The sequence below is a fragment of the Dreissena polymorpha genome, chromosome 2 (genome assembly GCF_020536995.1).
Source record: "Dreissena polymorpha isolate Duluth1 chromosome 2, UMN_Dpol_1.0, whole genome shotgun sequence".
Lineage (NCBI taxonomy): Eukaryota > Metazoa > Mollusca > Bivalvia > Myida > Dreissenidae > Dreissena > Dreissena polymorpha.
In genome coordinates, this window is record NC_068356.1 from 132,613,961 (window position 1) to 132,758,139 (window position 144,179).

Genomic DNA, 144,179 nt, shown 5'->3' on the forward strand with positions numbered 1-144,179 from the left:
GAATTGCCTCAAGCAAAAATTTAAAAGCATCAATCGTCCAAAAATTGTTAAATGCATGTTCTAATGGATGGGAGTTGTAACAAATGTTAAAGACACTATTCAACTAAATATATTTCATTTGTAACATGATGAACTTTTTAAATATTTGACACTTCAAAACTATCATGGCAAACTACAAGGTTACCGAGGGAATTGGAACTAATATCTACAAGAATTGCTTCCTTAAATAATATCTTATATTATTACCTTTACCATACTGCCTGCATCTACTAACAGTACAACATGGACTACTTTTATATTTATTAAATAAACATTTAACTGATTGTGCATAGGAAACAACACCAGTGTTTAAGGCAATCATTAAATAAATACTTAAAAAGAAAAAATATCTTTATAACATAATACCACAAAGGCCTTTCATGTGCCTTGTTTACACTTGCAACATAAACCAGTTTACAGCACGAACGAAAAATGTCACACAATCCCAATTATTCAAAGACTCTAATCTTGCATAGTCAACATAATAATACATTTAAGTCTGTTAAGGCCATAGGCTGCACGCGGCGATAATTATCTTTTTTTACTTTTATTTTTGCAATATAAACCCTTTTTTTTACTTTTATTTTTGCAATATAAACCCTTTTTTTTACTTTTATTTTTGCAATATAAACTCATGTTAGTGTTTACTTTATGCTTGAATTAAAAGTAGGAAATTAAATATGTCCCTCAGAATGACGATTCTATAAAACATAAACTGTAAGACCTTAAATTACACAAAACATACTTTTTAATGTATAAAATATTGAATATTAAATTGTACTACATAAACTCATGATTATTTAACACAAAACATGGTTGATAAAAAATTCCACATACAAAAAATGTGGACATGACTCTTAGCAAAAATCTCACAAAACAAAATCCTGTTCCGAAACATATTAAAGCGGTAGAATAGAGTGTCGAAACAAAGACTGGCCAACATTTACAAAACGCGTGTACGGACCACAACTGTTTCACAGTGATGCTCCGAATGCTAACTGAGAAAGAATGAACTCGTGCTTATATATAGGCTCAAGATGCTGTAGTATGATATGCCAGAAAAGTATTTTACACTATATACAATGTCATTAGGCATGATTAACATTCTCACTCAATTAATTAAATGGTCTTTACTTTCAATTCTTATTCAACTTTAAGATATGGACTAAATTATTGCAGCTCATTTATTACTGATTAATAAACATGATTAATATCAATTAGCAACTTGTCAATCAATCATGCATGATCACATTTAACAGATTTCTTTTAACAAACAGAAATGAGGAGAAACCTTTTTTTTTAAAGGCACATTGCAAATATAAAATTCAATTCTTGCTTTAAAAGTATCAGGTAATATTTGCTAAGTGTGCTGTTTAACCACCAGAAAGACTTTGTTTAAATAAGTATAAATACAAAAAAGTGATTACATAAGTTACATTGATAACCAATATTTCAACATTCAATCATCTTACAATCAACACCCCATAATGTAAAGTTACAATAAGATGTCAAATAAAGAATGAACTTTTGTATTGTTGTATTACAACCATGTTTTAAGTTCACACGTTAACCCCTAAACAACTAAAACTGAGTTCATAATTACAGAAAAGTTCATAATATACACAGTTACATTATTTAAGTGATTGAAGACAATATTAGTTTTAATAACCAAATGCTAAGCTTTCACAATCACGGGTGTGATTTGAGAACCACCTCAAGGAAGGACAATGCCATGCCCCCCCTTCCCTTTACAGAGTTCAACTAAACTCTTTATTTGTATATAGACCCAGCAAAGTTTATAGCTTTTTACAAGAGCAGACAACTGTGTCAAACATTTTGTAAGAATTATGGCTCTTTTTTCACTTAGAATATGCATATTATTGTTAAAACTATGTAAAAGTTTGCATACCACCTCAAATATTTGCAATGTCTCTTGACATATTGCTTAATATTTTGCAAACTTCTTTACCAACATGACCTCAATCTACAAACAAGAGCAGACAACTGTGTCAAGAATTAGTTTGAGATTGCAAGGGAGGAAATCTGCTTAAAGGAGGACAAATCACACCCCGGACAATAAAGAAGCAATTTTGTTAAGACAGATTGTTCATACCAAATCCTGTTGGCATGTGCAAACAGTCTTAACCCTTTCAGTGCGGGAACCGAATTTTGAAAGCCTTTGCAAACAGTTTGGATCCAGATGAGACGCGACAGAACGTGGCGTCTCATCAGGATCCAAACTGTTTGCTATTCTGATAATATTCTTTAAAAAAAAATCGAAGAAAATGCTAATTTTAGAAATTTAGCAGACGACATTTTAGCAGACGACAAATTTCCCATGCAAAGGGTTAAAGATTAACATAAATACTCATTAGACCAAAATTATTAAATGAAAAGTCATAAAATACCTTGCCAAGGTATATATAAACATAAAAGGTGCACACCTTTACGTGGGAAACAAGTCTAAACATCTTGTCAATTCTGTGTTTGATGTCTTACAATAACTTGACAAAATACAGCGTTATAAATCATACACTGTTATAAATTATTTAACAAGTTTAACAACTTTCTAACTTCTCACTATGGGTGGTATTGTAAAATCACTATTATACACTTTAGCACCAAAGTAATGTTAAACAAAGTCTGTATCATTTAATATTTTGATTGGCTACACACATACTAGGCTTTGTACAGTTAGATGTTTAAGCAGGAGTAACACTAAAAAGAGATTACTTGGCAAGTGTTGAATGAAGGAAAGCTAATCAATAGGGGCTGTGAAAGCCTGCACAACAAGCCTTTGCGAATTGTTCACATTTTAGAGGTGATCACGTAATTTTCTCTGTTATCTACACTGAACTGATATTTTAGTTATATTATTATTTCCTTCAATTTTCATCTTTCTTTTAACAAAAATAAAATACTGCATTAAAAAAACAACACTATAAGCAACAAATGACTTATACAAAATGACCTCATACAGTTTGTATGTTTACCGTCTTCTAAAAAGTGTAACTACAGCTAAGATTAAAAAAATGGGTGTAATTTTGCCATTGAAGGAATGGCAATTGGATTATATCCTAATTACATGCTTTTATGAAAATGCAAATATTGCAACTAAACTGGTGTTCAGAACAATTAATAATATCCCACAAAACTGACCCACTGTTGAATATACAATTATCAAAACATCAACAAGCCTATTAAAAAATATATGAACTGTATAGATACATCATGCTTGATTAAGAAATATTTAATTGAATAATTATAAAATGCACACTACAAAAAATGAACACAATAGATTTAGAAAGCAATATTTTGCTGTACAATATACATGTTAATTGTTTAACAAGAAAATAATATTTATATTAAATTGGTTGGTGTAAATTGTCTCCTATTTTACAACTGTTTTCAGTTAACTGTTATTTAAAATTCACATTACATCAATAGCTTCTAGAATATGGGTTTTGATTAATAAATCACCACCTTTTACAATACATTATTACAACAATATCTTAATGTCTCTATAATTCAATGAAAAGTTGTTCATATTTTATTTTATACCATAAAGCTAATTATGCCAACGCCATTAAATAGAAAAACAAAGGAGAGAACATAAAATGGAAAAAGGAATAACACATTGTTAATGTGTGACTAACAAGTAAACAATCGAGATTCAAAACCGCTTTTTTGAGAAAACACATGCATGTTCAAATCTGTGTTTGAATAAATGAATTGTGATTATTTTTTTCAAAGTCCCTCAATACGCCTGTTGTCCAGCTGACTTTCATTATTGTCTAGATGTCAATAAGCAACAGAAGTAGAGCTGATGGTGTTCATAGAAGATTGATGAACTATTTTCCGGCATATGTTGGATTTTTGAAAGTTGAGGTTGCCTGTTGGTAAATGGGATTCTCCCCCTGAAATACAAATATAGCATCATAATAAAGCACATTTCTTAGTTATATTTCAATAGCAGAATAATAAAGCACATTTCTTAGTTATATTTCAATAGCAGAACAACAAAGACCATTTCTCAGTTATAATTCAATAGCAGAGCAATAAAGACCATTTCTTAGTAAATATTTTCAGTATAAGCCCCATATAAAAATAGCAGAAAAATAAAGACAATTTTTTAAGAATAATTTTAGTAAATACCCTCTAAAAAACAATGAGGTGAAATGCATACTCAAATTTTAGACATTCATATATAAAACTCTCGATTCACTGCTCAATTCATCTTTCTTTCTTTAGGTATGTTTAGTATTGTATAAAAAAGTGGAAACTGTAATAGATGAAAAATAAAAAGTATGGTTAACATGTAAATAATATAGAAAACATCATCAATGGTGCTAGCATGTCATTTAGAATAAATAAATTCTCATATTTTTTTATATATGACTACGCATCAAGAATAAGTTTTTTCGTTTTAACTCTTTCGCATTTTTATATCTGATACATCCACTTAATACAGAAGTAGACATTATTTTGCAGTATACGTTTATCAATAAAATTGAAGAAAGCATTTGATAAGAGTCATCGGAAATAGATAACACCTCATTCATTATAGAATGACTGGAGAAGAAAAATTCGCAATCAACTTGGAAGCTGTCAACTAGATAATAATTTAGTCCATGCAGATATAAAAAAAATTCCTTCGAGGCCATTATAAAATAAGAAAATTGCCTATGCCTTGTTGGTCAAATCCAACAATTTTTCATTATGCACATAAAGTAAATAGAAAGTGTTTGTTACCAAAAGGAATATGTGTACAAAGCAATAATAGACCAAGATAAAGTTAAATCAAGAAGAGGGTGAAGGGCTAAATGCAACTGAATTTGTAAAAGAATGCTCAAAAGAATCAAGATACCAGAAAAGTCTGAAAACAGTCTTCGGACCATGTTCATTCAAATTCAAGCGCATACCAGTAGACAACGAACTTTTGAGGGTAGTTTTTAGATTCAAACAGAATTTGAAACAAGTAAATCTGTATATAGAGTCCTGCAGGCATGAGGCATGTCAGTTAACCTACTAAACATCTATTCTAGATTTTCTGGTTGCTGGGAGCATCAGTTTTGGTGGTGTTGTCAAAAGCAGGATTGACAAACGAGGATGTTGCAGGGTTGTAAAGTGGGTTTCCTTCCTAAATACACATTTCAACACACAAATACATTTCATGTTGTGAACTCAGCGACAATTGAAAACGCGTTTGAATCCTTTCGAAGTATTTCAACAAAATTCTCATGATGAGCATTTCAGGAAGCATGTTGAACAATTACCTTTTTATTGGTATTTTACGCATGAAACACAAACTAATACAAAGTATCTGAATAACATGATTGCGCAATTCCGATTCCAAATTTCTCAATACATTTTAACAAGACTATTGCCAAGCAATATATTTCCCCTACCGGCTCCACCATTGTCAGAAATATATCTTTTTTAAAAATATTTGCTGCCATAGCAACCATAATTTTTGATGTAGGAACGTGCATAATGTCCTTATTGCCATCTATCCATGTTTCAAGTTTCATGAAAAAATATTAAGAACTTCAAAAAGTTATCCCAGGATCCACAAAAGTGTGACAGACTCACAGACTGATGGACACACGGACACACAGAGCGCAAACCATAAGTCCCCTCCGGTGAAACCAGTAGGGGACAATTTAAACATCTGCAACTTATAATTACTATTTACAGACTATAATCAACTAATTTGGTGACACCATGATTAACAGAAAAAATTGAAATCCCATGATAACCATTTTTTTCAAAAATTAATCTGCTTTCTTAATTTCTGAACACAAAAAAAGTATTTATTTTTTTAGTAACAAATTACCTAAAATTGACTCTTCCCAAATATGAACAAAATCGATAATTAAAAGTTAACGAAAACAAAAACAGATAAACAAAAATCCTCCAATACAAAACACATCCTTACAGTGTCCCACTTGGCGTTCTGTGTCTCCTTTTCGAACTTGGCGAACTCACGCTGGTCATGGATGGTCGTGTAGATCTTCCAGATCACAAGAAGAACAAGGCCAAAGAACACTATACCTCCAATGGTGCCCAGAACTATCGCCAGAATGTTGACTGACTCGGGGCACACTGGAAAGAAAACTCTGAATTTAGATGGAGATGCAGAAGTGGTGCTGAATTTGACTAGGCATAATTCGGTTATTTTTTATTATTATATATTATACTCTTTAGATGATGCATCAAAGAACGATGTTCATGCATTGAACATCATTAAAACGTTCTAAAATGACATGGTATTTCGAGTCCATTCCTTGGTAAATACCATTACTTGTGTTTTTTGTGAGGTTTAATCTCAAGTGGGAATAGAACCTGTGACTTCCCATTAGCTTACATATATAACTATATCAACTATGACAGTGCAACCTCATTTTTTTCTTCAGGAATATATTTAAAGGGCACAGGATATTCCTCTGAGACCAATCACCCAAGATCTTTTAAGGCTGATTGTATAGCTGTTATTTTGTCATATTGCCAATTACAATAGGTATCTTCTTTCCCCCAAACAAGTCCCCAAATTACATATCATTAGTTTGCGTTCACATGTTTTGAAAAAGAGATTTAATAACTTAGAATTAAACACTTATGAAGTTGTAACCTCCATTTAACTGATATATTTACGCTGAGGAGGTTTCGTATTATGTCCCTATTATGTATAATTGTTAAAAAACTTACAAAGTAAACAATCTTATTTTCCTAATTTACATTAATTTGACACAAAAATTCTAAATTTCAACGGTGAAGGTCGTATTCCCTAAAAGATGAGAAAAAGCCGTGCTCACTTAATCTTCTGTACCTAAACCTCCAATTGTTCAATATATATTAATTTCAGCTCAATTCAATAAAAGCCATATGCTTACTTACAGGATCTTGAATTCATTTATTGGTTAAAACATTAATAGGATAGGGCGTCTTTGGTGGGGATAGAAAACGTGACTTTCCAGTCACTAGATGAACACTATAATTCATCCAATTGGTCCAAAATGGAACCAAGTGCCTTCTAATTTCTATGTCATATGGAACCTTTTTGCACCCAGAAGGCTATTAATAACTATGACTGGGCAATAGGAAAAATATACATTTCAAGGGAACAGTTGATTTCTCTGATGCCACTTACTTTTCGTCTTCTGGACCTTCACCAAGTCACTCAATGAACACTATATCAACTATGACTAGGCGATAGGTAAAAGATACGTTTGAAGGGCACAGTTTATTTGTCTGACACCACTCACCTTTTGTCTTCTGGACCTGCACCTCCACATTGTTGTTCTCCACGTACTTGTAGGTAAAGAAGTACCTGCAGTCGTCCTCATCATCACTGAACTGGCACAGGTTCAGGTCGTCCCTCTCTGAAAATAGCAACATATTTGAATTGTATAGTAACATATTTGACTGCATAGCAACACATTTGACTGTATAACACAAATTTACCTGCATAGAAACACATGTAACTGCATAGCAACTCATTCAACTGCATAGCAACTCATTCAACTGTATAGCAATACATTTAATTGTCTGTATAGCAACACATTTGAATGTAGGGTACAGGCCATCCCTCTTTGAAATAGCAACAAATCTGAATGCATACCAACAGATTTTAATACAAGGTTCAGGTCATCCCTCTCTGAAATAGCAACACATTTAACTGCTGGGTAAAAATAATTTCTCTCTGACTTAGCAATGTGTTTAAGTGCAGAGTTTGTTTGTTAAGTGTGTTTTTTCCATTTTTGTCTTTTTTAATCAAATCATGTCATTCAATAAACCAACTCACACTTTTCTTGGGCTAGCTGGTTTAAAAGTAATAGTTCACCTGCCCTATTTGGATCAGAGGTAGGGGACAAAAAGGCTGTAGAAAGAAATCATGAACAATCAAAACAAATCTTATGTGGCCGATCCTGGGATCAAACCTGCGATCCTCAGGTTTGTAGTTAAACTGTTGCCGAGTTGTTGTTAAGTGGCAAAACAGTATTCTCATATGCTGAAATTAGTGGCCAACAACTTTATTTGACTATTTGGTTGACAGAAACACAACGGAAAACCAGAGGCTATGTGAGTGATGACATATTTGAGAATACAGTCAACAAGTATTGAATAATATATATATATATATATATATATAAATATATATATATATATATATATATATATATATATATATATATATATATATAAATATTTATATATATATATATATATATATATATATATATATATATATATATATGCTGTAAAAATCCTACATATCATTCTTTGAGAATGGTTTTGGGAAAACTGGGCTAAATGCATGAACATTTAGGCATCGTTCAGATAAGCCTGTGCAGTCCACACTAACTTATTATGGACGACCACTTCCACTTTTATGATTTTGTATGCCCCCCTTCGAAGAAGAGGGGGTATATTGCTTTGCTCATGTCGGTCGGTCTGTCGGTCCGTCCACCAGGTGGTTGTCAGACGATAACTCAAGAACGCTTGGGCCTAGGATCATGAAACTTCATAGGTACATTGATCATGACTCGCAGATGACCCCTATTGATTTTGAGGTCACTAGGTCAAAGGTCAAGGTCACGGTGACCCGAAATAGTAAAATGGTTTTTGAATGATAACTCAAGAACGCATACGCCTAGGATCATGAAACTTCATGGGTAGATTGATCATGACTCGCAGATGACCCCTATTGATTTTGAGGTCACTAGGTCAGAGGTCAAGGTGACCTGAAATAGTAAAATGGTTTCCCGATGATAACTCAAGAATGCATACGCCTAGGATCATGAAACTTCATGGGTAGATTGATCATGACTCGCAGATGACCCCTATTGATTTTGAGGTCACTAGGTCAAGGTCATGGTGACCCGAAATAGTAAAATGGTTTTCGGATGATAACTCAAGAATGCATATGCCTAGGATCATGAAACTTCACAGGTAGATTGATCATGACTCGCAGATGACCCCTATTGATTTTGAGGTCACAAGGTCAAAGGTCAAGGTCACGGTGACCCAAAATAGTAAAATGATTTTCGGATGATAACTCAAGAACGCTTTTGCCTAGGATCATGACACTTCATAAGTACATTGATCGTGACTCACAGATGAACCCCTATTGATTTTCAGGTCACTAGGTCAAAGGTCAAGGTCACAGTGACAAAAAACTTATTCACACAATGGCTGCCACTACAACGGACAGCCCATATGGGGGGCATGCATGTTTTACAAACAGCCCTTGTTTTTGTTTTAAGACGTCTTTTTGAAAGGAAAATCAAGTTTAGGTGGAAAATGATGTCCCAGATAAGTTTGTGCAGACAGCACAGGCTACAGCACAGGCTAATCTGGGACAACACTTTACGCACAGGCATTAAGCCTCCTTTTCCCACAATGAGGCTCCTATGATAATGTACTGCACGTACGTTTCACTTCCTCCTCGTTTATCTCGTCCACCAGTGTGACATGCTGACAATATTTCTTGCAATCTTCAGCCGTGTACTTCCCCGTCTGGAACCCCATACACAGGGCGCAGTTCTTGTTCTCCTCGCATTTACCGGGACAGGTCTGAAAGAGATGAGAATTTTGTAAATAACAATAGATGTAAATTTGAAAATGTGAAAGTCAGCTGAATCTGTTAATGTGATTTCTCCGCCTTTCAGCTGCTTGCATCTTTTACAATACCAATATGTTTTTACAGTTAATAGTTCCTTCCTTTGCTTGATTTGTTCAAAACTGTGAAGATTTGGCTAAGCCAGAAGCGAAGAAGGAAATTTTCCTCCCCATGGGGCATGTTTAGCATCTTGTAGTTAAATTTGATTGTGAATGTGTTTAATCGTCCATGGATTGTTATTCAGCATCACTTTGACAAAAATATGCACAAGAAACATTGACATTCAATAAACAAACACAACTTCTTTAATGTTTAACCGTATATTCTCAGACCAGAAGCTATACTAATATTTTGTATAGTCTGGTCTTAGTTACCTTTCCCATGACTATTACCCCACCAGTCTGTATGCAAACCGTAATAAAAATCCCCGATGGCGGGGGATAACAACAACTTACAGGGCACTCCTCACAAGTTGGGCCTTTGTAGTCGCTGGTAGCGTTACACTTACAGACACCACACTCGCAGACACCCACTCCGTTACATTCCTGAAATGCAGAAGAATTTTGTACAGCTTCTGATTGGACGCCATCTTTGATGAGCAGGTCACAGGAAGTACGGCCAATTAATCCTTTACTACTTAGATACGTATTTTGATGCATTTGTAGTTCCATGGAAAGTTAAATTTAATTAAAGACCTTTCTTACTAGATTCAAGTTTGAATGTCTTCATTTCCAGCCCTTAGATACTGATGTGCAGCACACAGCATAAAACCTGAACAGACTGCGAGTTACTCGCGGGCTGTTCTGGCTTTATGCTGGTTGCAAAAGCCATTTTCACTTCGTTTCTTATGTGGGAAAGGGTTAATGAATGCCACGTTGAAACAAGCAAAATAGTTGGAACTTTCCTACAAACACTATTGGAGACACGCTTAAAGGTTTTTCTATCCATATCCAAACTAAATGATTTATGCAAGCATATATCAAATCACTAAAGCAAACAATGTGAATTGCATTATTTCCATCAATTACTTTTCCAAAGTTTAACATAAAGAAACCCTTGAAAACCATATTCTAGTTTTCATAATATGAAACCAGTTTCACACTTGTTTCAAATTCTTCATGTTAAGTTACGAAATGAAACTCAGAAAAAAATCCTCAAACTCATAAGTCATGAGTTTTCGCTTAAACTTTAACCCTTTGCATGCTGGGAAACTTGTTGTCTGCTAAAATGTTGTCTGCTGAATTTCTAATTTTAGCATTTTCTTCGATTTCTTTCAAAGAATACTATCAGAATAGCAAACAGTTTGGATCCTGATGAGACGCCACTATGTGTGGCGTCTCATCTGGATCCAAACTGTTTGCAAAGGCCTTCAAAATTCGGTTCCAGCACTGAAAGAGTTAATATTTATATTTCACGCGTTTTAACTGCTCACTCAGGCAATATCTATACATACTCACCAGCCCCTTGGAGGTGAAGCAGGTCTCCTTGGATTTGGGACAGCTGCAGGAGTCCCCTTCGTATCCCTCGTCACACTTGCACGTACCACAGTCACAGCGGCCATGACCTGAAACACATTTAGAGAATAATATTATAGTTGTAAGTACTAGTAGTGTTTATAACATACTTGATACATAAAGAACTATGATTGGTAAAAAAAACTGGTCCATGATCTTGATACATACTTGATAAATAAAGAACTATGATTGGTAAAAAAACTGGTCCATGATCTTAGTGTACTAGTACCTCTACAATTTCGATAGTGTATTTGAAAACCTATATTTACACAACTGCCCATCTTATCTAAACCTCTGTAGTCCTTAACCCAATATCAGGAACCTTCTCACTTATTTTGCTCACGCATCAGAGCCTTGAGACATCTGTCAGCTTCTGAACAATCTCCAATTTCAGCTATAAAAAGAGATGTGATTGTCAGAAACACAATGCCCCCTTCTGCGCCGCTTTGAAGCCATATATTTGACCTTTGACATTGAAGGATGACCTTGACCTTTCACCACTAAAAATGTGCAGCTCCATGAGATAAATATGCATGCCAAATATCGAGTTGCTATCTTCAATATTGCAAAAGTTATGAACAATGTTAAAGTTTTCGGACGGCCGGACTGACAGTTGAAAAACTATATGCCACCCTTCGGGGGCATTAAAATATGCACATATTCACTCCTCAAACTCAGAGTTGAGACAGACTCAAAACTCAAAAGGGCTTTTATGAACATCAAATTAAGCATGATGATCAAACTCAAGTCAAAAATTGGAAAGAACTTTAAATTTAGTCAGAATTTTTACTTTAATATGTTCATGATAATAAGCCCTACCTCCACACAGCTGGTTGTCATGGTAACTGCAGGAGTAGTCGTCGCAGTTGCAGAACTCTCCGCTGTACTTCTGGGCCGAGTGTGCCCGCCTGGGCAGACACTCGCACCGCCCACACACACACTCCCCTCGCCCTGAACACACCACCTGGCTCGTAGAGTTGGGGCTGTAGACAAAATGGGGGGCACGTATGAACATACGGTTAACATACAGTGTAGTGGAAAAGTACTTATTTTGTCTCAATTTGTGTTCATAATGTTTGCATACACTCTAGTTGTACAGATTTTTGCTCATTCTGTGTATATACATAATGTTTGAATATACTTTTGTTGTTCTCATTTTGGCAAGTTTTAAGGCATACATCATGTTTGCATACACTTGAGGTGTACTTAATTTTGGCTAATTTTAAGTTACCATACTGATTGCATTAACATAAGTTGTACTTATTTGGCTAATTTTTGACTTACCATACTGATTTCATACAATCTAGTGGTACTTATTTTGGCTCATTTTGCGTCAACGTACTGATTGCATAAACTTAAGTGGTTCTTATTTTGGCTCATTTTGTGTCAGCATACTGATTGAATAAAGTTAAGTGGTTCTTATGTTTGGCTCATTTTACGTTGGCATACAGATTGCATAAAGTTATGTGGTTCTTATTTTGGCTCATTTTACTTTAGCATACTGATTGCATAAACTTGAGTGGTTCTTATTTTGGCTCATTTTACTTTAGCATACTGATTGCATAAACTTGAGTGGTTCTTATTTTGGCTCATTTTACTTTAGCATACTGATTGCATAAACTTGAGTGGTTCTTATTTTGGCTCATTTTACATTAGCATACTGATTGCATAAACTTAAGTGGTTCTTATTTTTGGCTCATTTTACGTTAGCATACTGATTGCATAAACTTAAGTTGTTCTTATTTTGGCTCATTTTACTTTAGCATACTGATTGCATAAACTTAAGTGGTTCTTATTTTGGCTCATTTTACGTTAGCATAGTGATGTGCATAAACTTAAGTTGTACTTATTTTGGCTCAGTTTACGTTAGCATACTGATTACATAAACTTAAGCTGTACTTATTTGGTTCATTTTTGTGTTACCACACTTAAATGGTACTTATTTTGGCTCATTTGTGTTAATATACTGATTGCACACACTCCAGTTGCAAAGTGCTTGTTTTAGCTCATTTTTGTAGAAAGCCAGCTAATGAAAGCCCTTTAATGTAACTTTCAGAGCTAATACTTTTCAGGCCATTTTCTATGGTATATCTCATAATGTTCTGTCTATTTCCTCTCCTTTAAACCACAAATTTGAAGGAATAAACAGTTTTACATACTGGTCAAACCAAACAGATCTTCTATCCGAAAAAAAGCATACAGATTTGGTTGGCATCAATCTCAGAATTTGAACAACAAAAATCTAGGCTAAATGCATGTGTACAAAGTGTTTGGTTGGCTTCAATCTCAGAATTTGAACAACAAAAATCTAGGCTAAATGCATGTGTACAAAATGTTTGGTTGGCATCAATCTCAGAATTTGAACAACAAAAATCTAGGCTAAATGCATGTGTACAAAATGTTTGGTTGGCATCAATCTCAGAATTTGAACAACAAAAATCTAGGCTAAATGCATGTGTACAAAGTGTTTGGTTGGCATCAATCTCAGAATTTGAACAACAAAAATCTAGGCTAAATGCATGTGTACAAAATGATGAAAACACTTTCTGCTTTAATTGAAATTTCTGTTTAATTGATGTCTCTTCTGTCTCAACTTTTTCAGAATTTCCTGCAGCCAACTCACTTTCTACATAGTGCTATGGACTCGTCGCTGGTGCTCTGTGACCCATCACATTCACACTTCTTGCCGTATCGTCCCTGGTCGCACGTGCACTGTCCACACTCGAATGTACCGTTGCCGTTACACAAAGGACTCTTAGATTGCTGCAGAGTAACAAAAGTTTTGTGTTGTAGTTTCTTTGGATGAATTATCCACGGTTTCCAAAATGATCTTATTGATATAACTACCTACCTCGTGTCTTCTAAGGAAGTTCAATATCTAGTTGATACCTTTAAACTGCTTCAAGTTAAATATCTCCATTCTGGTCTGAATTTGTATTTGCTATAAGTGTCACTAATTAATAAAATGTGATCTTATTAGTACACTTCTGTTACGTTAATCACGAGGTTGGAAGAAAAATAATTAATAACTTTATGACTAATCTCACATAAGTTATATGGCCGGTAATCAAAATTACACTCTACCAACTGAGCTAGCAACCAGAAAAATGCATGTACATGCCCAAACAAATATTATGCACATTTTTATTATTTTGTTCAATAATAAATCGAAACAAATCTGATAGTTGCTTAGTATACCATTGCAAAACTTTTAGGTCTATCATGATTTTACTGCAATTTACACTTTCTTTACAACTGATGAAAACTGGATGAAACATGTTGGAAAAGAGAGTGGAGTAAGCATGGTTTGACTTGCAAACAGATGTATACAAATACTGACATAAAAAACCACCATGTCTGATTTTTTGCTGTCACATTAACAATAAAGAATGTCTAGGACAAATAAATTGTCTTACAGACATATGTTGATTTTGCAGAGGTGAGATGTAAGAACCATGTAATGGGAGGAAAATGCCTAACCCCTTAGAGGGTTTATTGAAACTCTTAATTTGTATACAGATCCATCAAAGTTTATAACTATTTGTAAAATAAGTTTGACATTGTAAGAGAAGAAATCAGCTGATAGCAAAAGAAATCAAACCCCTGAGCCTGATGCACCCCACCCCCTCACAAGAACAAAAATTGCCATCTTCTTTTAAAGTGGGGCAAAGCAAGTCATATGACAAGTAAGTTTTAAACGTACCTCTTTATCCGGTTTTTCGCAGTCACATTCGCAGATGAGGTCAAGGCTGATCTCCAGTTTTTCGGACAGACCGACGGGGTAGATGGAGAACGTTCGGCTGCGTTTGCTGACCTCGGCCGGGCAGTCTGACACTGACACGTAGATGTCGAACGTAACGCTGTCACCGATAGAGAGCCCCTCACAGGACTTTGTCTCTATCTTTTCACCACTGTCATACAAGAATGTTTTAAATAAAGGCACTTGTGGTCATCAAAAAGGGCATCAATGGCTAACGATCTAAGAAATATGAATACACCAGTCTTTTTAAAGCACTTTTTAAAATATATAATCTATAGCAACGAATTACTTTTTCATGGACATGTTATTGTAAAGCACGTGTCTTTTATATAATTTCATTAAATTCAATGAGGAATCAAATTTTTCAATGCAAAAAAGGTCCTTAAAAAGGGCAGTTTGGGCTGCCATAACTTACCCAGGGATGTAATAGCGATGTTATAGTGATGCAATAGTGATAATTTGAAACACCAAATGATATAAGCCCTCCCTTCCAAAGACTCATTTGTTACATGTATACTGCATCTCCCAATTCGGGGACTCCACAGAAATGTGGGAGAACAGCAAAAACAAGAGCATTGGTTGAACTGCCTTGATTAAACTCTGCCCACAGCTCCCACTATGGGGAATATATTATTAGATGATAATGCCCATTATCCACATTCAACGGTGCAACATAAGTCACTTGCAAGATCATACCCAGTTTTACAGCTGCTCATAAACTTCACTGTGATGTTCTCTGCAAACTGCGTATTCATCTCCACCTTTGATGTGATTCTCTGGGAAGACAAGACAAAAAAACATAAATTCCCCATTTCAATGATTCAATTTCTCATCATATAGTTCAAACCACTACAGAAATCAACAAGAACAAAGAGATCAGCAAGAAAAATATGGTGACTCAGGATTTTTGTAGTAAGGGCCCTATCTACCCCTAAAAATAGCCCCTTAATCACACCGACCTGGTAACCGGGGGGTATTTATTTATTTTAGAGCCGATAACATGGGTCATATTTTGGCCCCAAGAAAAGCCCAATTTATTGAACGCGTACCTTGTAGTAACTCTTTATTGCCTGAACATAGTTCGGAGTCATTTATTTATAACTTAACTACTGGTATTATAGAGCAGATAACATGGGTTCTCATTTCAGCCCTAAAATAGGTCCCATCCATAGATCCCAACTGACCTGGTAGTTATTCTTGATGACCTGTACGATGTTGGAGGAATCGGCGGCCAGTTTAGTGGCCTCGGAGCCCTCAATATACTTGCTGAGTTTCTCATACACGTTCAGCTGGTCTTCTGTCACTGCGAAGATAACGTTGATGCTGTTTTCGCGGATCTTCGTAGAGATCTGGCTAACGGACGGATAGTCCTGCAAAAGGGATAGGGGATTAATATGTGATTTGGCTAACTGATGGGTAGTACTGACAAAGGGATAGAGGGTCAACAAATGTGTTTTCTAGAGAGTTATTTACAACTGCTGTTTTTTCCCCAACATTTTAGGTATTTGTGATGGTGCCCTTCAGAATGGGAAGAATCATTTTGTTTTACAAAAATAGGGAGGTTCTTTTTTTTGTGCAAACAAATACTTCGTAATTGAGAATTAATGTGTTTTCAATATTACATTTACTAAGATAAAACTTCAAGTGTTGAATAGAAAAATGATATTAAAGTTGCAATTTAATCTATTTTTTTTTAAGAAACCATTAATCCGTACTTAAGGAAAATGTACACAAATCAAGTACCAACTGTGACTTTGAGCGTTGAATGACTTATCTAAAACACTTTGAACTTATTAAACAAAGCTTGATTGTCACAACCCAGTCAAAATCATTTAACTACACTTTCCAGTCAAATCAAGAATGGATAGAGCGCCTTGTGCTTGTGTTATTTATTTACTGATCACGTGAACTACTCCCCCAGATGGGTTAAAACTCTGTACCTCTCAACTGAAATGGTGATATCGTTATCCATTACTCTGCTTGAAATTGTATTCATTTTGTTTTATCCCATGCCAAGCGTCCACATTAACGCAAACTTCAAACTGATGCCGTATGTAATAGTAACATTTGGTAAAAATTTTCAGAAAATTTCCAAAAAGGCAGACCAACTAGACAATATGACTCCTATAGACCTTCCACTACCCACAGGTAATGGGATAATATGAGACGCACTCTGGGACCCTATGGCTTAACCCTTTCAACGTGGCGTCTCATCAGGATCCAAACTGTTTGCTATTCTGATAGTATTCTTTGAAAAAAATCGAAGAAAATGCTAATTTTAGAAATTCAGCAGTCGACATTTTAGCAGATGACAAATTTCCCAGCATTCAAAGGGTTAAAGTGTTGTTGCAGATTAGCATGTGCAGTTCACACAGGCTAATCAGGAATGAAACTTACTGCCTACAATGGATTTTTGTCTAAAAGAGACTTCCTTAAAAAACAAACAAAAAAAACCCATAAAAGTGGACATTGCCATCCCTGATTAGCCCATATGGACTGCACAGTTTTATGTGAGAGGACACGTAAAGCACTTGCATTAAGAGGCGGGGGAATTTAATCCCCCATTCCCCAGAACTAGACTCATACAATACCGCTACTATGATCTTACCTGGTTTTCTGCCTCTGTGTACTTCCCTGTCCCGTCCAAGTGGCAAGAGCCATCGTTGGGTTTCACTATGCCTCCAAGCTGCAATGGGCACACATACAAAATATGTTGTCTTATCAACAGAAATTTTCAAAAACTTTTCCGAAAATGTAAACAGTATGTTGTGGCTTTGATATAATAAAAGTATGAACAGTCATATATGATCACAACTAAATTTATTTTTTTTTACAAAAAATATCAACAATATTCATGTTTTGCTGTGTTAATATATGTTGTTAAACATTTAATCAACAGAAAAAGCCTATCAAAACTACAAGTGCATAAAATTAATGGTGCATGTCTTTCTTTGAATGCACATTATTTTAAGTGATCAACAGAAATGTTCAGAAACCTGGGACAGTAATTAACGAAAATGTATTAGGTAGTTGTGTCTTGAATATATGAACTTTTAAAGGAAAAGTACGACTATTCTTTCCAATACTGACCATTCAAAGATTGTTCCTCAAATATTATTAAATATGATCAACAGAAAAGTTCAGTAACCTAAATAACAAATACTGGAAATGAACTAAGTAGATTGTGCATGAAATATATGAAATTAAAATATGATCAACACGAACAGTTAAACTTTTGCAAAAATTACCAATAATGTATATTGCGCCTTTAATATATGTTCTTTTAAATAAAATGAACGTTAACTTGGATAAAGAAGAATAAGAATTCATGTCTAGTGACTTACATAATTACTACCGGTATTATAAATGATATTTTATATATGATACATGTAAAGAGAAGGTCAGCAACTGTGACAAATCATGGATATACAGGAAAATCAGACACTTCAAAAATACAGATAATAATTTACAGAAATTGGGACAAGTATCTGGTAAGTCTGGAGGGGTAAAAGTTGTTAATGCAGTTATTACATCTTGATTAACAACATCTTTTAGAATGCAGTCCCATGCAACATTGTATTGCATCTTGCATCAAGAAAATTGTTAACATGCACATATGGTTGACAGACATATTTCATACCAAACTTAAATCACTTTTTTTCAATACTTTAAATTTATCATTTCCTCTAAGGGCTTTTCCAATTTATTTCCAACTACTTAAAGAAGCATTGTGTTTGTTTTTAATTAAGCAAACTACTTAAAAAGTGATTATTTTTCATTAAATTTACAATGACAGTTCCCAATGATTATTTGTTTCACGTTCATACATACAAGGTAAAATAACTGAGATTGAACAATTAATAAATAACTTTTTTAATCAGTTTTATTAACAGCAATTATTCTGCAATAAAAAAATACCTTGCCATCTCCTGCAAAATGAAATCCGGCGTCGGTGGAAAAAAGAAGCATCTTACGTGACTGGTCTCGCCAACCGATCTGAGTCTGTAACCATAGCAACCAAGTGCTTTAAATAGAACATGCTCATGCACTCCATAAGATATATCTGTGGAAGTTGCTACATCGTTAGACTGGCAACGGGCCAGAATGGTGTTAACAAAGTAGACTGGTACCTGCAATACAAATTCTGTTAGTACGGATGATACTGAGGAGAGTTTAAGTTCTGAAACTAAGGGTTTTCTGAGCCCATTTTCATCAACCCATTCTTAGACTAACTAAAGAATAAAATAGTATTAGACTGTAAAAATACCTATGATTCGCACATATTTTTACAAGCTTTACATAGTTCTTACATTTTTATGATTTTGTTCTTAAAAAAGAATTTGATAATTATTGGTGTTATCTGTCATGCTAGGCTTGACATTCAAGTATTTATTTCACATTATAGTTGTAAGAATGTTTTGTATTTTTAGACTTTATTCTAAGAATCGGTTGGTGAATGCGGTTCCTGTTACAAACAAAATCAGCTATTCTTGATTGTGACCATGTATGTGCATCGCAAAAGAGAATATCAGGTGCATATTGGATACACATGATGTTTCATAATTTCTGTTCAATTAAACAGTGATGAAGAATTCTTGTTACAATTTCATTAAAAACAAGATGTGTTTGTGAAACACAATGTCCCCCTATATGACGTTTGACCTTGAAAGATGACCTTGACCTTGTGATGGATGACCTTGACCTTTCACCACTCAAAATGTGCAGCTCCATGAGATACACATGCATGCCAAATATCAAATTGCTATCTTCAATATTGCAAAAGTATTCATAAAATAAGCGATTTGGGCCACATATATTTGACCTCTGACCTTGACCTTTCACCACTCAAAATGTGCAGCTCCATGAGATACACATGCATGCCAAATATCAAGTTGCTATCTTCAATATTGCAAAAGTATTTATAAAATAAGCGATTTGGGCCACATATATTTGACCTCTGACCTTGAAGGATGACCTTGACCTTGACCTTTCACCACTCAAAATGTGCAGCTCCATGAGATACACATGCATGCCAAATATCAATTTGCTATCTTCAATAATGCAAAAGTATTCATAAAATGAGCGATTTTGGCCACATATATTTGACCTTTCACCACTCAAAATGTGCAGCTTTATGAGATACACATGCATGCCAAATATGAAATTGCTATCTTCAATATAGCAAAAGTTATTGCAAAATGTTAAAGTTGGCGCAAACAGACCAACAGACAGACCAACAGACTGGGCAAAAACAATATGTCCCCCACTACTATAGTGGGGGACATAAAAATATCAAAATATATTATTTTATATTTAAAAAAAAACATACATGTCACATCAAACACAGCAGAAGGTTATACACACATTTGATACATATTTGTCAGTTCAGATCAGAAAGATTTAATATGCATTCCAGATTAATTTGCATTGCTGTTATAATAATATAATATAATATAATAACAGTGTTATTATAGCCCACAATCTCCTAGACACTCATGATTCTTCAGTTTCGTTTGAAAAAGTGTTCAACATGTTACTAAAACTGTAACTATATTATAAGTTAAAATTGCTTACTTCCATTCCAATTCCAATGAATATCTATTCTTCAAAATGAATTTTGAAATGTATTATTGGATATTGGTGAGTGTCAATTTAATGATTCTAAGCTATAATAATTCTGGGCACTGATGCATTGAGTACTGATGCATTCTGGGACTGAGTGCCGATGCATTCTGGGACCTAATGCATTTTGGGAACTGATGCATTCTGGTTAATAATGCATTCTGGTTATCATATATTGTGGGTACAAATCCATAAAGAGACAGCATTCAGGGCATGTTTCATTCCTAACAAACCTTTCCATCTCCAGCAAAATGAAAACCAGCATCAGTCGAGAATAGCAAAAGTTTGCGGGACACTTCTCTCCAACCAATTTGAGACTGTGTTGTTAAATGTACAAAATGCAACATACATGATAAAATTTAAAGTAATAAATCTTTTGCAATACATGTGAACACACTACTACCTGAAAATAACATTTATTTTATTTACGTGACAAATAAACAAGTGGCAAATCCTTGTAAACGTTATTTTACACATAGAACATACTACATAAGCGTTGAATACATACAAGTTTATTTAGTGAGAGTTAGAAAACCTTTACCACAAGCCTTGGCGAGTGGTTCAGATTTTAATGCCAAGCAAATACACTCATCTGTATTCAACAATTACATGGTATTGTATTTATCCCATTTTTTTTTGTCCTTAAGTTGAAAAGTGAATAAAAGAAAAAAGCTGAAGACTGCACCAAAAACCAAATTATTCCATCTAAAAAATAAACAAAAAGACGTCACAATACTGTGCATGTTAATTGAATAAAGCACACTTTATCAGATGGGGTGTTATCTAAATAATGTGTAAAATGGGATGGAATTAGAATAGAAATGTTTCAAATGATTGCTTTGATGTTTTATATATTACTGTTCTGTAAACCCAAAACAACTGCATTTCACATCAGAAATTAACATTTCACTTAAAAAATTGAACACTTTAAAGTTTTTCTACTTAAGATAGACTTCTTCTAAGAGCTTATTAAATACGAGCCCCAGGTGTACCTTGCACTGCACTGCCTGCATGATGGCATCGAAGCCTCCTTCTGGCGCGTCCAGATTTCCAGACACACGGGCCTTTTTCACGTATTCCTAGAACAAAGAATGATTTTATAAAATACCAGGCCTTAATTAGCACTCAAAGAAGCTACAATTTTGAAATATGAATAATAATGCCTCAAAAATTGAAATGGATATAGTGTCAGCCTTGGAATCGCAGATTCTTGGTTGGCTTCCCACCTGGAAAGAACGCTTAGGATCTTTCGCAAGACACCAAGTGCTGCTTCTTCCAGGGAACAGACAGGTGCCTCTCAAGATACAATGAAGATAAACTAAGTCATTTAACAAATGTTGTTGTTGACTCGATAGTGTTTCAAATTAGTCTTAGGGTTTCTATGCAATTGACTAAATATTGTTATTTTTTAATGGTAATGAGGGAAAGTTTTGCTAAGAAAAATTAAAATCATTGAAATAATCAATAAATTGAAATGTTTTGTCATGCCTGTCCACAAATTGGAAAATACCCAGTTCAAGCATTGCCAGTTCAGGGACAGCCCAAATTCCTTTATAATGCTAGACAAAAAGTATATGTTTCGAAAACCACTTTTAGAAAACTGAAACTAAGCAGTGCAGTTGAAAAGTACCAGTTCACAACTTCAGAACCTAAGAAAAACATTATTATCGTAATAACAAAACTTTTATAAGCTGATACCAAATAATAATTGTTTACAGTTTTACTTTTGAAATTCCTTGAAATCAAGGCACATTTTGCCATTGTTTGGTGATTAAGCTTTGAACAGAGCACTAATTTATGAAAAAAGTTGTTGTTCATTACACCGTGTGTTGTGAGCTATTTGTCAACAAAGTCAAGAACTGCTACTGTAGTGAAAACAGTTGTTTTAATGATATTAAATTTCTCTACCTCAAACAGACTTGTGTTCCTGTCCAGTTTCAGCTGATTCTTGTAGCTGTACGGTGGTTCACAGCCGTCACAGGGCATCTGCAACCTGAGCACAAACACACCAACTATGAAATGAGCATCCTCCTGGGAGAACTGAGCTAAATGTACATGCGTAAAGTGTAGTCCCAGATTTGCCTGTGTGGTCCGCATAGGCTTATCAGGAATGATACTTTTTGCCTTAACTTGATTTTCTCTTAGAAGAGGCTACCTTTAAATAGAAAATTCCATAAACGCACAAAAGATCAAATAGCGCTCTACATGTATTACATGTATTAATAGTTAAAAGCAGCAATTTTTTTCCTTCTTTATAAAGTACCGGTGAACAGCACTTTCCCAATTACGAAAAAAAATACAAATTTCCCAATTGCTGGCCAAAAATTTTCCAATTTAAGGTAAAAAAAATAAAAAATATTTTTTTTTTTTTTTTTTTTTTTAAAAACAACATTTTGTTAGTTTCCCTGTGCAGCTCTATGGTTTGAACCTAGGTGAATATAATATTGACAGCTTGAAAACATTAAGAATCAATTTTAAAGTATTTGGGAGCATAAAATCAAATACACCAATTTCCCAATTTGAGGATTTCACGACTCGATTTTTCCCAATTTTCAGGTTTTCACAACTCAATTTTTCCCAATTGGACCGGTACAGGTACTTTTCCCAATTGGACAAAAAAAAAATCGCAGAAAAGTTTCCCAGTTACAAGTCTAACAAGATATGTGTTTGTCAGAAACACTATGTCCCCTTCTGCGCCGCTTTGAAGCTATATATTTGACCTTTGACCTTGAAGGATGACCTTGATCTTTCATCACTCAAAATGTGCAGCTCGATGAGATACACATGTATGCCAAATATGAAGTTGCTATCTTCAATAATGCAAAAGTTATGGCAAAATGTTTAAGTTGGGGCAAACAAACCAACCAACCAACCAATAAACCAACAGACAGGGCAAAAACAATATGTCCCCCACTATAGTGGTGGGGGACATAAAAATGAAATGTGTTCTAATTTGTAAGAATACTGTATTCAAATGATAGTTGATTTTAAGAATTATATTAGGTATAATCATGTTACTTCTACTTATAGTGAATTGTTTTATCAGATCTTACCACTATATTGTTTTCATCTACCCACACATTACCACAAACACAAATATTTATTTGAAGCGCCGACTACTTGTATGATCCCCAACTACAGGTATAATATTGTAGTAGAAAATTCATTTACTTGGATGGAACTGTTGATACGTATGGCATCACGACTTTGTCCACAAAAGAGCCGAAACCCAGACGGAAATTCTTTGTGATGTTCACCATTTCAGCAGCTGAAGGAAACAACAACAACAATAACATCAAGGTTAATTCGATAAAAAATATTTCATTCAAAAGTGTTAAGACAATTATGGAATAAATCTATTGTATTTCAGAATAACAATTGTATTCATTTTTGTATGTGAACTTTAGTGTGACATCTCTACCTTTAACACAATGCAGCCATTATTCTGCTTCAGGCTTATGCTACACAATTGATTAAGTTTACACATATTTTTTATGGTACAAATTATTTCCATTGTGTTCATACGAAAATATTTAATTCTCTGAAAATAACAGCGATTGTATTTGTTTGAGAGGATTTCATCTGAAAAACCATTTTAATTTGATATCAAACATTGTCGATTTCACAGTGAAGCAATATTTCTTTCCAACCAAATATCAAAGTTATTTTGTTCCACAGATGCTTAATTGTTTTGTCATTGAATATTTCTTTATAAGTTTTTATTTTTTAAATTCCATTTAGAGACTTTATTTTCTGCGTAATAAAAACCTTAACAATATTTTTGGATTCTCGGGACACGTTTTAATGGCTGTACATGGATATTTTGTTTATTTTCAATGCAAAACATACAAATGTTTAACACTGAGGCTTTTTGGTGTCATAAAAAGCATAACAGGATAACAAACTAACATTCTGACAGCAGTATCCCAACATTGCTTATTCAATACAACTTGTTCAGAGAACATAGAAGAAAAAAAATCTCAGGCCAACCACAAAATTTAGGTATATGACCTTATAGGAGCTAATTTATATTAATCTTATATTCTGACCACATTTGTGTCAAAACTTCTTGTTAAAAGCCAATAAACACTCAAAATCAACGAATATCTCATACAATATTTGGAAAAAAAAGTAAACACATAAAAAATCGATTCTCCTTAAGCAATAGCCAAAATTTCAACGCCAGTTGTGGTCTGTTAACATTGATTTAACGCGATACAAAATGCTAGTTTTTATTTTTTTGTGTCACAATATACCGGTATTCCATGTGAATTTCCGGCTATGATATCCGAGCATTTATGAGTGAACGCAAGATTGGCTTCGGGCAGCTTCCGAAGCACTACATAGTTCTCATGAAATTTATGTTACTTTAAGAGAACAATGTTTTTTATCTTAAGTTCCACATTTAATTTCTTCGATGTTTACAACACATTAATTTACTTCTTTATTGTTCACAAAAATACCAAAATTACTTTGTTCATGTTGCCAACAACATATCAATTTTATTGTGATGTTGTTTACAAAATAACAATATATTTCCTTGTGATCAACAAACCAATTTCATTTCTTTTTTTAACAACATACCAATTTTATACTTTATCTTTAACAAACATACCAATTTTATTTCTTTTTTCGTTTACAACTTGCCTTTTTTTCTAAGTCGTTAACATGCCAATTTATTTCCTTATAGTTAACTCTTTCAGTGCTGGAACCAAATTTTGAAGGCCTTTGCAAACAGTTTGGATCCAGATGAGACGCCACAAAGCGTGGTGTCTCATCAGGATCCAAACTATTTGCTATTCTGATAGTATTCTTTGTAAAATATCAAAGTAAATGCTAATTTTAGAAATTCAGCAGACGACATTTTAGCAGACGACAAATTTCCCAGCATGCAAAGGGTTAACACCATACCAATTTTATTTCCCAGTGCAGCCAGATTCTCCTTGTCATCCTTCATGGAATTTGAGAGGTCCATCAGGTAGTAGAGATCCACGGGGTAGTTCTCAGCCAGGCGGAACGTCATCGTGATCTTCTCGGGATTATCTGTGGATTAACAAGAGATGTGTTTGTCAGAAAAACAATGCCCCCTATTGCGCCGCTTTGAAATAAAATTTTAATATATCATTTGGCAGGTTTAGAAATTATCTCCCTTTCAAAGCTTATTACTTCCCTTGGATTGTATTTTTTGACTTTTGACCTTGAAGGATGACCTTGACCTTTCACCACTCAAAATGTGCAGCTCCATGAGATACACATGCATGCCAAATATCAAGTTGCTATCTTCAAGATTGCAAACATTATGGCCAATGTTAAGGTTTTCGGACCAACTGACGGACGGACAGACAGTTCAAATGCTATATGCCACCCTACCGGGGGCATAAAAAAAGTTCTGTTAAAAATGGTGCCACATAACATAACAAGAGGTTCAAAATGGTCTTTAATCGCTCACCAGTGTTTCAGGAAAATGTTGAGAGAAAAATGGTGCCCAATAATATATAAAGAGTAAAATGTTGGTCCTTATCGGTTAACCAGATGGAATATCATCACGATCTTCTCAGGAGAATCTGTGTTTCATAAAAATAAACAAGAAGCCCATGATGATCCTTAACTGCTCATCTGAGTTCTCAGACACCAATTGCTGAAGAATTGACATGATAAAAGGTAACAAGAGATGTGTTTGTTGGAAACACAATGCCCCCTTTTGCGCCGCTTTGATTATTTTTTTTACCTTTGACCTTGAAGGATAACTTTGACCTTTCACCACTCAAACTGTGCAGCTCCATGAGATACACATGCATGCCAAATATCAAGTTGCTATGTTCAATATTTCAAAACTTATCGCAAAACTTTATCCAAGGTTAAAGTTTTGGGACAGAATGACAGACAGACAGGTTCAAAGCAATATACCCCCGATCATTAGCTGTGGGGGCATAAAAACTTATGGTTACTTACTTAAGTAAGAGAACAATAGGATAAACTTAAATGAATAAGAAATGTGTCCTCAAAGCCTGGATGCCCACACATTCCACTTTTGTTTTCTCACAACTCTGATTGCGTCAATCGCAAGCAAAAATACAAGAGTGTAACTTGCAACACATTGTCTTATTATCGATAGCATTTGTGCCAATACAATTTAAAAATAATAATTTAATTTTATATGTCAAAGGTAAAGCTAAGACAGGAATTTTCAAGCTGTTTTATGGCCAATTTAGACTTTTGATCAGGTACTGTGACCTTGACCTTTGAGGTAGAGAAGGTTATTATTACAATTGAAATGCCGTCTTGTCTTAAAATAGCAAGCTGAATGACAAAGTTACAGTACAAACATTGAAGTTGTTTTTAGCCAATTTTAATCTTTGTGACCTTGACTTTTAAGTTAAAGTGAAAAGTTTCACACATTACATGTAGTCATAAAGTCAACTGCATTTGAGCCAAGTAATGTCAAAATAGACGAAACAGTAAGCGCTGAGACGGAAATTTCAAGTTAGGACTCATATTTAAGTAATCTAGTGTAATCAAAATGGAAGAAATCAGGTGAAAGGGCAGGAAATCAAAACAGTGATAAACACGTGACAGCTGATATGACAACCTTACTTGGCCTGATCTACTGATACAAAAGTGAAAGCTGACATATGCGACTTACTGGGTCTGATCTTGATGTTCACTGACTGGGGTTGGATTTGAATGGCGTCCCCCTCCGCTAATCCATCTTGGACCGGTCGGTCCTGAGAAAGAAGCACATGATACATAAATTAACAAGAAATGTGTTTGTCAGAAACACTATGTCCCCTTCTGCGCCGTTTTTTTTTTTTTTACCTTTGACCTTGAAGGATGACCTTGAACTTGACCTTTCACCACTCACAATGTGCGGCTCCATGAGATACACATGCATGCCAAATATCAAGTTGCTATCTTCAATATTGCAAAAGTATTCATAAAATTAGCGATTTTGGCCACATATATTTGACCTCTGACCTTAAAGGATGACCTTGACCTTTCACCACTCAAAATGTGCAGCTCCATGAGATACATATGCATGCCAAATATCAAGTTGCTATCTTCAATATTGCAAAAGTTATTGCAAATGTTAAAGTTGGCGCAAACCAACAGACCAACCAACAGACAGGGCAAAAACAATATGTCCCCCACTATAGTGGGTGGGGGACATAAAAATGAGCTGTGTTCTGGGAAAATGGGGCTTAATACATGTGTATAAAGCGTCGTCACAAATTAGCCTGTACAGTTCACAATGGCTTATCAGGGTTGACACTTTCCCCTTTTACTGGCTTATCAGGGTTGACACTTCCCCCTTTTAAAGGCTTATCAGGGTTGACACTTCCCCCTTTTACTGTGTTTTATGTTCAAAGGAAGTCTCTTCTTAGCAAAAAATGCAGTTTAAGTGGAAAGTGTCGTCCCCGATTAGTATGGACTGTGCATCAAGCCCAATTTTACCAGAACGGGGCTAAAATATATGTATTCAATTTAAACAGTTACATCCATTAATAATTTCAGATACTCTATTAAATGAGAGTATAAATACAATGTCAAGAGCACAGTGGAATAGAAACTTATCAAAAAGTGGGCCACAAAAAAAATATCCAAATTTATACTGGACAAATAATGCACCTATCAACGGATTGCCCAGTTGAAAGTGGGAATAAATTATGAGAAAACTTGAAGAAATAATATGAATTCCGCATTATTCAAGTCCTGTTGAATACGCGCATAGATAAATTTGAATTTTTATGAACCTCTGAGTGCTTAACCATTAAATGACCTTTCATGGAAATCACAAACTGCTCTGTTAGTTTGCTCCAGAAATATGCACATGGCAAATAAACTTTTGTAAGAAATATTTTAACCTCCAAACATTGCAATCCACGAGTTCTAAATTTGTAATACCTTTTTGTGCAATATAGTCAGAAGGATTTGATCCCATAAAGAAACTGGAAGTCAATAAATTGATGTTATTTCTGAACATGATCAAAAGGAATATACCGTCACAAATGAGAGCTTATTCTGTGGATTTGATATGTTTGCAGGCGAGCACCCCTCTTCTTTGAAGTTTGTGAGCAGGTCACATCTGTCCTTGTACGTCTTATCATAGTTTGTATCTGCACACCAGCCACACCTGGGGGAGATTGCGATGCACTGGCCGCACGACTTGGCCTCCACACATGGATTCGTTACTTGTTCGTTGACTGAAAAATAAGATTCTGACACAGTGAAAAACTACCTAGTAGTTTACGTATAGATTCGGTACTTGTTCATTGACTGAAAAACAAGATTCTGTCACTGTGAAAAACTTGCTAGTAGTTTACGTATTGGTTCGTTACTTGTTCATTGACTGAAAAACAAGATTCGGACACTGAAAAACTCACTGGAAGTTTACGTATGGATTCAGTACTTGTTCATTGACTGAAAAACAAGATTCTGACACTGAAAAACTCACTGGTAGTTTACGTATGGATTCAGTACTTGTTCATTGACCCAAAAAACAAGACACTATGAACAACATTATATTAAATAAGTTAAGGAAACACATGGATTTATTACTAGTTCATTGCCTGAAAAACAAGATCCTGATACTGTTAGTAACTTCCTAGTACATTGTAGCTTAACCCTTTACCACTTATATAACTATTTTTTATTTGTAGTCCCTTAGAAAGTTACATTTTATCAAAGACCTTTCTAACTAGATTCAATTTTAAAGGCTTTATTTCCAACCCTTAGATGCTGATAAGCAGCAAACAGCATAAAACCTGAACAGACTGCTAGCTGCTCGCAGGCTGTTGTTGTTTTATGCTGTTTGCACATAGCCATTTTCACTTTGCTTCTGTGTGGAAAAGGGTTAAGAGATGTCATTTGAAGTAAATTGTTCTCCACGCATGGATCTGTTACTTGTTCATTGACTCAAAAACAAGGTTCCAACACTTGAAACAACTTCCCAGAAGCTTAGGAGAAGTCACTAACAGCAATTGTTGAAAACAAACAAGAGCAATTCACCACTATGTACTTTTTTGCTCAGGAGAGATCTAAATGTATGTTGTTCTATTCTCTCTCATTAAACAGGCACCTTCCTACTTCTAAAAATTCCAATAAACTGAAAGACCTCTTTTTTTTCATCTTTACAAAACTTGTTGGATAGACTTTTAACAAAACACATGATTTGTCGATGTTAGAACTGGATTATTCTGTTGGCAAAAAATAAAAAATACGAAAACAGTGAATTCACCCTTGAAAAATGAAAATTGCAGTTAAACTACACAATTTAATGGCATAATCATAGAAACTGGAAGTTGAAACTTCAGTTGGGACAAAACCAAACTGATATTAGAGACAATCAACACATATATTTTACTTGAGTCGTGTTCAAACAAAGCAGTCCATATCATAATATCAGGGGACATCAGTTACAATTATATATGTTTTACTTTTTTCATATTATATGTAGTTTGCAATTTAAGTATAAAATACAACTTAATTTAGTGAGAAGTGTCCAAAAGAACTACATTTGAAAAAGGAATAGGCTTAAACAACATGGTAGACTGGGTGTGAACAGGTTTATTAAGTGAGACCTAAAATGACACCTTATACACAGACACCTTAGACACCTAATTAATCATTCACTGCACAGTGGGGGAAGAGAAATGTGACTCAACCCAACACTATGAAATGGGCAATATTATGCCAAGCAATTCTTTTATTACTAAGTAACCTAGTTTAAGCATATTGCCCTATGTGACCAAACCAAAACAATTAAAATTAGCAACAAAACAACCCAGCTATAGTAAATATACATGTAGAAAACCTAAGCATAAGAGGAAAAATAACCCTTCAAAGATAAGTATTTGAAAACAACTGTCCAAGGAGAAAAGTTTTCATAGTTATTTAACACACTTGAGGTTGTTTTTTTTCTTCACCAATTTTTTAATGGGGAGAGGCCTTTTGGATTGGGAAATATCATGTGGTTTTGACTAAAATTGGGAAATTGGTGTTGTTGATTTTATTACAAATACTAATAAATCAAGAACAAAAGTACTTAGCTTGAACTTGGATAGGGACATGAATTTATCATTATGGTGTTGTCTTTTGGAAGGGGGGTGTTAATTGGGAATTTTAGTCAGTCATTTGGGAAAATATATTGGGAATGAATCAGCATAAGGGCACCGAAATTGAACTAAAAACACTGCTTGAGTAAGCCCAAATTCTTTGATTGGCATACAGCTAATTTACTAGCAGACAATCAAACACATTAAACCAGCATCTCAGTTACAAAAGATAGTGATATATACACTCCCCTAGGCTGCCAGGTGCGTTCATGTTAAACTGCCACATGCCCACACAACTGACACTTACAGTCAGACAACAGATGAGCCATGCAGTTTAGGTACTGAGCCTTAGAGAATCAGAACTATCAGACACCCAGAAATGATTCAGATTTACAGTGAATCATTCATGGTGGTTATTCTTTGGCACTTCCTCTTTGCAGATTATTAACCCTTTGCATGCTGGGAAATTTGTCATCTGCTAAAATGTCGTCTGCTGACTTTCTAAAATTAGCAATTTCTTTGATTTTTTTCAAAGAATACTTTTAGAATAGCAAACAGTTTGGATCCTGATGAGACGCCACATGTGGCGTCTCATCGGATCCAAACTGTTTGCAAAGGCCTTCAAAATTCGGTTCCAGCGCTTAAAGGGTTAAGCATAAGATCAAATAACTAATTTTTAATAATGATGGAGACAGTACTGTTTATTAAAAAATTATAATGATTATTATTATTTATACATACAAAAATATATACTTCTGTATGGCATTAGGATGTTCAATAAAACTATAAAGTCAAAGACCATTTATTTGTTTCTATGGAATTCAAAGTTTGTAGAATAAAACACAACTTGCTCCAAATTATGATGAATGTTTAGTTTTTCAACAAAACATCATTGTATGAATAAACGTTATGTAATATGGTAATGTTATAAACAGGCAAAACAATCATACATCAACATGAATTATGATAAATTATAGTCATGTCTTGAAGTTAGTAATTTTAAATCCATCAGGTTACTTGTGATAAAACAGATAATATTCACATGTATAGCCTTAAGTTAAACATTTAATATAAAGAACATGCATACTTCACCCTTAAACACTAGAACACACATACCAAATAATACAGTAAGAACAGTGGGCAAACAAATATGATAAGTGAAAGAGATCTCAAGAAAATGGGCGTATAGCAATTTGAAAGCATTGCATAGTTGTCTTGCAAGAGGAGAATATCATGGGTTTCAGATGTGCATTTTATCTCATACTGTATAAATGTAAATGGTTAATTACAAGAAATTAATCAGGCAAATCAAATGCAATCTCCAGCCAATTACATGCTTATGAAGTCATTTATTTGCACAGAAATGGAACAAGCCTATTCCAATTATTAAGAATTATTATAAATATTATTATATTATAGTTATATATATGACATGAACCATTCTTGCCATGCATTTTATGAGCATCATTTCTGTATCATTAAATATTAACAATACTCTTTTTTTCTTAATTGTAGTTAATAAGTTAACTATAAATGTGCCACAGATATTGATGTCACACAGCACATGTTTCGACACAAAAAATTTTACTAAATATTCTACAATAGAGAAAAAGACGAAGGCACGTAATTCTACCACAATTGGTTGCAATTTCTACTTCTTTGTTAAAATCATTTACACATTAAAATTATTCAACTTTTAAGGTTTGAAAAAGATTCATCCAGTAGTTATAAAGAGGAATTAAAAACACAAAAGTGTATATTTTATACATGTAGTGGACAAAAGGCAAAGGGCAATCATAAAGCCAAAACTCTTCTCAGCCAATGTTCCATCCTTTACAATCATCTACAGATAATAAAGGATATTCAACTGTGAAAGTTTTATAAAGATCAACTCAGTATTTAACTAGAGATGTGTTTGTCAGAAACACAATGCTCCTTTTTGCGCTGCTTTAAAGCATTATATTTGACCTTTGACCTTGAAGGATGACCTTGACCTTTCACCACTCAAAATGTGCAGCTCAACGAGATACACATGCATGCCAAATATGAAGATGCTGTCTTCAATATTGCAAAAGTTATGACCAATGTTAAAGTTTAGTGACAGACACACAGACACGCAGACAGATAGGCCAAAAACAATATACCCCCGATCTTTCGATTCCGGGGGCTTGAAAAGGAGTCGAAAACATTGATTTACTTGACCATATTCTACATGTAGTGGAACAACAGATATAGGACCGTTATTCGACAAACAAGAGGGCCATGATGGCCCTGAATCGCTCACCTGACTAACCAAATACAATCCCAACCCAGTTTTCATCAAGATAAACACTCTGACCCAATTTCATAAAGATTGGATGAAAACTGTGACCTCTATTGTCTACACAAGGTTTTTCTAATATTTGACCTATTGACATAGTTTTTGACCCCAGGTGACCCAAATACAATCCAAACACAGATTTCATCAAGATAAACATTCTGATCAAATTTTATAAAGATTGGATGAAAACTGTGACCTCTATTGTCTACACAAGCTTTTTCTATTATTTGACCTAGTGACCTAGTTTTTTTACCCCAGATGACCAAAATACAATCCCAACCCGGATTTCATCAATACAAACATTCTGACAAAATTTTATGAAGATTGGATGAAAACTGTGACCTCTATTGTCTACACAAGGTTTTTCTATTATTTGACCTAGTGACCTAGTTTTTGACCCAAGATGACCCAAATACAATCCCAACCCAGATTCAATAAAGATAAACATTCTGACCAAATTTCATAAAGATTGGATGAAAACTGCGACCTCTATTGTCTATACAAGGTTTTTCTATTATTTGACCTAGTGACCTAGTTTTTGACCCCAGATGACCCAAATACAATCCCAACCCTGATTTCATCAAGATAAACATTCTGACCAAATTTTATAAAGATTGGATGAAAACTGTGACCTACTGTCTACACAAATTATTGACGGTTTTTCTATTATTTGACCTAGTGACCTAGTATTTGACCTAAGATGACCCAAATACAATCCCAACCCAGATTTCATCAAGATAAACATTCTTACCAAATTTCACAAAGATTAGATGAAAACTTCGACCTCTATAGTCTACACAAGGTTTTTCTATTATTTGACCTAGTTTTTGAACTAGTGACCTAGTTTTTGACCCCAAATGACCCAAATACATACCCAAGCCAGATTTCATCAAGATAAACATTCTGACCGAATTTCATAAAGATTGGATGAAAACTGCGACCTCTATTGTCTACACAAGGTTTTTATATTATTTGACCAAGTTTTTGACCTAGTGACCTAGTTTTTGACCCCAGATGACCCAAATACAATCCCAACATTGGATGAAAAATGTGACATCTATTGTCTACACAAACAAATTGTTGATGATTTTTCAATTATTTGACCTAGTGACCTAGTTTTTAACCCCAGATAACCCAAATACAATCCCAACCCAGATTTCATAAAGATAAACATTCTGACCAAAATTCATAAAGATTGGATGAAAACTGCGACCTCTATTGTCTACACAAGGTTTTTCTATTATTTGACCTATTATGTGACCTAGTTTTTGACCTAGTTTTTGATCCCAGATGACCCAAATACAATCCCAACCCAGATTTCATCAAGATAAACATTCTGACCAAATTTCATAAAGATTGGATGAAAACTGTGACCTCTACTGTCTACACAAACAAATTGTTGACGGACACACGCACGCACGCACATTCGGACGCCAGACATCAAACTGTCACATAAGCTCACCATGTCAATTTGTGACAGGTGAGCTAAAAATGCCAGAATGCCAGCCAGAATTATTTTCAATACAATCAGTGATTATGTATTTCATTTCAATCCTTTGTTCCGCTAAAGCGCTGGTAAAAATAATGCTACATGTTTAACATTCCATCATCGGCAGGGCTAAGACAAAGGGAAATGATAAATAAAAACTTGGTTGTGAAGATAACATTGAGATATTTCACAATACTTTAAAGTTTCAGATCATATTTTAAAGCTAAAAACGTAACAGTTTTTGCTCATACAGTAACACGTATTCTGGATCTCGGAAAATATTTACTCAAACTTTGCAAATCAATGAATCCCGTTTAAATGCATTCCTTCACAGTTACAAATTCATCATACACAAAATTAACTGCCCACTACAGAAAATCACCAAAACCGATACTTCACCATGGTTCTGTAAAACATGTTATCTTTTTATTACAATTTTTTTTATCATTATCTATAAAAAGTTTGAACTTTGACAAATTTAAGAGTTGGTAAGGACGATTGTTTGCTAATTCAAATGTAAAGATTTTTAAGGACTCCGCAAGAACTCTTAATCTTATTATGTCCAAAGTCTAACCTACATACCAGTGTTTTTTTTTCCTTCAAAATCGGGTCCGGTTATCGAACCCATTCCCAATGGAAAAAAGTATATATTTTTCCCAAATGGGCGCTTAAAATTCCCAATGGAAGGTTTCAAAAAAAAAATAATATTTTTTATCTCAATATTTTGTTCATCTCCCATCCATATAAGTTCAACCTTAGTAAATAGAATACTGGACACACTTGTATCCTCATTTTTGAAGCATTTTGTAGCAAAACAACACTATTTTTCCCAATTTTAGTCAAATCGCAGCAAATTTTCCCAATCCAAAGGGACCCGGTCCCATTCCCAAAACGTTGAAAAACCCCCACTGCATACATTATTACCATTCATCATTAATTAATTTCTACAAAATCATGCAATAACCCCAAGAAAGGTATTTAAGTCCTTTTCTGTGACTACAATATACAGTACAGGCACTGTGTACTTAAATAAACGCCACTCGCTGCAGTGTTCATCTCACTGTGTTTGCTTACCAATATGAGACCTGCGATTGGTGTTCAGATAAAATGTCGCGGGGCCCGTTTGCCATAAGGCGAACACCGTGAATCACCGCGGACCCATAATATCTACCGCGGTGTTTATCATGTTGGCTAAAAATTAAATAATTGAACATTAACGTATGGTATTGACCCCTTTCATTTAAAAGTTATAATGAATAATGTATTTCAAACCCATGCACATGACAGTGTTTTCTGTCTTTTTAAACGCCGCTTATAAAAGAAAACCATGTTCGCACCTAGCTTTAGGATACCACGACTATAGAATTGTTAATTGCGTGCTTGATTATGCAATTAACAGTTTGAAGCCATGGAGAACTCATAACTGATTGTAGTAATCATATTATCCCGAGACTCTGGATTCCGCGATACATACAGTCAACTGTCTCAATCGCATAAATGCAACTTCTCCCATCTTTATCAATAACTCGATAATCCCATACATGCCCGATTTCCATTTTTAAAAGCAAATTATGGGTGGGTAATATAGACGATAAGAGTGGTCAAGTTTAGAATGTCATAAATACAAACGTTTGCAATTTTTGAAAGTATCAAATGAATTTCGGCATATGATTCCAGTGCTCCAGCTAGGCCTAAATCGAAGGGCGCCACGCCCTGCCCTCCCGAACCTCCGCCCTGCCCCCCAGAACCTCCGCCTTGCCCCCCCCCAATTCAAAAAAAAAAAATTATTTTTTTACATATGATAATTCATAAATCTCTTATTACATTGTAATTAGTTTAATCCTCATTGTAGACATTATATTTGAATGGTCAGGGCTTTCCTTTGACCCGAGCTCCCGGGTTTTGACGCTTGAAAATTACAGAAGACTCCTTTTTGACTCTTGAGAAAATTATGTCATGCGTCACATTTGACCCGGGGGAATATACCGACTTGCGTCAACGAGATCAAAAGATGTTAAGACTAAGCGATAATTGGCTCAGGGCGGAGTATCTCATTTAGTAGACGCTAATCGTTAACGCCCGCTTCCAATCATCGAAGCACAAGTCCACTCAGTAGGCGGAGTTTGGTTAATTGAGAAATCTAGTATTGACCAATTAAAACACTGCTGGTTCGATGACGCGTGTATTAACTTTCCATTATTTATCATAGCGTTTGTTATCAGCTATTTGAGGAAAAGACGTGTATTAAACCCATCGAGTTGTAATATTCCAACTCCCAGGTATTGACCCTCTGAGCTGTACGTATGTACTCATAAAAGCTCAGAGTACTTAAGAAGAACTATAAACCCCCTAAAACAGAATGGGCTCATCCGCGTCAGTTTTAATAATATTCAATATATGTGACGTCGTCAGCGAAAATCAGTCTTGTGTACGCTGACGGTTATGTCGGGAAATCGCGAGATAAAAATCTTGTACGAACATGCGCTGGATATTTCGTCTTTTTCATACAATTTCTCGGCTCATAATTTATGACATGCTTTGAAAATTTCCACAATATAGCATGAATATGTCCTTTGAACACTGGCACAATTGGTGGTGTGTAATCTGTTTATTTAATTCAAATTATTCCCCTTGAATGACACTGTTTGTTTGAGCAGTTCACAGGTAGCGCAACCTGTCTCGTAGTGTTTATTTTCAATGGCTATTAAACGCTGTAAATCAAAATGACATCGTGTACTGTTGAATGTCTTTAATCGAAGAAGTTTCGGAAATGATATTTCCACATGCTTAAAATAGGTAAGCGAAAGATATATGTGTATTTTGGCTTTGTGATTCATTTGCGCGACTCACAAGTTTGACCCGGAAGTAAACTGTACGATAGCAACTGAATTGTTTACATGAAATGGTGGTAGATTTAAATTTGACTTTAAAATATCATGTCTCAATTTATTAACACCAACACTATACCATGTGAAATTTCACAAGACCAGGACACATCGTTTTTAAATTTAAATGATTTATCGAATGTAAATGAACTTTATTTTGAAACTTCTCACCCGCTAATCAAGATTTGTTTGATGTGGTAGATGATTATGAAAGTGACCTTGAGTCAAACCATGATGAGTCTGATATTGATATTGATGTAGTAGCTGTAAAAAAAAAAACATAAGATACTGCGTTTATTGAAAAGTCTGAACTTGATGTAGCAGAAGCTGATAAACAAAACAAATTTAAGGTTGACTTTTTTTAAATGTTTAAGCACAAATTTAATTAATAATTATTATTATAAAAAAAGTGTTATGCAGATAAATAACCAATAATTTGATATTCTACAGGTTGGGAAGTTATTTTTCAAGACCCCGAGGAAGTGTGAGGTGTATGGAATCAGCTGTGAAGGATCTGGTATTTGAATTAATTTAATATCATTGCTATCCACAAACTGAATCAGTCTTAATGTAATCAACTACTTATTGATTATTTACTTTTTATTGTTGTGTGTGTGTGCGTGTTTGTGTGCGTGTGGTCTGGAGGATATCATTCTTGTCTAATATCAATCTTTTATGATAAGACAATAACCATGCATTATGTAAATGTTTCAAACCACATATTAATTAATTGGAAAAAAACAAACTATTTGGGTATCTCTAGTAAGTTATTACGGTTTATTTATTAGTCTTCTGTTTCACAGGAAAGCAGGTATTTTACCTCGCAGACCAAGGCCAGTCACATGGTAAAGGTGCAAATGCTGTGGTCAGCCAGGTTCACCACTACCTCAACACATACGGTCTTGGCGAACAGCATGCTCACTTTCAGTGTGACAACTGTTGTGGCCAAAATAAAAACACATAGTCATCTGGTACCTTCTGTGGAGAGTTATTGTAGGTAATAACAAGCCCTAAGTTATTGTGTTTCTGATAGCTTTTTTTAATGTTGAGAAATTAATTTAGCTAAACCTGTTGTTAAAAATTGTTGTTTGCAGTAATGCAATGGTAAAGCGTGTTGATATGTAGTGAAAATGTTAAAAAAACAACTCTGGTATCAATCCCAAAAGGAAAAATCTCTTAAAATAATATATTGAAATAAGTCAACATTTTTAAGTCAGTCAATTACTACAAAATACATATTCTAAATTGTAGCCTGACCTTTTTTAATAATTATTTTTTAACATTTCAGGTTTACACAGAATCATCACACTAAGCTTTATGTTGATAAGACATACAGAGTTTACACCAGATTGGCACTTTAGCATCTGGAAGTCAAAGTGGAGGTAAATTCCTTATTACAGTGTGGTGTATGTGACCTGCATGATCCTTCTTGATAAACCTTGTTTGCATTTCCATAGGTCTATCAAGTTGTATAGTTCTGCCACGTAATAAAATATAAATTAAAAATAATAAAACATAAATCAATTAAAAATAGTGTGTAGGTACTTTATGTCTTGTAACAGGAAAATAAATATTTATTTTAGTAGTTTCAGCTGTTTTATTGGTATGAAATTCTTGATATGGCAAACAAAATCCCATGCAAAATCATCCTTCAAACTTTGTAGTTTTCTATTACAACAACAACAACAAAATAATAATTTAATAATAGGAAAACTATATTTTGCAATTTTTTCTTAATTAAAAGGTAATCTTGATACAGAAACTTCAATGCAGAAATGTTGTCTGATGTCGCTGCATCTGTGAGGTTATCGTCAAGGACAGGCCACAACATCCCCCAGCTTGTGGGGGACACTTCGAATCCTGTTGTTATCTAAGACAGAAGGATTACCTATCGACATTGTTTCACCACATAAAGAATGGCACCAAATTTCATCAATTTCCATGTGTCAGCGGATCATCCTGGTGTTGTGGAGTGCAGGGAATTTAGTGACTCACCATTAGTCAGAATCACTCTCAGGAAGGTCTCGAAAGTGAATGTTAATGTGAGCTGTGACAACCTGCTATAAACAATGTTTGCAAAAGGGCTTTATCTGGACCATCAGTGGTATTTATTTGAAAACATTCGTGAATTCTGTCGAATAGATGAACCAAAAACTTGACATGTCCGAAACGCGCTACTGGTGAGCAACAAAAAACAGACTGTGCCCCCCCCCCCCCAAAAAGAAGATGCATTAAGATGCACATCTGCTCTTCTCTGATAATGCCACAACAATTACATACATCATGTATCAGTGTTTATTTTGGCCAAGGTATTGGGTGATATATTTTCCCCCAAACAATGCAAAAAATCATCTATTCCTAGGAAAGCTAAAACATGTATACGAGTGCTAAATGTGTCAGTTGATACAGGTTTTGAAATGTTCAATGCAAACGTTTGTTGTTCTAATTGCACAAGCTTGTTTTCAAGTTTTTTATATCTCATATTTACATAACAAAAATCATTTTTTCCCTGTAACTATGCAATTGTTTCCACCTTATGGACACAGACTGCCTTTCCGAAAAACTGGAAAAAAATCAGTGTGAATATTGTATTTATTTATGTTTTACAATGAAAATCCTATATTTTTGTTTGTTTGCTACATTGTTTCCATAGTAACAAAAACAAACAATTTTTATGTTTAAGTTATTGTTTATTTTGTCTATTGTATCAGAAATAATGCTAAATAATGATTATTTCATTTACTGAAACATTTAGTATTCAAGTGTACTTTCAGAACACTTTTCAATGCTGTTTTTTTCCATTCTGTTGTGTTTGAGGTTACATTATACTTAAATACACATGTAACTGAATAAAAAAGGAAATTGTACATGGAACACACAAATTATTGATTGTTATTGTTTAACTAGTTACAAAACAGTGAAATTAATGTTGTGTTTGCCTTTAAACAAACACTTGATTGAAAATACAACTAATAGATTTATAAAAGGCGTGATTGTGTGCTCTGGTGATTATTAACATGTAGATCGGTTACCATAGCAACACAAATGGTACATTTTAAATGTCCATAATGCTGTTGTCAGTTTATTGCACTATAATTATGTATTTGACTAAAGGAAAGATTATTGTTTTAATAAAACAATGTGCTTTTTGTTTGAATGTTTTCGTTGTTTTTTTGTATTATATGATAACTTTTAGTGACGGTAAAATGAAGGGTTGGTCACTTTGGAACGTCATAAAATTAGTTTTGAATGTGATAAATAAAAAATCTATATCATTTTTGTGAGCTACGATGTTTAGAGAATCCAAAATTGACAAAAAGTCAAAATGTGATTTTTTGAACACAAGACTGATTTTCCCAGCTTTGGTCACATATAATAATAACATCCATATCCACAGTACACTGTAAAGCATATTTCGAGATATTTCCAGAGTATGTCAGAATGTATTTCCAAAGCTGAATGCACCCATCACTGTTTTACTTCATGTTTTCTCAATTCAAAGGCGCGCGAAAGTTATGCTGTAATATGTACTGTCTACAACGTCAAATTACACGCTTTGCATAAAAGTTGCTAAAAATAACTATAGAACCGATATAACTGACCTTGTGGCAAAGTGACAATTTTCGCATGTGCTAATTAATTACTAAAATTCATGCAGGTGTAATAATTGACCGTTTGAGAAGGCACGTCTTCAGTGAAGATGGCACATGAAATAATTAAAGGCTGTCGGAATTTTTAATGGGATTAAATACGGAGGCACCTTTATCGGTGAGTAGAAATAATTTCCTTTTATAGTTTACCAATTTATATAGGCTATTGTGTTAAGGTGCCACCCGTATGTTTTTTGTGATAGCCGGCGGAAATGTTTTTTTTTAACATTTTGTATTTCATTCTTAATTTAATAGCCAAGCGAAACGGTCAAACAAAGTTATTGGATCCCAGAATCTGTTATACCATCCCAAAATGTGCTGCGCAGGTTTCAGGACATGTGCAAGAGAAGAAAGTGATAGTTTGCTTGTTTTATGCTAGTTGTGTGTGTGTGTGTTGTCATAGGGTTGTTTTATTACCTTTTCTTTACTAGGGCACCCATTTGAGATCACTCTTTAAATGCATGAATGATTTATTTATTTGCTCAAATGATTGTTAGTTTGTAGGACATATGACATATTGTTTTGCTGTATACATGAAGTAAATGTTGTATTAGAATACATATTTTGTATGTAATCTTTGAGATGTTTTGTAGGACATATGACATATTGCTCTCTGAGATGTTGTGTAAGACATGATATGACATATTACTCTTTGAGATGTTGTTTAGAACATATGACATATTACTCTGCTGTATACATGAAGTAAATGTTGTATTAGAATACATGTTTTGAATTTATTAATCATTGAGATATTGTGTTTAAATGCAGTGTTTTAGTGACAGTACAATGTAAGAAATAAATGTTAACACATCTTTTAATTTGTTGCTTTTTATATATTATATCTCAGTAATTTGCTTAAATTGCAAAAAATCATTGACTCTCCTGCATTTTTATTAGGACTCTTAAAAGTTTGGTTTTGACTCTTGAAAATATGGTCCCAAGAGTCCTTGACTCTTGAGATTTGAGGTCTAAGGAAAGCCCTGAATGGTTTAATAATAATGGGAATAATACAATTATTTATACCATATAAATTAACATGCAATACATTGTACATGTAGGAATCATTCCAGAAACAACCGCGTGCTCGAACGTGCCCTTTTCACAAAATACTGCGCGTCGAAAGTGCCCTTTTGACAAAATACTGCGCGTCAAAAGTGCCCTTTTGACAAAAAAGCATCCCTGCCCTTTTCAAATCCTAGCTGGAGCACTGTGATTCTATTTAGAGATTTGATGATATAAGCGCCCAATCAGGACAGTTGTATTCCAACATGCGTAAATCACCTGACACGGTTTGGACGCATCGTGTACAGCTATTTTCGGTTTCTACATGAAATAAATAAATTTCTTTGTCGTGATATAAAGCGCGCGAAAATTGGCATGGGTGTATTATTGGTAAATACAAATTTCGTAGTGGGTACACCATTGAGATCATTTAATTTCCATTAAAAGTTTTGTTGTGAATTTCAACTTAAGAACCAGGGTACCTTGCAAATTATTTGGCATTGGCATTTCCTCATAATAAAATATAATTTAAACACGCTGTATCGTTACTGTTACGCTGTTTCAGTTCCTTCTTTATTGAAACAATTATTGTATTGTATACTGACTGCACACAAGTTAACATACTGATGCAGTACGTTATTTCAGACAGTACTTAAAGTCGGACACAAGTAAATAAATGATTTAATACTCACTTGATTTCTTTGAAACTCTATATTTGTTGTTAAAAGGGCAATTGCATTGATTAACACAATAAGAGTTAATAGCATTGATCATGAAAGCGCTTTATTTACCTTTCCGACTTTACATACTGTCCGAATTTAAGTACGCATAATGTGCACATACATGTAATATCTACATGTAGTATATGATTTTCTTTTGTACATTTACATTTAGAAAGCGTAAATGACCCTCGCAGACATGTATTTATGGTGGCTGCACAGCATCGCGGTGATCACTGGTGTTCCCGTTAACGACAGCATGCAATCGCGGCGATTTCGGGTGTTCGCCGAACACCGCAGTCCGTGTCCCGCGAAATGTCACCTATCGGGAAAAGTGAACACCGCGGACAGGCGTTTTTGTTTAAGTACACGGTGTCTGTACTGTATACAACAGACAAATTTGCTAATCATGCTCAATGACCTCACCTTGTGCAGCTATGCTGGAGACCATAAAGCCTACCACCGCCCAAACCAGCACCTCCTTCATGGCTATATCTGCAAATATATGCAGCAAAACTTGTAGTCAGGCACAAAGATATATAGAGGAAGAGGATTGGCAGAAAATGTCCTTGACTTGTTTGGATACTTATGATTGTTGAAGCTGAGCTTGGAGTCATTTGAAAGATCTATGAAATAGTTCTGCCAGCAGCGCTTCCGTTAGTGGACAACGCCCGAAAACGGCAGTCATACGTCTATTACTCAAATGGTGGAAGCCCATTAAAAGTCTGATAATCCGCATGTACGCAATTTTCTAATACACAAAACGTACAAATGTCAACAGAAAATCGGGTTATTCAATCTTCAGACCGCCTAAGAGCTACTGTTATCAATGAATTTCTCAGCCAGTGGTAGTGCTGCAACAATACGCCAAAAACCGTATTGCAATATATTGTCAGTTCAAAAACCCGTATTGCAATATATCGCAATATATTGCTAACTTGTACCAAAATTATAACTTGCCAATTACCCGATAATCCCGTATATTCCAGTTTTAAAGCAAATGTTGGTAAATATTAACTATATACCGGTAAATGTGCTCAAGAATAACAAGAAACACAAACATTCGCAACTTTTCTTAAGTATCAAATACATTTTGGCATTTGTTACTATTTAAAGATGTGATGAAATAACGTCCAACTCGGGCGGTTTTTTTCCACTGAACACGCGTAATTCACCTGACGTGATGTTCCCATTTTTATACAACACAAAATACGCCCATACTTTCCATGCGACGTCCTGCATGTCTGTATAATTTTCGCGCGCTTTTATTGAGACAAAGGATAAAGCACTTTTTATTTGACGCTGTAATTTTTTAATGTCGCATTAGCATTAAAATTTTGAAGCGTATTTCCGAAATTTGGATTACAAATTTAATAATGCTCAATTCAGAATCGAACGAAACATTTACAGCTGTTCGCAATTAATTCAACGATAATCTGTTCAAAAGCATCGAACGAATGCTCCGATGTAACAACGTTACTCCGTATAATATACTTTTCAGAATGCTTTTTTAACGAAAAAAATATTTACACTGCTTTGTTTTGTTTACCTCGTTATCATTATTTCGGATGGCTTTTCTGGACGAAATGTGAATGAATTTTTGTAAAATTTTCGTACCGGTATGATGAAAATCGTATCGCAATACAATATGCGGATTGCGGATTGCGATATATACCGATATACCGGTATATTGTTGCAGCACTAGCGAGTGGCCAATATTGATTTTTCCAGCTGTCAATCAAATTCTTCTTAGTAAGCGCATCAGCCAATCAGTGTTCAGGCAGCCGAATACATGCCGACCCCACGTGAAGCTGTATACAATAATATTAGTGACCTCTGCGCTACGGAGTTTTAATTCAGCAATCAAATACTTAAGTCCACGCATTCCCCGAGGAAGAATGACGTGATGTTGTACATGAAGTCTAATTTTCGCATGATTTTCATCTGTACACGAAAAACACCAGAAATGTTTATTTGTTGGTAGACTTTTTTAAACTTTCTGTGAATAATAAAATCTGGAAATGATTTCCGTTAACATGTTTAATTATACGCATTTGAAAATACTAAAATTGAATAATGTATTTTGTTATATCAATAAGCTCATTTCCAACAGCAAGGCTGTTGGGCTAGCTATTTAGCAACATGGTTTAAGTGTCTGACTACCACTCTGGAGGTCATGGGTTCAATCCCAGGCTTGAGCTCAGTATTTTCACATTAATGGCGACGAGGCAAAAAAGAACTGTGAATGCCGGAATGGGTCTGAGCTGTTTAATTAATGGTTTCTGGGAGGGCCATGTGGATGCAAGACATGCTGTAGTGGGCGTGTCTGGGCCTTGAAACATTTAAAGGGGGAGGAGTGTAGTAAAATAAGGTCACTTCTAACAGCTTTGCTGTTGGGCTAGCTTTTTAACGATGTGGTTAAAGTGTCTGACTACCACTCTGGAGGTCGTGGGTTCAATCCCCTACTTTAGGCAAGCTCAGTATTTTCACATTATGCCTCACTTGCGTTGAAAATGTTCTCTTTCAGTGAAAAAGTCAAGTTAACTCTTAAGCTGTTAAGAACTAGTGGCTCAATATACAGGAAACAAGGGACAAAATTGTCACAAAACCAGGTTTTCATTGTGAAAAAAAATCTGATAAAGGGAGACAACTCTAACTGAACTTTTGAAATGAACAAACAAAATTAACCCCCTTTGTAAGTTTGTTTTAAAATAAATATATTTTTAGTCGGGGCGACCTTGACATTGGAGATATTGACGTGATTCTTTTGTGCGACACACCGTCCCATGATGGTGAACAAATGTGCCAAATGATTTTAAAATCTCATAATGAATGACATAGTTATAGCCCAGACAAGCTCATTTATGGCTATTTTTTACCTTTGAACTCAAAGTGTGACCTTGACCTTGGAGATATTGACGTAATTTTTTCGCGCGACACACCGTCTAATGATGGTTAACAAATGTGCCAAATGATTTTAAAATCTCACAATGAACGACAAAGTTATGGCCCGGACAAGCTTGTTCCGCCAGCCCGCCAGCCAGCCCGCCCGCATTCGCCAATCTAATAACCAGTTTTTTCCTTCGGAAAACCTGGTTAAAAAGGCAATGTATCGGTACTTATTGAAATTAAAAAATTAATGTAAACATTCTGCATGAATTTTCTGATCATAAGTTTGCAAAAAAACAACATTAACAAATATTCGGTGTAATCTATTTAAACAAACATAAAAAGCTTTCTATAAGCCTAAATAGTATTTCTGCACTCATTTGACATCAATTACTGATTTTAAACATAGGTTCATGTTAACAAAATATTTCTGGTTACCTGCAAATAAACTGTCAAAATTGTCAATTTAAAGCCTCCGCCACTAACACAAAATGAAACTTTAAATCCCAGTAGCGGAAAACGAATTATATGGTTTACGCACAATCAATATATTAACTTTATTTAAACAATGATCTTGACCGTACAAAAGCTACCTTTGTTTATGCAAAATGACTCACTTTACACCAATCCTCACAAATATGGCGAACAGAGTGAGTAGGTCACCCGGAAATGATAATATTATAACAACGGACCGTTAAGGGTTACATGCCACCGAATATAAAAGTTGGTATTTACAAGAACGCGAGCGCCGACGGCGTTGAAAGTCCATTGGCAAGATATACCGTAGGGAAGTTTCTGCTTAAGTAAATGTTAAAGGGGCCTTTTCACAGATTTTGTCATGTATTGAAGTTTGTCATTAATTGCTTTATATTGATAAATGTAAACATTGGATCTAATAAGCTCCAGTAAAAAATAAATAAAAAAATAAGTAAACCTCAACAGGGCTCGAACCACCGCCCCCTAGAGTCCTGGAGTAAAAAGTCCACCACTAAGGCAACTCGACCATCCGTGCTCATACAGTGAGGGTTGTATTTTATTCTTTATATAAGCAATACTTGTAGTTAAAAAAAACGTCAACAACAAAAACTCCAATAAAATAATAAACAAATTATTTAATTGTTTCGCGTTGAAACGCTTTATATTTTTCAGGCTTTTAAATCCTCAAAAGATGCATATAATGGTTATTTTAGAGCTTGGTAAATGTTCAGTATTACTGTTTCCTTACAAATATCATAACTAAAACGAAAATGTGCGAATCTGAAACAACTTATTTTTTTAATTTTGTCAATTTACCAAAACGTGAAAGACCCCATTAACATAATTCGTTACATACTCAAAATCTTACATGCATGCTGTTTTTGGAGTGAGCATTCTAAAGTTTTTAATCCTTATTCAAATTACTAAAACATTTTAAAATAATATGCAACATAATTTACAGATAAATATCAAAATACTGTAATTTGACCCCTCTCTTGCCGCCCAAAGGCGTATGTTTACCGTCACAAGGTTTAACGATATTACAGCCCTGAAAAAAAACTCGACAGTCTTCTGCAAGAAACAAGACAATAATTTATCCGTTAAAACTATTAAAGTAACTTACCACATGAATAAATACATTGTAAAAGTATGCTATCTCAAAATCAAATACGACGAAATTCACTTTGTAAAAACACACTACTGAGTATGCAAAATAATAGCACAAAAAAAAAAGGAAGATATTTATTGGAATGATGGCATATATGAAACAAGTGGAACTATGATTATATAATCAATATCTCGTTCTAATCCACGTTAAAAAAAGAATTGTTAAAAGATTTTGGAATTGTTTTTTTTCAAATGTCATTAGATATGACGATGGCTCGAAAATATTCAAAGTTTTTAATAGACTTCACGAATATTTATAGTTGAGCAAAAACAACACTGATATCGCCGGTAATTAACCAGTATATTCAGGATTCGTAAGCGGATGCGGTACCACTGCGCCACGCAACTTGCATGACCCGTTTCGAAACATATTACCTGTTGTAAACGTTATTTAGCATTTGCCACTTAAACAATTGTTTTACGAACGAACTTTGTTTTATCGTCTAAGAAGTTGTTTTTTTCAATAAAAATGGTCGTAGGAAATTTCACTAAAAATTATCTTAGACAAATTCTCAGAAGAAAATCTTTGAAAAAAAGGTTCTAAGTGAAAAATTGTAAAATTTAGAAATTCCTACGTTAAATATCTTATCTATATCTTCTGCCAAAATCCTACTACATCCGGGCATTTTTACCCTATGCTAAACACGCAACCGACTGCGAGACGTCGTCCTGATTTGCGGTAATATAAAAACCGTAATTTACATGCATGAATGAAGATCTATAAATAAACAAAGAGTGGCATAATCGCGTTTCCGTCATTTTACTCTCACGATCTATACATAATAAATTTGTAGATATTTGACGTGACAAGTTCAGAGCATAGCTCAAAGATCTATAAATATGTTTATAGCATCAAACGTTTTCAACGGAAGGTAACACTGGACTTGTAATTGTAAATAGGTCTTCGCGTTCGTATATTTATATGTTTACATATAGTTCGAAATACAATCTTCTTATTATTAGTAAATATACAAACAGGTGTCAACCTGAGATACCGCACAGATTGCAAAATTGTTCAACCTTCGGAGGGTCCAGACAAAATCCAATTTAAAGACAGACATCATCAGAAATCTGCTGTTTGCTGATGACTTTGTCTAAACGCTGTCTCAGAAGCCGATATGTTACGCTGTGTTGACATGTTTTAGCGCATGCACAACTTTTTGATCCGCACAAAAAGAATGAATTCCTGACACTCTCACACAATGTCACCATTAATAATAAATTGGACATCCACATAGCCAGAGTCAGCTCCACCTTCGACAGACTATACCTGAATATTTGAAACAGAAGAGACAACACTAGCCGGACCAAGCTCAAAGTATACAGCGCGGTGCTTCCTACGCTGCTCTATGTATCTGAAACATGGACAGTGTATCAAGACCATGTCAAGAAACGGAACAATTTTCACTAAACAAGTCGCAGGAAGATACTCAGCATCAAATGGCGAATAAAACTCCAGACACAGAGATTTTGGCTTAGGCAGGTTTTCCCAAGCATCTTCACCATTTTGACGCAGTCCCAACTTCACTGGGCAGAGCACCTAGCCCGTATGTCTGACGAGAGGCTGTCCGAAATACTTTTTTATGGCGAGCTGCAGCATTTTCAGCGGTTCCACGGTGAGCAAACGGAACGTTTCAAAGACACTATCAAAGCCTCACTAAAAGCTTTTGCAATCAACCCGGACAATCCACAATAGATCGCACCACATTGCGTGCTTCAATTTACAAAATCACCAAGGTGCATGGGGCTAACAGAACAACTGCCACAAAGAAGAAGAGGCAAGCCCGAGATACCCGTGCTGCCGACTGGTTTGTGGAGGTTTTGTCCCACTGCAGTTTCGTGCCACTGATATTTATGTGGAATAGGGTGGGACCAAACCTGCCCTCCCTCCCTACACGGATGTAAGTGGCACGAAACCTCCATCACCCCTTCTAGCTCTCCTGGACGCGTCACGCTCATCCCATTTCCTCTTTGTACAGGAACAGTCCGTGCCAGAATCGGCTTAAGCAGCCACCTGCGCCCACACAGACAAACCCATTCCAAGCAACGGGTTAAGATGACTAGAGTGTTCTTCGTCGAGTCGCCGGACGAACAACACATGTCAGTAAGGTAAACGATGATTTATGTAAAGTGAAGTAAAGTAAAGATCTGTTACTATAGTATAATAATTATAGTAACCCATTTATTCCAATAGTATAGCATAAGCTTTTATATTATTTTACAAGTATCTAGATATAATACGTGTTAAACTCAAACTCGAGATTAATATATTGGTCTGTATTTAATAACGTGAAGATAACGCTCGACGAATAAATATCGTTATATTTGGTGGCGATAAATTTAAACAAATTAAAGGACTTTAAAGGAGGTGTATGACGTAGTTTTTTTTTCTCGAATACAAACCAGCTTTTCACCTTACCTGACCTCTGTAACTGTCCAATAAAATTCAAATAAAATTTCCCGCGGCTTGTTCAGAATGAATACACTTCAGTTATCCCATAGGCTGATATGAGCATACCATCAGAACATTGGAAACATGTCCGCGTCTTTGTAACACTGTTTTACTGCGTGTTCAGCATGAAACAATTTTATCTCTAATGAAAAGGCTTAATAGATAGAACAATTTTACACTCAATCTCGACATCAATACAGTTTGTGCGTCCACCTTTTATTTTCAGAGGCAACAGCGTTTTTACTTAAAGGTTATGTTCTCATGTTAGTACTGACTTTCATATTCCTATCAACATGTTAACATGTAAAAGTATAAAAAGCAGTGGAAGCGTGGCCTCACTTTAATGCATTGCATTTCAACCCGCGAGTTATCAGGGTTTATTTACAGGTCATCGCTGAGTCCGAAGACGCTTATGTGCTGAGCTGAGTTCGTGGCCAGTTTGTTATATAATATAGACCCTATCCGTGAACTAGGTGAACTGAGATTTTCTTTAGACCACAAAATATATTAAATGAAGATATTCAGCGATATAATTATGGTATGTCAATAATAGATTCTCTATGTGTTTTCAACAATACCATGATAAATATTATTTTTAATTAATTTAACAAGAATTATTCCACTATATTGCCTAATGTAATAAGCATGAGCGCGATGATTCTCGATACTGCTGTTAATAATCGAATCAAAAAGCAATGCCCTGCAAACCACTAAAACAGGTTTGTTCGAAGAACGCGCGTATAAATATTTAAAATATGTACGGATACTTCGCGTGTGGCCGGTTGACTCATATGTTTAAATTTCACTTCCATTCTTCATTTGGTTTTCTGTTTTGTATCTATAGGTTTATGACCAGCAAAATGTAATTATGTAAAATAAGCCGCGAAAACTCCGCGTAACATCACGTATTGCGTGTGATCCAGCTAAGAACTGCACAGAAAAAGACATTCGCTATCCTTGGTCTCATTTTTTGAACTCTACCTTTCACGAACTCAAACCACAATCAACGCCGTATATCTTTTTTAAAGATATTTCTTGTTAATAATACAAAATGAAACCGTTTCAATATATGCATAAACACGGTTTAAAAATAACGTTAAAATGATAAAAAAATCCGTTTTACTAAAACGTGCGTATTATACTAAAAGTATAGACAGAGTTAAAAATACAAAACAACATTCATAACATGAAATGAACACTTTCTTTTTGAAATTCACCAAAATTATGCCCATTTAATATATGATGCCTTATTCAAATTCACTTAATACGGAGTTTAGAAAATAATTGGTTACGAATTTAATTTTAATTAATTGCTGCCGAATTTAGTGGTAGAGTTGAACATTAGCTCGATTATTAAACTTATAAACTTAAAAGAGGAAGTTATAAAAAACAAGTTTAAACTAAATCAAAGATAGCAGAATGCCTCTGTTTGGTATTGAGAAATATTACTCGCTCGTTCTTTTATATGGGAACTTGGTTAGGTATGTAAATTGACTTAATTATGTAGATTTTCACGTGTTTGTTTACATCAATTTCATGCAATAAGTAAAAAATAAAACTCAAAATGCCTTTTGAACAAATAAAAAATGTGTTTTCGTTGTAAATGTTTTGTTAAATTGGATTCCTTTTAAAACATGTGTAGATTCATGAAATCTACTTGCTATGCTATGTTTATGTAAAGTAAATTTATGAATAAGGGCTTTGAAGCATTTCACTTTGCATTTTTACATTATTTTACCCAAATTTATATGCTCAGTTATTTGACAGAGCCTTGACTTCCCATTTATTTCATTTAAATTATAATATATTGCAAGTTAACATTTATATAAGAGTCATTAAAAACAAATATCTAATCATGTAATGACTTCAATACTAAAATACAAATTGTATAGAATTTAAAGCATACATAAACATTTACACCATCTGTATTTGATCTGTATGCGCAGAAACTTTAAACTTATTATTTATAAGCCAATAACACGAATTTGAAGTACTAAAACATAAGAAGTCAGTATCCATGGTTTTACCAGAGAAGTTTGATAGCTGTCTTCAGATTGACAGTTATTATAATTCGACACTGTTAAATGATGATGTTAACATACTATTGAGTGTAACATGATCTGACAAATATTTTAACAAATGTATTTACATGTATAATTTACTGTACTTTTTTGGATATCATGATAGAATTAATTAAGATAATCTGTTTGACTATTGACTATGTTTTTTTTTCTTTTCAGACTCATGTTTATCCAGTGTGGTTATTTTGAAAGCATTTGGCAATTAATAATTCACGTACTCCATGAAATTGTTGTAAATGTATAAATAAATGGTATTTCAACATAAAATGTTTGCCAGTTTATGTTGACATATCCGACAAATATATTGATTAAATAAAGGTGTTATCTAAAAACTACGCAAATGCATACCGCAGCCACAGATTTAATCGTTAGATAAGAGAAAGCGTGTTTTAATGGACCAGAGAGGAATATGTTCATACATGTTTGAATGATTGAATGTTATAATTCATTGACTTAAACTTGTAAGTGCATCAAATAAAATGGCAACATCAAAATCAAGAAAATCAATATGTGATCTTCATTCCAATGAAGAGGCCACGGTGATGTGTCTGAAACATCATCAACTCATGTGCCTTGATTGCGTTCTTGAACAGAAACATAAACTCCATGACTGCATCATAAAAGGAATCGAAAAACTACTCCCCAGTGAAAAATACCAGTATGAACTCATACTCTTAAGACGTGGACTGGTTGATAAAAAGCTTGCAGTAGCTCAACATACAACACAAGTTGGTAAGAAGCGAGAAGATTTGAAGGATGAAGTTGAAAAACATTTTCAGGAACTGGTACAGAAATTGCAAGACATAAAGAAGGACAGCCTGAAAGATCTGGAGGAGCAAGCAAAGATTCTCCACGACCGTGATTTGTTTGAGATGAAACAAATTGAAGAAATAGAACTGCATGTCAAAACCAACATTGAGAAGTTGGATGATATAAGCCATGGAACGCATGATGACGAGCTACAAGAACTACGCAGGAAGGAAGAGACACTCATACCTGAAATTTGTCCATCTGCAGTTCGAGGATATTTTTCTCCATATGTGATACTTGATTGCAATACAAAGAGTTTGGGAAAAATTGAGTTTTTTGACATAGATTCCACGGTGTCTTCCTCTGATGACTACTTACGCCCAAAGTCATATACAGAACAAACTGTGTCAGCAGTTGTTGCACAAAGTTTGCAATCTAACGTTGTTTCTGATATTGTAAACACATCCGGAATACACATTACAAGCACGACGGAAACTCCTCCAGTAATTGGTCCAAAGCCAAAACCAAGACAAAAATCCAAGGATCTGGATAGAGGTAGCAATGAACATGCCAAACTTTTACCAACTGATGCTACACAAGACATGACAGATTTTCCAGCACTTCCTACTGTTGGAAAGTCTGATGTACGGAATATGGGAATTAAAGAAAAAAATAAACTTCGTACAATATCAAAAGATTTACAGGACATTCCAAAACCTGACTTTGAGAAACTCAAAGACAAAACGGTTAAACTTGAAAGCGGTAAAAAGATGTCATTGCCAAAGGCAGTAAGCTTTACAGAAGTAGTTATCACTGACTTACACAATATTATTTTACTGGACAAAACAGGTAACATCATTGTCATGGCTGATTTCAGTGGGCAGGTAAAATGTTCCAAAGATGTGCGTGGAGCTCAAAGACTAGTTTGTATGCAAGACGGCTGTTTTGCAATTTTCAACGGAAAGAAAATCCAAATGTATGGAACGTCATCAGATAATTTCATACCAAGCAAGAAAAAGATTGAAGGGTTAAAAAATGAGATCCCATATATGACAGGCTTCAATTATAACTGCCAGACTAAACAGTTTGCTGTCAGTGGCCTGGACAAGAATGCTGAAATGAAGGTGATATTTGTCAAAGACTCTGGTGAAAAGGATGCTAGTGTACTACTATACAAACAAACACAGCCATACGACTTTAACATGATCCGAACAACGTACAGCTTTGACGCAAATAAACTTTTTTGCATGAACATTGAAAAGAAATCCATGAAATGTGTAGCCTGTGACACCAAAATACTTGACTGGGCTCAAAAATGCTCTGACGGCGATTTCTGTCCAAGAGAGATGACACTTCGTGGAAACTTGCTCCTTGTCACTAGCCCATCGTGCATATTCATTTTCTCGAAGAACGACGGGGAAACGAAAAAGAAAATTCCCACTGAGACATTGCTCAGGGATATTCATGGCATTTGTTTCATAGAGGAAGAGCAGCTTGCCGTCGTCACCTCTATCTCAAAAGACCGCGATGCTTCCCTGACCCTGGGATTTGTCTCCATTTAGATAGTCTTTATTACATGGCAACGAGCTGTTGGAGCATTGTGTTGTAAGAAATGGATTCCAATGTTTTTATGAGTCGACTCAACTAATAATAGTACGTACATTATACGGTTAACAGTGTTTGAGAGTAGTTTGCAACAAATATCATAATACAATCTGCTGCTAGTGTTGGGAGGAAGCCTTTCATTATAAGGGTAAAATGAATAATTTTAAAGTTCAACAAACCTTTGAATTTAAAATCAAAGGAGTTCCCAGAGTTTTTCAGTTCAACTTCAAAAGAACGTTCCTGCTGAAGCACTGGTATAGAAACTTCGTAATATCAACTTCGTAATTGGAGAGAGCAGCTTACATCGGTAAACTCTTTTGCAGAAGACATGCAAAGTGCATCTCGGATGCTCGGATTTGTCTTGCCTTCTGCTGAATTGTTATTCTGTTTCTGTTACCGTATTGGTTAGTCTGTGTCTTGACTTTTTATGTTATGGTAGTGTGTTTTTTCATAAATAAAATGTATTTAATAATTGTTAGATGTGATTTGCATAGACTTGTTTGTCCTTTTGTTGATTTTCATTTTGTTTTGTTTGATATTTTTAATGTACCTAATGTTATGTTTTATTATTGTTTTCGAATACCCTATATACTTGTGTATGCTTACTGTAGGTAAATTATTTTTGTCTAAATAAAAATAGCTTGTATGTAACTAGCAGCCTTTTTGAAGGTTTCTTAGTTACGTTCTCAATTTAAAGAGTTTCTGTACACATAAAACAGTCACTTTAACTTGGAACAAATCATGAATTAGTTGCGATTATTTGTATCATTTGTTTTTAAGTGTTCAATACTGAACAGAATTTTTAATTTTTAGATCAAGATCATTCAAAGTATAAGAACAAAGTTCTAGTCTACGTTCTAATAATACACATTTAAAGCAATATTTAACTGATACTGACATAAATATATTAAAAACCGTTACGATGAAGCGATTTAAATCTATTGAACCTTACCTTACTTAGCATACTGGTATGGCCTAAAAAAACTTGTTCAACCAGCACAAACAAGATCCCGCGAACAAATTTGTAGTGAGTGAAGTCGAGATTTGGAGCGAATATTAAAACGAGATAAGCGGTAATAACTTTCTTGCTGACATGGCTGGAGATTGAGCGGTATTCAAAAAATTATAATAAAAGTAATAAAGGGTATAAAACGGCAAAAATACCTGTCTCGGCATGTACGTCGCCATCTTGACTATCGTGATTACCCCTTCTAACTTTGTCTGTTACGCTTTTCAAAAGACGAGATGCAGTCGATACTGGTGTTATTTCACTGTCCCTCAGTAAGTAACAGTTATTGTGCTCTGGTCTGTATATAACCATTGAGTAGGAAATAATTATTTTAAAAAGTATTCACTTTAATTGCTACTAAAATTGAATTGTGATGATACAAGGATTTGTTTATATACACATGTACACTTATATGTTTGATGGATAATTCTTTTCCAAGTGTAAAGTTTGAAGCTCCTTAAAACCGCTTAACCACCCTTTTTTGCAGTGACTGTTCAAAGGTAACCCCAGTTTTGTTGATGTTTGTGCTTTTGTTATGTACATGTGTGTGTTGTCGAGTGCATTTGTTTGTGTCTCGCTGTTTGGCAGTGGTTTCCTTGACTAAAATAAAGGACCGCATAATGTATAATAAGGGTTTTCTCTTCAGCTGGTGCATCCGAAGTTATACTCTATGTGTATAATAGAACATAACATGATATAATATGAAGCAAAATAAAACGTATTAACACTGAAGAAACGTGTTAACAGTGAAACAATTAAGCCCCAAAAGATATGTTCAGGTTTAATTCGACTTAATATACTTCAGCTCTTAGGCTTCAAGAATGAAGAATTGGGCACAGGTTTGAACAGGCTTTGGAGAATAGAGGATGGATACATTCCTACGACATTCAATTGAATAATATACTTATTTCTACGAAATATTTGAAAAGAAAAACAGTAACCTTTTAACTTTATTGCAGCTTTATAAGTTATCAAAAGAACCACCACAATCATCGTTATCTTCGCCAGTCATCAGCAGTATTCACGCCTTTAATTTTAAAACAATCTTGGAAGCAATCCTATCTGCATTCAATATTAACAGGAAGTTTAAAGATTATTTATAAAAGGTATCTTAAATGTGCCCTTTATCATCTCCACATATTTACAGAACAAATACCGTTAAGCTTGCAGCGATAAGCAATTGTGTCCCACTGCTGATTGAATTGTGTCGTTTTCGTTTTTTTCGAGTTTGTGAAAGAATAAAAATATGCTTGCAAGTGGAATGGACAGATTAATGGTGCAAACGATTTGAGGTATTTTTCTTTCTTTTTTCCTAGAATAGTAGCTTTCAAGTAATGTCATTTGAATATGAGAATGATGTATATAATTTAACATCCAAATTCAAATAATTAATTATAGTTTTTTTGCTGAAGACGAAACATTATTTTGATATATTCTGAGGTAAAATGCGTTGTTACTTAAACAACATCTTTGACGAATTCGTGTCACACAAATATGATAAACCCAACGTATATAATTATGTTATCTTGTGAATTGGTTCATAGAGAAAAGTGTTCTGACACGATGAGCGCCTTATGCCACATGTCAGCTTATGTCAACTAATGATACCACGAAACCATGCTCGACTTTGAAGTCGAAATGGTAGTTCTTGCCAGACTGGCTGAATGCATAAGCTGGACTGGAGCTTCGTTGGCTTCGTATGGCATAAGACCCTCTTTTGCATGACGTGGCTCATACTAGTACTATGTTTGCGTTAAAATAAATGCTATCAAAATCGGGGCTGACTTCGGGTGTCATTTTGTCATAGGAAGAAGCCATGATGTTTGCTGATCACTTCAATTAAGAGGAAATGGAAACCAATAAAAGTGACACTACAGTATGCAGCTCTCATCAACAGTCTTTCGTTGCTGTGTGTTTCACACACAAAAAGCTGTTGTGTACAGACTGTCTTATCGAGGAAACCCACTCCGGAAATTGCCAAATGAAATCGTTTTCAAAACAATTTACAGATAATGAACAATATTTCATTGACGCTTTGAAAATAATCCAAAAAGTTGACTGCAGCCTTTCTAGGGTAGACCGCCACGTAAATGAAATACGAAGACAAAGGCAAGTAGTAAAGGGCAAGATCAATGAAAGTATGAATGCAATGATACATAAATTAAATGAATCTGCTCGAAACTCGATCCAGATGGTCGACACACAAGCAGATATTATAGAAAGTACGTACAATAATTTTATCAAAGAGGTTAAGGCTTCAAAGTCAAAACTTGAGACAAACTTAGATTTAGCGACACAAGATCAATATGCGGAGTCAGATTTTCAGAATATTGTCAAATTACTGGATGACAAAGATCATCATATGAATGTCAACATGTTGGAATGCGGATTTACCGTCACAGACGTCAAGGAACGTATAGATGAGTTGAAGGAAATCGGAAAAGTAATTTTTGGAGAATTTGAATATTATGAGGCAATTAGCCATTTTGAGGTGCCCACCAGTAACACAGAAAAACATAGCAACCTATCTGTAGATACAAAGATGCCAAAGGTTAACATGGGTACACAGTACAAAATTGCTGCAAATACCGAAGTGCAAAGAGCTGACACAGGCACACATACCAACGTTCCTGTCGTCACAGACGAAAAAAGAAATATATCTCTTTCGATTCGTCCAGATAAAAAGAGGTCAATGTGTTGTTCATGTTTTGGAAGCAAATATGCAATGGAAGACCAGACTGCCGATTATGAAAGTCCATTAGAAGCAGCTAATGCCGAAGGGTATGAAATAATACACAACCTAAAGATAAACGATATACAAGAACAAATACATAAGAACACAATAATACAAAATCCATCATATAGTTCAGAAGTGGATGACAATTTGGGTGTTTATAGCGATGTAACATTCACAACTCTTGAAATCCCAAACAATAAAACAACTATTGTTTTGTATAAAAATAATGACTTTCAACAGAAAGTGTCTTTCAAGTGGGTAACGGATGTAAAGAACGGAATCATAGTTTATGATGAATTTGAACAGACGCTTGTTCTAACGGGCACAGACGGGTGCGTTAAAGTCGTCCACCAAATCAAAGAACAGCCTCTGGCACTGATTAGGGTTTCGTCAGAACGGGTGACAACACTGTTTGTCGAAGGAAAAGCGTGCAAAATGAGGTGTTATTTTATAAGTGATACGGCAATAAAATTAAACTACGCCAATGCATTGCCAAACGAAATTCAAAATCAGTTCTTAGGTGCCTGGTATGACATTTTAAACGAAAAATACGCCGTGGCATGTAATGGTACACTTTATGTACTGACTGCAGCTGGAGAGATAGAATCCAAGCATGTATTTAAAAAACGTGATGGGAACTGGGAAGGCATTCGCGCAGCATACGACTTCCATAAACGTCTGCTTTTCGTATTAGACTCGCGCAAAAAGCAATTGGAATGTCAGAGCATCGACAAAAAAGAAGTGGTTTGGGAAAAAACATATGATGGCGAGGAATTTCGTCCGACGAACGTGTGCCTCACAAAAGACACACTATATATTATAAGCGGAGATCAGCTTATTCCCGTATCATGTGAGGATGGGACGCCTACGGGAGACCCAATTGAGTTAGAAGATTTGGATGAGAACATTTTGGCCTGCCATTTTGTGGAGGGCAAAAATGCTATGATTCTTACCACAAAATCTCGTACAGTTGGATTTCTTAAATTGGATCGCAATCAGCAGATAAGAGTGGTGAAGGAAAGCGCGGATGTCAATTTGACGGACATTAATGTCACACAATTTTGATCTGTTACCTGCAAATGTAGCGTAATGAGTTTTGAACGAACAGACAACGTCTCTTGTTTCACGAAAGTATAGGATATTTGTTTATCAAAGTGGTATCACTTTTTACTGCGTTGTTTGGAGCTGTGATATAAAATAACAAAACAGTCGAAAGGGCTAGTGATGTTGTTAATCTTAATGCACCAGTACATGTAGTTTAAATATCGATTTGTTAAGTATAACCACCATTTTTGTAAAACTTTTACATGAACATTAGTTTTGTCTTTATGTTTAAAAAGTTTTGTGATTTGAGAAATAAAGAACATAAAGACAATTTCAATATTTTATATAATATTGGCAATTGTATATTATGTAAGTACAATTTCATTTTTTTCAAATTAAACTTGACACATTACAAATGTTTACACGTTAACCATTAAAAATAAGTAAAAATAGAGTATCATCTGCATTTCGTAAAAATCTTAATACATGTACGCGTATATAATACTCTAAAACAAAAGAAAAACGTTCTTCTGAATTTAAAACGTTTTTGGATTTCATATTTAAATCCTTATCGCAATATTTTACGAAATCATTCAATACTTATTTGTTTTACAATCTTAACGGACATGGTAAAGAGCAGCATGTACTCTCGAAGTTTGATAAATTGAAAACATCAGACATGCACTTGTTGAGATGATTTTATTACATCTTAAACGTTAGATTCTCTGCTTGACGTTTGATAAATATTGGCTGTCTGTGTAGCGCGGTGCATTGATTAGGTTTAAAGATAACTGTGAAAGGTGAAATAAATAATGTATTTGTATAAGATAGCTTGCTTTTATTTAATGCATTTATCAAAATTGCCATATTCCTTGAAAAAAGCAGTTGTCGATTTGCTGTGAAATATTATCTCGAGCAATCGGTCTCACTGTACCTTTGATGGGTTCGCATTTCGTTTTACCGACTATTGATTAACACTCAAAATCAAGAAGAATCAATATTAAACATTAAAATAAATGTCTGCTGAAGGAGGAAGTGAATTTGGTAGTCCATAAATATGCTGTTAAGGACGCGATTTTTCGGGGGTACCCAGTTCGTCCTTGGGTCAGTTGGTTAACATTTACTTTTTCAGACCAGTTGTCATCTGTCACTTTACTTTGAAATAATATTTAAATTGCTCATACTTTTTTCATTCCTTGAGCATAACTCTTAAGATTTCGAGAGGAATTACCTCGAACCTTTATAAGTGGACAGAGTATCATTAACGAAAGTAAAACTCGCACTAAGTTACTATGCTCTTCATAGTTTTGAAAATACATGTAAATCAATTTGTTTATTTTAATCGTTTCACTCGTGTGCATAAATTCCACCTCATAGTGGTATTTAAATATTGTTAAGTCTCTTTCTCTTTGAGTTACCAAGTGCTCTCTAACTCGAAAAAGATATATTTTAATGAATATGTACACCTTGATTCCTTCTTTAAAGAACTTGTTAGAGATTGTTCAAGAGGTGGATGGGAAAATTATCAAAGTCGTCATTACTAAGTTGAAAACATTGTTGGTGAAACGACTTGTGAATGTTTGAACGGACTTCTCAACTTCAGATTGGAGCTCGATCATTTTCTTCTTTAAGTAACAAAGTCATTCAGCATTTAAATAGTATTTATTCAATTTTCTGTATATTTATTAACATTCATCCTATTTAACTAAGATTATGACAACAACTATGACAATATGGCTTGTTTGTACTTTATACATTTAATCACATGCTACCATACATGCCATACGTCCCGGATTGTCCGGGACAGTCCCGGAAATGAAGAACTTGTCCCGCTGTCCCGGAAATCTGTCAAATGTCCCGGAATTTACAAAATCCATATATACATTTACCTTATCTTAGGCTTAACTGCACCTCGAATCTGTGTATATCTGCAGCGTCTCCATGACAATACCTACCCGAATAGGCAGACTACGCTACGTGTCAAAATCGATCAATTAACAGGGGTCCTGTTATCATATCGATTGTCTCACGTTCGCGGTCAAACCGAAAAGGCGGCATTGTTTAATGCGGTTGTTAATTGTCTTTAATCTACTACGTCATTATTTCCCGCTGCGTAAGGGCAAAGGATAGTTGTTCACACATCTTAAGTCCAACATCGCTGAGTAAAATATTAATTATGATCGGTTGTATGTATTGTGAATTGATTTGAGTTGACGATCTAACGGCACTGTATTGTTGTATTTTTTATTATATAAATGTTATAAATGAATAAAGGCGTATCAACAACTACGCGTTACACACCGGTCTTAACAATAACGCAGTGACGTCACCATCTATGTTTAGAACGCTTACACTGAAAACACGTGGCTTGTATCTAGTAACGGAAGTAGTAATGTTTAATTTGACGTTAATAGATCAAGTGTATTTCGGATAGGCTTTCGAACTTTTGCAATTAACGATGCGAAACAAATAAAACGTACCAAAAATGCACATGTATATAAATATCGCTACATTTTATACATGTCCCGGAAAATCGGCAAAAGTCCCGGACAATTTAACTCAATGTCCCGGAATTGGTCTGAAAAATTATGGCATGTATGCATGCTACACCTTGTTTTATATGTAATATAACCATGAACAATATGCTTATCTTAGAGATATTAAATAAAGCTTTTAGAGCCTTTTAATTGTTTTTTTTTGTGTGACCAATCATGTTAAAGGTTATTTTTCGGAAATGAGGTTGCAACATCAAGTGACATCACTCAAGTACCTTTCTGGTTTTAGAATAACGTTTGCGTAAATATCTTTTTTTCATAATTTAAAGCACGTGGTAAAAAAAGAAACTTTTTACAAAGCTCACGTGCAAACATAAGTTATTCATCTCCCTGTTTAATGCGTCCATATGCCCACCAAAAGGCCATTATAACACACTTACTTTAATCATCGTAAAATCGTATAAAAATACTTTTATAGTGAAACCGTGACACAGAACCATTGATGTAAACCGTGATTTACTAACAAAATCAGATTCTATTTAAATGAATTTCAAAATTGTTCTTTATCTATTTGTATCAGATAAGTATGCTTAAGTGTAATTTACAATAGTTTTTTTTCTTGAAAAACTTATGCATTTCATTATTCAAACATATATGTCATATTAGTAAAACAATAATAGATAGTTTTAATTGGAAAACATTTAAAATAATAATCTTAACAAGAAAATTACAAAACTAAAACATGATAAAATTAATTTTCAAAGCAAGCATGACAGCAAATGAATTAATTTAATAATTTAAGATAAAAGTCATTATCATATTTATACAGCAGTATACACATACCAGTTTTTCTACATATGCATATCAATGTAGGTTTCTTCTTAAGAACTATACAAAACTAGTCCTCAACATCTGATCGCAATGAATTAGAAACTGTGAAATGTTTCTAGACACAGAACACTTAATCAAGGATTATTTTATAAAAAGCCTTAAAGGCTCTATAAAGTTGAAGATACGTAATTATTTACAGATTTTTAAATATTTTTTTTATATTTTATTTATAAAGGTTATCAAAAAACAATATATATATGCTATTGGACATAATAATAAAAAAATGAGCAATACAACTTGTTTTGAGCTCAAAATAAAGTGTCCTCCAAGTCAATTGTGTTTACAAATAATCAGTTTATTTACATCGCTGTTTACTCGCGAAAGAGAAAGTGAAAGTGACTCAGGTCACCAAAAATATAACGATGACTTTTAACGTTTTCCGGTATCACTCACAAAGTAGGTCTCTTCTAAATGGTTAAAACGTTTGTAGTGATCTAATAAGTAACTTTCTGCTGGTAAAAAGTTGTTAAAATAGAATTAAAATTGAATTTTCTTTCGGCTATTTTTAGCATATGTCAACGCTCTGAGGCTACACATCACGTTAGTTGCAAAAATGTAAACATTTCTTCCAATTATGAAACGGGTTTATCTTCCATAATTCTTGACAACGTTGTACCTGAGCTGTGTTATTAGCAGTTTTTATGCAAGAGTAATTGAAATCCGGTAAAAATTAGACCAGTTGATATGCATAATAATTGGATTTGTGACCTTTATAGAGCCTTTAAGAATAATAATTCTCTTCACGATGCAGCTTTTCCATGTTTTTGTTATGTTTTCTTCTATTAAGTTCCCTTTCCCTGTGATATTGACATGAGAAGCATATTTCATCCCACATCAGATCTTCATTTGAATTAACGTTCTCTTCTTTGTACCATTCTCTTGTGACAGTCACTTCTTGTTCAAATAAGCATCATGCTGTATTCAAGTGAAAAAGATTGTATTCAAGTGAAATTACCACCGTATTCAAGTGAGAATCACTCTGTATTCAAGTGCAAGTCACGCTATATTCTTCTATCGGTTGAACTTCAAACAAACACAGACTGTCCAACACCCATTCTCGCGTCACTGTTACCAGTCCGAACCGGCGCTTGAGTTCTGAAATATATGTGCCTCACTCTGTGAAAAGGGATTTAATGCATGTGCGTAAAGTGTTGTTCCAGATTAGCCTGTGCAGTAAAACACATGCTATCCAGGGCCACTACTTTTTGCCAACACTGGATTTTGCGAAAAATATCATGAAAGCGGAAAGTGTTGTCCCTGTTAGCCTGTACGGACTGCTATTTGTAAAAGCCCATAGGCTTATCTGGGATACACTTTACACTTTACGCACATGCATTTAACCCCGTTTTCTCAGAGATCTTCAATTCTGCAATACATAAAAACATGCATTTGAAAATCGTAAAACTCATGAAGAGTACAAACACTGTCATTTCAATCAATATACAGTTATTCAGTTTAATATTTCATGCTCACTTAATTGTCGTCACTGTGTAACTGTAAAATTGTGGCCCTGATATAAAAAATGGGATTAACTGCTGAACTTAGTCTGCACTTATGTTTAAACAGTGTGTTTTTTAATTTGTCATTTGAATCAACTACGATTAATTTGTCCAATTTGCAAAGTAATAATCACTTTTTCAATATCTACATGCATTTATGTTTGTAATCTCTTATGTAACTGTGACACTTCAGCAGGTATAAAAGTTTCATTTTGGTTGGGTACACATGACACATGACAAGTGAGGCCATTTATAGTCAAACTGTTAGGATTAGAAATGTCTCTACTTACGCAATTGGTTACTAGCTAATTGATTATCCAATCATTATGGTCGTATGAAAAAACAGACAGAACTAGGAGTAATACATTGTACATCCTATTATGACAGTACTTATGCACAAAATGATTTAAAACTGCGGGATATGCTTCATCTGGGGTGTGAGTTTTGTCTCTGTTTCTGTACCACAACAGTTTTACAATTAGTTTTTTACTTTACTTAATCTATTGAAAAGTGGTTTCGTCAAGTAAGTACAGCATTGGCCTAGTATCAAAAACATAATTAAGTCAATATTCTGAATCAACTTTGCATTTTTTCTTCATTTTTTTTTACGAGTTTGACCATCATGCACAATTTGGCATCCACCAAAGCTTTGTTAAGTTTTGAGTCTGACTCAACCAGGAGTTTGAGAAAGAATATGTGAATATTCTTAAAGCTGAAATTTGAGATTGTCCGTGACCTGACTGACATTCTCAATACTCGGCTGAGTCAATAATCTCATCGTCTGATGTGAACAAATTGAGAATGTTCATGATACTTGGCCCAGACGTTTCCTCCACAAAGATGTTTTCCAAATCACACCCCAATTCTTTTCTTTAAACACATTTATTGTACGCGCAATTCAATCCAAAGCCTAAGGCTTAGTGGAATGCTCTTGGGTCCGTTTGCTGGGTAGAACCAGAACTAGGTGTCTTTATGGGAGACCTCAAGAATGCTCCAACTGTGGGAATGAAATCCTTCTGGTTGCTAGGCAGACACCCTATCTGCTTTTATTCCTCTGCAAATTTATTAAAAGCCCATGTCTCAGTAACAAATATAAACAGAAACTTTGCATCCATGACAATATAAATGCGAATCTCTACCTGCAGCCTTATGTCTCGTCTGCTTCTGAAGTTCCACAGCCTCGTCGCCCTCTTCATCATCAAAGTCTGTGCAAGCAACGCATATTGACCTTGACCCCTGACCTTTCAAGGTCAAATCACTTGGTACGCAACCCCCCGCAGCTAGTATAAGCTCGGTAAGTGACTCTGTAAAAGAACATGACCGAGGTGAGTTCTTTTTTTTTCTCTAAAGGCTGTACTGTGTGCCATATAACTTTGCTGTGGTGCGTTCTGCTTCTTGTTAGTGACTGAATGATGTTCTTCCGGTAAGAAGATTGTGTGACATAATGTAAAACAAGACTAAACAAGATAAGTATTGATGCAAAGCATCAAAGGGCGTCGGGAATTTCAGTGTAAAAGGCATTCAATGAAGATACATGGAACGATTTTTTTTCTACAGTAAATATTAATATATTGGCCGATTATTTTAAACAAAATAGAAAAAGATACTGGTATAACCATTATCTATGATTTTGTGTTATAACTCCCAAATAACCATTATTTATGATGTTGTGTTATAACCCCCAAATAACCATTATCTATGATTTTGTGTTGTACCTCCCAAATATTTCATAGTTCATTTTATTTACATTGGTTTCCTTTTTTTTTTTACTGGTATCCATGTGCAGTTTTCATTAATGGAACAGAACTGTGCAGGTTTTAAAAAATCTGCTTCATCTTGTAAGCGTAATTTCATATTTTTCTCAACTTCAAGGGGAGATGATTCTGAACTTATTCTTACGTTGCTCATTTACGATAGGGGTTGAGTACTCATTGATATGAAAACACTGTAAAAGGTTGAAAAAAAAAATTGAATGACAACTGTAAATTGTATAAAGAAGCTGCATTTCACAATACTTTGAAATTCAGTAAAAGATCATAATAGATTTATTGCTCCAATATTCATCATTTTAAATAGGGTTCGAGTAATACTGATATAAAAACACTTAACAAGTTTGGAAAGATTCAGACGAAAGTTGTGAAATCTTTTAAACAAGTGGAAATTGTTTATTTTGTCAAATTTAATAGAAAAAAATTCTGGACTTATTGTCCGGATGTTTCTCATTTAAAATGAGGTAAAAATGCTCATTGATATGAAGACACTGTAAGTTTGGAAAGAATCTGATGAAAAATGTTGACATAATCACCTAACCAAGCAGTTTTTCACTTTTATTTTAAATTCAAAGAAACAAAATTCTGGACTTATGGTCCGATATTGCTCATATAGAGTTTGGGTTGGGTCCTCATTAATAAAAAAAACTGTGAAAGTTTGGGAACAATCGGATGAAAATTTTGGACTTCAAACAAGGATTTCAAAATTTCTCAAATTCTAAGGAAGATAACTATGGACGTAATGGTCGGATAATGCTAAAGGGCCCATACAACCTGGATAGTAATACGTGTCGCGCTTCGCGCTCTGTATGTGGTTCTTAAAAAAAACTCCGAGGAGTGCTTGACTCTAGGGAAATGGGTTGCTGGGACACAGCTCCTCCTTGATAAGCGGCTGCTTCCTTTATCGCAACTCATTGTTACAATCAATAATGACGTAATGGTCGGATAATGCTAAAGGGCCCATACCACCTGGATAGTAATACGTGTCGCGCTTCGCGCTCTATATGTGGTTCTTAAAAAAAAACTCCGAGGAGTGCTTGACTCTAGGGAAACGGGTTGCTGGGACACAGCTCCTCCTTGATAAGCGGCTGCTTCCTTTAACGCAACTCATTGTTACAATCAATAATACGTGTCGCGCTTCGCGCTCTATATGTGGTAGGGATAGGCCCATGATAGACAACCATAAAAATACATGGATAATAGATGTGTTGTTTGCATTTATTTGTTAATATAAAAACACATGTATTTTTTATAAGATATTTAAGTGATGTAAGAAATTTTAATTAACGTTGTCACCAAGTTGCATCCATTAATTTTAATAAAAATGTCCAATTGTAGTAAAATGGATTTTAAAATGTCTACATAAAATAAAGCTTTATTATACTTATTAACCTGACTGAAAAAAATTGTCAACCGCCGACTTGTTCCGTTCATGCCGGAACCCGGGATTAAACCGGAGGCCTTTAGATGACTGTGGCGTAAACAACTTCAGTCTAACGCTCTCCCAACTGAGCTATTCCGGATGACATTCACTTATGTACTGCTATCTGGTGAAGATGTGTATAGTGATCGTTATTATATGTCTATTTATAAACTAATACATTGTACGTTTTCGTACCACTACGCCTTCCAATAAACTTGCTTGCGCGATAGGTCGTCAAATATCGTACTTCATTGATTCTCCACTAAATAAGTGAATAAGAAAATAAATATATTTTGATTATGTTTTGTTTTTATACAAAACATCATTTGTTTTTATACAAAACCAGAAAGTTTCGCGTATTTGCCCAGTCCCTGTGATCTTTCCCCTGTGATCAGTTGTGGATCAGTTATAAATTAAAACAATTAGCTTTGCATTATTGGCAATAAATGTTGTAATAAATGTAACAGGCACAAATGCAGTACTTATTTACACTAATTTACACACAAAAAATCACCACTATGCAAGATATTCTTAAAACAAAAATATATACATTGATCCTTAAAATAACTTCTCCCATAAGCGAAAAAAAAATGCATTACATACTAGTCGCCGCCCTCCAGGGCGACGCAAATGACATATATTTATTGCAATCAAGAATTAGTAGTGTAGAATTTTTATATTAAAAGAATATGGGATTCACATATACATTTTGTTGATTTATAGTGTTATTGAAATCAATAGTGTTTACTTTTAATGCTGACCAACAACAGAGAAAAAATTGATAAAAGAAAAACTTGAAAGCTTTCTTTTATGTCCAGGTATCAGTATCGGAAGCATCAAAAAAAGAAAATTTGACAATTTTTTTAGAGCAAAAGGTGTTAAAATAAGCGAGAATTAACATGTTGTACCTTTTGATAGGCTGCTGTTTTCTCCAATAAGCATGAAGTTGATATTTTCAAAGAGGCGTTTCTTAGACTCCCTTGATTTTCTGGGCCCGCTATGCAGACGACCAAGTGCTGTGTCACCCTGGATCTCGTATGGGCCCTAGCATTTATAAACAATTGAGCCTTGTTTTGGAAAAACTGGGCTAAATGCTTGTTTGTAAAGTGTTGTCTTGTTTATATACTATTTTGGGTTCAAAGGAAGTCTCTTCTTAACCAAAATCCAATTTAGAAAGAAAGTGTTGTCCCTGATGAAATTGTGCAAACTTCACAGGCTAAGCTTGGACAACACTTTACACAGATGCATTAAGCCTCATTTTCCCATAGCGAGGCTCTTTTATAAGCAAAAGCTCTAAGAGGATTAACAGGGAACTGTCCAGATCATTTTAAACATTTTTATCTAGTTTTTTTGTTATTAAACAGTTGATAAGCTAACATAGTAGTTTAATTGGTGTTATGTATGTATGAAAAACAGGTCATATAGGCAGAATATGCAATAAGAATGCATTATTTACACACACATGAAAAAAAGTTGTAATTTATCACCTATTAAAACTTAATTCACTGCACAGGGAAAGAAAACCTGTTAACTATGGTACCGGGACTAATTGTCTAGCCCAGTCTTTTTAATTGGCATAGTGGACAACCATATGAGCCTTAGTCTGGAAAAACAGGGCTTAATGCATGTGCATACAGTGTAGTCCCAGATTAGCATGTGCAGCTCGCACAGGCTAATCAGGGACAACACTTTTCATTTTAACTGAAATTGGGCTTAGAGACTTCCTTAAAACCAAAAATACCATACAAGGGGAAAGTGTCAAAACTGATTAGCCTGTGCAGACTGCACAGGCTAATCTTGGAAGACACTTCACACACATGCAATAAGCCCCATTTATCCAGCGCGAGTCTCTTATTTAGTTGTACCTAAAACTTGAACATACCTCGTGGAGTAGACGTCCAAGTTGCAAAGAGTCTGCTACCCAGAAAAAGCTGACAATCCAGCATTTGTGGGCGATACCTTGGAAAAACTTTAAAGTTCTCTCACATAGTCGATCATCATCATCCACTGAAAATATACAGTTGAGCCTTACTCAAGGAAAACAGGGCTTAATGCATGTGTGTAAAGTGCTGTCTTAGATTACTAGTAGTCTGTGGAGTCTTCACAGGGTAATTAGGGACAACACTTTCCACATAAAACTGGATTTTTGCTTAGAACAGACTTCCTGTAAACAAAAACAAGAGCACCACATAACGGGTGCCACGCTCGGCTGCGGTGCAGTTTTGAATAAATGAAAGCTTGACAGAATTTTTTTTTTTTTTTTTTTTAGAGGTCAGTTACCTTGACCTTTGACCTAGTGACCCAAAAATGGGTGTGACATGTAGAACTCATCAAGGTGCAGCTACAAATGAAATTTCAAAGTTGTTGGTTGAAGCTATTTGATTTTAGAGCCAATGTTCAAAACCTTGACAAAATGTTAAGGTTTTAGCACGACGCGGACACGACACGACGAGCTGGCTATGACAATACCTCGGGTTTTCTCCGAAAACAGCCGAGCTAAAAATCATATAAAAGCTTAAAGTGGCGACCCTGATTAGCCTTGCAGGCTGTTTATTGCTTCGAAAAAAAACATTGTATTTTATCACAATTGTATTGAATTGCCTTAAAGTGATATTATGGGCATCTAACAGTATATAGGTGTCTATCGCAACTGTTGTTTATTTTTGATGTTTTCACTTCATATACACTTATATTTGTTTATGCAGCATCAACATACTAAAACAATATCCCGGAAAGAGAAAAATAATGCATTTGAAAATCAGCCGTACTTTAGTTTGACAACTGATCATGCATGTATGATGTGATACTAAATTTAGTTTTAGTGCAGATTCGTTCATACGACACAAAAACACAATTTTGTTTTACGGATTATTTCGGCTTACAGGACTCACCAGTCATGTAAAATATCGAATATAAAATATATTTTAATAAACAACTGGTAGCAAGATGAGTTGCAGATAATTGGTTAGTAACCACATTTTAACTAACTCCTTTGACCTGTTAATTCTTTTCAGCTCAATTCAACAGTGAAAAATGCCCATAATATCACTTTAAGGGGCAGGTATGGAGGAAACCAAAAACGAGCTACATGTACACACAGCACCCTGTTTCTTTGCAGGACATCTTTTGTTCAACCTAAGCATTACCAGTTGAAAAAAAGGGTCTTATTTGCTAAAATTTACGAAAATTTATGAATAATCTGTAGACGACAGATTATAGAAACATGTTATAGAAGTTCTATGTTGAAAAAGGAACATCAGGTGAAATTTTAAATGTTGTCTTTATAAAAAGTGTGGGACAGGTAAGTAAAAACTACAGACTCCCGAACAGACTTCCATGGAGAATGTAGAATACCATTTTCCCCGGTTGCAGGAGGTATTTTTGTTAACCCTTTACCACTTAGATAGGTATTTTGACGCATTTGTAGTCCTTTAGAAAGTTGAATTTAGTTAAAGACCTTTCTAACTATATTCAAGTTTTAAATGCTTCATTTCTAAACCTTAGATACTGATGAGCAGCAAACAGCATGAATCCTGAACAGGCTGCGGGTAACTCGCAGGCTGTTCTGGTAATTCGCAGTCTGTTCAGGTTTGATGCTGGTTGTAAAAACCATTTTCATTTTGTTTCTTATGAGGGAAGAGTTAACACAATATACAGCAAGAGCACAGCATAACGGTTGCCAACGCTTGGCTGTGGGGGCTTCTTTTTTTAAGAGGTCACAATGACATTGACTTTTGACCTAGTGACCCAAAAATGGGTGTGGCATGTAGAACTCATCAAGGTGCAGCTACATATGAAGTTTCAAAGTTGTAGGTGGAAGCATTTTGATTTTAGAGCCAATGTTAAGGTTTTAGCACAACGTGGACGGCGGACGAGCTGGCTATGACAATACCTCTGGTTTTCTCCGAAAACAGCCGAGCTAAAAATGATATTAAATAATCAGATTGAATTCTTTTCATCAAAACTACATTTTCACCATGGCAGTTATTCAATTGAAACAATTACCTGGCTTTACTACAACATGAGTAACTGTGTTGTTGAATTTAGTGAAGAACTTCACGTCCATCTGACTGGCCAGCTTCCTGGTCTCTTTCTATGAAAGAAAATAAGAACTGTGTTGTTGAATTTAGTGAAGAACTTCACGTCCATCTGACTGGCCAGCTTCCTGGTCTCTTTCTATGAAAGAAACTAAGAACTGTGTTGTTGAATTTAGTGAAGAACTTCACGTCCATCTGACTAACCAGCTTCCTGGTCTCTTTCTATGAAAGAAAATAAGAACTGTGTTGTTGAATGTAGTGAAGAACTTCACATCCATCTGACTGGCCAGCTTCCTGGTCTCTTTCTATGAAAGAAAATAAGAACTGTGTTGTTGAATTTAGTGAAGAACTTCACGTCCATCTGACTGGCCAGCTTCCTGGTCTCTTTCTATGAAAGAAAATAAGAACTGTGTTGTTGAATTTAGTGAAGAACTTCACGTCAATCTGACTGGCCAGCTTCCTGGTCTCTTTCTATGAAAGAAAATAAGAACTGTTGTTGAATTTAGTGAAGAACTTCAGGTCCATCTGACTGGCCAGCTTCCTGGTCTCTTTCTATGAAAGAAAATAAGAACTTCACATGGGCCTCACTCTGGGGAAACTGGGCATAATGCATGTGCTTAACCCTTTGCATGCTGGGTAATTTGTCGTCTGCTAAAATGTCGTCTGCTAAATTTCTAAAATTAGCATTTTCTTCGATTTTTTTCAAAGAATACTATCAGAAAAGCAAACAGTTTGGATCCCGATGAGACGCCACGTTCTGTGGCGTCTCATCTGGATCCAAACTGTTTGCAAAGGCCTTCAAAATTTGGTTCCAGCACTGTAAGGGTTAAATTGTCGTCTAAGACTATTGGTTTACAGGAAGTCTCTTATAAATGAAAATCCATTTTAGGTGAAAAGAGTTGTACCTGATTAGCCTGTGTAGCCTGTACAGGCTAATCGTGGAAAACACTTTAAGAACATGCATCAAGCCCTGTTTTCAGTATTTTCATCAGTAGCAAAGCTCATATTACATGGAACAAACTGAACATTAAGCGCTTACCTGAATTCCAAGACACATGCACTATGCACAACTTTAAATCATAAGCAGCAAGAGGGCCATGATGGCCACTAAACGCTCACCTGAGTTCCAGGACACACAAACCATGCACAACTTCCTATCAAAGGGAAATGCACATGAATGTTGAAAGGTACCTGAGCACAAGTTACTGTCTATGAACAGCAGAAAGACAGAAGGACACAACTTCAAACATGTATGACAGTAACATGTTTGACAAGTTTATTTCAATAGACAGACAGAAAGTCACACCGACAGACAGCCTTGGTGATTAAAAGTGTCGTGTTCTGTGAAAATTGGGCAAAATGTATGTGCGTAGTGTCGTCCCAGATTAGCCTGTGCAGTCCGCACAGGCTAATGACCGCACAGGCTAATCAGGGACGACACTTTCCGCATTAATGGTATTTTCCGTTTAAAGGAAGACCCTTTTTACCGAAAATCTAGTTTAAGCGCAAAGTGTCGTCCCTGATTAGCCTGTGCGGACTGCACAGGCTAATCTGGGACGACACTTTCTGCACATGCATTATGCCCAGTTTTCTCAGAACAGGACACAATAGATAAACCTTTGTCTCAGAAGCGGGGGTCTAATTATTAATGTTTCATGCAACAATCTTTTGCAATAGCACACACAAAGTATGATGTAATACTTCTTTCATAACCTTATTACCTAAACACCTTCAATATGTATTAAGCTAATCTATGTTAGTGTTACCAGTAGCAAAAGCAGCCTATGGCTACCATAATCTCGAATAGGCTACTTAATTAATAATATGTCTACTTAAATTTACGTAAATTATTTTTAAAACAAGAGATGTGTTCGTCAGAAACACAATGCCCCTATTGCGCCGCTTTGATTTTTTATATATTTTTTTACCTTTGACCTTGAAGGATGACCTTGACCTTGAACTTCCACCACTCAAAATGTGCAGCTTCATGGGAATGCCGCTTTGAAAAATATTTTTATTTTTTTTACCTTTGACCTTGAAGGATGACCTTGACCTTCCACCACTCAAAATGTGCAGCTTCATGAGATACACATGCATGCCAAATATCAAGTTGCTATCTTCAATATTGAAAAAGTTATGGCCAATGTTTAAGTTATCCGACAGACAGACGCCATATATTTGACATTTGACCTTGAAGGATGACCTTGACCTTCACCTTTCACCACTCAAAATGTTCAGCTCCATGAGATACACACGCATGCCAAATATCAAGTTTCTATCTTCAATAATGCAAAAGTTATGACCAACGTTAACGGACAGACTGACATACACACATACTGACATACTGACTGACGGACAGTTCAACTGCTATATGCCACCCTACAGTGGGCATAAAAATAAGGCTTTTTTTTCAATTTATGAGCTAACATTCTAAATAAACATGAAATTTTGCAATAGGATGAGATTTCTTAAAGCCAACAAAGTCAATGCAAGTCTTACAAAGGTAAACAAATCTTAAATCAGTTTCAATGCTTTGATCATCAAGTAATTACCTAGACATCTGCTGATTCTGTAATGATACATTTAGTCTAACAAAGGTAAACAATCTTACAATTTGGGTTGCAGTCAGTCCAGTAACCACAACTCCAAGATTACTCTTCCGACAAGCAAGGTTGTCTCCCCTGGCATTCAGAATGTTTGGGTCAAGGGTAAGCAATGGTGTTCTTGATGGTTGACTGGGGTCAGAATCTGGGACAGTCTGCACATCTTGTGAAGCTGTAACAGTTAACTGAGGTTGATAAACTTTATAATAGAATAATACAGGAAATATAGTAATGCCACAAAAACAGGTTCTCAAAGCTTTAATAATTAATTTATCTTTTTTTAAAGAAGGTTGTCCAAGAAACAGCTATATTTTGCTGCCGAGATTTTTTATCTAGCATAACTGGATTTTGGGTATTTAAGATCACCTTCACAGATTTGTGGAACAGCTCGTCACATATTTGAGAAGATGGAATTAGGCCTATCAAGAAATTATTTATTAGTGTGGTTATCAGGATCAAAACTTATTAAATACATGGATTGCTTTTGGTGGTAGATTAAATACATTTTGGTTTCCTTGACAGATACATTTATCTGCTTTCTTTTTATGATTTTCTGGTTACTTACTGGTTTGCATTTTACTGATGATTATTATTATTATTAGTTACTGATTTGTATAACAGGTAATGTCTGTTCTTTTACCTTTCACTTGCATTACGGAAATGAGTGGGTGGGGGAATGTAAAAATGAATCTTGCTAAGAAATTACCTAGATGAGTGGGTGGGGAAAGTTGATAAGAATCTTGCTGAGTCACAGTGGGTGGGGAATGATTGAAATCGAGATCCATTCTGTCTTCGTCGTCATCCTGGTCAGAATCATCAGCATCAATCATTTCATCATCAGAGTCATCAACTTGCAAGGACACTATGTTAGCTGTTTTCTTATCTGTGGAAAGCAAGAAAAAAAAATTACATGTGCACAAGATTGCACATCGTTCTGAGAAAACCGTGCTTAATGCATCATGTACATTAAGTGTCATCCAAGTTTAGCCTGAAAAGTCGGCACAGGCTAATCAGGGACAACACTTTCCGCCTTCATTGGCTTTTTGTTTTGATAAGACTTCCTTTAAAGAAAAAAATCCACAAAATGGAATAAATATATGCATTAAGCCCAGTTTTTCCAGAACGGGCTTAAATACACAACAGGATCATCTTCACTGTTGGAGTTAAAAAAACTGAAACAGTATTTAAAATGTTAAAAAACTCAAATAAATTCCAAGGTTATGACCTTACTGTTTATCGTATCAATGATTAATGCCTTGTCATAACATTTGTCATAACTGTACAGGCAATCCACGTGTGCCTTTAATAAAAGACTTGTTGATGGTAAAAAGAATCCATGTTAAGGTGGTTTGTCAAAAATTGATTCAAAGAAGGAAGTTTATATTGACATATATTTGCCTGCCTGTTGGACACATGAGTTAACCCTTTGCATGCTGGGAAATTTGTCGTCTGCTAAAATGTTGTCTGCAGAATTTCTAAAATTAGCATTTTCTTCTATTTTTATCAAAGAATACTATCAGAATAGCAAACAGTTTGGATCCTGATGAGACAGACGCCATGTTCTCATCTGGATCCAAACTGTTTGCAAAGGCCTTTAAAATTCGGTTCCCGCACTGAAAGGGTTAATTGCTACTGCTTGTTTGCCTTTATAGAATCTTGATGCCATTTAAACAACAAACTAATTGTGATATGAAAGCCACTGTTAATACTTTCGTTTTAGTTGATAACTGACTTTGGCTAATAATCAGTTTACTGAAATGTGTATAATCTGAAGAAAAATAATATTAAAGCATGGACTTTCAACCACCTGTAAAAACTTCTTTCTTGGCTTTAAGTGTTAAATCATACATTAGTTCACCAGTGGGTTGATACAAATACTATTGCATCTTCAATTGAAATCCAAAGCTAATAAAACAGTCTTTCCCTGAATCATCAAATACACATTATCATTTGCAGCAAATGTTATACTATACCTTGTGTTTTTAACATAGATTTCTGTCGCAGACGTTCCTCTATAGCTTTCTTTTCCCTCGCTAGTCTCTCTAGGTCTCTCTCCAATGACTCCCTTTCCTGAAAGTATTCAATGTAAGGTAAAGCTAAATTCACAAATGTCTCAAATGTTATTTAAATGTATACTTTATAATAAAACTTAAAGACAGCGCTTTGTTCACAGTTTGGGGATGAAGACCTAAACCCTAATTTGGGGGGAAAATAATATTGTTTTTTGCATTTTAGGGGAAATATTATTAATAGGACAGGAATAAAATTTAATGGGGGGGGGGGGGGGGGGGTAAGATTAATTAAAGGGAAAACAATACCATTTGAAATAATTGTTCAGAGGGAATGACACATTGTAACAGCCCATTCTATATAAGGAAAAAGGCCCTCAGATCTTAAGGTAATCTTCACCAAAGTTGACCTTTAAGTGATCATTTGAATTATTATTGTGCTTTGTTTAGTTCTAAGATATCTATTTCTTAAAGACTAAATTACATAACATTTAAGTAATATTATCATGTTTTTAAATTGCTATTGAAAACAGTCATAAAATGGAATTATATGAATTGATTACATTTAAGTGTTTTTCTAATGACCTTTCAGCACATGGGGCCAGTAAATCAGACCTTTATGTCACAACTCTACATTATATATTACTTGAAGGATGATGTACCATTATTTCAATGTGCAGTTTTATCCTTATGGTTATGATTTATTTGTTTTTACCGTAGTTGGAAATGTAATTACCAAACAAGAGGTGTGTTTGTCAGAAACACAATGCCCCCTATTGCGCCGCTTTGAAATAAAATTTCAATATATCATTTGGCAGGTTTAGAAATTATCTCCCTTTTCAAGCTTATTACTTCCCTTGGATTGTATTTTTTTTACTTTTGACCTTTAAGGATGACCTTGACCTTTCACCACTCAAAATGTGCAGCTTCATGAGATACACATGCATGCCAAATATCAAGTTGTTATCTTCAATATTGAAAACATTATGGCCAATGTTAGAGGGACGCACAGACGGACTGACGGACAGTTCAACTGCTATATGCCACCCTACCAGGGGCATAAAAATTTATATTATTAATATATTTTTAAAAAATTGTTTATTTTTTTTTTACAAGCTGTGTTTCTTGACCAAAAACATGAACATAAGATGATAAATAAGAGTTCTTGGGTTAGATCATCCTTCAGCGAGTATTTTTGGGATCCCTGCTTATGACACCAAGCACTGGTTCTACTCAGGAAACATACTTGAGTGTCTCAACGAGCCTAAGCATTTTGATAAAATCCAGTCAAATAAATAAGCTCCAACTTCAACAACACTGTTTAGGTCATGCAAAAGTTCTGTCTTCTGCCCAACAAAAAGCATAACAAGAGATGTGTTTGTCAGAAACACAATGCTCCCTAATGCGCCCCATTTTAAATATATATTTTTTAAATTTGACCTTAAAGGATGACCTTGACCTTTCACTACTCAAAATGTGCAGCTCCATGAGATACACATGCATGCCAAATATCAAGTTGCTATCATCAATATTGCAAAAGTTATGACCAAGGTTAAAGTTTTGGGACACATACAATGACAGACAGACACAACAATGACAGACAGACAGACAGGCATGCCAAAAACAATATACCCCCGATCATTCGATCAGGGGGCATAAAAACAATATAATTGTGGCCCAATATTTATACCTGTGTATTCAAAATTTCACTCTGACTGGAAAAAGCAGATGATGATGTAAGGTTACACATTCTGCTGCTGTCATCTGTAAGAAAAGCATTGGAATCATATGTTAACCCTTTGCATGCTGGGAAATTTGTCGTCTGCTAAAATGTCTTCTGCTGAATTTCTAAAATTAGCATTTTCTTCGATTTTTTTCAAAGAACACTATCAGAATAGCAAACAGTTTGGATCCTGATGAGACGCCACGTTCTGTGGCGTCTCATCTGGATCCAAACTGTTTGCAAAGGTCTTCAAAATCCGGTTCCCGCACTGAAAGGGTTAAAAGTAAAGGTACCAATCAATATAACTATAACTGGAGCAACATGCTTCTTTACATCAAGTCTGGTCCTGAAAATATAGAATGGACCTGCATAATTTATTTTACAATAGATCTGTTTCTAACAAATTATAAAGACATCAAGTTACTAACAAGTCAGAATTTTCTTTTTCGAAGTTTAGTTTATTTTCAGGTTTTTCACATTCACTATTTCACTTACATAAATGACCTACATAACTTTTTGTATCGTTATTGAAAAATACCATATAATATTCATAAGAAACGTATTTAAAAAATGACTTTTTTCTTCAACACAGACAGGTTGTCTATATGTTTATTTGTTGTTGTTTTTTAAACACTTAACATTCCATAATGTACAAACATATTAAACAGTGTTTTTTCACCATTTAGGGAATGGGGCCATATCCCTTTGGATTGGGAAAATTCGGGGCTTTTGACTTATATTGGGAAATCAGTATTGTTGTTGTTTTGCTTATAAATGCTTCATTATTGAGAATAAATGTATTTTCTGCATTATATGTACTAAGGTTGAACTTATATAGCTGTTCCATAAAAGATGGCATTATAGTTCAAGATTTATGTTATTTTTGTTCATAATGAGCCAACAATTTAATTCATCGTATATAAAAAAAAGCTTATTCCAACTTTTGACTTCATGTTCCTTACCTAACTATGACATTCATACAACTTATAATAGTCAATGACATTAATTTAATATAGTTTATTAAATGTTTGTTATTAATAATAAGACAGGATCAACTGACATATAATGTTGCAAAAAAAGTAGTGACAATTTTTTGGGGGCCAGTGAAACCCCTGCTTACCATCATTGTCACTGCTGTCGTCGCTGATGATGGTACGCTTCACTCTTTTCCTGTGTACCACAACATCATCATCATCTTTATCATCAACTGAAAGTACAAATGTGACATTAAATGTCTTTTTACTTTAAAAAAAAACATACTCAAAAGACTTCCATGGCTGTTTCTTTTTAAACTAAGTCAACAATATAAGAATATTGAATGTTGATTAGTTATGTTGATTACATCAAATTGAAAGGCAAACTTTAGCCTAAAGCACTGACTAAGGTTGTTCACCAGAATAACAATAGAAAAACTATACATGTTCTCGCTCTTTATTGTAAATAATGTCCTAAGCAAAGAAAAATCTGTTCAACAGTGATAAATTTCAACATAACTACCAATACTTTAACCCTTTCAGTGCGGGAACCGAATTTTAAAGGCCTTTGCAAACAGTTTGGATCCAGATGAGACGCCACAGAATGTGGCGTCTCATCAGGATCCAAACTGTTTGCTATTCTGATAGTATTCTTTAAAAAAATTCTAAGAAAATGCTACTTTTAGAAATTAAGCAGACGACATTTTAGCAGACTACAAATATCCCAGCATGCAAAGGGTTAAAGAATGTCGCTATCATGAGCCTTATACTAGTATATGTTTAAAATTATTTTATCAAATATATTGAACAGCGGGGTTTGAACTTTTTAAAGCCCAGAGGAAACCCTGTCGAACAGCAGCATCTGTTTAGGTTACTTATGAATGAAAAATATCTTTGTTTAGGCCAACTGTTCAATTTCATTCACTTATCTTCCCTTAAGTGTACAATCATTTAACCCATAATCAATAGCAGAACAAAGCTCTTAATAAATTGAATATATTTTGCTTTCACCTGCTTTCACTGTTACCAACAGGTCATGCAAATCTGTCTTCATATCTTTCAAATCTGACTTGCAATAGTTTCCTTAATTATAGCAGAACAAAGCTCTTAATAAAAAGAATAATTTTGCTTTCACCTATCCTTTCTGTTACCAGCAGGTTCTACAACTTTGTCTTCCTATCTTTCAAATATGTCTTGCCATTGTTTCCTAAATTGTACAATCATTTACCCTGTCGTTTAATAGAATATACAAAAAGGAAACAAGAGAACCATGGTGGCCCTGAATCGCTCACCTGACTAACCTTGCCACATCAACTTAAATTCTATCAGCCCATATACAATCCCAAGCCAGATTTAATTAATTAATGCATTCTGACAAAATTTCATTAAGACGTGATGAAAACTGTGACCTCTTTCATCTACACAAGGTTTTACTAGCATTGGCCCGGTGACCTAATTTTTGATCCCAGATGACCCAAATACTATCCCAACCCAGATTTCAACAAGATAAACATTCTGACCAAATTTCATAAAGATCGGATGAAAACTGTGACCACTACTGTCTACACAAACAAATTGTTGACGGACACATGCACACACGCACGCACGCACGCACGCACAACGGACGCCGGACATCACACGGTCACATAAGCTCACCATGTCACTTCGTGACAGGTGAGCTAAAAAGAGAGTTGCTTTCACCTACCCTCACTGACACCAACAGGTCCTGAAACGTTGTCATCCTCATCTTCTAATTCTGATTCAAGCACCACTGGCTGAGATCCAATCTCACTGTCACTGCTGTCTAGAATGGTCGAGTACTTTTTAGCGGAATAGTGTTTTTTATCTTCTTGCCTGGATTCCAATGTTTTCTTGCTAGTGTCAGAGCTCTTTTTATCTGTAAGAAATTTACTTTTCCTGTCATTTTTGGTTTTCGTTTCACTGTTTGTACCATTTCTAGCACATGGTTGAGTTAAACATATAACATCTGAGGAACTTGTGTTTTCAATGCTCTTTTTAATTTCATTGAACTTTGCTATAGTGTCTAGAGCTTTCTTTTCTACACTGTCATCTTCTTCATCAGAACTGTCAAGTCTAAACTCTGAGCTTGTACTTGAATAATTGTCATCACTTTTGGTATGTTGATCTTTCTTTGCCTTTGCCACATAATGTTCAGTATTTTCTTGTACACTGTCTTCATCAAAATTGAGATCACTTTCATCACTGACTTCATCTACATCGTCTTCATCTCTTTTATTATCCCTTTTTAGCTTGTCTCCGTAGTTTGCTTTGGATTTTGCAGCTACTGAATGATCAATATTTCTTTTCTGTAACTTTCCAGGAGTCATATCATGAGGAGATTCATTCTTGGTTTTATTGGTTACCCTAGTTGCTAACTCTTTTTCATTAACGTTTCTTTTAAATATAACAGTATCAAGCTCTGGAAGTTCATCTTGGGACAGCATACAGTCATCTTGTTCACAAGTTTGACTTTCATAATTTTTATTTTCTACAATAGCGACATTTTGGTCAACAAAACAATCAGTTCCAAAGTTATCTTTTTCATTGGTCTCAACATACTTATGATGGCTCTCAGAGGTTACATATTTGGATTTATCTTTCTTTGTAGTTGATTTGTCAATGTGATCATCATCTGATTTCATATCAAAGTCCACAACTTCAGGTTCTATAGTCCCAAACTTGGTAAACTGCCCTTCAACTCTGTTCATATGTGTTTTCCTTACAGATGGACTATACTTTGAGACTCCTCCAATTGGAGTTCTGATTTTATTCAGATCATTACTTGTTGGAGATACGTTACTTGCTGGAGTAGATTTACTCCCTGGAGTTACTTTACTTGCTTGAATTAAATTACTTTTAATACGAGTTGAAGGACTCACCATATTTTCTTCTTCCATTCTCATTCTGTTAGGCCTAAAATTCAACAATTCAACTTCTTCCACAACATTCTCCTCAGCAGGTACACTCATCTTAGGCAAACTAGGTGAAAGCATTTTATCTTTTTGGGCTTTGTACTTAAGTTTATCCAACACATGTCCTTCTTTTAAGGTTTTAATGCCCAACACTTCACTTTTCTGAGTTCTTGCTCTATTCTGATTATCATCCATGTCATTTACTTCATCAACCATGTTGATTACTTCACATTGCCTTTGACAGTTGGTAACTTTCTTCCGTTGCTCTAACTGGTAATTATTATCACTTTTACCATTTTCCCAAGATTTACATTCTTGTGCCTTTGTGGATTCAATCACATCATTCACAGCATTTGCATCTTTTTTCTTCTTTCTCTTTTCTTGTCCACTGCTTTTTATTTCCAGCACCTTTTCAATGTAAACTGAATTTCCTTCAGAATCGGGCGAAAGGAAAATTCTCTCAGTCAACTCTGCATTTGGGCTTTGGTCAATTTTCGGCATTTCTGAATCAAGGCAGAAAATGTCATCAGGAGAGGGCTGTATTCCATGGTAGGTGAAACTGGAGTCAGGAGACATAAGCAATCCACTGAGATGACGTGATCTGTCCATCCCTGAACAACTGCTGCCCTGACTTGCATCAGTTTGCACATTTTCCCTTTGTGTCGCTTGGTTAGAACTTGGCACATTGCTATTACTTGACTGAGCAACAAATGTTGATTCTTGTGAATGTTCACGCTCATTTAAATTGTCTCTGCTTATTTCATGATTTCGCTGGTGTTTCTTCTGTTTCGAAGTATGAGCAGTGATCTGAATTGTTTCGTAATCAGGTTCAATATATTTTGGATCAACTGTGCTCATTTGAGAATCCACACTTCCGGGTATGTTAATTGTTTCATTATAATCATCAGGCTGTTTATCATCGTTCATAACATTTTCTTCCCGTCTCACTGAAGCAGCATGGCCTTTTAAGGATCCAGTAAAGTAAGAATTACAAGTGTCTGCAATCATATCCACACTGTTTTCTTTAATTTTTGTTTTACTGCCTTTGAGAGAATCCTGAGAATCTTTAGTATTTGTTCCACATTTCACACTGCTTTCAGGTTCTGCTTCTGCCGGACCATTGTTGTAACTTCTCTGTCTTTTGGACTTTTGTTCATTTTCTAATTCTTCGAAGTTAGCTTCCTTGTCTAAAATCAAAGACCCCTGATCCAATAAATCTTCTTTATCATCTAGCATGAAACATTTTCGCTTCCTTTTCTGTTTTCCACGACTACCAAAACTGGACATAACCGGATCTTCACTGCTGACAGGTACACACTGCTTGGAATTCTTTTCATCTCTTTTGTCAATTTTACCGATTTCTTCTTCTTCGTCCAGAGGTTTGGTCTGCTCACAATTAGAGTTACGAAGGTTTTCTATGACCTCTGGTTTCTTAGCAGACTGACCAACAAGTCTGGCAGGAGAAGTTGTTGACTTGAGAAGCGATTCACTGTTATCAGTGTTCTGAGTACAAGTGCTAGTGGATGATGATTCACCAATTACCCTTTTGTGCTCTTTATCATGATAATATTCAATTCCTGGCTTATTTTTACCAGATTTTTGCTCATTATTTTGCCACTGAAGCTCATTTTCAGCACTCGGAGTTTGTGTAACATCAGAATCACTTTCAATAGGATTTTCATTTGACTCCTGATGCACCTCTGCCAATTCATCTATACCATTTTCCTCTTGATGCTTATCACCTGAACACTTTTGTTTCACAGTTATGTCTACTGGAGTCTCTGGAATAGTTTTTACAATTGTTATGAGTGGAGTTTCTGCCACAACATCCAAATCTTGGTATAACCTTTCAGCCTCAGCAATTGTTCCTTTTCTACCATGCTTTGATTGCGCAGGTATCTGTACCTTGTTTTTCTTACATCTAGGGCTAAGCATCATCTTGTCTGGTTCTCTTTCATGTTTATTATGGTTCATTTTTTCATCACTCAAGGTATTTTGGTGAGTAGATTTTTCATTCTCATTTTTCTTGCTTTCATACGTGTTGATTCCCGTAAGGGGTTTCCTGAAAGTTGTCTTGAACATAGGAACTGTGGACAGAGCAGGAGTTGCCCTTACAATATCCACATTCTCTGAATTGCTTTGTTCTTTTGTCTGTGTTGTCTGCAAGGAAGACCCTTCATAATCTATTTCTAACAAGCTTTGCTCTGAAAGCTTTTGTTTGACCTCGTCTGGTTGCAGATCTAAAGTAAAACATTAACTGCATTTAGCCGTTCATACATTTTAAGTCCTGATAAAACAGATAACAGGAAACATTTGTCAGAAAATGTTATTTTATTATTTCCCATAGGCAACCGTATAAAGGTGCTTATCAATATATTAAGTTATGTGTTTTTTACCATTTGATTGTATAGAAAATCATAACAGTTTTTGTTTGTGAATTTATGTTAAAATATTCCTTTGGTTGCATGAAATCCTTGAAAAGGGTATTGAGTATTACACTTAGCAATTGTTCAAAGATTACACATTCTTTAAGTGACTTGTGTTTCACAATATCACATTAGATATTATTATTAATAACCTTCTGTACATAATAAATCAAGGAGGGAAATGTTAAGAACTGGAAATAAGTAGCAATATTTTTACCTTGAAGATAGATGGAATATTGGCAAGTGAATCTCACAGAAAGAAACTAGACAGTTGAAAAACAGTTGAATAACGTCTACAGCATATATGTCTATATCAAAAATACCTAGATCTGGTTTCTCAAACTGCTCAGGAGTGGCGACAATCTCAAGGTCGTCTGTTCCACTGCTGTCGTCCTGGAAACGATAATCCTCTGAAATGTCATCTGGAAAAGAAAATGAAATAAGGTCATTGACAGAAATATATGCCTTTCATAAAAAAATTAATCCCATATTTGGTACATGTTAGTTGTGGAAAAGATTGGTTGAAAAGTTAATAAGTAAATACAGTTAAACTATGAGCAATAACTGTAGTTCCTGGCTCAATTTAGCTGTGGTCAAATTTGACCCCTTTAAAATCAACAAACATTTGAAGACATTTTGGTAAAGATTTGATGAAAACTGTGCTTGTAAGGGTATGGACATGGAAATATTTGCATTCTTTACATAAACAAAGGGCAATATTTCGTAAGTGCATTGTACAGTACAATTTTTACTGCTTATTGATCTTGGCATCCAGTTATGTTAAAAAAATATAAAGAACTAAAATTTAGCATGTTTCATAAAAAATAAAGGGCAATAACTCTTCTGAAGTGTCTGATGCAAATTGGCTGGTTATTGAACCCAATTTTATATCAATTTTTTTTCAAGAAAGTTTGGTTTTGATAAAAGCTGAACGACTTAAAGGGACTGTCCAACAGATTTTGGCATGTATTAAAGCTTGTCATTAACTGCTTTAAATGCTTTATATTGATAAATTTAAACATTTGAACTAAAAATCTCCAGTAAAAATTAAGAATACAATTTTAAACAAGCTGTGTTTGTGAACACACAATGTCCCCCTATATGATGTTTGACCTTGAAGGATGACCTTGACCCCTATATGATGTTTGACCTTGAAGGATGACCTTGACCCTTCACCACTCAATATGTGCAGCTCTATGAGATACACATACATTTCAAATATAAAATTGCTAGCTTCAAAATTGCAGAAGTGACATTACATGAGCAATTTTGACCCATATATTTGACCTTGAAGGATGACCTTGACCTTTCACCACTCAAAATGTGCAGCTCCATGAGATACACATGCATGCCAAATATCAAGTTGCTATCTTCAATATTGCAAAAGTACTCATAAAATAAGCGATTTTGGCCACATATATTTGACATCTGACCTTGAAGGATGACCTTGACCTTTCACCACTCGAAATGTGCAGCTCCATGAGAAACACATGCATGCCAAATATCAAGTTGCTATCTTGAATATTGAAATACTGCAAAAGTGTACATTGAATGAGCGATTTTGACCCATATATTTGACCTTTGACCTTGAAGGATGACCTTGACCTTTCACCACTCAAAATGTGCAGCTCCATGAGATACATATGCATGCCAAATGTCAAGTTGCTATCTTCAATATTGCAAAAGTTATTGAAATGTTAAAGTTGGCGCAAACCAACCAACCAACCAACCAACAGACCAACCAACAGATCAACAGACAGGGCAAAAACAAAATGTCCCCCACTACTATAGTGGGGGACATAAAAAGAAGAAAAAACGTTAACCTCCACAGGGATCGAACCACTGACCCCTGATGTCATGGAGTTTTGGAGTAAAATGCCTCCCGACTTTACCACTCGACCATCCACGCTCACGTCAAGTGCGAATGTATTTTTTAGCTATATAAGCAATTCCCGTAGTTAGCCAAAATATCGATTCGCGTCGAACGACGCTTTTGACTGTTGGACAGTCCCTTTAAAGGGTGCCCATCCCTCTGCAAAGGTCGTTCCCATAAAAAGTCCTATCATGAGACAGGTTTATAGTCCCATCAAGACATGGGAGCAGAAAAAGTCTTATCATAAGAAATTATTAGGACCAGTTTACCTAAATGTATTGCTTTAAAATACAGTTGATAAGAATAAATTTAAGTAGAAGATATTTTTTTTTTTACAAATGGCCTTATGAACCAAATACTAGGATTGTTAACACTTAGCAATAAACTGGAACAAGCTTTAAATACCTGTGCATTTAAATACAAACCTTCCAATGAGGAATACCTTGTTTCTTTTTTTAAGTATAAAGACATTTTATAAAGAAAGTATGCTTCTTTGACATGTTCCTGTCTATTACCTGAACTGTTGTCATCTACGTCACCAGCTGCTGCAGTATCCTTTCTCAAGTATTCCTCATATTCTTTGGCTTTCGCTGACTTTTGAAACTCTAGCTTTGTTTTTTCCAAATCATCAACTTTCCCACTAGAGACGAAATTGTTCAGATCTGGTTCCTGAAATCTCACTTTCTTCAACATTATGTCAGTGTTTTTAGTATTGTTTGGCTCAGTGCTTGATGTGTTTCGAGTTTTGCCATTTGTGTCCATTTTGTTGATAGCTTCTTGTGTACTAGTCAATAAATTGTATTCTTCAGCAGCTGAAATTGTTTCAGTTATTTTGTTGATTTCTTTCTCATTGTTCTGCTGATCAGGCAATTTCTTTCCAGGGTCTATATTCCACATTTTATTCATCTCGTTGATGTTTCTTTTGTTTGGCTGAGCAAAGACAACTCGGGGCTTAACATTATTTGGCACCTTTTTCTGTACAGTTTTCTTTATTCTTTTTCCTGCCTTTTTCTCCAATGGTTTATTGGGCGTATTCTGGCTCGATTTGAATTCATAAGGATCAGATTCTGGACTAAAATTCGTAGTTTCATCAATTAAAAGCTTGCTCTTTCCCACTTGCGAAGAAACATCTGTATATATTGCATTCTTGCCTTCCACATTAGGAGGTCTTAATATGTCTGAATTTAGAGTACTTGTCCTGGTCTTGAAGATCTTTTTCTTTTTCACTTGGACATCACTATTGTTTTCACATTTGCTCTCTTGTTCAGCTATATTTCCATTCATGGTATGTTCAGAGCTTGGTTTAGGTAGGCAGGTTGTATTTTTGTCAACTGTTTTGTTATGCTCATCAGCATCATTTACATTCTTTGGTAACTTCTGATTAAATGTTTGTCCATCTTTTGATAACATCAGACTGCCTTTAGGCTGCTGCTCAGCACTGTCATATTTATCAGTTTCAGTATCTTTTACAGCTTCATCATCTGATTCATCTTTACCTTCCATCTCCAAATAATTATTCACATGAGTTCCAACATGTTCAGTTTTTCCTATTTCAACAGATTCAGATGCCAATCCACTATGTCTTCCAACATTTTCCTCACCAATTGTATCAATCTCTTTCTCTTTTCTCTCCGCGAAATCATCAAAAGCAAACAACAGTTCCTTACTTGTTTCTTCAACCTGTTTTGCTAAGTGCTTCATTTTCAATCCCATTGCTTTTTCATCTTCCTGAAGTTTTCGAGACTTTTTACTCTGACGTTTTCCTGTTGTGGCAATTGTACCACTTTTTTTCTCATCTAAAACTGATTCCACAACTAGTTTTTCAGTTTTGGATTCTTCAACATTGTTCAGCCACTCAAACACCTTTTCTACTGACTTACGTCTTTCTTTAGGCAAACTCTTACCCTTTCTACTGTATGTTCTTTGAATGTCATTTCCATGAGCTAGTTCCATATCTACGTCTGGTGTAAGTTTTGTATCAATCTCGTCTAATCCAGATTCCCCCAGAGCGTTGCCTTTCTTCGAATTCGATCTTGAAGATCGTCTATTTGTTTCAAACTCAATAGCAGCCTTGCTGATTTTGTCCTTTCCTTTCTTCGTTACCATCTCTACAGGAGTTTTAAACAATGGACCAGTGGACTGACTTGAGTTTATAGAAAATGATGCACTACTTAGGATGTCATTATCAGTATTCATTTCAATATGGTTATCAATTGCTTTCTTGTCCAACTCTTTTAATGATATTTTTCCAAGTTCCAAATTGTGCAATTCTTCTTCATGTTCCCCATTTTTGCTTGATTTTTCATGTACCTTTCCATTCTTTTCATTGTCTTGACCAAAAGATTCTTCAATAACATCAGTGCTAGCACTTTCACTTAATCTTTTTGCAACATAGTACATGTCCTTATTCTTTTTGCTCTCTCTAGTGTCATTGGAAAGTTGCCGAGGACTGATACCCTCACAGTCTGTTGTATCAGTCTGCTGGATATTTTCATCTTCATTATTTCTTTTTAAATGTTCACCTTCATTTTTCTCTTTTATATCACCAGAAGCCACAAGTAAAGCTTTCCCTTTAGCTTTTGATGCTGGCTGTATTTTCAACTTCATTGCTCCCGCTTTTATGTTTGGAACAGAATCATTTCTTGCATCGAGGTTCCCGGATTCAATGAGATCCAGTAACTGCTGCTGTCTATCACTGCTTGGAATAATTTCTTCTGGTGGACATGAAGTGGTTTCTAATCGACGACAGAAAAATATTGTTACTTTAGTTATTACAAAATTACGGGAAAAAGTTTATATAACATTATTAGAAGTTAGGTAGAGAAAACAAAAGATTCATGATACAAGAAATATGGCAATCCCACAAAACCAGGTGTTCAACAGTAAAGGCATTAATTTAACTTCACAATACATATATCTCTTAAAAATTTCTAATTATTGGGCATAAATCATTTATTTTGATTCTAGTAGAAGTGATCATGATTTTAATCAGACAGTCTTCAAATGCAAACAAATGCTATGTCTAAATGCAAGCTTTCTGCATCCAAAGTTTCATAAAGATTGGTGAATTTAGACTTAAGATATTGACTGGATTACACCTATTTAATGTTTTTCTATGTTTAGTACCAGTGACATAGAGCTTAACTTTACTGGCCCCAATTGTAATCTCAAATTTGTTCTTTATTGTCAGCTACCTACACACACAATTTCAGGTCAATAACTGCATCTTTACTCAAATTATCAAGCAAAAACCATTCTTATATTTTTAGTCACAATGACCTTTATCGCAAATAAAATACCGAGCTAGATATACATGCAAGCTTCCTATATCAAAAGTTTCATTAAGTTTAAATTTAAAACAGGAAGTAAAATTCTGGGGCATGTCTTACAAACGTTCAGGAGTTACAACTAAATTGGGTAGTGAAACCAGCATGTGAATAAAAACACAGGAGCACACTAAGCACACTTCAGTTTTATTTTGTTTACTGGTAATTATAACAGTTCTGATGACATAGTGTTTGATGTAATTCGTGTTGTTGACATCACTGCATTTCTTTATGATGACATACATAAATAAACATTCGCAATAGTGCTATTCATGACAAATTTGTAATTAGGTACTTCAAAACACGTTTACTAAAATGACATAAACAAGGGCTGTTTGTAAAACATGCATGCCCCCCATATGGGCTGTCCGTTGTAGTGGCAGCCATTGTGTGAATACGTTTTGTGTCACTGTGACCTTGACCTTTGAACTTGTGACCTGAAAATCAATAGGGGTCATCTGCGAGTCACAATCAATGTACCGTATACGTGCGCTTATAAGACGCATTTTTGAGACTTAAATTAATAAGTTACAGTTGGGGTCGCGTCTTATAAGCGAGATACTGGTGAAAATAAACAAAAAAAATCAAAATATCGAGTTTACTGGGCTTATGCTAGCCAAGTTGGACACTTGTCAGTTGTTTTGAATCATCGCGGCAGCCATTTGCATTTTCTCTAAAGTCTGTATTGGCCCGTACCGTGTATCGAAACGCTATGTTCAGTTACCGATTTATTTGTAATAAAATGTATTGTTACTGATTTTGTTGTCTATTATTTTTTTAATTTGAATTTTGTTATTTTTGGGGCGTAAGACGTTATATTGTCCGTGATTATTCTTGAAAAGTTTTTATCACCTGATTTTCTGCGCGCGACATCGTTAAATGCCATATAAATTGGTCATTATAGTATACGTGTGTAAGCGGCAACACGATGCCAACATGCTTAAAACAACAGCAAAATCAATTCTCAGTAAACGCGCTGCCGATAACAAATGCTATTTGACAGGGCGTCTTATAAGCGCACGTATACGGTACCTATGAAGTGTCATGATCCTAGGCAAAAGCGTTCTTGAGTTATCATCCGAAAATCATTTTACAATTTCGGGTCACCTTGACCTTGTGACCTCAAAATCAATAGGGGTCATCTGCGAGTCATGATCAATCTACCTATGAAGTTTCATGATCCTATGCGTATGCGTTCTTGAGTTATCATCCGAAAACCATTTTGCTATTTCGGGTCACAGTGACCTTGACCTTTGACCTAGTGACCTCAAAATCAATAGGGTTCATCTGCGAGTCATGATCAATCTACCCATGAAGTTTCATGATCCTAGGCATATGCGTTCTTGAGTTATCATCCGGAAACCATTTTACTATTTCGGGTCACCGTGACCTTGACCTTTGACCTGGTGACCTCAAAATCAATAGGGGTCATCTGCGAGTCATGATCAATCTACCCATGAAGTTATATGATCCTAGGCGTATGCGTTCTTAAGTTATCATCCGGAAACCATGTTACTATTTCAGGTCACCCTGACCTTGACCTTTGACCTAGTGACCTCAAAATCAATAGGGGTCATCTGCAAGTCATGATCAATGTATCTATGAAGTTTCATGATCCTAGCCCCAAGTGTTCTTGAGTTATCATCCGGAAACCACCTGGTGGACGGACTGACCGACAGACCGACCGACCGACATGTGCAAAGCAATATACCCCCTCTTCTTCGAAGGGGGGCATAATTATTTGCTGTATTGTTGCACCTCTGTGAAATTCTGCTTTATTCCTAGATAATGCAGTGTATTTTATGGCAATTTCAGGGCCGATATTCTGCCCCATTCCCCTCAATAAAGAGTATATATTTTCCCCCATTTTTGTAGAAAAAATCCCCTCCACTGTCCAGAAGTTAATTTTTTATTTTTTTTTATTTTTAGAAAAATCTGTCTAATGATAAATATATATCTGAAATTTATTTCATCAACAACTAACAAAGTATATAACTATAATTAATATGATTTTGAATTATTATAAAGAGTTATATTAAATTAGTTTTTCCCAAATCAGTGGACTTTTCACATGAATTGCATTTTTTCCCAAAATGGCCAGGAAAAGGCTTGATGAACCTATATTGTGTCTAGATTTGTTGATAAAAACATTCCAATTTGGTCCATTTTATTGATAAAAAATGCTAAAATTTGCCATTTTAATGATTTGAAAAATCCCAATTAGACTCAAAATGGCTAGGAAAACTGAGACAGTGCATGAAGGCTGAACTGTCTGAAACTAATGTTGAAGAAATCATAGATATATATTTAAGAAAAAGGACAGGGACATACAGCTGTGAATATTACATTCATTCATACATGTGTATTCATATAATAAATATCATAACATATAAAAGAGTGAATTTTAATTTTCCCCTTTTCCAAAAAAAGACGCGTTTTTCCCCTTTGGACGGGCCCCGCCACCATTCCCCTATAGGTGAAAAAAAAACAATGTAATGTTACCTGCAGCTTTAGCCTTTGGTTTTGTGCTCCTAACTTTGGTCTTGTGTTTGTCAGAAGCAGTTTTGGCCCTGATCACATCTGGAGAGCCAGGTAGGACACTAGACTGAGGACCTCTTAGTGGAGAGACTGAAATGAGTCGTGTTCTGACAAAACTGGGCATAATGCATGCGCGTAAAGTGTCGTCCCAGATTAGCCTGTGCAGTCCAAATAAGCTAGCCTGTGCAGTCTGCACAGGCTAATCAGGGAAGACACTTTTCGCCTAAATTGGATTTTTGCTAAGAAGAGACTTCATTTAAACGAAAAATGTCATAAAAGCATAAAGTGTCGTCCCTGATTAGCCTGTGCAGACTGCACAGGCTAATCTGGGACAACACTTTACGCACATGCATTATGCCCAGTTTTCTCAGAACGTGACTGAAATTAACAAAACACATATTCATTAACCCTTTCCCACTCAGATGCAAAGTGAAATGGCTATGTGCAAACAACATAAAACCAGAACAGCCTGCGAGTAACTCGCAGTCTGTTCAGGTTTCATGCTGTTTGCTATTCCACCAGGGTTTTTTTCCCACTTTTTGGGAAGATAGCCCATGGCTTTGGAATTGGGAATTTTATCGGCATTTTCATGAAATTGGGAAAATAAATTCATTAGCCTTTTTTTCCACATGAAACGTCCACTGATTAGGGAAATACTAAATTTGATATAACTCTTTATAATCATTCAAATTAAAAGAACAAAATCATATAATACTTTGTTAGATGTAATTGAATTGAAATTGAGATGAAATACGCATTAGACTTCTTTCTAAAAAAAAAAAAAAAAAAATATATATATAATTTTTTATTTTTTTTTTTGGAAATCGGGAATTTTTTGCCACATTTTGGGAAAAAAGTATACTTTTTGGGATTGGGAACATAGCCGAATTTCGGCTATAAAATCGGGCCAAAAAAAACCCCTGTCCACAGTATCTTAGGGTTGGAAATGAAGCATATCAAACTTGAATATATTAAGAAAGAAATTAAAATTTACATTGATTTTCTGAAGGACTTCAAATGGGTCAAAATACGTAGCTAAGTGGTAAAGGGTTAATAGAGCCTCGCTATGAGAAAACTGGGCTAAATGCATGTGCATAAAGTGTCATTCCAGATTAGCCTGTGCAGTCTGCACAGGCTAATCAGGGATGATACTCTTCGCTTTTATTGTATTTTTTGTTAAAAGAAAGTTATTTCTGAAGAAAAATCTCATTTAGGTGGACAGAGTTTTTTCTGATTAGCCAATACATGGCATTATGACACATGCATTAAAACATGTTTTCCTAGAGCAAAAACTGAAGTTAACAAAACACATCTTCGAGGATTTCATTTGAAGCAGAATCCTGCTTTTTGATGCAATCATTTTGCAATGTTGTCGCTTTGACGCCTCCAAATTATCATAATTTTTATGCAAATGTTACCTTGACACTAACATAAAATGTATCTATCTAGACCTCAGTATTTGGACTATAGTGAGTAAAACCACTGACAAGAACTTACACAAGACCCCTGTGTCCTTCTGGAAAGCAGCTATGAGAGACTTCACACCCAACACCATTTCACCCAGCTGCTCACGTTCTATTAGACTTCTAAAACACATGAAATACATATTCTTATCTTAACCAGTTTCATATTTTATGGCATGCACTAAGAGTTAGACTTCAGTTTGTTAAGTCCTCACATAATATGAAATAATGGTGATCACAACCAGTGTCTAGGCATGCAATAACTCAATTTTTCAAAACTAACCCAGTATTATACATCAATGTCCAGACCTATATAAAGCACTTATAGACATTTTAGACATAGGTGTGGGCTGTTGCTCTTTTCCACAAATGAAGAATTTCTTGTGGAAATTTATGTGGTTCACATTTTACAAATTGGGACATATAACCTTTACAACTCAGAAATGCACTTTGACGCATTTGAAGTCCTTTAGAAAATCAAATAAAATTTAAGTCCTTTCTTAATAAATTCAAGTTTGAAAGATTTCATTTCCAACTGATGAGTTGCAAACAGCATAAACCCTGAACAGAAAGTGAGTTACTCGCATGCTAGGTTTAATGCTGTTTGCACATAGCCATTTTCACTTTGCTTCTGAGTGGGTAGTGTTTTTTTTCATTCAAAATCGGGTCCGGAAGTATATATTTTTCCCAAATGGGAGCTAAAAATTCCCAATGGAAGGTTTAAAAAAATAAATTTTTTTTTTTTTTTTTTAGTTCTCAATATTTTGATCATCTCCAATCCATATAAGATCAACCTTAGTAAATATTTTACTGGACACACTTGTATCCTCAATTTTGAAGCATTTGTTAGCAAAACAACAACAACACTAATTTCCCAATTTTAGTAAAAACGCCGCGAATTTTCCCAATCCAAAGGGACCCGGCCCCATTCCCAAAATGGTGAAAAAAAACACTGGTGGGAAAGGGTTAAGAAAGTAACTTTGTTTTTTTTGTACATACACATAAATTAGTACGATTGAATTTCATTTTATATTTAATTTCGCTTGATAAAAACATTTATGAAAATGTTTGCATTCTTTGTTTTCAAAATAAAAGCGATGAGTATCTCTTTATAGTACCTCTTGGTAATCATTTTCTTGCATAATGGGCAGGGAACTTGTTTCTTTCTCTCAAGGAATTCTATCAGACAAAACCTGCAATAAGTACACCAGAGAAAATATACAATTAGTTTATTAAACAGAACCAGCAATTTGAATATCTGACAAAACATGCAATAAGCGCATTAAACAACAACTGCATAAACATTATCAGACAAACTTGTAATACATGTATGTGATAAAACCTATGCATGCCATTATAAGGTTCAAGCCAGGGCCCTCGTTTTGCACTTTTTACCGCCAAATATCGGTGGCATCCCCCATGAGAAAAGTATACTTTTTTCCCCTTTTTCAGCTAAAATTCCCCCCTCCAAAAAAAAAAAAAAATCTTTTTTTTTTCTTTTATACCTATGTTTCCAGCTTGTATCATGCTACTAACCTTTGATTAAATGTATATTTATGTAAATCACATTAAAATATAGCAATTTTAGGTGTTGAATGGTTGGTGAAAATATCTTCTAAAATTCCCCTTTTCGCCCTAAACGACGCGAAATTCCCCCTCATGAGGGATGTGGGTGGCTTCCCCTGGCAGCAAGAGAAGGCCCTGCAAGCTACATGTACTCACAAGAAATTGTAATGAGAATTGGATGAAAAGGATGCACTAAAATAACATGCATTAAAGCCAAAAGTGAATTTGATGGCTTAAAAATACAACATAATTTGCAGGGCACAATAATATCTTAAATGCACTTGTTTTGAAGGGCAAGTGCTAGGAACTTTCAACTGGTCTGATTGTGATTTGTAATTACATGTAACTTTTGAAAAATTGGGTTTCTTAAACAATGTGAATTTGTCACGTTTTATTAGATTTAATATGATATATATAAGTATCTATAAGGTATATAATAGAAATATAAAACAAGATATTGAATTCTAAGCCACCATTATTTTTACACATCAATTGTTAAACGTTATAAGGAAGATACACTTGTACTGTCTGACGACCAGCCAGAATATTTAATTTAGCTCATCCTGGGATAGACCTTTTCCTGGTGTATCTACGGGTCCATTTCACAATTTCAAGAAGTTCGAGACTCTAATTTTCACAATTTAAGAAAGTTCGCGACTCATTTTTTCACAATTTTGATTAGCTCGAGACTCATTTTTTCACAAAATGGGGGAGGGGTGTCAAGGCCGCTCCACAAAAACAGGAAAAAAGCCCTGAATACATGTACATAATATACAAATAAATTGTGATATTGTCATACGCAAGAGAAAAAGAAGTTAAAATGTTCCAAAATGCTTTTTACATCATGGCACATTTGACTGTAACATTTAATTGAGTTGCTCTTGTCTAGAATTTGTATCAAACTCAGCTTACCGGCAGAACTGATGACCACAAGAGGTTGACACTGGATTGGTCATCAATTCCAGACTGAAATATACATGTATCATGAAATAATAAATAAGTCATGCCTTTAATAATAGAGCTTACCATATTATCAAATACATTCTTCTTTGACCACCCTTTGAAAGTTTTTTACAGTCCTTTTTAAAAGATTTGCATATTAATTTCTATATTTTCTATATACTTACCTCATATTATTATTAGACTTGCAGGTGTTGCAGTACATGTAGGATAAAAAATACTAAACTTTGTCAGCTAAGCGGAATTGAGGGAATGGCAGTAAAATTATGTCAAAATAAAAGTTAAACATTAAATAAAAATCAGACTTATTGTGACTAAAAGTATAAGAATTTGCACATGAAAGTTCTAGAAGGTCCAAGTGTGATATCAAAGGATAGTAATGGCTACCATAACATAAAATGTTGCTTTTACATTTTCGGACACTGCATGACATAAAGTTGTGGGAAAACCACCAAAACAAAGTCTACGAGAATTTGACAGCAGATTGAAAGTCACCATAAAGACTCTTCAACTGTACTTTTTAATGCAGAACTTACTGAAATAGGCAGCATATTATGATAATTGATACTTTTTACACCTAAATATCTTACTTTTAACAAAGTACCGTCTAAACACACCTCAAAATAATTGTTTCGTTTTACAATAAGGCCATAAATAATATTGGCTAAATCTAAATAATTTGTGAAATGATATTCTTGAGATTTTTTAAATAATAATGTGACTTTAAACCTACTTTTAGTAAAAACATAACATAGTATAACATGTGCTCTTTCTGTTGTAAAAGAGAACATAATTCAATGGAGTCCTCTCTCATGCCCGTTCTATAAACACACTTTACTTTTCACAAATAGACTTGGAATACTTGAATACAAATAAACATAAAAAATGTGTGAGCTGGTCGAACTTGAACAATTGGATTTAAAAAAATCAAAACGCAAATCAAAGGTTTTGTTGACGAATCTGATGAGTCTATGTGAAAATATTCTTCTTCCGGGTAGCGTGCTGGGCACCTATGGAGCATTGTCGCACAATTGTGACAATGTACATGCGTAAGGGGAAACCTGTACAAAACGACTAAAAACCAAGATAAAAACAAGATGCTCCAAAGTTAAGGCCTTAGCATGTCCATCCTGGTCTTTGAGACGTCAAGGGATGGTGCCATGATAGTCGCATCTGGTAGGCTGTTGCAGATGCGGATGCCAGAGGAAAAGATGGAGTATTTGTAGGCATTGACGCTGGCAAAGGGTACAAGGTTAGGAACCTGTTGGCCTGGCCTCTTGTATGAACACCAGCTGGTAGTAGGATGTGCTGGGATTGGATATTCAAATAGAACCCTTGACTTGGTCAAGCATCAATGATGGCCTTATTGTACATCATTGTCATCCTATGCTGTTGAACTGTGCATGTCAAGAATTTCTATAGATATACATGTATATGTATTGATTACAATTATTGATTTATTGTGCGCAGGCTTTTTCCGCTCCATTTTGAGAAAACGCCACACTGGAATTTTGGGAATTTCGCGCCGTGAAAACCCCAAATTTGGGAAAAAAGATAATCGCAAAATTGGCTCAATTGGGAAAAATTATCGCATGTAAATAGTGTTTCTTATATTTCAAAGAAGCCGTTAACTGGTAAAAAACGAATTTTAAAATTTTACAAAATATTATGAACATGTGTGATAAGTGCAGGTTTTTAAATCTGAATTTGGAGAAAAGGCCTGGCCTTTTTTGAGTTGTAAAAAATCGCGCGAAGCGCCGGATTTTGAGGAAAATAAGGAAAGTCTTAAATAATCATTAACATATTTTACAGTTTTTAAAACAAATTCAAGGCAACAGATAATTTAATTATGCAAGACTTTTTTCTATTTTCTACACCGGATCAGGTTAACTTATATATTTTAAGGTTAAAAAAAAAAAAAAAAAAAAAAAATATTTTTTTATTTGGAATTGGGAAAAAAAAAAATCAATTGGGAAAAAAACAACCAGATTTGCATTGGGAATGGGGCCAATTTCGGATCCTTGGCATAGGGCGGAAAAAGCCTGGTGCGACATATGTCTTGTAGACTTTCGACACATGATTAGCATCAGCAAACAAATCTACTCATTTCGCTGAAGTTCATATAGCAAGGCAAATACATTTTCAATAATTACTCGTTTATTCGCTCTCTAATTAAGAAGATAACGTATTTAGGGGTCAACTAAAGGACTTAACTAGGCGTGTACATTATCACAATTGTTATGTAACTGTAAGTGGGGAATAGGCCGTATGGCCAATACGCTTTACACTAATTTTTAACTTTGACAAAAGGACGAATTACCATATTGAACATTCCAGTGTCTTCTGCATTTGGCCAAGGATTTCTTGCACTTTTTTAGAAGCTTCCATATTTAAGACTTTTTCAACGTTCTATTATTAAAAAAAGATCACTATTATTGGTCTTGTTTTGTTTACATTTGCGCCTTAAATTTCCCGCAAAATGGTCTTTATTTACTCTTTCTTTAAAGAGTATTATACGGGCATCTGTAGAATTTAATTCAAACGAAAATATAAAATACGGGTTACAAACCACTTTAAATATTAAAATTATAGAAATGAAGATGTAATTTTTTTTTTCTTAACAAAATATATGTACATGGGGCTATCAATTATTAAGAAATATTAAAGTATTAGATAAGCCAGAATTATGTCAAATGCCAGCTTAAAAACTGGTATGAGGAAATAAGGCCGGGGCCACTTTCAGCTTAAAGGGTCTTCAGTGAATGAAAAGGGTCTCATAAGTTACATTTTAACAGTTACGAACATATCAACAATATTGTTTGATATAAATATATTTTTGCATCCAAGGTCATTTATTATTAATGACTTTTTTAAGGTTGTTAATGTCATGTCATAGAAAGTTACGGAAAGAGCAATACAACTACGGATATACAGTGCATTCCGTATAGTTTTCTTAAGAAAACTAAAAGAACACTTTATGCGATGTAAAGAAAGGATCGCACGCCGTACACATGCATATTGTAAACATGCTTTATCAAACAAGAACCGATAATTGGTATACGTTTATATATTATACATACAGTAACATATTTCAAAGCACAGTGAGAATATGCGAAGATCTAGGCATTCAAAAGGCTGAACATTCGATCATATTTAATCAAATAATAATGATTTGGTAAATGTTGATACATGATCAAATCCATCTTTGAGATAAAAACAGCACACCAAAAACGGTAATAGGGTATTCAGCTATTTGGTACAAATCGCAAAACATATTAATTGATCAAATATGTCTTTTTTACTCAGATGCATCTTACATTCTTAAAGCGAGATTATACGATTTTTGGATATGTGATAAATTTTAATATATTGATAAGATATGTTACAATAACCCAAAATAGGCAAGAACAATTATACATTAGAGACGATTTTCATAAAAAGCAGCAAAGACAAATTAACGCCCGTAGCCGATTGTGACGTACATATTTTTGTACAAAAACCGAAGCATTCGTCTTTTTATTATGACCAGAGTTAGTGTTCGTGTGTCGTATGAATAGATATCGTTGCAAAAATTTAAAATGAACCGTTAAACTAAGTATAGATTCACATCGTACATGCATGATATACATGCTGGCGAATTCGACTGTACAGCCTTTTTCGATTTCAGAATTAAATATCTTGCTTTTTTTGCATTTTTCGATACATGTTCTTCTGAACTTTTATTTTATTTTATATTGAAAGATATATATAATAAGTTTTTTTACACATCTTATATCAATTAATTTATATTTGACAAAATCGTATATACTCGCTTTAAGTAATGTGTTTCATATCGTGTCCAACTATAACTGCAGGCCGTTTTATACACCGCATAACTTAAATATTTATTTAAAAAATGATTAAATATTACGTTATTATATATAACTGGTAAAATACATACGCGTGAATGTTCATTAAATATGTAATTATTTATATTTTCACCGAGTTTCTTCAAGTGATATTGATGATAAATGGGAAGTGCAAGATGCGATAAGATACCAGCGGTCTATCATATTTAATCAAATAATAATTATTTTGTAAATTTGGATACATGATTTACGCTGGTCACCGATTTATTCAACAAATGTAGTGGCAATACCTGACGGTTTACACTATGTTTTTTCAATGTAAACATTTCATGACACTTAAACGTACAAATGTTTGTGTAATATTAAAAAGCATTATACCGGTACATGTGTTGTAACCATATACATTTAGCAATAAAAGCATATAAAAAACAATATAAACATGATTTAGTCCAACAATTAACGCTCAAATGGTCATTGTCGACTCAGGTACTACTTAAAAGTACCTTGGGCACTCTTAAGAATACTACAAAATACCCGGGATACGGAAAATGTAGTAAAAAGTACCACAGAAATCGCCTGGTGCCTTGAAGAGTATTCTCCATACCCGTGGTACATTGCAGTTTACTGCAAACATAGCAAAAAGAAAGGCGGTGGCATACAAAAGATCGGTGACTAAGACATGTAAACACAGCTAGTGATGAAGAGTAAGCACCTCACAAAAGAAGTTCTATCATAAAAAAGTAAATTTCATATGCATAATAAGTACGTTAAGCACGTAAAAGTAAAAATACAAATTACTCATATAGCAGCTAAAAAGCCAAACATTACTCAGAAAATAAAAAGGAACAAACAAGAACAAAAAAGCAGATACATCTTACGTAGGCATTACCGGTATATGCAAACAAAGGCATGCACTATCATGTAACTTCATAAACAGGTGTCAAGTAGAGACTCATGTCGCTAGTATGTTGCAGACACGAGCTGGCCACAAGCCGAGCCGTGCATTTTTTGTACGTCCCAGATGTTGATAAGTGTGCTAAAATATATAGATGTCGGATCAACACTGATCATATCTGGCACGACCCGGCATATGAACCGTGAAGCCGCCATGTAACTCCGTTTAGATCCCGTGGGTCTTGGCCAACAAGACAGTTTTGGGAAGTTTAAAACTGCCGTGTGGATCTATGACGTTCCAGGAAGATCGAAGCAACCTCAATGGTCAGTGTAGCTGTCGAATAAGGTCCGGGACAGCGTTATTTATGCCTGAATTGTCCGTGTGCAAATGTCAGACCCCGGACCATCACGGCAGTTGTACGGTTGTCTCCGGTTGCATGAAACACGCCGGTACAGTTTGATTTTGATTGCTAGCATCACAAACAAGCACGGAGGTACTAACGAAGAAAGCGGACAAATACGAGGGAAACACTGCGGCTACACGGAGAATCACGTTAATACCAACTCTGACTATACCGGATAGACAGGGTGCTTACAGGGACCTTTACGGTGCAAACACAGCATACAAACACGGAATAATACGAAACAACACGGACGTTTACGCATTTTCATATAATTACGGGCGATTTAAAATCGACGCAACATAGGCGACGAGACGACGGCCGATGAGAAGTTGACACGGACGAGATGCCATCTTCTACTGCAAAAAGCTTAGATTGAAAAGAGTATCATGATTTCTAAAGCTACGATGCAGAAATAGATCTAGAAGTCGCAAAAGAGATTGTATCTTCACCGCATAATAGTATGAAAAGAAGAACCATCTGGGTCTGAGAAAAGCTCGCTAAAAGACCAGACCTGATTCAATATGCAGGTCTGATGGACGACCTGAAAAAAGAAGATGTCAAGGGCGTCTTTAAATTTTGTGCATTGGCTGTCAAATATACCAGGGAATTCTGAGGCGAGTTGAACTCAGACTCAAGGCGAATACTAGTAAAGTAAAAGAACAGGAAACCTCTGACAGCTGGCATAAAGTTTGCAATATTGAAGTACCTAGTATCACGGGGCAGCTACCAACTCTCTGATGTATTACTTCTGGGTCGCACACAATACCTTCTGCAAGATTATCCGTCAGGTCTGCGATGCGATACGTGCAGAATTCGCTGAGGAACTCAGTTCCCAAGCCGCATTTCTTGTTTTGCAGCTTCCTTACCTGCATCCTATGGCTCTCGTATCAGGTCTGCAGCATAGGCTATGAATTCAGATTAAGCTCCGCAGTCCTTAAACTCCAGAGGTATCAGTATGTCATGTTTTTTATGCATTCATGGTCCTCTTGTAGATCAACAGTTTTTCCGTAAGCAAAACGGCCATGTCGACATCCTGTGCCTCTGAAAGGACGAGGGGCGTCTTCTTTTTCTTTTTTCTCTTAAAGCGTCGTTTCTGTTGGTGGTGCTGATGCTTGTAGTTTTACTTTTAAAGGTGATGGTGATGTTAATCTGGACCTCGGGCTTGTGTCTTTGTGTTGCTGTTGTTCTTCAACGGTAGCGGATGCTGCTTTTGACATTGTTTTGGGAACTGGAAGGCCAACATCGACAGTACGTTTCAGTTTGGCATTTTGACGTTTGAGGTTACACATTTGAGATCAGATTGCAGAACGATGGAATCGCCGAAAATCAACATGCTGCATGATTGAGTTATTGTCGGTCCGATGCAGATCATGTTTGGTTCCTATCGTTTCCGTGTTTGTCCTTGTCGTGGCTGTGTTGGTCCGGAATGGTCGTTGCAGATGCAGTGTTGGTCCGTGTTTATCCGGAGCTATCCGCATTCCAGGGGATCCGGTGCGATCTGGGACTTTCTTGTTACCTGGGCATGTATGGGACTGGGGCTTAAATTGGCAATATGGTGAACACTGACTGAATCGTCCAAGTCAGTTTCTCATTTTCATTAAATTATAGAGGTTACATGCTACACTTTGCATTATATATTAACATATAGAATATATTATATATTGCTTAAATTGAGTTTTAGATTGAAGATTTTTGTGATTGAAAAATATTACACACAAGTTTTTTAGTGATTATAAAAAATATTTTCGTTTATATTATGATTTACAATTCCATATGTTTACTGAGACACTGTTGGAAACAGAAAAAATGGCTGCTCCAGAAATGACAGCCCTTCTAAAAAGAGGAAAGCGGAGTGTTGCTCAGACGGTAAAAAATGAATGCATCAAACACAACGATCAACAAAAGCTAAGAGATTTATTGGATTATTTATTGAACCCAGATAAAGCGATCGATGAGCCCGAAACATTGGATTGGTTACGCTGGTTGATCGCTGGTGGAAACACATTCGAAGAATTTTCTAAAACGGGTAAACACTTTGAAAACAATGTTGTCATTTTAGCTTTTATTACACAAATTAATGAGGTGTGTCATAATTCCAAATGCAACTGCATAACAATCGTAATAATTATTTAGTTGCTGATTTTAATATCTGGAAGTTTGCCATCAGTGGCCTAGGTCAAACACCACTATAGCCATCCATGTAGATATACTGAAAGGTTCAACAGCGTCAGTAACTTAAGTACTGTTGAAGGTGACTGTTTATTTGGATGTTTGACATTTCAAAAGCATTTCAGTCATATTATGGCGTTTGGTAAATCAACTCTCACTTCCTGGGTATTAAAGCTGGTTTACTAGTACGTAGTGCACATACCTATGCTAGAAACAAACAACTGCTCTTCTATTAATGGGCAAAGAGGCAAAGCCCACACTTGACAAAGGAACTTGTCAGAAAGGTTACTCTGCGATGTTTGAATTTTTATTTAAAATGCACATGCTTTCAAGAAAAAAGCGAAAGTACAGTTTGGTCGCCAGTAACGGATCACTTCCGATTCATCGAAGAAAACAATGCACAATGTCTAAAATATATTAATAGATTTTTATTCACAAAATAATGTTTTTTCAAGTTCATGTATTATTTACAATGAGAATTACAAAATTTCTTTGCAAAATAAAGTTTCAGCATGTTGTACATCGGCGAGGATTTCCCCATTAGCGAACCATTTCCAGTACAGAATCACGTGGCATTGGAATGTAGGGGACATGTCAAAACACACGAACATGACATAAATCAGCTGACATATTAACAATTGCATGGAAATAGACGAAAATAAATATTAAACAGAAAACACGTTTTTCAAATGCAATATTAAAAACATAACCTAAGCCTTGATCACAGCATTAGTATTACGTTTTTGCCTTCAATGAACATTAAATTTCGCATTTAAACATATTGACAAGCTGTTGTTTTTCAGCAATTGACAATCTATTGTTTTACAGCAATATGTGTTATACACAAAAACTTAATAAAATCATAGGATTTTAGTTAGGGCTGCAACAATATACCGGTATATCGGTATATATCGCAATACGCAATCCGCATATTGTATTGCGATATGATTTTCATCATACCGGTACGAAAATTTTACAAAAATTCATTCGCATTTCGTCCAGAAAAGCCATCCGAAATAATGATAAAAAGGTAAACAAAACAAAGCAGTGTAAATAATTTTTTACGTAAAAAAAGCATTCTAAAAAGTGTATTATACGGAGTAGCATTGTTACATGGGAGCATTCATTCGATGCTTTTGAACAGATTATCGTTGAATTAATTGCGCACAGCTGTAAATGTTTCGTTCGATTCTGATTTGAGCATTATTTGTAATCCGAATTTCGGAAATACGCTTCCAAATTTGAATGCTAACGCGACAATAAAAAATTATAGCGTCAAATAAAAAGTGCTTTATCCTTTGTCTCAATAAAAAGCGCGCGAAAATTATACAGACATGTAGAACGTCGCATGGAAAGTATGGTTGTATTTTGTGTTGTATAAAAACGGGAACATCACGTCAGCTGAATTACGCGTGTTCAGTGGGTAAAAAGCCCCGGTTGGACGTTATTTCATCACATCTTTAAATAGTAACAATTGCAAAAATGTATTTGATACTTAAGAAAATTTGCAAATGTTTGTGTTTCTTATTATTCTTGAGCACATTTATAGTAAATATTTACCAGAATTTGCTTTAAAATTGGAATTTATGGGATTATTGGGTAATTGGCAAGCTATAATTTTGGTACAAGTTAGCAATATATTGCGATATATTGCAATACGGGTTTTTGAACTGACAATATATTGCAATACGGTTTTTGGCGTATTGTTGCAGCACTAATTTTAGTTATCCAATTAAAAAATAAATATTAATATAAACTTTAAACAAAGCTACACAATGTTGTTGGGCACAGACATTAAATCTGCATAGATAAATAAACTGTTACAATAGAGTAAAGAAATGATAAATGTTCCTTAGCATGTGCAATCCATGGTATCAAGCAGGACTGTCTTTAGTTTCCTTAAGAACATATCAATATCAATATCTGTGAAAACACAATCACATGGCAAGACAAAAATCCACCACCTTCTTGATCTTTAGCTGGCCACGGGGAAAAACTGGCCACTGGAGTCTCGTGTTATTTTGGAAAATATCTTGCCACCATTAACCATTAAGTAACAAAAAAGTCACTGGTACATTTGTGTGACATGGCCAACAGGTAAACCTGCAACATTACTTAACATAAGTTATCTTTTTATGCCCCCCTTTGAAGAAGAGGTGATGTATTGTTTTGCTGGATGTCAGTCGGTCTGTCTGCCTGTGTGTCGGTAGACCTGTTTGTTTAACTCGTCAACGAATTGACTGATTGGCTTGATACTTCACATGTGCATTGACCTTTGACTGTAGATGACCCCTATTGAAAATGGGGTCACTAGGTCAAAGGTCACTGTCACAATAAGTGTGAAAATCATTTCTGATCAATAACTCGTCAACGAATTGACCGATTGGCTTTATACTTCCCATGTGCTTCGGCCTTGGACAGTAGATGACCCCTATGCAATAGGATTTACTAGGTCAAATTTCAAGGTCACTGTAATGCTAAGTGTGAAATCAGATTCTAATGGTGCGATCCACACAAGACAAGCTAGGTCATCATGTGTATTTGTGTACTCTCAAATCAATCGTTAAACTGCGTAAGAGGGAATGTTTGGACGAGACGCAGAGTTTTTCAGCAGAAGTTTAGATGCAGGAGTTGTCTTCTCAGAAGAAAAACTACTGGTCGTAGCCTCATCTTTGAGAGTACCACTCTTGGATGACTGTAAGCCAAAATGCATTACAATACCTATTTCTTTATAAACGCATATAACATTACATTTTAAAATAATTTCCATTATTATTATGTTTGATTGTTTATTATTGTCTATTCTTTAAGTTTATATTTGTGTAATTTAGTTTAAATATGTTTTTATTAAATTATGTAAATGAATTGAAAAATGATTGATGAATAAATAACTTGATTTTTTTTTCCAGTTTTGTGAACGAATTTTAACGTATTTCTTGACAATTAAAAAAGATGAAATGTAAATTGAGTTGAATGAATTAATAAAATATTTTTTCTGTTAATATGCTCAGAAAATCAAGATGACTTCATTAACTTATAATTTGCCAAATTTTCTAATCCTGTATTTAAAATTTGATAAGAACTGGACTATGTTTAGCATTCAACACTGAAACCTTACAAATATATCGTAAAAATACAAATTTGACATCTAAAACGAAGTTTGAGATGACCACCTCATTAATCAACTTTTCCCGCCATATTGCCGAACGTGATTCGCTACTGGAAACTTCACTAAGGCTTCAAAAAGTGCCTGTAAAACCCGTTAAACAGCAGCTTATGTGATACATTTTATGTTAATGTATTCTTTCATAACTTACCTTTCGAATGACAATAGGATTTTGAAGGAAAAGTTTAAATGAAATTAATGGTAAGCGTTTCTTCAAATTCTCATTACCCAGAACGAGGCTCATTTTGTAAACACGGTGCGTATATGTTGATATGCAATCCACGATATAAAAATATCTAGGTCATCATTGGGAAAAGAAAATATACATTTCAAGACAAAAATAATTCTTCTTGCTGAAAATACAGTTTGATCAGTAATTTGTATAGGGGTGAGAGCAATAGAATGATCGTTTCCGAAAAATGATCCGCTACTGGGGAAGATCCGTTCCTGGCGACCAAACTGTATTTATGACTAAGTGTATACATTATTATAATCTGCATGTTTAGTTTCTCTTCGTTGCCCACTGTTATAATTTACAAAAAAAAGTATTGACATTGATCACTAGTCAACACAACTGCAGAATATTATTCAGAGCAAACTTATTAATAATTGAGAATGTGGTGGCTTTACCATATGCTCATAAACTATAGAACATGGAACTGAAGATAAAACTGATAATCATAGAAGAATAACTTCCTTACAAAAATGTAAACAAAGCAATACACTTATTGTTTCTTAACTTTATTCACTTTCTATCATGCTAATTATTTACAAACACATTTGCATGAATTATTTTTTCAATGCCATTGCAGTCTTCACACTTAATATTTTAGACCAGTAGCCCTTTGGGCTAATCAGATATAATTTTTAATAGCCCTAAGACATTTTGATTAGCCCGAAAAGGTTAACATAAATTTTATGACTTTTTTGGCTAGGAACATCAAAAATATTCATTTCCAATCAGAAATAACTACTTCTAATGACTAAAGCCTGTTTTGCTTGAACTGCTTTCTAATGTTTAGGAGAATTTTTGTGTAGCTTTATACCAGCAATGCGGAGGTACGATGTTCATTTTATAAATACATTGTCACTGTTACTGGGTCAATAGAATTTGATGCATAATTGACACGGCATCAATTGTGTTAAAGTATCGTATCGTAGCCATTCTCTACCTTATTGCCATGATTTTTAGCTCATCTATTTTTTTGAAAAATAATTATGAGCTATTGTCATCACCTTGGTGTCGGCGTTGGCGTCCGGTTAATTTTTGCGTTTAGGTCCACTTTTCTCAGAAAGTATCAATGCTATTGCATTCAAACTTGGTTCACTTACTATCTATCATAAGGGGGCTGGGCAGGCAAAGTTAGATAACTCTGGCGTGCATTTTTACAGAATTATGTGCCCTTTTTATACTTAGAAAATTGAAAATTTTGGTTAAGTTTTGTGTTTAGGTCCATTTTATTCCTTAAGTATCAAAGCTATTGCTTTCATACTTGCAACACTTACTAACTATCATAAGGGAACTGTGCAGGCAAAGTTATGTAACTCTCACTGGCATTTTGACAGAATTATGTGCTCTTTTTATACTTAGAAAATTGAAAACTATATTGGTTAAGTTTTGTGTTTAGGTCCACTTTATTCCTACAGTATCAAAGCTATTGCTTTCATACTTGCAACACTTATTAACTATCATAAGGGGACTGTGCAGGCAAAGTTATGTAACTCTGACTGGCATTTGGACGGAATTATGGGCCCTTTATACTTAGAAAATTGAAAATTTGGTTAAGTTTTGTGTTTTGGTCCACTTTACCCCTAAAGTATCATAGATATTGCTTTCATACTTGGAACACTCGCAAACTATCGTAAGGGTACAGTAAAAGGACAAGTTGCATAACTCTGGTTGTCATTTTTACGGAATTATGGCCCTTTTTGACTTAGTAACTTTGAATATATGGTTGAATTTTGTGTTTCGATCCACTTTACTTCTAAAGTATCAAGGCTATTGCTTTCAAACTTCAAATACTTTCATGCTATCATGAGGTTACTGTACCTGGCAAGTTGAATTTCACCTTGACCTTTGAATGACCTTGACTCTCAAGGTCAAATTATTAAATTTTGCTAAAATTGCCATAACTTCTTTATTTATGATTAGATTTGATTGATACTTTGACAAAACAATAGACTCCACCCAAACCATCCCCCGTGCCCCCCCCCCCCCCCAAATCCCCCCACCCCCCCCGAATCCCCCCCCCCCTATTTTTTTTTAAGATCATCTCACAAATTACACCACCACACCCTCAAACTATACCCCCCCCACCCACCCCCATTTTTTTTTGTTTTGAAACGGTTAAAAAACAAATATTTATTTTTAGTATTTTATTTTTAAAATACCGTCCAACCATCGCACCCAAGAATCCCCTCCCCGAAGTGACTGACAGGTGTTCATTAATTTTATTTCACTTTGTTTACAATTTGACGCTCAAATATTTAATCAACCAGTTGGGCTATTTAACATGCATTTATGATCGACCGTCCGGCCCAAGAATCGACTCGGGCTTCAGGCTAATAGGCTAATTCGAAGACTGCCATTGCCAATGGTCAGCTTCAACTATTTTCACAAGCTATCGATTATATTGAATGTTTTCATGCTATTCATTAAAAGGAACTCCGACATGTAAGCTTGAAACTCTGAAGTCCTTCATTGCCATTAATCAAAACATTCTGATTTTTCCCAATTGGAACGGTTATGGTATTTTCTCGATTCAATGGGAAAAAAATATTGATATAGAAAAATTGTGCCATTTTGACTCAAATTGAGCACTCAGTGTTGGTGTGTTTTTGTAAAGAAATTATATTTATACTTATCTTCATTTTTTAGATAAGAGATAAACTAAATGTTGAGATTTATTTAAAAACATATTTTTTTTTGAAATCTTGAATTTTGAATTTTTAGGTCCCATTAATTAAGGAAAAAAATATATTGTTTTCAATTGGGCTTGGGTTCTTTTTACAGCTGCGAATTTGAACCAACAAAAACACTGCTATATATTTTATTTTTTATTTTATTTTTATTATGCCTCCAGATCAAATGATCGGAGGTATATTATTTTTGGCCTGTCTGTCATTGTATGTGTGTGTCTGTCCCAAAACATTAACCTTGGTCATAACTTTTGCAATATTGAAGATAGCAACTTGATATTTGGCACGCATGTGTATCTCATGGAGCTGCACATTTTGAGTGGTGAAAGGTTAAGGTCATCCTTCAAGGTCAAATGTCAAATATATGGCTTCAAAGCACAGTAGGGGGCATTGTGTTTCACAAACACAGCTCTTGTTTTAATATCTATGGTGTGATGTAAGGATTTGTTTACCTGTGTATTTAATTACTTTTGGGTTAAGTGGGAAGTATAATGGCATGCCTTTCAACGGATGTAATGGTCAGCGCTGCCTGATAAGCCTTGCCTACTGCACCACTCAGCACATAGAAAACTGGCAGTATTCTGTACGCTTCGCCTTGTTTTGTGGTTAGTTGCTCTCTGAAAGCAGTAGTGAATAAACATTTTAGAAAATCAGTCCCTGTTGGGTCCTGTTACCCTCCAAATGTCTAACAAAGAACAATTAAGCGACATTAAAACCGGTTAAAAGAGGCCTTTTCACAGATTGCGGTATGTATTGAAGTTTGTTATTAAATGCTTTATATTGATAAATGTAAACATTGTATCTTAAAAGCTCCAGTAAAAAATCAAGAATGAAATTAAAAAAAGAAAAAAAAGTATATCTCAACAGGGCTCGAACATCTGACCCCTGGAGTCCTGGAGTAAAAAGTCTTCCACTAAGACCACTTGGCCATCCGTGAACACTTTATTTGGCATTCGTATTCGTATAAAAAAAAACACATGCACTATGGTTACAGAAGGACACAAAAATGAGTGCGAGCTGTAATTATTTTTTATGTCCCCCACTAGTAGTGGGGGACATATTGTTTTTGCCCTGTCTGTTGGTCTGTCTGTTGGTCTGTCTGTTTGCGCCAACTTTAACATTTTGCAATAACTTTTGCTATATTGAAGATAGCAACTTCATATTTGGCATGCATGTGTATCTCATGGAGCTGCACATTTTGAGTGGTGAAAGGTCAAGGTCATCCTTCAAGGTCAGAGGTCAAATATATGTGGTCCAAATCGCTTATTTTATGAATACTTTTGCAATATTGAAGATAGCAACTTGATATTTGGCATGCATGTGTATCTCATGGAGCTGCACATTTTGAGTGGTGAAAGGTCAAGGTCATCCTTCAAGGTCAGAGGTCAAATATATGTGGCCCAAATCGCTTATTTTATGAATACTTTTGCAATATTGAAGATAGCAACTTGATATTGGCATGCATGTGTATCTCATGGAGCTGCACATTTTGAGTGGTGAAAGGTCAAGGTCATCCTTCACAAGGTCAAGGTCATCCTACAAGGTCAAACATCATATAGGGGGACATTGTGTTTCACAAACACATCTTGTTTTCCATTTTGAAAAAATAGGTGCCGGAAATCCGACAACCAACAAATCAATTTGGAGTGGCCTAAAAGCTGCTTTGATGGTGTATGAATATGCACCTAATATGATTTAATAATATACACTTATTTCATGGATGCTTGGTGAACAGTCAAAACTGTTTCCCAAGGTATCAGGGATGACTTTGGTACTGTTGCCCGAGGCCGATAGGTCAGCCCTGATACCGAGGGACAACAGTTTAGACTGTTCACCAAGCATCCATGAAATAAGTGTTTTATTACCTGATCAAATTTCCAACATAGAAATAACAGCAAACTAAATTTTTATTTACACACAACAGTTATCGATAAAATAAATAATTTTGACTGTTTAACTGTAAAATGACGTCATTTTTTTGAGGAAATGACGTCATTATTCCAGCGGGCAACAGTTCAAACTGTTGACCGGTCAACAGTTCAATATTCACCGGTAACAGTTTAAAACATTGCAAATTTCTTTTTCGACGAGGAAATAGCAAAAAATAATTAATTATCATTTATATAAGACATCAGGTAATAACAAGTACTGTAACATGAAGTCAAGTACTGATAGCTTAAATGTTTATCAGTAAACAGTAGAGTCCAAACTATTAAAATATCATATCAGTTGATTTTAGCCACCAGTTGCAACGGTGTTATTAAAAGATTACAGATTTCAACTGAATATTTGCACTTAAGTGATCAAGATGGCTACATTTTCTCAATCAACAATGGAAACATGCTCTGATTCTATTATAGACTTTTGTTGTTCGCCATGTCTTGAGCACAATATTGACCAGTGGGCGGAGTTGTACTGCGATACCTGTCAGAAATTTTATTGTGCAGAATGTGTCACTCTTCATGGTCAGTTATTTGGGAAACATGTGACGTATGGAAGGGGAGACACAAGTAAGTGGCCAGCGTCCAAGGAAGTGCAGGATTTCCTTCTGAAGTGTGACCTTCATGAAGACAAACATTTAGAAATGTACTGCAATGACCACAGTCAGCTGTGCTGCACTAATTGTGCTTTCCTCGATCACAGGTAACTCAGATATATACATATATATATGCATTCAAAAATGATAAATGCTGTCATGAAAAGACCAATTAATTCAGTATTATTCATATCTATTATTTTTTATATTTATTATTATTATAGCTATTTTTGTGTGTGAAAAACATGAAAATAAAAGTACAATGATGACTACTATTCATTTTTTGCTTCTTCAAAATAAAAACCAGTATTAAAATTACTGTCCATATCTTATTACCTGAAAAAATCATTTTAAAAACAATACAAATATTATGAACAAAGGTTCAGACATATTTTGCATAATGACCATTTAAACCACATACACATATTAAAAAGTTATTTTCATTTCAGGCTGTGTACTAAAGTAACACTTATATCTGAGTCAGCCAGAGGACCTCTGCCAGACTTGCAGCAACTATCAAAAAAGATCCAAACTATACTCGAAGAAGTCAAGAAACATGAGAACCATTGGAACACCAACATGCTGACTTTGCAAGCTTCATACGACAAACTATTAGATGAAATACGTGACACACGCCAGACAATAAATATCATTTTAGACAAGATTGAAAAAAACACTATACAAGAGCTAGATGATAAGATGACCAGTCTTAAAGCTTCTATTAAGACTGATTTAGACAACTGCATCAAGCTTAAAAATGAACTAAAACAACTCAGTGGTGCAATAAATGACATTATTGATAAGGGCAAAGCAGAACTCACATTTATTGCAAGTAAGAAATGTCTGGAACAAGTAAAGCAATCTGAAACTTATCTGAAGGAGAACTCTATTCAGGTGGAAAGTTCTCTGATATTCCAGGGGGACAGTGATGTTCAACAGTATTTGTCTATGTTGTCAGGTCTGGGGAAGATTGTACTCGGTACCAAGAAAATATTAATGTTAGACCAGGCACTCAGTATACAAGGAAAGTCAGAGTATAATGTGAGCATACCGTATAATGTGAGCATACCAAGTGATGCAAACAAGGTCTGCATTATCCCTGCCATCTGTGTTCTCTCTGATGATGAGATCCTTGTTGCAGATTATTATAATGCACGAGTTAAGCTACTTAATCATCAATACCAGGTGGTGGGACATTGTGATTTAACTGATTGGCCAGGGGACATGTGTAAAATCACACCAAGTGAAGTAGCTGTTACTGTGTATCAGAATGAGACTAATGATGAGGTCCAGTTTGTCTCTGTGAATGGTGGGCAGCTGGTTAAGGGCAGGAAGTTGCAGTTTCAACATAAATGTAAAGGTATTGCTCATAATCTGCAAGACCTGTATCTCACTTCTGGCACTGCACTTTACAAGTATTCAATGAAAGGAGCCCTGTTGAATCAAGTGTATGAAGATACATCAAACCGTTGCGCAGGTAAAATTTGGTATTTATATTCCAATAACATTTGAAATTATCATAAATATGATAGGAATATTAAAATTGTATTATTTTTATACATATTTACACAAAAGTCAATTGTATTTTTACCTTTGCCCATTTCAGACAATTATGCTTGCAAATAACATACCTAATAATTGTTTCATTTGTAAATGAAAACTCCTTAACAATAAAGCTCTTCCTTTGCCTAAGTATTTTCATGACTTTTCTTCCCTGTATGGGACTTTTTCATCGTTTTAAGAGTCTAATTTAAACAAGCAAATTCGTTGAATTGATACATGTATCCCCTGCCAATATGCTTCTTGACACAAAAAGCATTTTTTCAAGATACAAAGGGCCATAACTCCGTTATTAACAGATGGTGTATAATGCCACTCATACCAGTTTCGATGAAATCCGCCAAAGCACTTCCAAGATATGGCTCCGGACTGACAGACGGACGGACGGACGGAAAGACGGACAGAAAGACAGACAGACAACGCCAAAACAATATCCCACCGTCTATGGCAGACCTGATGGCGGGGGATAAAAAGACAGACGGACGGATAGACAACGCCAAAACAATATCCCTCCGCCTATGGCGGGGGATAATAATGCCACAATAATAATCATGTCCGCATGCTCTGACTATGTCAAGGAGTACATTTACTGACTGAGAGAATGTGATTAAACATAATGAGGTTTGTGTAAGAATATCTTTATTAGCATAATAATTCTTTAAAGAAGTCACTTCAATGATATGACTCTCTTTTACAGTTTATAAGTGTGCAGTGAGTCTTTCAGGTGACAAGATTTTTGTCACTAACCTTGCCCATGACAAGGTCCTCACCCTGGCCACAGATGGCACAGTTCTCCACACCTTCACCAACCCAGACCTGCAAGGACCAGATGGTATCCATGTTACTGATCTGGGACAGGTTCTGGTCTGTGGAAGGAACTCCAAGACTATCATTCAGCTGGATGGTGAAGGCAAGAAGAAGCTGTCAACTCTTGCTTCCTACAGGGATGGACTAGCTTACCCAGAGTCAGTGTACTTCAATAGGAGCACAGCATCCATCATTGTGGGACAAAATGCTTATAGGAACCCAGAAAATGCTATTAGGAACCAAATCCTAGTGTTTAAAGTAAAATAGTTTTGTTTAACCAGTTTCAGTGCAGACATTTTGGAACATGTACTGTCAACAATAATTCTTGGCCTGACTGACCAAACTAATTTTCACTGTTACATAACATTACATAATCTACATGGATGATTAACTGTTTTGCCAAGTAATATCATATCTGTGAATATGTTTAAAAAGTATGTTGGTAATTAAGTTCTTGGCATCATAGATCTATTATTTAGTGTAATGTTGCAAGGAATCAACTGTATTGCGTTGATGATTATTTTTCATTTAAATTGTATATAATCAGTGAATTGTTGTTATCTTGATCTTAATCTCCAAAATGACTCATATTTAGATACATGATTTACTTGTGGAGATTTGTTTTGATTTAATATATTGTGATGATATTGTTATGCAATGTAAAAAGAACTGCAGAGTGCGTTTTGGGACAGTTTTTATTTATCAACTGTCAGAACCATAAGAAAAGTTAAACAAAATGCAATTGAGATCAGTTTGAATGAATTGAAATCACTTCTAGTATAGTTTAACTGTTACCATGTGTTCTGTTCTAAACAATATGTAGAGTCATAGCAATAGATTTTATATTTGTTGATGACCATTTTATATTTTATTACTTATGTCAAAGTGTTATCTGCCTTTCCTTTCATTATATTTTGCTGAATAAATTATCTTTCACTAGTTCTAGTTCACATCCACCTTTTATATGTATGAACTGTATTCAAATATATACATTTTCATTCAATTGCATAATCAAATATTCATACCTTTGGTATTAATATAATTTACTATTTTGTGCCTATATAAACACATTTTTTTTAGTCTTTATTTCTTACTACCGTGCACAACTCGTATAATATAATTTAGATTTTGTGCTTTCTTATTATTTAGCATCTGTCAGAACCATTTGAATTGCTCTTATAATAAGACAAGGTGATGACAATAGCTCATAACTTTTTTTTCAAATGACCTTGACCTTTGACCTAGTGACCTGAAAATCAATAGGGGTCATCTGCGAGTCATGATCAATGTACGTATGAAGTTTAATGATCCTAGGCATAAGTGTTCTTGAGTAATCATCCGGAAACCATTTTACTATTTCGGTTCACCATGACCTTGACCTTTGACCTAGTGACCTCAAAATCAATAGGGGTCATCTGCGAGTCATGATCAATGTACCTATGAAGTTTAATGATCCTAGGCATAAGCGTTCTTGAGTTGTCATCCTGAAACCATTTTACTTTTCCTGGTCACCGTGACCTTGACCTTTGACCTAGTGACCTCAAAATCAATAGGGGTCATCTGCGAGTCATGATCAATGTACCTAAGAAGTTTATGATCCTAGGCCTAAGCGTTCTTGAGTTATCATCCGGAAACCATTTGACTATTTCGGGTCACCATGACCTTGACCTTTGACCTAGTGACCTGAAAATCAATAGGGGTCATCTGCGAGTCATGATCAATGTACCTATGAAGTTTCATGATCCTAGGCCTACGCGTTCTTGAGTTATCATCCGGAAACGATCTGTTGGACGGACATATATACGGATGGACAGACGGACCGACATGAGCAAAACAATATACCCCCTCTTCTTCGAAGGGGGGCATAAAAATGCCCCGCCCCTGGTGGCCATGTTTTTAAAGCAACAAAAACCATTTTGAACTCATCCAAGATATCATTGGGACAAATCTTCAGACCAAGTTTCATGATGATCGGAAAATAAATGTGACCTCTAGAGTGTTAACAAGGTCATACATTTCAATATAATTTAAAATAAAAGTTGAGAAGAACATGTGTCGAAAAATGCGAAATAAGCCAGATCTTTAATTCTGAAATCGAAAATGTCTGTAAAGTCGAATTCGCCAGAATGTTTATCATGCATGTACGTTGTCAATCTTAATTTAGTTTGATGGTTGTTTTTAAATTTCTGCATCAATGTCTATTCATACGACACACAAACACTAGCTCCGATCCTAATAAAAAGACGAATTCTTCAGTTATTGCAGGAAAATATGTACGAAATATCTTTGCACCATCGGCTCGGGGCGCTAATTTGTCTTTGCTGCATTTTATGAAATTCGTCTTTGAATGTCTTGCCTATTTTGTGTTATTGTAACATGTATTTATCAATATATTACAATTTAACACATATAAAAATCGAATAGTCTCGCTTTAATCGTTTGACAAAAGAATGCCATATTGTACAGAATCATCAAACAATAAAAAACATATTCAAAAGCAATTGCTATCTTCCAGAATGTAAAACTATCATTTATAATTAATTCCACTTAATCTTCTTGTGCTTAAAAAAAAAAAAAAGGCAGACAACTCTGTCAATTCAACATAATTTTTCAAAAGCCATTTTGCAGTTACTTCCCTTGATATGCTAAACTAGAGTGTTCACAAGCTGCTTTACTATATAAATATAAGGAAAATGACCCCCCCAGCGGCCATGCTTTTTTACTGACCCAAACCATTTTCAAACTCAACCGTCATATCCAGAAAACACATGTTCTGACCAAATTTCATGAACATTGGACCAAAAATGTGACTAGTAGAGGGTTCACATGTTTTCACTATATATATAGAGAGAAAACTGCCCCGCCCCCTGGCGGCCATGTTTTTTCACAGATCTGGACCATTTTCGAACTCGTCCGAGATATCAATGAAACCAGTGTTTTGACCAAGTTTCATGATGATTGGGCAAAAATTGTGACTTCTAGAGTGTTCACAAGGTTTCTCTATAGCCATATAAGGAATACTGCCCCGCCCCCTGGCGGCCATGTTTTTCAACGGACCATAACCATTTTTGAACTCAACCAACATATCATTAAGACAAATATTTTGACAAAGTTACTTGAAGATTGGGCATCAAATGTGACTTCTACGGTGTTCACAAGTTTTTTTTGTTTTTTTTACCTAGTGACCTAGTTTTTGACCCAGCATGACCCAGTTTCGAACTCAGTCGAGGTATCAATGGTTTGAATGTTCTGACCAAGTTTCATGAAAATCAGACAATAAATGTGGCCTCTAGAGTGTTCACAAGGCAAAATGTTGACGACGCACGACGGACAAAAGGCGATCACAAAAGCTCACCATGAGCACGTTGTGCTCAGATGAGCTAAAAAGTTAAACAACATGCAATGGAGGAACGATTGAATGGATTGAAATCACTTCTAGTATGGAAATTTATTCTTTGTAATGGTTCTAGAATTGTGACACTTGAAGGGTTTCACAGAATGGAATGAGTGGGGTCAGCAAATTAATTTGAAAACTGATTCTTTCTGTGCATTTGATGATGAAAACAATAGTTTCCGCAGAGATTTCAATATGAATGTCACTATTTCAATGTGTTCAATTTTTACATGCTTTTAGCAATAAAAATGTTAGTTTTTAAGTTAACTAGTTGTTGACTTAACCATGAATTCCAAAATGGAAACTATTCCTTAGATTAAGCAGAACATTTGTAACCTCTGTACGAGCTTGAAAGGTCATGAAAGACCTTGCTCTATTGACCAACAACCTAGCATTGTATACTGTCATGGGCATCAGTGGTTTTTTCACCATTTTGGCTAAGATCAAAGTGTAGTTTCTGTTCTTATCAGCTTAATATCTGATACGTCGACTCCGATATAAAACTGATTTTTGGACACAGATGAGATGTCAGGGGCTTGCTCCGCTCTCGTCACGGGTTGGCCCAGTATTGCAGTACCTCCGGGATCGGCCCACTCCCTTCGGGGAGAACAAAAACATGAAATATATAATCTAGGACAGCTGTGTATTTGTGTTGTTTTTTTTCCAAAAAAAAGCTTTAAACTTTAGGATAAAAAAGGTTTCTATGTTGTATTTACAAAGGTTTACTTAAAGAGCGGGATGGGAGATGAAGTAAATGTTAAGATAAAAAAATACTTTAATTTTGTTTGGAAACCTTCAGTCCTTCAGTTGTGAAGTTTTAGGTCCCATTTGGAAAAAATATCTACTTTTTTCCATTGGGAATGGGGCTGTATAACTGCCCTGCTGTATAACTGCCCTGAGTTTGAACAAAAAGTAACGACACAGATTATACTTTATTTAATTCAGGTCTTATAGTCCAGTCATTCTAGCCTTAAAATGGCTAAAGGTAGAAAAAATTGCAAAAGAATTTATTTGTTTGTTTTTAGGTATTTTAATATACGTAGAATTGCATGACAAGGTTAGAAATTACTTTTCTTTGGCGGAAAGTGCTCAAATTTGTAACGAAACAACATGCCTAGAACTTCAGCTGAAACCAGTGGAAATTTACAAAATTGCTTATATGAAATGCATCTGGCCAGTAAGTATTAGTTTTCATAGTTTTTGAAGCATAGACGACATACAAAGCATGTCTAGATGCCGGTGATGATTCTTAAATTGACTTCTCTTTTTATTTTGATCATATTTATCGTATGTCGTGGGTCAATTTACCCCACCCACTTCTTACAAACAGGTCCATTGTAAACTCAAGATCATTCTTCTAAGAAGATAATTCATTGCAACCAGAAACATTTATGCAGCCCAAGAATATCTAATTTAAGTAAAAATAAGCAACTAATTTTTTACTTAAATTCCTTTTAATATATTCATGGTTTATATAATGTGAAGACAATATATACTTCACACCTTTTATATGAAATGCATATTAAAATAAATGTACATAAATTGTCGAAAAACATATTTTTGACAAGCTTATATTTTCTATTTGTTCAATATGGAATTAAAGATCATATATTGATTTGATGTCGTTTAATAATATTATTATTAAATGAATGATTAAAGTATATTTTATATTTCAAAATTTTCCACAGATACTCTATTTTGGATACTTATCATAGAAAATAAACATCCACAATCAAATACACTCATTGGCAAATCTGGCGTTGTCTAATTTGAAACAATAAATGTATATGCACACACTAAACTAACTGCATTCTTAATGCAATATATAATTATTTAAATCTATACTTCTTTGCTTATATACATATTGCATCAATTATATCGTGCGAATGCTATTTAGTACAGAAATATACAAATAAATGATGTGCATAATTATTGAAATACCTGAATGGTTTAAAATATTATCTTAAATGCATTGAATCCTTTCACAATTTTTTATCTCTCTATACAGGTCGTTCATATGAAACGTTCAGGTTTCAGACACAAGGTCGTCATCATCATTGACGGAGGAGGAGTTTGAACAGTTTCCTCGACAGTTCCCACAGCCTTGTGAACATTCGAGTCCATGTTTTCTACACGTGCATCGTTTTGAGTCACAACTTTGTCGGCAATTACAGCGTATGACTTTGAGTAGATGTTCAGGAGCAGGCAGCAGATGTGTCCTTACTGGAATCAATTTGTTGTTGGATATTTCCCAGCCCCAATCTACTGCATCCAGATTGTTGTTTCCTCGCCATATCTGTGTCTGTAGGTATGTGCGCAGTGAGTGAAAGCGAAAGGCAGCCGTGGTCGGTGGTAATGTCTCTACTTGGACGGATGTTTTACTTGTGCAAACCTTCTGGGTGAACTTCCGGAATCTCAGGATATCGAGCCCTTCAGAAGGAACACCGTTGTTGAGAAGAATCATTGCCTCTTCACTACGAGTTGTTATTTCGTTAACGTCTGGTTCCTCTTCATTAAATATCGCAATGGTCCGTCTGAATTCGGAACTGGTTTTGAACAACTTTAGTACGGCTTCCTTGCTGATACCATGTATCCTAGAAGTCGTATCACAACCTGTGTATGCATGTATGAACGGAAGCATGCTGCATAACTCTGGTCCAAGTACAGTTTTCGTTTTCTTGATATCCCAGACTTTATTTGCCTTATTTGCTCGCCTTATATCTGATTTATAAAGCAGATTGTGACTTGAATCGTCCCCATGGTGACACAATAATACAAGCACGTCAGTGTCTTCACCGACAACGACCGTATCATGCGATGTTGCTTCTTGAACTGCAGTGCTTACTATCAACGTATCAGCGTCATCGACTGCTTGTATTGCATCCACGTTGTTGTCTCTCAGGTATTTGCTCAGGATGGTTAGAAAGTTCTGCTTGTTTTCTGTGTTGTTGAGGAATTTTTCCTTATCTGACCTGAACGTCGTATCAAGGTTAAATAATGCCTTTGTCCCTATTTTTCCTTTCGTTCGCCTCATATGTGTAACATCCTTGAGACTTGGTGAGGAGGAATACCCGTCAAACACAACTTTTGCTATGTTGCCATAGTGTTGTTGAATACTTCGAAGGTATTGTTGGCATATCTGCTGAAATGTACTGTTTTTCTTCCATGGAACACGTTGCAGCAATGACCCACCATCTAAAACATATGTTGGTGATTGTGGGAAGGTGTTAGCTTGACAGTCACCCATATTCCAAATAGCTTCGGATAAATTCGGTTTGTTAGCCTCTCTTAGAAGTCCGCTTTTGTCAAACATAGACGATGGAACTTGGCACAATTCATACTTGAATATATCTGGCATATTTGGCATGTTTCTGTCAGCAACAGTTATGAGACGCTGAAACAAAAGTTGTGGATCGACTTCTATCAGTTCATCATCAACTTTCAGAGTGGACTTGACATTCATTCTCACAACTTGGTCTGCTCTTCTAAATGTATACACATCTACATTTTTGTCTTTCATGTCCTTTAAAACACTGCTTCCAACGTCCTTTGCTTTGTCAATATTTACGTTCAGTTCAGCAAATACACCGGTTTCAATGTTTCTTAGATCTTGCACAGCCTCGTCAAACGGGTTTCTCTCTGACAGAAACTTGATTATAGTTCTAGTGTCTGTACTGTCCTTTGAGTTTCTTGTTGTCCCTACGTCTTTGTGTTGATCACTGGTGGCATAATATACTCCTGTCAATTCCTGTACTGCTGCGTTCATTTCTGAACACGCAGGCATGGATAGTACCCATAGCGATCTCTGATTGTCAGTCATGCCTCGGCCACGTGTTAGTCCACCACTTGTCTTAAGCGCACGCATCAAAACTTGCTCGATAATCAAATCAGTTGACAAGCCCGCCCAGTACCGATCTGTTCTTCTGACCACATGGAGTCCCTGTGAGAAAGCTTCACTAACGTCTGGATGATCAGTGGACAAATTCATCATATCCATTAGGTATAGGTAGCACGACTTCAGATAGTGTGTATGACCCGCAGCTGCAAAATAGGGTAACATGCTTTTTACACTTGATAAGTGACCTTCCCAATCGCCTGTTCTCTCAGCCATCAAGAACTGCTGCAAAAGTGATACCATGTCCATGAATTGGAACCAAAGCTGAGCTGTCCTATTTTCTTTCAACTTCTGTCTGAAATGTGATATATTTTCATCAATCGCTTTCAGGTGTGTGTTTGTTTTGGTATCATCTAGTGCTGCATTGTCGCTTGAAATGGCGTCGTATAAGTGACCGATAGCTTCTACATCATCATTAGGAGCGTCGTAGATATTTTCATTAAGGTCTATCGATTGTCTTGACTACTCTGATTCCTCTGTTAAACCTGTGTTTGGAAAAGCGATTGTTGAACCATTCGCATTTTCTACACCATGGTTACTCAACTGCTCAGATATTGGTGCGTCCAGCGGTCTGTTATACAGTTCAGACAACATCAAAGCATGGAGTGCAGTGTCAAGCATAAAATAACCTCTAACAGCTCTATGGACAGACTTTCCAGTCAACATGTGAACAACTGCGTTTGAAGCATAGACTGTCTCCAATATTTCTTGCAATCCAGTGTCAGTAAAAATGTGCCCTATGCACCCCAAGAAACTCATCTGCATATGGAATCCACCCAGTCTCAATACTACACGTCTTAACGGACTGTCGGCATTCTGTTCTCTTATTACTGTATGAGCTTTCAGGTACAGTGGTTGGTCAAAGGTTATGATAGGTGTCACACTAAATTTCTCTGCTTGGTTTGCAACAAACCATAAAGTAGAGTTGATACATGTGAGATCACTTGGCGCCATGTCTATCATTGGCAAAAATGTCACATTTGCTGCCCCTGGATGTGTTCCTTGCTGAAATGTCTGCATAAATCCTGACCAATTAGGTCTTGTCTGTCTTGCAATCCAAACAGATTTGATCAACAAGTTGGCAGAATGGAAGAAATTCTTATTCTTTGGGGAAATCTCAGTCAGTTCATTAAATTTGATGGGCGGGACTGAAGCCTCGGATGGCTTGTAATACTTAATTTCAATGTTGGCCTCTGATAACTGGCTATAGTTGGCATCCGTCCTTGGTATATTCCAACTGGTCTTCTGCCCTGGGGTTTTACAAGAAATTATACCCATTCCATGAAAAGTATTCAGTCCATCAAGTGTCCTCGAATTGTGGTCGACATTGTCTGCTACAAATTGCATGAATTGTCCAGGGAAGTTATTTTTGAACAATGTTGAGTTTGAAGCTGCTGCATTGATTTCAAACTTTTGTACTTCACCATATGATGAGCATAGGCCTAACTGAAACAAAGTATCAATAAGGAACCTCGAACAAAACTGGTGATGCATTTGTAAGCCTAAGGCTAACTGCAAAGGACAAATAACATTTCTAGGGGCACAAGCTTGCATTATTGCTTGCCCGACAACAGCGATTTTCAACTTACAATCTTTCTCAACAAATATGTTGTTCAAAAATATCAGTAAACTCTTTGGCAAAAATGCTAAGTTGTCTTCAATTGATTTAACATTTTCTGATGCTGGGTAGAACGACTTATCATACTGCATGGATTGGATGTCATTTTTGATAAGTTTAGCTGCTGTTAACAAGATATTTTCTCGTTCATTTGATGCCTCATTTTTCTGACTCTTGTGAAAATTATGAATGATATATGAAGCTGTAATCTTTAAGGTTATAATGTCACTTTTACCATCTAATTCTCCGATAACAATATCAGTACCAAAGTGTTCTATCAGTTTGTTTTTCATATGTTTTGTACTGTAAGACTTGTCACCACAGAGTTCAGTCATTTTTTGGACGAGGTCACTCACTGATATGACTTTACCTTCCGAACTTTCTACATATTTCACAACTTCTTGAAACGCTAACAATTGGTTCTTATCAACAGGCCTTCCTGGACTTTTTGAACTTGTTTTTTGTCTTTTATTTGAACGATATTTCAAAGGTATGTCTTTTCCAGTCCGGAAGTTTGTATTACATGTCTGGTGGTAAACTGCATCAGCAGCAGGCAGATCTATGATGTGCTCAATTCTTCCAAGCACTGATATACCCCAAAGGTCATTTCTTTCTTTACATTTCTTTATTATAGTTTCTTGAAAGTCAAAAGTTTTGACATCCCATACATCCCCACCCCTTTTCTTTTTGTCCGATTTAGCCTAATTAGCACAGAATAAGCAGTCAGACTTAATATCAAAAGTCTCGTCCGATCTTAATATTCTGCTGTTCGCCTGGTCATCCATCATACCTTGTCCTGCAACAAAAATAATGTTTGCATAAATATATTTTAATATAATTGTAATACATACCACTGTAACTGAAGTAGAATAACGTTAAATAATGATTTGTGTTACTTCCAATAAAAGCCTCCTGGCGTTTTGAATCAGTGTTGGTTGCATTTTTCGTGACCGACTCGATCGTGAAATATATGTTCTTTATATTGTAACATTCTTCAGTATACATGTAAATAAGTACAAACTGCTGGGTGGCATGAGTGGCATAGTGTTAATAACCACTTGTGAAAAGACAAAATCCAAATATCATGGACTAGCAGTATAATTATACTTTTAACTTATCTTTTTTTCTGATTATAATACATGAAATATTTCATAAAATCGATTGTTCAGTTAATGTAACCTACCGTGCTGAATGAGAAAGATGGCAAAAACTACATGATCTGCTGGTCTTCTCACATGCTGTATATCACTGATGCAGTGACCTGAAATGGTGTTAATATAGATAATATTTAATATTTAGCAATTTCATGTACTTAATGAACTTGTTTAAATCAAAGAATATACATAAAATGCGAAAAACTAAGAACTCATATTCCCCGAAATTTGCGATTTTTGACACAAACACGCTTCCGTAGTTTTAAAAATTGTGCAGACCTCGGTTTATAAGTTGTCAAAAAAAGTTTTTTTCATGTATTTAGGATGCCTTTGGTAAATATCAACTCTCCATGTGTATTTTATATGAAAAAAAGTCTACAAAGATGTATAAACGCCTCAATTCAATAACTTGATGATGCATGTCTTTTAAGAGGGCACTGATATTCTTATAATCTTCTTTCAACTAGATTTATGCTAAAACAGCGGCACCATTAAGCATTGCTCTATATTGAAATATTACAATTCACATCGTTTGAAAAACAAAACTTCTACTTACTGTCTTTATAACGTCAAATCACAGTTGATTCCACATCGATCAGAACTTTCAACTGACTTTGCCCGCCATATTGAACTGTTTCACGTCACTTAATGACGTCAAATTTATTGGAAGAAACCGTATGGTGTACTATATGGGACATAATAAAACTTCGCATTTTTCGCCATTTTCAACGTTGAATTTTAACACTTTCCCCATTGAGTTGAGACTTGAAAAAAACACTATGAATTAATAAGACGTATGAGAATACGACGCACACGGAATAAATTCTTTTGCAATTTTTTCTAGGTTAAAAATAGACCGACTGGAGTATTAACATAATTTAATGATCAACACATTTTCAGACAACCAAAATTACCATTGATTTCATAGCGGGTTACTGCAAAATGGATTGTATACCAAATATAACTAAATTCATTTATTAGTAAAGAAAAGTGGATATGATTCGCAACAGTTGTGCTTTAAAAAAACTAACAGATTGAGGGCTGAACAGAAAACTTTCGTATCTCCTTCTATACTTAATATGAGTTACGACAGTTTTCCGTTCAACCCTCCACTGATGTAGGTTTTTGCTGAGTACATGTAGCATTTATGAGAAGATATCTACAGCTTTAACTTCTAGGCACTTAACTTGCATGTCTAATAGAGTTTTTTAAACTACTAAATCCAGTTGTGTTTGGATTTTCTGTTTAGTCATCATTTAATATGTTCATTAATGACTTATCTAAAAGACCGTAACAATAAAGATTTTGTGTGATGATTTAAAATTAATTTAGATGAAATACCAATTTTAAATCATTGGCGATATAATTTTGTTAAAATGCACTATGAAACTTTAAAACAAAATTAAAAGATCTCAATGTTTTCTGCGCGACAAAGTTTTATGCAAAATGAATACACACACGCTTCTGATGACCAGACGCTATGCATGTGCAGCTTAGTTTTCAAGCCCATTATATGGGGAAAAGAATCAACATGAAATACATGAGCACCTTTCAATTGAAGCTGCAACTTTTTACCATTGTTTTAACATCAGAATCCGGAATTGTGTCGCGGATTACACATTTATTTATGCTCATTTGACAATTCATCAAACAAAGTACAGTTGTGTGTAATGAATTCATTTATAATGTGTTAAAACGTTAATGTGTCGAAATAAATGTTTTGACAATATTATGCATAAAATGCACACTTTCCGTGTGGGTTACACCTGGTCACCATTATCAGTCTCCTAACTAACTGGCCATGATTTTGTTGTGGAGGAGTACATCTTAGGATATATAAGTGTGGTAGGAACAATATAGCCAATAAACTGCCACAAAAATCCTGGAATTATTAACTGATAGCAACATGGTGTTATTCACCCATGACTGATTCACAACTGTTAGAAATTCAGGCTTTTTCCGCCCTATGCCACCGGTTCGAAATTCGGCCCCATTCCCAATGCAAATCTGGTTGTTTTTTTCCCAATTGAAAAAAAAAATTCCCAATTCCAAAAAAAAAAAAAAAAATTATTTTTTTTTACCTTAAAATATATAAGTTAACCTGATCCAGTGTAGAAAATAGAAAGTGTTGCATAATTAAATTATCTGTTGCCTTGAATTTGTTTTAAAAACTGTAAAATATGTTAATGATTATTTAAGACTTTCCTTATTTTTCTCAAAATCCGGCGCTTCGCATGATTTTTTTCACCTCAAAAAAGGCCAGGCCTTTTCCCCAAATTCAGATTAAAAAACCTGCACTTTTCTCACATGTTCATAATACTTTGTAAAATTTTAATAATAAGTTATCAAAATAGTCGTTATTTACCAGTTAACGGCTTCTTTGAAATATAAGAAACACTATTTACATGCGATAATTTTTCCCAATTGAGCCAATTTTGCGAATAATTTTTTTCCCAAAATGGGGGTTTTCACGACACGAAATTCCCAAAATTCCAGTGTGGCGTATTCCCAAAATGGAGCGGAAAAAGCCTGAAATTTTAGTGTCTTGGGCTATTTTTGGGAAAATCGTTTAATATATAAATTGACTTTTGTCATGAGTAGTTTTAATGTATATTATTTAAAATTTACCAATTACACAAGTTGTGGTACACTGTCTGTATACCAAGTACTGGCACAAGTACACATGTACTATTTGTTTAGAAGTGTGTTACCGTTTTGGTTGTACTATAAAATAGTATAAAATGGAAACAGCAAAAAAAAATATTGGTAATCATTGTCATTGACGCATATCTGACTTAAAAAAAAGAAGATTTTTATATGCTATGATATGCAACTTTTGTCTGTAAAATATTTGTGTCTTATACTGGGGTGTGTTTGTCACGCTGTACAGTTATCTGAAACAGCATGGAACTGAAATGGAAGGTATTGAAGGGCACATGTAAACTTATTAATAGTAATTAAAATAAGTTTGGAACATCATTAACTCTTACAATGTTAGTGTGTTTGTTTATACATGTGTACAGGGGTGTCAATTTTCCGGATTATTCCAGAAATCCGGATTTGAGCCGTCCAGGGTTGATTTTGAGGTGAATGTAAATCGGATGAGTTTGTTTAAGGCGGGTGGGGGTAGGGACAACATTCTTTTAGTGCGGGATCATTTCAGAAAGAATATTGTTATGGCATCGTCGGCATTCCGGACATTTGCGCTTGGTACCGATTTTATTTATTGATATCTGATTGGTAAGCGGCTGGCACTGACATGAGCAGTCACTGGCTATAAGTAAAGCACTGCAATATCATATTTTAAAACAATATGTTAAGCAAATTATATATTGACTGCGTGTTTGCTAGATTACTGGTTACTGGTTTTCATTTTCTGCAGGCAAACAATATGCATATTTTATTTCATTTGCAAATGATGTATCGCGACATGTTTTCGGACAGTCGTTTTCGGATACGCTGGTTTGTCGATTTTAATTTAATTTCGAAGTTCTTAATATCATTTGTTAAGAATGACAAATACACCTGCGGTGTTACAGATGGTTTGGTTTATAATATTTCGCATTGTACTCACCAGAAATTGCACCTAGAAAGACTATTAAAAAAAAGAAAAATAAGCTAGGGCTCGGGGGGTTGGGCCCTCTCTTCCCTTTATCCTACGGCTTAATTTTCCGGATTTCAAATTGGGGACAATTGACACCCCTGTGTGTATTTGTTAATGTTTTTCCCCAAACAGCCACTAATAGGCTTAAATTCCCCCCCCATAAGTATGTTGTTTATATTTCTTGATGTTTTTCCCCAAACAGCAACAAATGTGCCTAAATCCCCCCCCCCAAAAAATGGCTTTTTAAGTTACTTTTTGCGATTTGTTTTAAACCGCGCTTTAAAATGCCCTTTTTGAATTAACTGCGTCATGCCTCTAAATCCTTCTGGGAAAAAACACTATGCACCTATGTGTGAGTGAAACATTATAAAACATAAGAGATTAATTATCTATGTTTTGTCATTTTTAGCTCGGCTGTTTTCGGAGAAAACTCAGGTATTTCATAGCCTCTTCGTCGTCCGCCGTCCGGGTGTCGTGCTAAAACCTTTACATTGGCTCTTAATTTAAAGTGCTTCCACCTACAACTTTGAAACTTCATATATACATGCACCTTGATGAGTTCTACACGCCACACCAATTTTTGGGTCACTAGGTCAAAGGTAAAGGTCACTGTGACTTCTAATATAAAACTTTAACTTTGCCTCTAACATCATAGTCCTTCCACGTACAACTTTGAAACTTCATATGCACATGCACCTTGATGAGTTCTACATGCCACAACCATTTTTGGGTTACTAGGTCAAAGGTCAAGGTCACTGTGACCTCTTATATAAAACTTTAAATTTGCCTCTACATCACATTGCTTCCCCTACAACTTTGAAACTTCATATGTACAGGGCTCAGCCTAGGTTCAAACTTGAGGGAGAAGTGACTTCTCCCTGAGCTGAAATTAGGGAGAAGTGAGGCTACTAGAAGGAGAAGTGATTTCTGTTCGGCGTTTAATAAAATCTTTGCTTGTTTTATACCCCTCATTACACCAAGCCTTAGTATCATCATCAATGACAAACAAATACTATTTTCAAATTCAATAAATCCTTACAAAAGTCATATTAAGTCACAAAAATCAATTCATACAAATAAAACTTGTGATTTCCATGTGCATCATAAAAATAAACAGTACTTTAATAATGCAATGACAATCCAAACCCTATTTACATCATAATGTATCGATACATGATAATTAGTCAGTGATTTTTTTCACCCAATTGGGAACAGGTCCGGTACCAATGCCATTGGGAATTCTTCGCGTCATGAAATCACCAAATTGTGGTAAAAACGAGTCTTAACAAAACACAATCTTAATGCATGGGACATATAGTATATCTATAACTGTTTATCCGAATTGTATACATATCCGAAATATGTACTCTTGAGAATGCCTTACCTGTTTCATTTAATAATCCAAATTGTCCTTGTTGTTATTGGTTTAACAAACCTTATTAGACGTACATGTTTGTTTAATCCAGTTAATGCTTTCTCCATTATTGAATCACCATTACTTGTAATTTGAATCGCCAGCTTTGAATTGAACGCGGGTTGAATGTAACAATTCATCTGCCATGTGCAATGTCGAAGGTCATGAGTCATGACGTAGCAATTTTATTCTACTCTGATAATTTATATCTAATCGAGGAAATGTGTTTTCTCAATGTCTATTGTGTAGTATTAGGACTTGTTAGTATAAAAATGAACTGTGATTCCAGTTTATATAAGATGGGTGTTTTTCATAATTAGCGGTGGATTAACAAACTGTCAAAACTCGCTGGACTTTTACAGTAGTGGATCTACGTAATTAACAGACCTTTGATCAATTTTGTTTTTCTTTAATAATTTTTCTGACTGCCAAAACATGTAATTAACGAATGGTCAATCAATTATCACGTAATCATAAGACAACTTACAGCACGCGCAAAGAGGTTGCGGTATATAAAATAAAGTCGTTTACGTATGGATACGGTAGATAAAATTATGGAAATTAGCACTACAGTTTGCACGGGTGGGTTGTAAGTTTTTGTTTATATAGTACTGAATTAATGTCTTACAAAATAAATTGAACATCGACTGGATAATTAGTGTTTAAGAGTTTTGAAACACGAAACAAGTAAACAGTAGAACATACTAGAATAAATCGTATTCATATTTACTGTTGGGAATGTGTTGCGCGTGTAAACTTTTTTGAGCGTAAATACATATCTATAACGACGTCATTTCATCGCTCAGGTAAACTACTGCATATGTATGTACAATGTGCGCGTTCTCATTGGTAACTATCGATGTAAATGTACCGCTTAACTCCTCCTGCAAGGCGTGTACTAATTGGGCTTGCAGAACAGAGAACTATCCAAACTGTCGGCGAAATGACACTCTCTATGATCTTTTGATCTAAACCGTTATTGTTTGGAGTGGATGCCCATGTATGCTAGTTGCCTGGATAAGCTTTCACAGCAGTCGACCTTTTGCTGTGATAATAAAGTGATAACATAACAAGCGTCATCGGTGACTTTATGATATGTGAAAATAGAGAATTTTTAGAAGAAAAAGTTTAGAGAGAAAAACGTTGATGTAAAAAAGAAGGCGAAGTCAACTTCTCCTTCATGTAATTTAAGGGCGACATTATTATGTGCCGGGCGAAGATGTCGCCCACGTCGCCCTCACGGACGAGCCCTGATGTACATGCACATTGATGAGTTCTACACGCCAATCCCGTTTTTGGGTCACTAGGTCAAAGGTCAAGGTCACTGTGACCTCTAATATAAAACTTTAACTTTGCCTCTAACATCATAGTGCTTCCACCTACAACTTTGAAACTTCACATGTACATGCACCTTGATGAGTTCTACACGCCACACCCATTTTTGGGTCACTAGGTCAAAGGTCAAGGTCACTGTGACCTCTAATATAAAACTTTAACTTTGCCTGTAACATCACAGTGCTTCCACCTACAACTTTGAAACTTCATATGTAGATGCACCTTGATGAGTTCTACACGCCACACCCATTTTGGGTCACTAGGTCAAGGTCACTGTGACGTCTTAAAAAAAAAAAATTCTGACAAGCTTTCGCAGCCGAGCATGGCACCCGTTATGCGGTGCTCTTGTTAAATTCACCTGGTGTGATATCTTAAAAACTATATTTACAAAGTAACTTGATATAGTTTATTGGCTTTTATTTGATTTTGTTTATTTACAGTTCGACAGTATGACAATGCTGTCACATGTGGCCTCGTGTGGACTACCAATTTTGTGGCATACCGGTGCCGCACGTGTGGGGTATCGCCATGTATGTCGCTCTGCGCCGACTGCTTTCAAGCCGGGAACCATGAGGGCCACGATTTCAACATGTTCCGCAGTCAGGCAGGAGGGGCATGTGACTGCGGAGAAGTCAGCGTGATGAATCCTGCAGGGTATGCTGCTATAAGATTTTATGTATTTATTTCGCACTTAATTGGAAGTGTTCCAACTCAGAGAAGCAATTTTACAAAATCATATTAAGTTATAATTGACCTCTCTTACAATATTCAAGTTTTAAAGGCTTTATTACCAACCTGAAGATACTGATGCGCAACAAACAGCATAGAATCACTTTGCTTCTTGTGGGGGTAAGTTTTAACAGATTGTCAAAATGATACTATAACATGGTTTGGTGTAATGGGATTTAAGTATTCATTTAGCCTAATTGGACATGTAAACAGATTGGCAATTTGATACTATTTAACTACAGTAGAATTGCAATAACTCGAGCTGGCGATTTCTCGAAAACTGGCGATTATTCGAGCATTAAAGAAAGTCCCTAGCATTTTCCTTTAATGTCTATATAAAAATACCCGCGATAACTCAAACATGCGATTTTTGATAACTCAAGGTCATGTGCCTGTCCCTGAAAGGCATTTCACACCTAATTAACTGGCAATTATTCGAGGACGCTTTCTCATCTGGTCGGTGCTAAAAATATTCGAGTTGTGAAAACAGCGCAATCAAGCAGACAAAAGACGCTCTATTAGGTGTGAAGTTAGTTGCAGTTTGAGAAACACTGCAAATTGTCATCCTTTGAGAAGCAGATCAAAGCTACACAGTTTTAATGATAATTAAATAATTACCAGCAATCGATAATTATCGCGAAACGTCTTCCGCCATCAGTTCCGGGAAGCTAATGGGTTGCGACAATCTTCAATCTTTGACTTTGCGCAACACAAGTCTGACTAATGTACATAAAATGCAAAGTGTGTAGTGATTATGCTGTTTTAAGTGTGTGTTTTTTTCATGCGCATGTACGTACCTTGTGTGCTTTTTTAAATAATTATGCTACATGTTAAGTGAATATTGCTGAGATATTTTTGATTATATATATGTTTTGTGTGTATGTTGAAATAATTAAATGAATTTACGAACATCTTAATTGTAGTTTATTATACTGTAACCTTAAGTGATTTTTACAAAGCCTTTTCTTTCTCTAGCACCGTCTTGTAACATGTAAATAAAGCGTTTGCGGTCAGAATTTAGCATTATCAACCGAGACAGTGAAAACAAATAATACCATGGATTACTCGAAACCTGCGATTACTCGAGCATCGATGTCGGCCCCGTGCTTCCTCGAGTTATCGCAGTTTTACTGTATTAAAAAAAGACCTCTTTGATTTCAAAAGAAGTGTGTACATAATTAAATGAGTGAATTATTAAAATTATATATGATAAATAAATTATAATTATATATTCAAATTCATATTGAAATTGTACTATTTAAAAATGGTCACTGATTAATAAAGGAGTATAATTATGCATTATTTATCAAATAAGTGCCATAATACTCCTTGAAAACAGAATGATTGTATTTGAATACAAAATGAGTTTTCAAAAACTAGTGTCATTTTCCTCTATGTTCTGTCCAAGGCTCGTATTTAGTTTTCGCAGAAACTCCCATTATTTTCCCGTAGGTTCTTTCCAAGACTTATTCTTTAGTTTTCACAGAAACTCCCATTATTTTCCCATAGGTTCTGTCCTAAGCTCGTTCCTTAGTTTTCATATTATTGGCCCGTAGGTTCTGTCCTAAGCTCGTTTCTTAGTTTTCACATTATTTGCCCGTAGGTTCTGTCCAAGGCTCGTTCCTTAGTTTCCACATTATTTTCCCATAGTTTCTGTCCTAAGCTGGTTCCTTAGTTTTCACATTATTTGCCCGTAGGTTCTGTCCTAAGCTTGTTCCTTAGTTTTCACATTATTTTCCCGTAGGTTCTGTCCTAAGCTCGTTCCTTAGTTTTCACATTATTTGCCCGTAGGTTCTGTCCAAGGCTCGCTCCTTAGTTTTTACATTATTTGCCTGTAGGTTCTGTCCTAAGCTCGTTCCTTAGTTTTCACATTATTTGCCCATAGGTTCTGTCCAAGGCTCGCTCCTTAGTTTCCACAATATTTTCCCATAGGTTCTGTCCTAAGCTTGCTCCTTAGTTTTTACATTATTTGCCCGTAGGTTCTGTCCAAGGCTCGTTCCTTAATTTTCACATTATTTGCCCGTAGGTTCTGTCCTAAGCTCGTTCCTTAGTTTTCACATTATTTGCCGGTAGGTTCTGTCCAAGTCTCGTTCCTTAGTTTTCACATTATTTTCCCATAGGTTCTGTCCTAAGCTCGTTCCTTAGTTTCCACATTATTTGCCCGTAGGTTCTGTCCTAAGCTCATTCCTTAGTTTTCACATTATTTTCCCATAGGTTCTGTCCTAAGCTTGTTCCTTAGTTTTCACATTATTTTCCCATAGGTTCTGTCCTAAGCTGGTTCCTTAGTTTTCACATTATTTGCCCGTATATTCTGTCCTAAGCTCGCTCCTTAGTTTTCACATTATTTTCCCATAGGTTCTGTCCTAAGCTGGTTCCTTAGTTTTCACATTTTTTGCCCGTATTTTTTGTCCAAGGCTCATTCCTTGGTTTTTACATTATTTTCCCATAGGTTCTGTCCTAAGCTCGTTCCTTAGTTTTCACATTATTTGCCCGTAGGTTCTGTCCTAAGCTCGCTCCTTAGTTTTCACATTATTTTCCCATAGGTTCTGTTCTAAGCTCATTCCTTAGTTTTCACATAATTTTCCCATAGGTTCTGTCCTAAGCTCGCTCCTTAGTTTCCACATTATTTGCCCGTAGGTTCTGTCCTAAGCTCATTCCTTAGTTTTCACATTATTTTCCCATAGGTTCTGTCCTAAGCTCGTTCCTTAGTTTTCACATTATTTTCCCATAGGTTCTGTCCTAAGCTCGTTCCTTAGTTTTCACATTATTTTCCCGAAGGTTCTGTCCGAGACATGGTCCTGACAGACAGCACACCCAGCCCCAGCCCCCCGGGGATCTCCTGGCAGTGGCTGAGACCATGATGCCCAGGATTATACTGCGCCTAATCTACCACCTGAGGGACAACTCAAAACCTGGTATGGTACATCAGAGGTTTTTCTAGCCATTTGGGGAAAAGATACAAATTGGGAATTTTTAAATCAATGAAATTGTAAATTGGGGAATTTTTTATCGACAAAATGGACCCAATTGAATTTTTTTGTATCAACAAATATTGACATATCAGACCAAATCATATAAAGGACAGGGTTTTTTTTGGCCCGATTTTATAGCCGAAATTCGGCTATGTTCCCAATCCCAAAAAGTATACTTTTTTCCCAAAATGTGGCAAAAAATTCCAAATTACCAAAAAAAAACAAAAAAAAAACAAAACTTTTTTTAGAAAGAAGTCTAATGCATATTTTATCTCAATTTCAATTCAATTACATCTAACAAAGTATTATATGATTTTGTTCTTTTAATTTGAATGATTATAAAGAGTTATATCAAATTTAGTATTTCCCTAATCAGTGGACTTTTCATGTGGAAAAAAAGGCTAATGAATTTATTTTCCCAATTTCATGGAAAAGCCGATAAAATTCCCAATTCCAAAGCCATGGGCTATCTTCCCAAAAAGTGGAAAAAAAACCCTGAAGGATAGTTTTTAAAATACCGTATTTTACCATGTATAGCGCGCTCCCATGTATAACGCGCATGCGATTTTTTAAAGCCAAAATGGAGGGAAAAAAAAGTATTCAAAACCAAAAACCTGAAAATTGGGCCGAAAATGGCCTCCATTCTTATATTGCGCAATCATTTAATCTAAGTTTTTTGGGCGCTTATGTTTTTGTTTTAAAGTAGGGAGCGTTTATACGATCAGGAGCATGGGTCGCATAGCACTATATTATCGACAATTTTAAAGATTATTCTCTTAAGAACACCGTATATGTCCTTATTGCCGCGCACTGCGCGTGTTTTTTTTAAGACCCCTGCGCGTAAGATTCGACCACTTTTACCTATTTCTCACATTTGAACAGTGTAACATTTTCATTACCTGCCGCTCACAACATCGTATGACATAGTCTTCTGCAGACCCGCAACATCGCAATGTCTTCTTTTTACTTCTTCATTTCTATGGAAATTTCAGTTTTTTGAATCCCTAATTTTTGTTTTCTATTTTTTCTTCGTATGTATACACATCTTATGTCTTAAAATAGAATCCAACTGGACACACAACTTATCATGTACATCTCCATACACCTCTTTAAATGATTAAATTATGTACTTTAAATGCAAAAGGGCTAAACAATAAAGACAAACGCATAAAAATCTTCAAATGGTTAGACGAAAAAAATTATAGTATATGCCTATTACAAGAAAGTCACTTGACACATACTTTAACACAAAACTTAAAAGATGAATGGGACGGAGACATATATCTCAGTGGACAATATACTAATAAACAAGGCATTGCCTTTCTGATAAAAAATAATATAGGGATCACAGTCGATAATTTTAACGAAATAATAATTGGCAGACAAGCAAGTATAGATATCAAAATACACGAAACACAAATAACATTAATCAACGTCTACGGCCCTAACATAGACGATTCCACTTTTTACGAAACATTACAATCCTTTATAATTAATAACCAAGATAAAAATATAATAATCGGTGGTGATTTCAATACTGTCCTGAACCCATTAATAGATAAAAAGAATGGAAACCTTTATACTCATACTAAAAATAGAAACATTTTAAATAACATAATTGAAAACTACAATATGATAGATATCTGGCGTACAGTATACCCAAACGAAAGCAAATTCACCTGGCACTCAAACACAAAACCAACAATATTTTGTAGATTAGACTATTTTTAGCTCATCTATTTTTTGAAAAAAAATTATGAGCTATTGTCATCACCTTGGCGTCGGCGTCGGCGTTGGCGTTGGCGTTGGCGTTGGCGTTGGCGTTGGCGTCGGCGTCCGGTTAAGTTTTGCGTTTAGGTCCACTTTTCTCAGAAAGTATCAATGCTATTGCATTCAAACTTGGTACACTTACTTACTATCATGAGGGGACTAGGCAGGCAAAGTTAGATAACTCTGGCGTGCATTTTGACAGAATTATGTGCCCTTTTTATACTTAAAAAATTGCAAATTTTGGTTAAGTTTTGCGTTTAGTTCCACTTTTCTCAGTAAGTATCAATGCTATTGCATTCAAACTTGGTACACTTACTTACTATCATGAGGGGACTGGGCAGGCAAAGTTAGATAACTCTGGCATGCATTTTGACAGAATTATGTGCCCTTTTTATACTTAGAAAATTGACAATTTTGGTTAAGTTTTGTGTTTAGGTCCATTTTATTCCTTAAGCATCAAAGCTATTGCTTTCATACTTGCAACACTTACTAACTATCATAAGGGGACTGTGCAGGCAAAGTAATGTAACTCTGACTGGCATTTTGACAGAATTATGTGCCCTTTTTATACTTAGAAAATTGAAAATTTGATTAAGTTTTGTGTTTAGGTCCACTTTATTCCTACAGTATCAAAGCTATTGCTTTCATACTTGCAAGATTTATGAACTATCATAAGGGGACGGTGCAGGCAAAGTTATGTAACTCTGACTGGCATTTGGACGGAATTATGGGCCCTTTATACTTAGAAAATTGAAAATTTGGTTAAGATTTATGTTTTGGTCACTTTACCCCTAAAGTATCATAGATATTGCTTTCATACTTGGAACACTCACAAACTATCATAAGGGTACAGTAAAAGGACAAGTTGCATAACTCTGGTTGTCATTGTTACGGAATTATGGCCCTTTTTTGACTTAGTAACTTTTAATATATGGTTAAATTTTGTGTTTCGATCCACTCGAAGTATCAAGGCTATTGCTTTCAAACTTCAAATACTTACATGCTATCATGAGGTTACTGTACCTGGCAACTTGAATTTTACTTTGACCTTTGAATGACCTTGACTCTCAAGGTCAAATTATTAAATTTTGCTAAAATTGCCATAACTTCTTTATTTATGATTAGATTTGATTGATACTTTGATGAAACTACTCTTACCTGACATACCACAATAGACTTCACCCAAACCATCCCCCGTGCCCTCCCCCCCCTCCCCCCCTCCCCCCCCCCCTAATTTTTTTTTTTTATTTTTTTTTTTTTTTATAAGATCATCTCACAAATGACCACCACACCCTCACACTATACCCCCACCCCACCCCCCCCCCCCCCCCCCCCCAAATTTTTTTTTGATTTTTTTTTTTTTTTTTTTTTTTTTTAAGATCATCTCACAAATTATCACCACACCCTCACACTATACCCCCCCCCCCCCCCCCCCCCCCCCGATTTTTTTTTTTTTTTTTTTTTTTTTTTCGCTTTTTTGGAAGATAATGTAATAAATGTCCACAACCCCACACTATACACCCCTCTTCACTCCACTCCTCCCTCCTTTGTGATTGAAAATGAGAGTCCCTTCACCTTTAAAAAGAAAATAGATGAGCGGTCTGCACCCGCAAGGCGGTGCTCTTGTTTAATATCTGAATCTCTTTGCAACATTATTGACACATGTAACATAAAACCAGGATTTATGACTGACCACTCTCTAGTTGAACTTAAACTGCACAATATACAACCTGAAAGAGGCCCAGGATACTTTAAAATTAACAACAGCATCTTATTAGATACACAATATCAAACACAAATAAAACAGGAAATATTAAATACAGTTGAAAATAATAAAGATGCAAACCCAAACACCTTATGGGAAGTAATTAAAGGAAATATACGTAACACAACAATTAGATACACATCATTTAAACAAAAAGAAACACACAAACTTGAAACTGAAACCATCAAAACCATTGAAACACTTGAAAAACAATTGCTTCAAACAAACACAAATGATACCACCGACATTGAAAATGAAATAACATTAAAAAAACAAATATTAGATGGAATCTATCATACACATCTCAATGGAATAATACTAAGAGCGCGTGCACAGCATGTTGAACACAATGAAAAAAATACAAAATATTTCGCAAACATTGAAAAACGTAGAAGTGAACAAAAAACTGTACACAAATTAGTAGTCAATGGCAAAGATATAACAAACAGAACTCAAATACCGTAATCGGTTGTGTATAACGCGCATTTGTGTATAACGCGCATCAACTTTTTGAAGCAAAAAATCGGGAAAAAAAGTTTTTGATGCAAAAAAACTGGGAAAAATTCGGTTCCATACTCCATGGGCTAACAGAAAATCGTTTTATTTACATTGCCGGTCTCGCGCGTTATTTCGAGCGTCTATGCGATATAGATGGTAAGGTTACATTACACAAATATATTTGTGTTTGACAATTTGCAAAATATTCTTTCCAGAATATGCGCGGTCCTGAAAAGGACCTTTGTTGTTGTCTTTGATCGTCTTTATAAGGGTCGTCTAATGACAATTTTTATAATGATTAAAAATGGCAAATGTGCAGTTTTTATTCATGTTGAAGAGTGTTGTTTATTGCTCATTCAGTTGCTCAGTATAATTGACAGGTGACTTTAACGACTCAAACTTCTCAACACCATTACTGACATTACACGCGATAATTAAACAGTGGAGGTGTGATGCCGTCTGCCGGTTCGCATGTTTTGATAATAGCCCAGCTACACAAAACTTGACAGGTGACTCAAATCTTGACAAGACGTATGAAAACGTGTGAACAAACACAACATCAATTTTATTAACACATTTGAAAAGCAATAAAAATAATCATCAATATCGGGAAAGGCCTTGCCGACATACTATTGTAAATCGACAAGTGCCCCAATTAAATTGTGTAACCCTAGTACAGTAGGGTATAATATTGTGGGAATAAACAATAAAATTTAAATAAAAATGGCTTCCTTGTTTTTCATTATCTCCTTCAAATTTATTTGATTTCGATGCTCTGTACGTACCTGAAAAAGATAGAAAATATTAATTTTAACTTTATAACGTTTGTTAATCTATATTCAGATCGTAAATATAATACAATTATTAACATAGTGACAGTTAAATCGACTGGGAACAGAATGGTCCGAGTTACCGTAACTGGGTAACTGACAGGGAAAAAATGTTTTGGCATGCCTGTTGTTGTGCATAACGCGCATCAAGTTTTTTAAATCAAATTTGGGGGTAAAAAAGTGCGCCTTATACACAACCGATTACGGTACTAGAAGAACAACGATTATTTTTCGAAACCCTCTATAAACGAAAAAATGTTGAAAATAACACTCTTTTTAAAAATACACATCACGCTTTAAACCAGGAGGAAAAACAACTGTGCGACGGATTGCTTAATGAATATGAATGTGGATTAGCCCTAAAAGAAATGCAAAATAACAAAAGCCCAGGATCTGATGGCATCACAATCGAATTTTATAAAATATTCTGGAATGATATAAAAACACATCTAATCAATTCACTTAACTATTCATTTAACAACGAAAACTTAACTACGCTACAAAAACAAGGTATTATATCACTTATTCCAAAACCGGGAAAAAACTTAGAATCCTTATCAAACTGGCGCCCGATAAGTTTACTAAACAATGATTATAAAATTGCAACTAAAAGTATAGCAAACAGAATAAAAAAAATATTACCATCAATCATTTCAAAATCTCAATCTGGTTTCATAAAAGGACGTTACATTGGTGAAAACGTTCGTCTAATCCAAGAATGCATAAACTATTTCAACAATTCAAATACTCCTGGTCTAATATTCTTTGCAGACTTTGAAAAGGCATTCGATTCGCTTGATCACTCATTTATGTTCTCTTGCTTAGAAAATATGAACTTTGGTGAAAGTCTCATTCAATGGGTCAAACTATTCTATACCGATATTAACAGTATAATCATTAACAATGGCTTTTTTTCAAACAGTTTTAATATCGAACAAGGGGTTCAACAAGGATGTCCACTCTCATCATCGCTATTTATTATTTGCATCGAGTACCTATCACATTACATCCAATCAAATAAACACATAAAAGGCATATCACTAGAACCTGACGAAGAAATCAAACAATCCCTATTTGCTGACGATGCAACTTATTTTTTAAATAACAATTACGATTCTTTCCATAACTTATAGAGTCGCTAACCCTTTACGGAATGACATCGGGTCTTAAACTAAACAAAAGTAAATGTACTGTGCTACGCGTAGGTAAATTAAAACAAAGTAATGTTCAATATAAAAAAGAAATGAAATTTAATTGGACATCCGATGAAGCCACAACGTTAGGAATTACATTCACAAATAATGAAAAGGATACAGTTCTTAAAAACATACTACCTAAATTACAGAATTTTAAAAACTGCTTAAAATCATGGCATCATCGTAAACTTACACTAATCGGAAAAAACACAGTATTGAAAACGTTTGCACTTCCTAAATTAATATATGTATTAACAGTTCTCCCAAATCCACCAAATGATGTTATTAACGATATAAAATCAGCAATATTTAATTTCATATGGGACGGTAAGCCTGATAAAATAAAAAGAACTCAGTTAATTCAATCTGTAGAAAATGGAGGTATCCAATTAACGAACATTGACTCATTCTTAAATGCAATCAAATGCAGCTGGTTTAAACGATACCTAGATAATACCAATACGAGTAAATGGAAATTATTCTACCGGAAAATCCTAAAAAAATATGGTGACTCCTTACTCTTTGAATGTAACATCAGCAATACTATCTTACATGAAATTGCAAACGAAAACATATTTCTGTCTGATGTTCTATCAGCGTGGAGTGATGTCACTCATAACTTAGAAACCCAAACCAGCAGTAAAACAATTTTATGGAACAATAAAGAAATAACTTCAAACAATAAGACGTTTTTCTATAAAGACTGGTTTGAACGAAGCATTAAATATGTCGACCAATTATATGACTACAGAATTAAGGATTTCTACTCTTTTGATAATATATGCTACATATATGGAATACCTTCAAATAATTTTCTGAAATACTACACACTTATCAAAAGAATACCCATACATATAAAATCTGAAATCAATACAAATAATACACCATGTACTCAAACAACATTTGTAGAAAACATACTTGGAAGAAAAAACCAAAAAAATAAAATATTTTACACACTACAAATTAAAAACCCTACAGAAAACTCCAAAATCCAAAATAAATGGCAAGTCCTTTTTGGAGAAAATGAACTTAATTGGAAACACATATTTACCATGCCATATAAAGCAACTATTGAAAGCACACTGAGAAATTTTCAATACAAATACATCCATAGAATTATAGCTACAAATAAATATCTCTTTAAATGCAAATTATCTAACTCAAATCTGTGTGACTTCTGCAGTGAAAACATTGAAACTATAGAACATCTTTTTTGGGAGTGCAAACACATCCAGCCTATTTGGAATCAATTAATATCTTTTCTTGAACAACATCAACTAAACGTTAAACTATCTTTCTTAAATGTAAGTTTCGGAATTAACTCATTGAAATCAATAGACTGTAATAATATTGTGAAATTTATGGTTATATTGATGAAATATTTTATCTTAAACATGAAGTACAAAAAACAAGTACCAAATTTTAATTGTTTTGTCCACAGTCTTAAACTAAAAATCCAGATTGAGAAAGAAATAGCCCTCAGTAAAGACACATTACAAATCTTTGAACAAAAATGGAATCGGATTAAATTCTCATAATGTTTTGTCCACTTATATACATTTCACTCTAATGTTAGTTTATCTCTCTAAAATAGTTTTGTTTATTTATATTTTTATTTTTTTTTATTTTTATTTTTCAATCTGACAAGATCATTGTGAATACACAACAGAACACACAAGTCCAGTATGCTTTCTCCCGACTTTATACAACTCATCATTTTTCATAACTATTCCTCTGTTGTTCTTTTCTTTTCTCTCATTTTTTTTAAATATATTAGCATATCTTGTATAACATGTCTGAACTTTATTGCTTTGTACAATCACTATGTTGTATGATCATATACATGTTTACATTGTATGTATGATATTGAATAAAAAAAAAAAAAAAAAAAAAAAAAAAAAAAAAAAAAAAAAAACATCGCAATGTCCAATTTTACGCATATTGTCCGTGGATCCCATTTTATTTTTCATCGACTTAAAATATTTCTCCATTAAGAAATGCTCCCCATTAGATCCTGTTTTACCCGGTATTTCGCGCATTCACTGCGTCTAGTTGATTAGTATTTATAGTGAGACAAACAATACACCCGAACGCTCAATTCCATACAGTTAGCGTTATCGGTGTTATCAGCGTAAAGCCATTAGACAAATATCATTTGTTTGTCTCTATTGAAAGAAAATAAAACGAGTCTATATCTCTATTGTTGGTTTGTAACCTACGTAGTAAACTCGCACGGTAGCATATTAATGCAGAGATCGGAAAATCATTGATAAATGTATTCGTTGTTTCAATGGTTAGGGCCGAGTAATTTCGGCAAATCGGAACTCTAACTTACGTAAAACACTTGCTCAATTAACCGTTAAACTCCACCTCCATTCTCTGCAAAATGTTTAAAGGCGGAGCTTTGCACGTGCTATTATTTAATTGGACGATTGCCATTGAGGAACAAACACACGATTGGTTCGGCATGTTGATTGCTAGACAAAGGAAGCCAATTTTATCGGAGAGAAACTTGTCGCTTTATTGCTTCAGACAGGAAGCGGCTTTCCTTTGATGACGTCAAACTGTCAATTCATATAGAGTGCAAATTTTCGGAATTGCTAACATTAAACTTTGGATTAAATTATCAAAATAAAGCAAAAGCGAAGTTGAGAAATATGATTGAAATAATTAGTGTCAGTTCAATTTTTTTTTGAAACGTTTTGCGTTGTAAATCAACGAGTTTTCATGACAACAAAAACTTAAATAAACATTACCGCGACGACGCGGGGATCGATATACCTAGATTTTTTTAAATGAACAATCAATGGAGAAGTGTGAAAACACCAACAAAGAATTTTTTTTTTATCTTTTAATTTTTGTCAAAACTGTTACTACCCCGTTCATTCCTACCGTTTTCCGCTATTTGTTGTTTCGACAACGGCCCCTTCAGTCTATAACATTATAGGGTGTAGTTTTCTGCAATAAAAAAATGGCGGCAAGTGTGAAGATTAACGATTACGAAATGGATTTTTTTGCAATTTAGCAACCAGGAAAGCGTTGTGTCAATGTATTACGCGCACTGAATTTTTATTTTGAAATTGAAGGTAAAAAACTGCGCGCTATGCATGGTAAACTACGGTAACAGGAAAACCCTGGTATGTTACATTATTGGGTTTTATGTTGTTTAGAAACTATAATCCTATTTAAAGCGTAGATGTTAACCTGAAACATAGTTTGTTTAGAATCACTTGATATTGTGTTGTTAATAAATAAGTATTTGTATAAAGTAAAAAATGTAAAATTTCGGAAGGAGCTCAAAGCACAGTATAAATGGTTAATTAAGTGTTTACATGTACATGTCTTTGTAAATTGATTGTATAGACATATATTACGAAGTGGATAAAGTCATTAAAACAGGAAAAACATACAAAAAAAACCAGGACTTGTTGTGCATGATATTGTGTATAATATTGAAAATACTTTTATTTTCTTTTTTTGTGCGCAAAACAACCAGCAACACTGATTTCCAAATATTAGTTAGAACAATTGGATGGTTTTCCAAAAAGGTGAGAAAGAACAACACTGCAGATATGACAGTGTACATTGACAAACGAGCTTTTTTTTTACTTTCAGAAATGACAGACACGTACCTGTTGGCCATGCAGGATGCAGAGCAGTTCCTCTCATTCCTGCACAGCCTCAGTGACATGGGGGCAGCCATGAGAAGGGTGATGGCCCGAGCACTCACTGACCCTGAGCTGTACTCACATCTCATCAACCTGCACATCTCAGGTCATTGATCCTTTCCCACTCAGAAGCAAAGTGAAAATGGCTATGTGCAAACAGCATAAAACCAGAACAGCCTGCGAGTAACTCGCAGTCTGTTCAGGTTTTATGCTGTTTGCTGCTCATCAGTATCTAAGGGTTGGAAATGAAGCCTTCAGAACTTAAATCTAGTATGAAAAGTCTTTAATAAAATTTAACTTTCTAAAGGATTACACATGCGTCAAAATACATATCTAAGTGGTAAATCCAGTGTCCCAGTCGTTTTTGAAACCTTTACCTCTCAGATAAATTAGTTAATACATTTCTCAGGTGAGCTAGCTGGGGCCTTTAGGCCCTATTGTTTTGATATTTTTGTAGTAAAAACATTTATTTAATATTTCACTGTCTCATACTATATAGAATCTCTATAGAACTTTGTCATACAAAGTTAAAAACCTAGTTACAAACCACAGTTATTATTAAACATCAAAGTTTGGTTTGACCATGTCTCGAGTGAGCAACCTTAGGCTTTTTGCACTATAGAAAATTAAAGTAAAATTTC

The 144,179-nt window shown here is 35.0% G+C and overlaps 5 protein-coding genes, 1 long non-coding RNA gene and 1 pseudogene across 14 annotated transcripts in view; 5 read left to right on the plus strand and 2 right to left on the minus strand.

Moving 5' to 3' along the window:
• Positions 1-3,274: 3,274 nt before the first annotated feature.
• LOC127869040 (integrin beta-PS-like) lies at positions 3,275-46,260 on the minus strand. Of its 6 annotated transcripts, none has more exons than XM_052411296.1 (22): positions 46,181-46,260; positions 43,101-43,169; positions 28,556-28,758; positions 27,201-27,282; positions 25,469-25,600; positions 23,729-23,825; positions 22,466-22,550; positions 21,550-21,636; positions 18,854-18,937; positions 17,544-17,621; positions 16,120-16,305; positions 15,632-15,711; positions 14,879-15,086; positions 13,799-13,938; positions 11,995-12,158; positions 11,119-11,225; positions 10,117-10,206; positions 9,474-9,615; positions 7,305-7,421; positions 5,978-6,144; positions 5,069-5,179; positions 3,275-3,956 (listed from the first exon to the last, which is right to left on the minus strand). In XM_052411296.1, the coding sequence occupies exons 2-21, from the start codon at positions 43,159-43,161 to the stop codon at positions 5,081-5,083; spliced, it is 2,409 nt and encodes an 802-aa protein (XP_052267256.1). In that variant the 5' UTR covers positions 43,162-43,169; positions 46,181-46,260; the 3' UTR covers positions 3,275-3,956; positions 5,069-5,080. The 6 variants fall into 6 exon arrangements, with proteins under 6 accessions (XP_052267256.1, XP_052267257.1, XP_052267258.1 ...); XM_052411297.1 differs by lacking the exon at positions 18,854-18,937 and adding an exon at positions 20,791-20,874; XM_052411298.1 differs by having other exon boundaries at positions 46,157-46,234.
• Positions 37,069-40,585, plus strand: LOC127869049 (uncharacterized). The gene is made up of 5 exons (XR_008044383.1): positions 37,069-37,214; positions 37,754-37,820; positions 38,107-38,300; positions 38,592-38,685; positions 39,048-40,585. It is a non-coding gene; the product is annotated as an uncharacterized LOC127869049 (long non-coding RNA).
• A 4,738-nt stretch (positions 46,261-50,998) lies between the features above and the next one.
• LOC127869053 (uncharacterized) lies at positions 50,999-54,746 on the plus strand. Its single transcript, XM_052411319.1, has 2 exons — positions 50,999-51,140; positions 51,900-54,746. The coding sequence occupies exon 2, from the start codon at positions 52,220-52,222 to the stop codon at positions 54,050-54,052; it is 1,833 nt and encodes a 610-aa protein (XP_052267279.1). The 5' UTR covers positions 50,999-51,140; positions 51,900-52,219; the 3' UTR covers positions 54,053-54,746.
• Positions 54,747-56,222: 1,476 nt separating this feature from the next.
• On the plus strand, positions 56,223-59,216 carry LOC127869054 (uncharacterized). Its single transcript, XM_052411320.1, has 2 exons — positions 56,223-56,396; positions 56,912-59,216. Exon 2 carries the CDS (start codon positions 56,954-56,956, stop codon positions 58,904-58,906), a length of 1,953 nt encoding a protein of 650 aa, XP_052267280.1. The 5' UTR covers positions 56,223-56,396; positions 56,912-56,953; the 3' UTR covers positions 58,907-59,216.
• A 2,275-nt stretch (positions 59,217-61,491) lies between these two features.
• On the minus strand, positions 61,492-97,848 carry LOC127869055 (breast cancer type 1 susceptibility protein homolog). Of its 4 annotated transcripts, XM_052411321.1 has the most exons (18): positions 97,714-97,848; positions 95,346-95,399; positions 93,986-94,060; positions 92,902-92,990; positions 91,369-91,494; positions 86,056-88,275; positions 83,991-84,089; positions 80,014-83,481; positions 78,455-78,541; positions 77,302-77,375; positions 75,576-75,672; positions 74,309-74,485; positions 73,611-73,774; positions 70,968-71,055; positions 68,845-68,969; positions 67,871-68,006; positions 64,910-65,074; positions 61,492-63,366 (listed from the first exon to the last, which is right to left on the minus strand). In XM_052411321.1, the coding sequence occupies exons 1-18, from the start codon at positions 97,779-97,781 to the stop codon at positions 63,257-63,259; spliced, it is 7,422 nt and encodes a 2,473-aa protein (XP_052267281.1). In that variant the 5' UTR covers positions 97,782-97,848; the 3' UTR covers positions 61,492-63,256. The 4 variants fall into 4 exon arrangements, 3 of the variants coding, with proteins under 3 accessions (XP_052267281.1, XP_052267282.1, XP_052267284.1); XR_008044387.1 differs by lacking the exons at positions 61,492-63,366; positions 64,910-65,074; positions 67,871-68,006 and having other exon boundaries at positions 70,968-71,138; XM_052411322.1 differs by lacking the exons at positions 61,492-63,366; positions 64,910-65,074; positions 67,871-68,006; positions 68,845-68,969; positions 70,968-71,055 and adding exons at positions 71,228-71,437; positions 71,519-71,551.
• Positions 97,849-117,506: 19,658 nt separating this feature from the next.
• Positions 117,507-117,689, plus strand: LOC127870542 (U2 spliceosomal RNA; annotated as a pseudogene).
• A 12,863-nt stretch (positions 117,690-130,552) lies between these two features.
• The window catches only part of LOC127869056 (E3 ubiquitin-protein ligase UBR3-like), a 107,228-nt gene continuing 93,601 nt past the window's right edge, over positions 130,553-144,179 (plus strand). The window contains exons 1-3 of the mRNA XM_052411325.1: positions 130,553-130,764; positions 133,618-133,754; positions 143,486-143,644. Of these exons, the coding sequence (XP_052267285.1) occupies positions 130,643-130,764; positions 133,618-133,754; positions 143,486-143,644 (418 nt within the window). The 5' untranslated portion in view covers positions 130,553-130,642. The remainder of the gene's footprint in view (positions 130,765-133,617; positions 133,755-143,485; positions 143,645-144,179) is intronic.

What these genes read in the sequence shown, in the direction of transcription:
- LOC127869040 (XM_052411296.1), bottom strand. Translation starts at nt 43,161, where the DNA reads ATGAAGGAGGTGCTGGTTTGGGCGGTGGTAGGCTTTATGGTCTCCAGC. An exon ending in GCGAAAAACCGGATAAAGAG is followed by an intron (nt 13,939 to 14,878) that starts GTACGTTTAAAA and finishes GTTACTCTGCAG; the next exon opens with CAATCTAAGAGTCCTTTGTG. An exon ending in GCAGGTCCAGAAGACAAAAG is followed by an intron (nt 6,145 to 7,304) that starts GTGAGTGGTGTC and finishes TTTTCTTTCCAG; the next exon opens with TGTGCCCCGAGTCAGTCAAC.
- LOC127869053 (XM_052411319.1), top strand. Translation starts at nt 52,220, where the DNA reads ATGGCAACATCAAAATCAAGAAAATCAATATGTGATCTTCATTCCAAT.
- LOC127869054 (XM_052411320.1), top strand. Translation starts at nt 56,954, where the DNA reads ATGGAAACCAATAAAAGTGACACTACAGTATGCAGCTCTCATCAACAG.
- LOC127869055 (XM_052411321.1), bottom strand. Translation starts at nt 97,781, where the DNA reads ATGGAAGCTTCTAAAAAAGTGCAAGAAATCCTTGGCCAAATGCAGAAG. An exon ending in ACCAAAGGCTAAAGCTGCAG is followed by an intron (nt 88,276 to 91,368) that starts GTAACATTACAT and finishes GTCGTCGATTAG; the next exon opens with AAACCACTTCATGTCCACCA. An exon ending in CGTAGATGACAACAGTTCAG is followed by an intron (nt 84,090 to 86,055) that starts GTAATAGACAGG and finishes TTTCTTTTCCAG; the next exon opens with ATGACATTTCAGAGGATTAT.